The 144,179-nt window shown below is 36.8% G+C and overlaps 3 protein-coding genes and 1 long non-coding RNA gene across 4 annotated transcripts; all 4 read left to right on the top strand.

Annotated features, from left to right (window-relative positions):
- Positions 1 to 77,374: 77,374 nt before the first annotated feature.
- LOC140136627 (uncharacterized) lies at positions 77,375 to 79,206 on the top strand. Its single transcript, XR_011856708.1, has 3 exons — positions 77,375 to 77,641; positions 78,564 to 78,722; positions 79,063 to 79,206. It is a non-coding gene; the product is annotated as an uncharacterized lncRNA (long non-coding RNA).
- Positions 79,207 to 84,091: 4,885 nt separating this feature from the next.
- LOC140136180 (dipeptidase 1-like) lies at positions 84,092 to 108,623 on the top strand. Its single transcript, XM_072157889.1, has 12 exons — positions 84,092 to 84,189; positions 86,441 to 86,550; positions 90,130 to 90,292; positions 91,475 to 91,610; positions 95,921 to 96,053; positions 96,980 to 97,130; positions 97,794 to 97,863; positions 101,199 to 101,378; positions 102,520 to 102,604; positions 104,479 to 104,554; positions 105,426 to 105,561; positions 107,704 to 108,623. The coding sequence occupies exons 2-12, from the start codon at positions 86,499 to 86,501 to the stop codon at positions 107,800 to 107,802; spliced, it is 1,281 nt and encodes a 426-aa protein (XP_072013990.1). The 5' UTR covers positions 84,092 to 84,189; positions 86,441 to 86,498; the 3' UTR covers positions 107,803 to 108,623.
- Positions 108,624 to 110,644: 2,021 nt separating this feature from the next.
- LOC140136182 (dipeptidase 1-like) lies at positions 110,645 to 128,061 on the top strand. The gene is made up of 10 exons (XM_072157891.1): positions 110,645 to 110,821; positions 118,279 to 118,414; positions 120,680 to 120,812; positions 121,454 to 121,604; positions 121,804 to 121,873; positions 122,911 to 123,090; positions 124,996 to 125,104; positions 125,824 to 125,899; positions 126,197 to 126,332; positions 127,285 to 128,061. The coding sequence occupies exons 1-10, from the start codon at positions 110,661 to 110,663 to the stop codon at positions 127,339 to 127,341; spliced, it is 1,209 nt and encodes a 402-aa protein (XP_072013992.1). The 5' UTR covers positions 110,645 to 110,660; the 3' UTR covers positions 127,342 to 128,061.
- Positions 128,062 to 132,706: 4,645 nt separating this feature from the next.
- LOC140136181 (dipeptidase 1-like) lies at positions 132,707 to 142,795 on the top strand. Its single transcript, XM_072157890.1, has 10 exons — positions 132,707 to 132,959; positions 134,498 to 134,633; positions 135,320 to 135,452; positions 137,350 to 137,500; positions 137,924 to 137,993; positions 138,288 to 138,467; positions 139,389 to 139,497; positions 140,013 to 140,088; positions 141,189 to 141,324; positions 142,177 to 142,795. Exons 1-10 carry the CDS (start codon positions 132,913 to 132,915, stop codon positions 142,273 to 142,275), a joined length of 1,137 nt encoding a protein of 378 aa, XP_072013991.1. The 5' UTR covers positions 132,707 to 132,912; the 3' UTR covers positions 142,276 to 142,795.
- Positions 142,796 to 144,179: the final 1,384 nt, after the last annotated feature.

Here is a 144,179-nt window from a genome sequence, read left to right as displayed (position 1 = left end):
CATTATCACAGTCATATCATTGAACTACAATGAAGTACTATCAGCCCAGTTATTGGTGAAGCCTGTGTGGGACGTTTCTGCCAATAACACCAGTGCATGCTTAGTGAATACCAGTGGAAATGAAACACACTTCAGAGGAAGTCTTGATCACTCATGCAGTCTTCAGGTAATGTCACCCCAAGGAATTATCATCCAACTGCAGATACATGGAACAGTGAATGACCCCCTTAATCAGTCTTTTCTGTACATTGAACGCATTGGGGAACTTGATATTTGCCCTAATAAGTATGTAGTATTTAATGAATTATATAAGTGGTGTAGTTCTATCTTAACTCAAAGAAATGTCACAATAACAGTGCAAGGTGTTGTCAATCTGTCAATCACTGACATAGTAGCAAAAGATACAGTGCATGAATGTCCAGAAAGTGATCAAGATATTACTGAAATTCAAGTAAGTCAGAATCCTATTTGTAAGAATGTACAAGGGTACTCTAGCAAGCTAAAGTGCGAGTCGTATGATGATAATGAGTGTAGAATTGAGTTTGAAACTGATTGCGACACAAAACTTGGTCCTAGAGAAGTACTTTATCAATGTAATGACCATGATATGTCCCTGAACCACAGAGTTTTGATTGTTTATCCAGCTGATGTGATCATTCTGGATTTATCCTATAATCATTTAGTCGAAATAAATGACAGAAGTTTCCAAGGTTTGAAATATATTCAGTCTCTGAATTTAGAACGCAATAATTTGATGATACTCTATGTAGACACTTTTATGGGATTATCAAACTTGACAGATTTGTACCTCAGTTTGAATCAAATAGCCCAATTGAATGTAGGGATGTTTGAACATTTGAGTAAAATGAAAGGTCTGTATCTTGATAACAATATGTTGGTAACTTTACCAGAGGGGACATTTCAGGATTTGGCCAATATGGAAGTTTTAGACCTTGAACAGAATCAAATAACCCAATTGAGTACAGGGGTGTTTCAAAGTTTGAGTAAACTAAAAGTTCTAGAACTTAGTGGTAATTTGCTAGGTACTTTACAAGAAGGATTATTTCAGGGATTGACTATTTTGGAAGAGTTGTACCTCGAAGATAATCAGATAATCCAATTGAATGCAGGGTGTTTTGAAGGTTTGAGTGAACTGAGAAGTCTGTATCTTTATGGCAATATGCTGGATACTTTACCAGAGAGGATATTTCAGGATTTGATCAATTTGGAACATTTGGACCTCAGTTGGAATCAGATAGCCCAATTGAACAAAGGGGTGTTTCAAGGTTTGAGTGAACTGAAATATCTTAATCTTTATAGCAATATGCTGGATACTTTACTAAAGGGCATATTTCAAGATTTGACCAATTTGGAATATTTGTTCCTCAAACAGAATCAAATAGACCAATTGACTGAAGGAGTGTTTCAAGGTTTGAGTGAAGTGAGACATCTTCATCTTGATGCCAATATACTGGGTTATTTACCAAAGGGCATATTGCAAGATTTTACCAATATGGAATATTTGTACCTCAAAAATAATCGAATAGCCCAATTGACTGAAGGAGTGTTTCTAGGTTTGAGTGAATTGAGACGTCTGTATCTTGATGGCAATATGCTGGGTACTTTACCAGGGGCATATTTCAAGATCTGACCAATTTGGAATATTTGGACCTCAAACAGAATCAAATAGCCCAATTGACTGAAGGAGTGTTTCAAGGTTTAAGTAAACTGAAATATCTTAATCTTTATAGCAATATGCTGGATACTTTACCAAAGGACATATTTCAAGATCTGATCAATTTGGAAAAATTGTACCTCAAACAAAATCAAATAGCTCAATTGAATGTAGGTGTGTTTCTAGGTTTGAGTGAATTGAGACATCTGTATCTTGATAACAATATGCTGAGTACTTTACCAGAGGGCATGTTTCAAGATTTGACCAATTTGGATTATTTGTACCTCAAACAGAATCAAATAGCCGAATTAAATGTAGGGGCGTTTCAAGGTTTGAGTGAACTGAGACGTCTGTATCTGGATGACAATATGCTGAGTACTTTACCAGAAGGCATATTTCAAGATTTGTCCAATTTGGAAAACTTGTACCTCAAACAAAATCAAATAGCTCAATTGAAAGTAGGGATTTTTCAAGGTTTGAGTGAACTGAGATATCTTGATCTTAATAGCAATATGTTGGGTACTTTACAAGATGATATATTTCAGAATTTGACTAATTTAGAACATTTAGACCTCAGTTACAATCAAATAGTACACTTGGATCTGATATTATTTGTAGGACTAGAGAGACTCGAAGATCTGTATTTGTTGAACACTATGCTGGAAACAATTCATATACCAGAAGGTGTGCACCAGGTCTTGGAAAATGTGAAAGAATTCTCTTTTTATTTTACTTTCTCATCTGGTGAAAATGAGTCGCTGGTTTTGAACATGTTGAACAGTTTAAACCGACTAATTGACTTTGATATTGGAACTAATAATGTCACATTGTTGCCACAAATTTTGAATAACAAGCCAGAGTTGGAACATCTTCAACTTACCCATATGAATATAGATAGGTTAGTGTCAGGAATATTTATGGATTTAAGCAATTTGAATACCCTCGATATTTCAAAGATTGGTTTGGTGGAATTGAATAAGGATGTATTCAATGGTGTAGCAAAACTAGTTAAATTAGACCTCCAAAATAATTACTTAACACAATTAGACCTGGAAATATTCAAGGATTTGGGCAGTTTAATAAATCTCAATATTTCGAACAATGGTTTGACGGAGTTAACTAATGGTGTCTTTGATGGTTTAATTAAGTTATATGTGCTAGATGCATGGCACAACCAATTGAAAAGTTTGGATAAAGGTGTGTTTCAAGATTTAGTGGAATTAATATATTTATACCTCCAAAATAATCAGTTAACACAATTAGACCTTAATGTGTTTAAGGGTACATATCAACTCACTATTGATTTGTCATATAACAGAAAAAGAAATTAATACAATTCAAGATAGAACAGTTGAATTACACCTCTTTAATAATCCTTTGGAATTGATAACTCATGATAGTTTTTCTTCCCTTGTAAAAGGCTCACGAGTATTGGTTAGCCAACATGAGGTTTGTGAGTGTTATGTTCCCAGCCATGTAACATGTTCAGCAACTGGTAAGAGATCCCCATATCTTACATGTGATCGGTTGCTTTCTGAAAAGGCACTAGTAGTTATTATGTGGCTTATTGGGTTGAATGCATTTGGAGGAAATATCTTCGTTCTAGTTTGGCGAAATAAAGGAACCACAACAAATAAAGTCAACTCACTTCTGCTGAGCAATCTTGCCGTATCTGATTTTCTGATGGGTATCTACATGTTAATTATTGCAACAGCTGATTTGTACTTTGGAGACTATTTTCCAATGATGTCTGAAAACTGGAGATCTGGAATTACTTGTAGAATTGCTGGGGCTTTGTCAATAATCTCCAGTGAAGCCTCTGTGTTCCTTGTAACACTTATCAGCATTGATAGATTTATATCCATTAGATTTCCATTTTCAAACAGAAAAATCACAAATAAGTCAGTAATAACATTGGCATTACTCACTTGGATTTTTTCCTTCATATTAGGCATTGTACCATCTGTCTTAGCCGGAAGGAATTTCAAATTTTATGATAACTCCCATGTGTGTATTGGCCTTCCACTTGCTTTAATTAAAACATATACCACTGACACGTCAAAGATTTGGATTGGTGCTAGATTGGTTGCCGGATACAGAAATGAATTTGATACTGTAATTGATGGGCTTTACTTTTCAACAGCCGTTTTCTTGGGTTTGAACTTTGTATGTTACCTTGTTATACTTGGTTGTTATATTGAGATAGTAAGGGCTGTCAGGAAGTCTTCAAAATGCGCAGGACGTTCTAGTGGTATGAAGAAACAGATTCGACTTACTGTGAAAGTTTCAGCCATAGTAGCCACAGATTTCTGTTGTTGGTTTCCAATAATTGTTCTTGGGATCTTGGTACAAACAAGAGTGATTACTCTGCCCCCTTCTGTATATGTCTGGTGTGTGTCCTTTGTGTTGCCTATTAATTCCGCTATTAACCCGTATCTATACACTATAGCTGAGGTCATATCTAAATGTAGAGAGAAACAAGCTGAGAACAATATTACTGTACAAATTTCTCCCAACCAAAATCCAGCTCCTAAAAGCACACTAAATGTTGGTCAGTCAAAAGATGCTACCAAAACTATCAGTGGTTCTGTCGCATTAGGGAACCAGGAGGTCGTTACTTCACCAGTGTGAAAAAGAAATGACAGAGAGAGAGAGATCGAGAGGGAGAGAAAGAAAGAACGGAGAGAAAAAACAACATTTTAAGAAATAAATAGGAAAATTAACCAGACATATAAGGGGCTGTGCAATAATTATGAGCCTCCCCGGGGGGTAAAATTTCCAAACGGCTTGCCCCCTCTCGGCCTGCCAAAATCACTTGCCCCCCCCTCGGCCCGCCAAAAATTCTTTGCCACCCCTTGCGCATGCCAAATTTTTGGGATCCCAATTTACAAACTTTAAATGGTCTATATACCTGTTGCGAGCGCAGCGAGCAGGAAAATTTGCATATTTAAGCGTTTCCGTACTGTTTTTCTAAGCCTTTTAGAGCGTTTTATTTAAAAGGCGCCCCATGAATGCGTGCCAAAAATCGCTTCTCGGCTTGCCAAAATTGCTTGCCCCCCTTTTGGCTCGACAAAAATTCTTCCCCCCAATTTTGCCCTCCCCAGGGCTCATAATTATTGCACAGCCCCTAAGGAAACCAAAGGGAAAATGCAACAGGAAGAATGAAATGTGAGATTGAGTCTTAATTTGTTTCTAGGCCTTTTTAAAGCAACAATGTGTGATTTGCATAAAAATAGATTCCTATTTAAATGTTAGTTTTCACTGATAGCTACTGATCGCATTACAACCTTTTAATTTCGAGCCAAACAAATGAGGTAAAACGAAGAAAATTGGTATTTCATTCCAGCGCCTACAATGCGTGTATTCAGCTCGCCGATTATAATTATCATGATTATCGGGAGCTTTACGCAGCTGATGGGATTCAAACAAGACGTATAAGACGAATAACGATATACACGCAGTTTATGCGTCAAGTCGACGTACAGAGCCTACAATGTGTGTATAATCTCGCCAATCGTATTATTTACCCGATTATTTATCATGTTTATTGGCGGAACTACACGCAGCTGATGGGATGTACAAACAAGACGTACTACGAATAGCGACATGCATACAGTTTATATGGTACATCTCTTATTCAATGATTTAATATACATACGCAGGCGACGTATTTATTCAGCACTCGATCGGTGAGCTCAGATTAAAACCGGGGATACCCGGTGTTATTATAAATGTTAAATTTTACTGTAATTAAAGCACTTCAGGCTTAGTCTTTCACACTCCATTTATGTACACCAATGACCATTACAATGGTGCAAAAAGTAGAAATTCGAAACAAATTTAGGGCTTGCTGTGGGCAAATCACACATTATGGCTTTAATTCCATTATTTTGGACAATAATTGATCTTTAACCTTTTCCAAACACTCCAATGTAATATGGAATCTACTAAAACAATGTATTGTGGCTATACCCAAAATGTATAGAATTTGTTGGTGTTATTCAATAATTGTGGGAAAAATGTAAGCACATAAAGCTAGTATAATACTGCAATGATAGTGACCTCCTTTCAAGTTGATGTAAGCATGGTATTGGTATCTGTCAAATATTAAAATATGCTGGAAAAGGTGACATGTTAGATCTCACCTGTATTATACAAACAATTGTGTGACAATATGGCATTTGTTATTAGATGGAAGGCCATAATGAAACAAAATAAGTTGTATGGCTGTTGACCCTTAGCAAATACAGCTGATGTAAACTATGTTAATGGTATCTGACAAATAATTTGTATTAAAATAATATGTTCTGTAAAAGTGAAATGCTAGGTTCTTTTGTAATCTAAGTATAAATATAATGTTAAAATATGGCATGTTTTTTATTGTACGATTTTAAGAAACAAATAGTCGACTATAAGTTGCATGAATGTTGACCGCTTTGAAAACTAGACCTGATGTAAATATGTTAATGGTGCCTCAGTGTCAAATAATATGTATTGAAATATTTTGTATAAAGGTGTAATGTAAGGTATTTTCTTCACTTGTGTGCAATTTAAGAAACAAATAAAACAGATAAAGTTGTCTGGATGTTGATCCTTCGAAAAATAGAGCCGATGTATGTCAATGATATTGTGCAATTGTATATTGTATCAAGTAATATGTATTTTAAAATATGTAGTATGTGACTAATCAATGTTATAAGAAATATACCCTAAAATCTGTTCTGGAGACAATTAAACTGTATCTGTACTAGGCGGTTGTCGGGTAACCTTGGACCGAGTTTAACACTGGTGTTGTTCTACTGAGATGCTTCTTGGTCTTGAGTCTTAGGATTCCATTTTGATATTGTTTCTAGAATGGATTTCATGGTATACTTCTACTTTGCATTGATTAGTCACATGGTAATAAAATGTGTCTCCGTCAACTAGCCTCTTGGTAACATGCATGGTCATTTATGTATATCACCAGACAAAACATCTTGCGATGGCTTAGTAATATAGAATCCATCCTTGCAAACAGATTTTAGGTACTAGCATAAGATGTTACTTAGGAAAGTTGACTCAGCTCTCAGCTACAGTTAGGTTACGAAAGTTGAATAGGTACAGCTATGTTGAGAAAGGCTATAGCTATATTAGGAAAGTAACTAGGCAAAAGCTATATAGGAAAGTTGACTACACTACAGCTATGCTAAGTAAGTTGACTAGACAAATGCTAGACTACAGCTATGTACTCTCCAAACTTTTCACGGACCTGAAAAGACAAACTAAAATGTGATCATGGTATCCATACGCGTATTTGGGGGGGCTTTGGGGGTCAAAGTATGGGCGGCCAAAACGAAGGGCCGGAGGAAGAAGAAGGGGCGGCAAAAAGAAGGGCGGCAAAAAGAAGAAGGGGCGGCAAAATGAATTAGTAAAGAAAAAAGGGCGGAAAATTGTGAAAAAGTAGAAAAATGTTAGTATACTATGCTTTTAGGGCGGTAGCGCCTAAAATCTTTTTTTTTTTTGCTCTTCACTTTTTCAAACCACCGAAAAAAATTTGGGTCAACCTTTTCGGGCTTTTGAGGAAGGGGCGCCAAAATTTAATTTTCTTGGCTGAAAGAAATGATTTAGTTTACAATGCACAACTGTTTAATTAAACAATTAGCAACACTGTGTTTTTATCTGTTATGACACAAGTGGCCTGCCATACTTTACTTTATGACGCAAATGGCCTGCCATACTTTATGTTGTTTAACACATTACGTCATTTTACATAAAGTTTTACACTTTACATTACAAAGAATACTTTTTATAGGGTTCATCAAAGCATCCTACACAATGACAAGTTACAGTACATGGTACCTATTTTTGATTCATCAAAGCACCTGACACAAGTAAATACATAAACAAAGGTCACTGCACTATTAACTTCATGCACAAACTATTTGAAATGCCAAACCTTACAACCATTAATTTTTACCTTACTCCTGAACCTTAATGTCTCTACTACAACTGTTCACTATTTCTTTCTACTGGTACCACCTGAGCACCTTTTTACCATGAACTCGCCAACTCTCCAACTATTTTAATCTCACACAATCCTGAGCAATACGCAACTCTAACATTCTACACAAATGTTAACTCGCAATTTAAGCGCCTCAAACCTTCGCGTCCCTAATCTCTCACAAAAGCTCTCTCACAACTCGCCTAATCTGCAACTCCTAAATGCATAAACCACAAAAGCACAATTGCCAACATTAATATTACATTTACAATTATTTCACCAAAATGACATTATGAATGCACACTGCAAGCATTATTTTTGAAACCATATTACGCCTACACACTTCACACATGTTTAACGTTTAACGAATGTCCTCATGGAAATCTATGTTGCGCACAACCTTCGGGAGTTGATGCTGGGAGCTACATCAACACATTCTGCACCACTGCGCAGATTTCCACTTGAAAGACAATCTTTTTATACAAAAACAAGCTTTTTATACAATGACACATTAGGGCCACCACAGACTTCAAAGTGCACGAGGAGTCTGCATGGGCCTAAATAGAAGCCAGTGAAACTTCCAGTATAGCAGTAATACGCCGTAGCCACTCGTCAGTGTCACTACTACTTCGAGTTTCTTCTGTCCTCTGCGTGTCTTTAATGAAATACAACCTGTTTACTCATCAACACACATTTTTGAGTTGGTACACGAATCCCGTGTAATTTTATCCAATACTCAACTTGACAATCTACAACACAAGTACAAGGTTTCAACAATGGCTGTGTCACTAATCACATTACAAAAGATCTATTTTTGTCACACACCAATCATCAATTTCAGTGCTAATTTTGTCAACAATGGCTTGCCATAACCAAGTTATGTTTACTAGTACACAACAGTTTCCTACATGTACAAAAGTTATTTACAAAGCATGAATACACATTTTTATCAACACATGTTTTTATAGGCCTACAAATCTTGAATCAAATGGTGCATTATATACCGTACCTCTACATAAAGCATTTAGCCTAAATCAAAATGTGATTACGCAATCAGCATGCACAAATCTTGTAAATTATGCAACTACATGTTAAAAGTCACACATTATTTTACCCTGGCCTACTTTTACGCAAAGTGCACAATATCTGAACCATGCTCACAATCACAATTATGACGCTTTTGGCGCACCATACTTTACCTATAAAATGTCAATTAACATGATAAAATAGCTTCAAATCTCTATTTACACAAAGTTCAACTTTCTGTACACGAAATGTCATGACAATTTGCAATCATCTGTGCTGCTTGTTCTGCAAAACATAATATTTTAACCCAATTTACTTTCCACAAGGTTTTGTCCCAATCCCTGCCAAACAATGACCTGAACTTGAACTCTGACCCAATTTCAGACATTTTGACTCTCAAAACAATGTCCAAAACAAATACAGCCCAAAACATTGCTCAAAACACATCACAGTTTGGCAAACATTTTGTTTCACTCATCTCCCCTCAAGAAGCACAAATTGTTTACATTTACTATTTAGATATGCATATCAAAATCATGAAATCACAAACTCACATTAAATTTATAGACACAATGTCCAATGTCGTCGCCTGTCGATGATGCTTGTCCGTCATTGTCGCGCAGTGCATTTTCGAAGTAATTAAAATCTGACATTTTGCTGGCCAGCTTTTTAATCGCGAAATGTCCATTGCAGAAATACATGCGATGGAAGAAAATGGCGTCTTCGCTAAATCACCTGAAAATATCATGTCCATTGCGTGCGTCATGAGCTGCCAAAACTCCATTGAAGATATAACTCCATTATAATTATAATATCCACTCAAATATTAAGGGAAAATGTGAATCTTTCTCCATTTCTCAGCATACTACGAAGTAAAAATGTCGTCACCATTAATTTATTAAAACTCGTCAACTTGGTAAATTTGTTTCGTCCATTCGCTGCTGTCAATTTTGCTCGGTCTTTTACACACGAAAATATTGTCACAGTAATCTCCATCTCTTCCAAACTCTCGTCTTACTCCTCCAGAAAAGCACACAAAAGTAATATACAAATACAACATGTTTTGAGGGGAAGTAGTCAAAACTACTGGTCCCGAGGTGTTGGATGATTTGACTACTTCCCGACGCGTCAGCGGAGGAAGTAGTCAAATCATCAACACCGAGGACCAGTAGTTTTGAATACTTCCCGAAATGAAACATGTTGTATTTGTTTTACTATACCTCATAAATATTTTCACTATCACGGTAAAATCGTAAACAAAAGTCAACACACACCAGTCAACGTGCCGGCCAGCATGGTAAATAAGCTTAATATTTTGCTTACCTGATTTTATTGGAGGAGTTCTGTTCAATCAATATTTACATTTTGACCTATAATTTTCTTTTTAACATTCCATAAATAGCATTTCGTTTCATAAAATGTCAAATTCGCGTGTTATTTATATCCATCGGTAATCTCGGTAAAAAACCTGTAGCAGACGCCATTTTCACAATAAACGCGTCTGCAGAATCGCCGTTGTGTAGCATAATGCTACGTCTGAATGAACGGTGACGCGCGGGGTCGAGACACCGTGTGGTAGTAGGGTGCGGAAGTTTTTACTACTTCCCCGCGTGCGCGTAATTGCACAGGCGCGGAGAAGTAGTCAAAATACCGTACTCGGACGCTGGCGTTATTAACCAATAAGATGTCTAGATTACCTAATAAATATTTATGAGGTATAGTAATATTATCTGTCCATTTGTCGAAATTGTCTTCTCTCGTCGCTTTCTACTCGCCTATCCATCATGTAACACAGTCTACACACGGTCGTCGTCAGTCTCTCGGTCTCCTGAATCAGTCTTGGTCTGACAAGTTTCTTCAATCGCCCACCTCAAAACCACGCTAAAATCTTGATCAGCTGACTTTTAACCAATCAGCGCGCTCGATTGCTAAATCCTCACAAAGGCGAAGCCGCTTCCTGATTAACGTTACCAGTATGCGCTGAATACAATGTAAAACTTACAAAAACAACTTAAGTACCGTACATGAGCAGGGGTTGTACACAACAGAAATACCTTGATGTAGCCGCAAAACACGTGATTATTTGACTTGTAAAATAGTGCAAAACACGCTATTTATAGAGGGGAAAAATCCCGTTACACAGCCCCCTCCCCAGCATTTGACGCCCCCGTCAAATACCAAGCGATAAACGAAAAAAAAACCCCAAAAAACCGGATTTCCCAATCTTAATTTACCTTAAGCATGATACACAAAAGTTATGACAACAAAGTGTTTACAGCCTGACATGGAATTAAGTACACCCATGGGACTCCTTTTGTTAAACCAATCCCACCGCTGCCACCAGTGTGAAAGGGATGGGGGCTGTGGTCGCTGGCTTACCCTTATTTTTTTGTTTTGATAGCCGAGCGGATTTGCCACAATAATTGGAGCAGCGCCACCCCTCCTTTTAAGAGAAAATAATAAAAGTAGCGAAGGCTGGTTTCTAAAAGTGCAGATTTATGCGAACAGAAATCCTGCCACCATCAGGGTAAGTTGGTGTGGCAGAACACACCGAGGTATCCGTCAAAGGAATCCCGGTCAGGCTTAAAAACACAATAAACAATGAATATTATTATTTGTTAACAAGTTTTATTAAAAGTTCTTACTCTACAAAATGCATCTTAATCTACTACATGAATAACAGTTTATGTCACAAATGGCTTACCATACCTGGCTGAAAGAAATGATTTAGTTTACAATGCACAACTGTTTAATTAAACAATTAGCAACAGTGTGTTTTTATCTGTTATGACACAAGTGGCCTGCCATACTTGATGTTGTTTAACACATTACATCATTTTACATAAAGTTTTACAATTTACATTACAAAGAATACTTTTTATAGGGTTCATCAAAGCATCCTACACAATGACAAGTTACAGTACATGGTACCCTTTTTTGATTCATCAAAGCACCTGACACAAGTAAATACATAAACAAAGGTCACTGCACTATTAACTTCATGCACAAACTTCATGCACAAACTACATGTATGAAATATATGAAATATATCTTATGTAGTATGTAGTAGACCAATCGAATTAAAAAATCACCCATCACTAATTGCAACAGAATCTATTTTGCATGCGTCCATCTCCAAAAAGGGGAATGCAAAGCGAGTACTGCTAGCTCCCCAGTATTGGATGATGTCAAGATGTTCCCAAAATTAAAAAAGCAACGTTTGCACAGTATATTTTGTGGGACATGAGAGCACATCACTGTCAGGGGTCATTTCCTGCTCGAAGTTACAGCTCGATCGGAGCAACTTTAAATTCGACCTGAACTTTGACCTTTGCGTTTTATACTCATGAAGAGTCAGGGACTGTTTTCTCTGAGTTACAGCCTGATCGGAGCAACTTTTAATTTGACCTGATCTTTGACCTTGGATGATCTTTGCATTTTCATACTTGCCAAGTGTCAGGAATCATTTCCCCTAAGATACAGCCCAATCGGATCAACTTGAAATTTGACCTGACCTTTGACTTCGGATGACCTTTGCGGTTCTATATTCTCCAAGTGTGTCAGGGATCATTTTCCCCAAGTTACAGCCCAATCGGAGCAACTTAAATTTGACCTTTGACCTTGGATGACTTCAGATTAGTGTTTCATGATCCCCACATATCAAGGGTTATTTAGCTCAATCGGACATATTTCAAAATCATTATTGCACCATCCGTAGAAGCTATATAGCATTTATCACATAGCCTTAGTATAGTATTGATTTTCATAAGGAATACATAGCACACTCATTATAAATGGAAAAATATCATCACTAAAATTTTGATAGTTTTGATATTTTTGCTACTTTGATTAAACGGTCACACACACACAATATTATAATTTCCCTAGTCTGTTCAAATGACAATTTGTGAACAAATAAAATACTTCATAACTGAAGTCTTAAAACAGTGTTTTATTTATATCATTTATTATCATTATAAATATAAGAGAAAGAGTAAGAGTATAAACATGTGCAGTGAGAAATTCAATATTTTAGACAAACTAATAACATAAAGATTTTAGACAAGTTAATAATATCTTTGGTGCATCACAGTAATAAAACATTAATGATAAAAGTATTCAATCTTAAACATATATGTGATGCGATCAAGCAAAATCAGTCGGAACTCGGAAATGTTAAATTTTCAGTTTCTTATCGGATATTAAAAAGCATTTACAAATCTGGATTTTGCTGAGAACACCATTGGAATTGAACAACCAGTTTCAAAGATATGAGCAATTTAAAGAGTTGCCAAAACAGCAGAAAACAAAAGGAAATATTTCCTTTGTTTTGCTATATCTCAAAATCAATATTTCTGAGCTCCGATTGATTTTACTTGATCGCATCATATATTATCAATCGTGTTTGATGTACAAGTGACAATAACCACAGGAATAACAGAGTATTTTATAAAGTAAATATGCAAACTACAATATTTACTCAACATTAAATAATCTTGGCGACGTAAACACCAAATTGACCCACTATGGCCGCAGCCTTCAAAACACTAGGACCACACAGGGCGAGTCAAACCTGGGAGCTGCTGGGGCCAGTGCTGGGGCCAGAGAAAATATGTGTAGTGAGGCCAGAGTGAGACCGGTCCCACCTCAGTGAGATTGAATTGTGCTTTTACACCTTACTTTGAAGCATTGACTTTCAAAACTTTAACATCACAAGAAATTACCCTGAAATCAATGCAATTATGAATGTATAATAATAATAATCATGTTGAAACTTGACTTTAGAAATTTGGACATTTTGCCCCCCCCAGCTCAGTGGCCCTGTTTCCATTCTTGAGGTAATATGTCTTGTTTCAATATAAAAGGTAAATATGTTCAAAAGTTCCAAGCAATAACGTTCTTATTTAACACTTGGTGCATATTTTACATGTGCTTTGGTTCTTAAATTCATCCGGCCCTTATATATATTTCTTTTCAGACACTTCTGTGAAAAAACTCAACCATAATATTGAATGCATTGCCTTTAAAGATAAATAAGACAAAATGCTTAACATGATTAAGTATGGCTATATAATTTCTTTCTTTATTTTTTTCCTTTTAATTCCAGGCAATCGTCAGTAAGCTAACCTTACAATATATACAGAAAATGGAATACTAACCTTTAATGTATTCAGAAATGTATTCCAAAATGCTGAACATTTCATACTTACAATATAATACAAATTTAAAACACAATTTGATCCAAAACATCGTGCATACTTAATAAATATATTTCTTCAACACAACAGCAACAATAATTTTCCCTGCATGTTTAGCACAAGTTGTTTCTTTATTTTCCTGAATAGCATGCTGTTTTACCATTATTAATGAGTATGTTTTTATACCTGTATTCATTGGATAATTTTGCATGTTTTATATATTGCAAAATAATATGCAATTTGGCCTTTGAGGCATGAGGTTATTTTTTTAATAAAATTGAATTGAATTGACGTCCCACCATGTCATAGGTCAATAGGCCAATAGTTCATCCGTTAGCCTGATGATGCGTCTTGGATGAGACGTGATACTGTAGCTATCAAAAATAGTAAGTACAGATGAATAGATTTCAAATTTCATGTTATTATGTTTATCTACCTGGATGATTGAGAATATTCACAAATATAAATGAAATGAATTGAATTGAGTAAACTAACAGAAATACAATCTCAGTGACCTCAATTGACCAAAAATTGGAACATGGCTAAATTTGAAGGAAAATGGCATCCTTTCTCATCATATGGGATGAGTTCTAATTTACCACTAACTTCTTTCAAACATTGCATCATAATGTATAATAGTACATTGCACGTATTGATGATGACACGAAGCATCTACAGGGTGTCCCAATAAAAACAGAACCCTCATTGCGCCCTCTTTTTCTCCTATTAATGATACTAGCATTAGGCTTTGGAACGCATTTACTATGAGCGGGGTTCACCACGGGGATACCAGCTAGCCCCCAACATCTTCGCAACCGTATTACTGCTGCATTCGCAAGTATACGGCGCACAAGGAAGGACGCAATGCAATTGATGCAATGAGGACCAGTGCTGAAACCTGTATTTGTCAAGGAGGCAACCAGGTAGAGGGCAAAGAAACACAGTAAACTCACTTCAGAAGAACCAAGGACATACCAAACAGTCCTTTTCAGGCTACCCTTATCCCTAAAAGAGAAAATGACATGTTGTAAATCAAAAGAAACAAGAAAGTAAAACAAGTATAGTAAGAGAAGTCCCACCCACATCCATTTTGCCGACAAATAACACAATCCATAGCCCATAGGCCAACTGGTAAAGCACATTCCCGAAATGAAGTTCGTTATTTTATTAAGTTATCATTGGTGAATGCTTGATATTCATGCATGGTACGTGTACTCCTTTTCAATCTTTGAAGTAGCCAAACCTCCTGCGTGGACAGGGTGAAAAACGGATGCATTTCTAAAGAGCATATCTTCAAAAGTTGTAGTAAGTCTATTGAATATTTCTTTCGGTTTATTAAAGCTAACGAATAAAGGTTTCTTTACATACCAAAATATACTTGATTAACTTGTCAGAAATAGGAGAAAAAGAGGCGCAATGAGGGTTCTGTTTTTTGGGACACCCTGTACGAAAAAAAAATACAAAAAACAAAAAACATGTGAAACATTACACCTTCAACAGATGGCTTCCAATAATGAAACCAGTTTCTCTTTATCCGTCCAGATTATTTTATCACCTCTTTCCTCTATTTCTTCATTTTTCTTCCTCTATTTAACTTTCTTCCATTCTTCCCTTCCATTCAAGGATTTGCTCTAAACTGCACTTACAACTTTACTTGTCTCTAATGCAACAGGATCACTGGTAGATTTGGTACAAGCTTTTGATTGACATTCGTCGCAATTTGAGGAGGAATTGGCTTTGTTTTGTTGGTTTTCAGCCTGTTTCTTTCTCCAAATTGAAATTACCTCAGCTATAGTATATAAATATGGGTTAACAGCAGAATTGATAGGTAACACAAAGGTCACACACCAGGCATACACAGAAGGGGGCAGAGTAATCACCCTTGTTTGCACCAAGATACCGAGAAGGATTATCGGTGACCAACAGCAGAAATCTGTGGCAACTATGGCTGTTATCTTCTTTGTAAGTCGAATCTGTTCGCTCATATCTCGAGAGCGCCCAACACCCTTAGCAGATTTTCCAACAGCTCTGAATATCTCAATATAACAGCCGAGTATTACAAGGTAACACACACAGTTCAAACCCAAGAAAACTGCTGTTGAAAAGTACAAACCACCAATGAGGGAATCAAATTCTGTTATTGTAATTTCTTCTAAAGAAGTGACAAATGAATCGGTCTTAAATACATGCACGTGTTTAGTGGTGTATCTTTTAGTCAATGCAAGTGGTAGGCCAATACATACATGTGAGTTATCATAAAACTTGAAATTTATTCCAGCTAAGGCAGATGGCACGATGCCTAAAGCAAATGAAACAATCCAGGTCAGAATCGCTAACATCATTACTGAGTGTTCTGTGATCTTTCTAGTTGAACACGGAAATCTGATGCATATAAACCGGTCTATGCTAATAAGTGTCACAAAGAAAACAGATGCTTCACTGGAGATTATTGACAAAGCCCCAGCAATTCTACAAATAATGCCAGATCTCCAGGTTTCAGATTGCATTGGAAAATGGTCCCCAAAGTAGATATCCGCAGATGCAATAATTAACATATAGACACCCATCATGAAGTCAGATATGGCAAGATTACTCAATAACATGGTATTTACTTTACTTGGCGTGGTCCCTTTATTCCTCCAAACCAGAACAAAAAGATTTCCACAAAGAGCATTCAAACCAATAAGCCACATGGCGACTACTAGCACCTTATCAGATAGCAACCGATCACAAGTAAGATATGGGGATCTTTTATCCCTCGCTGAACAAGTAACATTACTAGGAACATAACACACACAAACCTCCTGTTGCCTAACATACAATTTTGAATATTTTGCCAGAGAAGAAAAACTATTATGAGTTATCAATGTTAGTGGATTATTGTAAAGTTCTAAATCAAATGGATTAGTTAGAAGTTTATTACCTGATATTTCTTTTATACGATTATTAGTGAAATTAACCGAGAAAGGAGGGACAGCATATTGGAAAATGCCAGTGTCTAAATGTGTCAAATGATTATTTTGGAGGTATACCCAATATAACCACACTAAACCTTGAAATACATCCTTATCCAAGATTTCAATTTTGTTATCCGACAAATCAATTCCTAGAAGCTGGACAGAATGATGGAAAATACCAGCCTCTAAATGTGTCAACTGATTATTTTGGAGGTATACCCATTGTAACTTAACTAAACCTTGAAATACATCTGTATCCAATGTTTCCAACTGGTTATAACCTGCATCTAGCTCATTTACATTAGACAAACCATCAAACACACCATTAGTCAGTTCCCTCAAACAGTTCTTTGAAATATCGAGATCCGTCAAGTGAACAAAATCACTGAATATTCCTGAGTTTAACCTGACTAACTTATCCATATGGATAAGTGCAAGTGACCTCAGATCTTGAGTAACATGTTTCAAAATGTTTGGCAGCAAATTTACATCATCAACTCCAAACTCAAGATCTCGAAGATTGTTCAATCTTTCAAATATGTTCCAAATTATACTGCTGTTTCCACCGGGGGGCTGATTGAAATATATAGAAAACTTCTGCAAATTTTCCAAAATCTCATACGCACTTTGTGGAACATACAATTCCTTCATCATAGTATTAAACAGGTACAGAGAGTGAAGACTGGTTAAACCTACTATTATATTCAGATCCAATCGTACTATATGATTATAACCGAGGTCTAAACGTTCCACATTAGTCAAATTGAGAAATATCCCCTGTGGTAAACTTGTCAACATATTGCCACCAAGAAACAGTTCATATAGGCTACTCAAACTTTGAAACACTTCTGCACTCAATTTGGCTAACTGATTGTTATTAAGGTACAAAGTTTTCAAAGTGGTTATATCCTGAAATACAGCCTTTGGTAAAGTACTCAATGCATTGGAATCAAGGTTCAATGTGGCCAAATTTGGCAAATTCTGAAAGACCCCTTCTGGTAAAGAATCCAACATATTGCTAGAGAGGTACAGGTGTGTTAGCTTACTCAGTCCTTGAAACAATCTTCCATTCAATTTGGTTATCTGATTGTATTCAAGATATAATTTTCTCAAATTGGTCAAATCATGAAATACATCTTTGGGTAAAGTTCTTATCTGATTGGAGGCAAGCTTTAAAGAGACCAAATTGATCAAATCCTGAAATATACCATCAAGGTACAAATTTGACAAATTGGTCAAATTTTTAAATATTCCCTCCGGTAAAATATCCAACATATTGTCAGAGAGGTACAGGTATGTTAGCTCACTCAAACCTTGAAACAACCCTTTATCCAATGTAGTTATGTGATTGTAGCCAAGCCATAATTTTCTTAAATTGGTCAAATCCTGAAATACCCCATTGGGTAAAGTACTTATCTGATTGGAGTCAAGCTGTAAAGAGGTCAAGTTGGTCAAATCCTGAAATATATCCTCAGGTAAAGTAGTTAAAATATTGTTATGGAGACCAAGGTATCTTAGCCTTCCCAAACCTTGAAACAATCCTGCATTTAATTCATACATTTGATTGCGAGAAAGCCGCAAAGTGGCCAAATTGGTCAAATCCTGAAATATACTCTCAGGTAAAGTACTCAACATATTGGCAGAGAGGTCTAGGTCTGTTAGCGTACTCAACCCTTGGAACAATCCTGCATTCAATTTGGTTATCTGATTGTAACTAAGGTCTATACCATATACATTGGTCAAATCCTGAAATATTTGCACTGGTAAAGTACTCAGCATATTGTCAGAGAGGTCCAGGTGTGTAAGCTTACTTAACCCTTCAAACAATCCTGCATTCAATTTGCTAATCTGATTCAAAGCTAGATTAAGTGACTGAATACCTTGTAAATATTGAAAACATGTGTCCTTGATTTCTAGTAAATTATTCCATGATAGATCTAGGTTGATTAAATCTATTGGATATACAATTAAATCCCTTTGACTCTGAGATATGTCATGGTCATCACATCGATACATTACTTCTCTGGAACCAAGTATTGTATCACAATTAGTCTGAAACCTAATTCTACATTTACTAGCATCATATGACCCACACACTATCTTATTCTTACGTCCATCTACATTACATGAAGAACTCTTTTCTACATTAATGTCTGTGATATTTTGGTCAGTTTCTGTACATTGATGCACTGTACCTTCTGCTGGTATGTCATTGATGGACAGGCCGACAACATCTTGCACTATTATTGTGATATTTCTTTGAGTTATAATAGAATTACACCACTTATATAAATCATTGAAAACTATATACTTATTTTGGCAAATACCAAGGTCTCCAATGCGTTCAATGTACAGAAATGACTGATCAAGATAATCAACCACCCTTTCATCTATCTGCAGTTTGATGTGAGTTCCTTGAGATGCTGTCACTTGAAGACTGCATGAGTGATCAGGACTACCTCTGAAGAGTGTCACATCTTCACTGACATTGACAAAGCATGGGTTTGTCACATTAGTAGAGACTTCCCATAGGGGTTTTACCAGCAACTGAGCTGATACCATCAGCCCATTCCGTACCCAATCATTATTTATTGATATGACAGCGATGATAACAACCAACTTTGGAATCAGATGCAAAATGCTTGAAACGGCCATCTCTTTACACGATTATATTGTACTTTATTAAACCAATATACCCTGCAAAAATCAAGACTCTAGGTGCTGTAGTTTTCTCAAAATCCGAGATTTTGAATAAAACGCCGGAACCGGCGTTTTATTATCACGATGGAATTATCAGTCGAACGCATACACGATGTTCATAACACACAGTACGTACACGGCGTGCGGGACGGTGATCTACACAACAAAGGGTCGTACCATAACATGACCGAAGGAGTGGTACGTATTGGCGACATATGCGCTAGTAGTAAATTCCAATTGTCTTTGCTTTGCCGTAGTTGGTCGGCTCAAAAATAAAAGGGGATATATCTGACAGTAAAAACTAACATTTTATGACAAAGAAATGCTAATCTATTTTGTATGAAAATGTTATAACATGGCATTAATTACACTGCAATCATCACTAGTCGCCCACAGCAGAGTTGGATTTAACATTAGCCAGCAGTTAATGTTTGAATCCAGATTCCTTGTTCATAAACTAATAAGCCAATATACCCTGTCCAAGAGGATGATGAGAGGCAGAATCTATATCTATAAGTTTCAATTCACTTGATGACCTTTATGCATTGCAGTTAACACGTAATGTTGCAGTAATCCTGGTGCAAAGAATAAGCCTCCATTCCAATTTAATTAGCAAATGGTTCATCTGAATTCTACTTCCCAATTTTGTTCAAGCAATTTCAACTCAACATGCAAAATCACTCAGTAGTCATGCCATACGGATGCGACTCTTTGTGTTTTAAATGTGTTTGAAAAGAAAACAGACATCTTGGAAATTGTTGCCTATTAATCATGAACAATCGAAGTTCAGTTTGCGAAAGTGTGACTTGATAAGTAGGTGTATAAAATACCCTACTGGGTATTTTGCTTGTAACGCACGAAGGCTTTTGAATTAGCGAATTAACTCAGTTCAATAAAATAGGCACCTTCATTCACTAGGTTCAATGAAATTAGGCACTTCAGTTTATTTAATTGAAGTTTCGAAAAGCACGTGAGTAGCAACAAACTATGCACTGGCAGGCCTTGCTGTCTAGATTTTAAAGGCGAGTGGTTAATCACTCGCTAGCATTATGCTAGGCGAGTGGTCGAATTTTTATTTGAGTTTATCAATCAAGTAGAGCTACGGCCTTAAAACGGTATTTATATACTTATATTGAAATGTGCGCGAAGCGCGCTAAGATATGTGACTTTCTCCGGTTGGAGGGGCACAAAATGGATTAAATAATGAATTGGCTGATTCGATGGCTGATTTTGAGAGATTCACAGCGAGTGTTATTTAGTGTATATGGCGAGTGGAAAATCGCACACTAGATATCGAGTTTAGGCGAGCGGTGGTGAGCGAGAGCGATCGTTCGCCTCAAACGGCAAAGACTGCACTGGAGGTTTGAGTCTGTTTTATGTGCTGGTGACCATCCAAACACACCTTTGGTTACATCTGATTAGGTACCACTTTCTCAGGTAGGCATTTACGCATGACGTCCTTTACTTTTGTATGTTGTTGGTGCACCTTATCAATTTAATGGTGGAACCAAAAACACAAGGCACCACTTTATGAATAGCTCAGCAAGTCTGTTCGGCACAAAGGAGCAATGCGTCATGTAATGTACTGCCATGTAATGTACTGCCATGTAATGTACTGCCATGTAATGTACTGCCATGTAATGTACTGCCTATCAATGTTTATGAAAGATACTTGATCATGCCATTCCATACACATCCATTTTCAAAGACATTGATTTAATCACCATGGACCAGTCATGCCAGTTATAATTGATAGAAACAAACTTCCACATCTACTCCCAGTTTTGATATGGCTTGAATACTAACACAAGTATAACTCCAGAAAATTGGGAAAACAAAACCAGCTATCACAAGCACGGTTGACTCCTGTAACCACTCCTTGGTGTATTGTAGCTGTTTCATCTAATATTTCAGTACTCCTGGCATGGATTTATATATTCATTTCTGGTTTAATAATACAGTCCTAGTATTGATCATTATAATAATAATTCCTGCCTATTTTACATTTGTAGCTTGGTGATTGGCTCTATGAGAGTGTAATGTGATGGCGCAGATATGAAAATGGACACACCTTAAAATCAGTGACAGAAAGATATTTTCACAGAGATATGTGATTATTGCTACAGTTATATCCTTACTTTACATTTGTAGCTCAGTGATTTGGAAATGTAATGTGATGGCGCAGGTTATACAGGGAAAATATGCCACTTAGTGTCAGGTTGGCACTTGCCAAATGATGCCACACGGTATTTGCCAGGTTGGATATGTGCAAGGAGTCTGTCCAACCAGTCATATGCCATCAATTACAACAATGTCAGAAATATTGACATCTGCCAGTGATGCTAGGTAGGCAAGTGCCAATCTGGCAGGGGTTGGCATTGTGAATTTTTGGTGATTTACCGATTACAAAAATAAGATTTTTAGATGGTTCTCGGCGGCGGTGTTACAGTGTTTTAAGTTCCATATTGTTTTGACCATACAAGACATTAGCTGATCTTTGTTTTTATTGGATTTTGTAATTTTAAATATATAAAATCATTTTAGAGTGCGCACCACCAAATCACTCCACGATTTATGTACCAGTGAAATTCGTTTAAAATAGTCCACTGCTTATTTGAGCTTCTTGCGACTTTATCAACACGTATGGTTAAAATTTGCCCGTTTTCAGCTCATTTGCTTCCGACAAGTGTCTACATGAAGAAATATGAGAAAAATTCCCAATGTTTTATTTTAAAAGATGGCGTTTGGCGCGAATTTGAACGATGTCCGGTTTCGAAAATTGAGTGATTTTTTAGAGTTAAATTTGCACACTCTATCTTTGTAGCAAATAAAGTCGGTGGCTAGCAATATATTCCGTTGAAAGAATCATATTCTATACATGATTTGATACCAAGCTTTATACCTGAAATACAGTTTTCAATTGCCAAAACGCGGTCCAAAAGTGCATCTTTCTCTGTGTATTTCAATGGCACATTTAAGGTGGTGCGCACTCTTTAGTACAAAAATAGGCTATTTTGGATGGTTCCGTTGGTTCCCAATATTATAAGCTCCATATTGTTTTGATAGAAAATTGTTTGATCTTTGTTACATTTGTTTTTGATATTTTGCAAGATTTAAATTATTTTGTAACAAAAATGCAATTTTTGATGGTTTCCTGTGATGGTCCCCGGTGTTTTAGGTTTCATGTTATTTTGATGGTAATCATTACATTGGTTGATATGTGCTTTCATGTGTCTGTTACTTTGCAAGATTTACACTATTTTAGAACAAAAATGCATTTTGGATGATTTCCTGTGGTGATTCCCAGTGTTCTGTGCTCCGTGTTATTTTGATGGTAATTATCCATTGATTGATTTGTGCATTTTTTGTGGTTTTTTTTTACTTTGCCAGATTTAATTTATTTTGGAACAAAATTGCATGGTTTTCTGTGATGGTTCCCATTGTTATTTTAATGATTGATTTGTGCTTTTATGTGTTTTTGTTACTTTGCAAAATTTAGATTATTTTGAAATAAAAATACATTTTTGGATGGTTTCCTGTGGTGGTTCCCAGTGTTTTTGTCTCCGTGTTGTTTTGATAGTGATTATGCATTGGTTTGCAGGTGTTTTGTTATTTTCCAAGATTTGTTATTATTGTTAGATTTATTTTAGAACGAAAATGAATTTGGGCCTAATTAAGGGATCTAAAATGAGCGTTTATTGCGTTTCGACAGTATTTTTTGTGGGACATGAGAGCACCTCAGACCTATCAAATTGCATTCTGAATACGAAGCATGTCTTTCTGATATCAAATAATTTTCATTTTTGAAAATCACAATATAATACAAATTTTATGACAAATTATAAAAATTTGATATTTTTCAAATTTTTGATATATAACAGTCCTCGAAGTAAATTATATAAATCTAATGACATATTTTAAAGTGTATGTAGCAGGGAGGAAAAGCCGACGGTCAATTGAAAATTTTGACCTTTCATATTGAAGATATGGATTTTTTCCCAAAAAGACCTAATTTTTTTTTGGTGTTTTGGGGAAAAAATCCATATCTTCAATACGAAAGGTCAAAATTTTCAATTGATCGTCGGCTTTTCATCCCACCTACATACACTTTAAGTATAAATCATCAGATTTATAAAGTTTACTTCAAGTACTGTTAAATATCAAAAATATCAATTTTAATGATTTGCCATAAAATGTGTATTAAATTGCGAATTTCAAAAAATCAAAATTATTTGATATCAGAATGACATTCTTCATATTCAGAATGCAATTCGATATGTCTGATGTGCTCTAATGTCCCACAATAAATACTGTCCAAACGTTCATACCCCAGCCCTTAAGCTTGATGAATTTTTAATTCAAATGTACTTTTAGGCGGTTTACCATTTTGAAATCCATATAGTTAAACTATTATCATCATTATGACCTTGATTTAGGCGATTTACCAAATTAATCGCCAATATTAATACCTTATGAATAGAACCATATTGTCATTGTTATGACCTTGATTAAATTCAAATGCTCCAAAGTAGCTCAAATGCAGCTCACAAGTACTTTTTGTTACAGATAATTGAGTTCAACATTAATAAAAATTTTCATGTGCTTGCTGTTGCTGAGATGAGTCTCGACTTTGTCATAAAAAGAATGGCTTTTAACAATTTTAATAATGACAAAATCCATGGGAAAACTATTAGTACTTGCTCTAATATTCAAGTTATTAATAATTCAAATTGAAATTGGGCGAGCTCCAAATTGGGTTTACACGAAAGACCCGTGACTGACGAACCACATTTATCCGCTACAAGTTGGGAATTTTTATTTTTTAGCAATGTTTTTCAAAATATAGGCCAAAACAATTTACTACCACATTTTACCACACGTTTTCACTTTTTCACCTATCATCTCTATTAATGCCTTTGCAATTCAATTGAAAACCTACATTCACTCATGGCAGCTATGGGTTTCTTTCCACTTTCCAAAATTTTCCAATATAACAGAAGGTTGAAACTACTACATGTACTGGCAGATATTCCTGTGTAGGCATATATTTTACTTCTTTGAATAAGGCCTGCTTGATTTTTCCTTCGATTGGCAGGGATGGACTTCTCCAAAGGCGTTCCAGTTTCCAGAAAGCGGCCCATGCTAGTGCTTTTCTTCTTTTTAGGTCTCCAACACTAGAGCCCATCTTGGAACCCAAGTACTTGAAGTCTGTGACATGGTTGATGGTGCTACCATAGACTTCAAGTGCTGGCTGGGCGTTACAGTTTGCAGTCATATATTCTGTCTTAGGTGCGCTGATGACAAGGCCTAGATCTGTGATAATAGGACGATCTTCAACAGCTGGTGCAGGAGCTTCTGAAGCTGCTATGCTACTGTCGTTGTTAATGAGTGAGCTAAAATATTCCTTCCATTCCTCAAGCAGTTCATGGTCACTGGTTGGGGCTGATCCATCTCTCTTTTTGACTTTTACCCCTTTCCTTGAGTTCTTCCCAGAAAGCGAGTGTATGATTTTCCAGGTGGTGGTGTAATTCCCCATTTCATCGGCCAGCTTTAGGTCTTCCATCTGCTTATTGAGGGTAGCAAGCTCATCAGATTTATAGGAGTTGTTAAGGCTGGTGTTCAAGTTCCTCCACCTTTCTCTAGATTGACGAGACTTTGAAATGGAGTACCGCTTTTTGGCTCCATCCCATTCAAATTGAAGTCTGATGGTTGCATCTGATACCCAACTTGGCAGTCCGCATGGTTTTTGCTTTCCAATAACTTCCTCAGCAACTTCACGAACTGCTGTCTCAAAGGTCTCATACCTATCAGAGATGGGTGTGGCGTCATCCATGCTCAAGACCTGGTATCTGTTCGATAGCTCCAGCTGAAATTCCTCCTTTGTATCAGGATCTTGTAACTGTCCTTCTGTACGGGTGCGAGTCATGGGTAATCACCAAGGACATGGAAAACAAGATCAATGCCTTTGTAACATCTTGCTTGCTACAGAGTCATGTTAAACATCAAGCGTGTGGATCGGATTCCAAATGAAACCATCTACAATCTGACCAACACCACTCCACTGGTTGCCAGAGTCAAGATTCATCAACTCAAATTTCTCGGCCATACTGCGTCTTGAAGACGACGAGCCTGTGAAAGAATATGCCCTTTATATTCCACCACATGGGAAGAGGAAACCAGGACGGCCATACTTACAGTATGTACAGCACCTCCTGGGAGATACTGAAGGGATGCTGCAGCCAAACAAAATTATTTCGCTTGCCCAAGATCGCAATAGTTTGAGAAAGCTTGTAGTCGCCTGCTCCGCACCCGACTGATGATGACCGACCCTAAAATAAGACCGGACTTTTTTTCTTTTGGTTTTAAAAAAAAAAAAAAAATATTAAAATTTAAAATAAATATATAAATAAAAATAAACAAATTAAAAAAGAAAGAAAAAAAGTTCCAGAAAAAAAAGCCTTGGTCAAACGAAATTTACAGCTTTACAGTAAAGTAAGGAAGAAAAAAAATCCCGACCGACCTACCCATTTTTTTATGTTACGCCAATCAAACAATTTTTTAGGCCTAAGTTCATCAGGACTGATATAATTAAATCAAATATCAGATTATCTTGACGTTAGATAAAACGTCTAAAACGTGAGTAAAATTCTGTACTTGCACAGCAGAATCTGATATTTAATATATTTTACTTGTTCCAAATGACATTAGGTATTATTAATGGATGTCTATAGACGTTTTCAACTAAAATAAAATGAATGAATTCGCTTATTTCTTAGAGCGTAGCAATGGTAATAAATACTTAATTGCTAGCTGCAGTCAAGTATAGATTTTTTTAAATTGGACATTATATCTATGAAAATGGATGTCTATAGATGTTTTCAACTAAAATGAAAATCAAGTTAATGAATTTGCTTATTTCTTAGAGCGTAGCATCTATGACAATCACTAATCCCGTTATACTGGTAGTCAGACAATGTATATTTTTGCCGTATATGGTCAATTCCAGCCAAAGCGGGACAAAATTCTCTCTGGGGGCCATTTTGAAAATGTTTTCCTTTTCAATTCTAGACTTATCAAATAGACGATCATATCTAGTGAATCATCAGGTTGAAGTGCCATCGGATTGAAAAATAACTTTTCTTGCTAGACCAAATAAAGTGTTAAATGCGCATATGCATGTTACCCACGAATTTAAGCCTTTTTCACCTGTTGTACGCCATAAAATTTCACTTTCTTTAATATCTTTCAATATTTTATGTGTGACTCATATACACTAGAAATCGGTGAAGACTTTGAACGTAAAATAGAATTTTATTACATATATCTACAAAGAAATATTTTGGTTATTACAAATTTTAAGAAAGAACCAGGTGTACAGTTAAGATTGTGTCAATTCTTCGAACTCTTTCCAAAGTGGCTGTCATTTAACATTACTGTATTATTTCGAAAGATTAGAATAAATGCTTCATTTAAATATAAAGTTAGATTTTGTATCTCGTCGCAGGATGAGGATCTCGGATGGATTCGTGGGTAACAGCGTCTGGAAAATAGCAATTCCTAATAAATGTTTTTAATAAAAATAAAAAATACTTTTCCGTATGTGAATAATTCAGGCTGCAATTGCACTAAAATGAATTTTAATCAAAATACAGACTACATGGAATATTTAGAATGGATCATTATGGCATTTTGGGTATAAAAATAATAAATAATGAAGTTGCCAAATTCAAATAGACAGAGCAAACAGTTTTATATTATTATTTTAGTAAAATCATTCCATATTTTCATGCAGCAATATTCTATTAACTCGTGTTTGACAGTTCCTATGAAATAAAACACTATCAATACATTGTTAACTATAATTTAAGTAGGGATTCGTGGGTAACCAAAATATACATATTTGAAGGTATGTATTGGTAAGCGGCAAAATAGAAAATATTACAGAAGGTTGGAAACCATCATGCGATTATTCCTCCATTGTGTTTCAATGATTCACGTTTCTCTAACCAATTGCATTTACCCAAAAAATGGTAATTTAGGATAATCAATCAAAACATCATGATACAGCTTCAGTATACCTTCAAGAGGACGCTATTAAACAGGACTGTTTTGGAACCTATTTCGCATGTTTTCAAAATGTTAAGATGCATAAGAAACATATAATTTACGAGTAAATCCTTGGATTCGTGGGTAACGCCGAATTCGTGGGTAAAGCTATAAGTACTATAGTGCCGTTTGGGGTTTGCGTTTCTTAGGTGCATAAACTGTAAGTACTGTAAAAATTATAGCATACCCATGGCTTGAATATGTGCTGATTTAAACTTAAAATAAACAATCTCCTTGTTTTTCAAGGTTAGCATCTATTCGGGATTCGTGGGTAACAAAAGTTTAAACCGTCGTAGATTCTTTTTTAAAACGGTGAACGTATTTTTACGATTTACAATTTTAAGCGCTTGTCAAACTAAATTCAGTGTCCAAAGTCATTAAATGTTAATTTAAGTTATGGCAATTATATTTGCTGGACTCGTGGGTAACAGTTGATACGTGGGTAACGTCAAATTTGATTTTATGGAATTTTATGGGTAAAACGTATTTGCATAAAATAATCACTTGGACCTCAGAATTATAGAACGAAACTTCGTTTCATGATATAGTCATTTATGGCATATTTACTTAACATTTTTCAGAACGATCATTTTATTTTTGATACGCGGGTAACAAAATTATTAGCCAAATTGACTTAATGGCATCTAGAGTCCACAAACTTTGGTGGAATTCAATCGTTTTACATATGATGAGAGATCATGCAAACGTCTTTCTAACGGTAATAATTTCATTTTGATTGAAGGACATTCAATGACATATATGGTGCTTTATCTTTGAATTCGTGGGTAACGTCAATTCATTTAAGCCATCATAACTTGTCCCCTGGTATGACTTGCTAGTAAAGACCTATATACACAAAGAGAGCACATTGGACGTGACATGATATGCTCCATCAATAACGTGATTTCCTTTATTAATGACATTTTAAAATGGAAAGTTAACATAGAGAGAATTTTGTCCCGCTTTCGCTGGAATTGACCATATAGTAATTAAACATCTCAAAAAAAGTAACTGACCCCCCGTAAATAATGACCATTATTCAAAAACGGATGATTGTATTACAAATCTGTAATATGCGTTGAAAGCAGAATTTATTTCTGCACATTTTGACACCTCATTTGTAGCAATTCACTAAATATTGACGTCACAGCGTACATTTAAATCAATGTAATGGAAGGAAATCTGTGTAATGATATCTGAGTGTTTTTGTATTGTAAAATTTGTATGTAAGTGCCACTTTCAAATCTGGACCTCACTACATTAAATTGACCGGTGTTTTATTGTTTTCTGTGCTATCGTATCAAATGAGGTGTCAAAATGCGCAGAAATAAATTCTGCTTCCAACGCATTTTACAGATTTGCAATACAATAGCCCCATTGAATAATGGCCATTATTTAAGGGGTTCTTTTTTTTTAGATGTTTAGCATGGACCAAAAACATGAAAAGATCCTTCTGCGAGGGAAATAAGTTTGCCACTGGAATTTATGTGTATCGGTTTTGCAAGCAGGCATGAAAGAAATAGAAGGTGATGCAATATAAAGGGCGGATCCACGGGGGCTGCGGCTGCCGAGCCCCTGGCTCTAAAAATTAAATTTTGACGATTTTGTAGGTGATTTTGCAACTATTTGCAAAATGTTTGCACAACAATTTATAATAGCCCCCAGGATGGCCGATAGAGTATCATTGGGCGTAAAATGAGGGCAAGAAAATGATGTATACTTTCACTTTAGAGACGAATGTGTCAATGATCTAAAAAATAAGAAATATTTGAGGGGTCAATCAGTGACAATCCTACAAAAAGGGCTCATTCAGTTATCCTGATGACAACCACACCATTGAAATTACTTATGGCATCATCCTGCTAGTTTGTAAGTGTTTTCTAAATAGGATGAGAGAATTATTCTGCAGTACAAAATATGAGGGCTATTCAGTGACAGGTAAAATTGGGTCATTAGGTGAGGACAAAATTAAAAAGGGGACCATTCAATGACGTTCAAAAGTGGACTAAGACAGTGTGACCGACCATCCCTTCGTATATTTTAGGAAGTCTTCGATGATGGGTTACTTGACTGAAAAATAATGCACTGGATGCTCTGATCTTGCAAATTAGCTGCAATATAATTAATGGAGCCCCGTATGTCCACCAAGTGAGCATCACAAGCGCAATGCGATGTCCGCTTTTGATTTCATACCAAAGATAATTTGCGCCCCCGGTTTATGGAGTTCTGTATACGCCCTGAAAACTCACAATATTTCAACATAGAAAGAAGGATGATTTATTTACGCGCATTTTGATACCCCATTTGTCAAATTTCGTTCAATATTAACAACACAGCAGTGTTTTTAAAGAAAAATGCCCGAATTTAAAAGTTGCAGCTATTTGTATTGATTTCAAGTCAGCGCGAAGATAAATGGAGGGTTTTACGTGCCACCATTTACTCGGGGAGCTACGACCACTTTCTGTGCACCCCCACAGGACCAAACCAAACCAACTTTTTTAGGTTCCTGAGATGACCTCAAAACATAATCAGGATGTTCCCAAAAATATAAACTGGCCCCAAGGGGGGTAAAAGGTCATCGAACTTTGCATAGGGTCAAAATTTGTGTTAAAAACCATTCCAATGTATTCCTCTAGTCACAAGGATTCAGAAAATGTATAGTTTGACCTATCTAGGACGTATTGTTCTTGAGTTATAACCAAAAAGGTCAAAGGTCACGTTTTTGCCTCTATGGGGGTCGAAAACATCAAAGTGCTCCAATTTTGCCAAAAGAGGTGTCAAATTGTTCGTTTTGTTTAAACAAATCAAATAAGGATAGGATTGTAATATCTTGGATGCTTCGTTACCTAGGTAACACAGCAAAATAGGTCAAGTAGGCCCTGCCATTGAGGCCTATTGACCTTGACCTATTTTGCTGTGTTACCTACGTAACGAAACATCCAAGATGGTGCAATCCTATCCTTATTTGATTTGTTTCATCAAACGAACAGTTTGACACCTTTTGGCAAAATCGGAGCACTTTGATGTTTTCGACCCACATAGAGGCTAAAACGTGACCTTTGACCTTTTTGGTTATAACTCAAGAACGGTACATCCTAGATAGGTCAAACTATACATTTTCTGAATCCTTGTGATTAGGGGAATACATTGGGATGGTTTTCAACACAATTTGAATAAGTTTGAAATTTTGACCCTATGCAAAGTTCGATGACCTTTTACCCCCCTTGGGCCCAGTTTATATTTTTGGGAACATCCTGATTATGTTTTGGGGTCATCTCAGGAACCTAAAAAGTTGGTTTGGTTTGGTCCTGTGGGGGGTGCACAGAAAGTGGTCCTAGCTCCCCGAGTAATTGATCGCTGTAAACTGCCACTTTTAAATTCGGGTATTTTTCTTTAAAATCACGTAAATAAATCATCCTTTTTTCTATGTAGAAATATTGTGGAAACAATTACTTTGTCTTTTACTGCATATATTATATTGAAACTACATGTGGTGGATATATTAACATACCTTGGGATGTAAATGGTAAGTACAATTTAGATTGCCTAGTTGAAATGGATTGGACAAGAAAAGGTAAAATAGTTACCAAAATCACAAAAGTGAAGCTTACGAAAAACTACCTAATATGGTGGTATAGGTGACAAGAAATACAATTTCAACATTGCTGTAGTATGGTTGTGATAACCTGTTACCTATGGCTTAATTAAGTTTCAGTGAAATAATGTCACCAGCTAACAATACAAAATATAGCTCCCGGTCCCCGCACTCCGTGCATCCGCGGGTATGCATGCTTGTAGGTGAACTTTAAAAATACCCCCTTTTGCATCTCATTTCGCGAAGTTTTTAGGGGAAAAACACCCCTTTTTTTAGCGATTTCGCGAATTATTTGCCCTTCGACAATACCCCTATTTTTTGCTAAAACGCGAACGATATTTCTAATATACCCTTTTTTGGCAGAAACGCGTAGGCTACTCGATGAAAATACCTTTTTTTTTGTCAATTTCGCGAACACATGGTTTGAAAAACACCCCTTTTTGTGTGTTTCGCGAATCGCGTTTCTTCATCTGAAAACACCCCTTATTTCGCGAAATTTTCGACGAGCATGAATACCCGGGATATAGCTCAACATTGAAAATAGAAGCATTTAAACCAGTTCGTTTTTTGATAGGTGTGGAGCACGAAGTTCATTAAGTCATAAAAGAAATCAGGAACCATTTATTCCCATTTTACATATCAACATTATTTCTCTAATTTTTAACGAAATCCGTTGATAGTAAACTTTCCAAAATGAAGAGAAATTTGCATACCACTTTGTCCAATTTTTTTCTCATTTCTTCACAAAAAAAAAAAAAAACCGCAAAAATAATGCAATGGGTGTAGTACCCTAAAAAACTGACAAAACTAAGTTGGACCATCAGGGTTTATGGTAGGACGCCGGCAAATGGAAAGTTTCCAGACGGATATTATGCTGTCCTTAGAAGTGTGTAAGGCGAATGACCGACAAATACCAGTCAGAGGGGTAGCGGCTACATCAAATACGGTCATTTCCACAGAGAGGAGCGAAGTGTCTGTGATGGAAAAAGGAAGTAAATGTTTGAAGCTCAGTGCTCCATTTGCTTTAAACAAAACAGAGTACGGGTATCTAAACCTGAAGCCAAACGGCCACTTTTTTTTTTATCAGGCAAAGGCAAATGTTGTCGACTTGGTCCTAAAATAATCTTAGACCTCTTAAAGCAATTGAAGAATTTTTAGGCGATCTTGAGCAAATGTGTTTTACAAAAATGTTTTACTCCGTGGGGGAAAAAGGTAACCATAATGCCCCCCAGAATGGCAAATAGAGCCGCATTTACCGTAAATTTTGTCCGGAAATATGACCGGGCTCGCGGTCGTCCCCCCTTCAAAACCTCGATTGGCATTGCGTCTTGTCTAGTTTGTGGATAGCGAAGAAGAGGAGGGAAAAGGAGGTAAAGAGAAGATAAAAAGAGGAAATGGGAAATGGAAGATGTAGAAAAATAGGCCAAAAGAAAAGGTGATTTGGCGATTAGCTTTACATAATCTCTACAACCCTGTTTTGTAATTATAAGATTACGCCGATCTCAAAACTTATATGCAGCATTTTTTAAGGGGGTACTACACCCTCGATAAATTTGTGTCTATTTTGCATTTTTCTCAAAAACTAATAACACAGTGGTAACAAAAGTTATGTATATTATAGGGGCAAGGAATCCAATTACTACACTGGAATTTCAGTGACCCAAGACAAGCGGTACGTTATTTATGATAAGAAAAGAGGTACCGCTAGAATGTACCTCATTTCCTATCATATATACTAAACTGCCTGTCTTGAGTCACTGACATTTCAGTGTAGTAATTGGATTCTTGCCCCTATAATATACATAACTTTTGTTACCAGTGTGTTATTATTTTTGAGAAAATGCAAAAATAGTCACAAATCTACCACAGGGGTGTAGTACCCCCTTAAGCATTGTATACAAAGTACATGTATCCTATGCACTATTCTTTATGCTTCAGCATGGTCAAGATATATTATGGTTAAAATGCGTCAATGCTAATCGCTAAATTGAAATTTCTGTACATTATCAGTATGCATTTTGAGAGGTGATCTACTCCCCATTCCAGAAAAATACAGCACTAATTTTTTGGATAAAAAAATATTATCCTGTTTTGCCAAATGAAACATAGCTAAATCCTAATCCTTTAGTTAGTCCTAACTGGCAATAAAAGTAAAATTTTAATATTTGGCCAATTTTTGGAAATAAGGGCCAAAACGTGCGTTTTTATGGTGTTTTTCGTATGCTGTGACAATCAAGCTCAAAGACTTGTACTAAGACTGATGTCAGTTTATGTATTCTAGTTTTGGAAAAGACATGTTTAATTTTATAACCCATTATTTAATTATAGTAACACAAAAAAGTGGGAATTAGAGCGAGCAAAATTGCGGCATCTACTCAAGATTTTGAATGCTTAGACTTGTTCCAAGTCTTTGCTTTTTGTGACTTGATTGTCAGAAAACATGACAAAAATGCATGTTTTTGGCTCTTTTTTCAAGAAATTGGCCAAATACTAAAATTGTAATTTTATTGCCAGTTAGGACCAACTAAAGGATTAGGATTTAGCTATGTTTTATTTTGCAGAACGTGATCATATTTTTTTTAATCCCAAAAAAATAGTGCTGTATTTATCTGGAATGGGGAGTAGTCTCGGTACAGTATAACAGATGAATCATGAACATCATGAAATAATGTATCGTTATGACGTATGAAAATGACAACATTCGTATTGAGTTTTTGCTTCCAGTTTGTACATAATTTCAAGGTCCTTCATTTAAAGGGCATTTCGTGCTCCACAGCCTCATCCCCCCACTTTTCTCAAAACAAGTTGAAATTTTTATATCACTGGAAACCTCTGGCTACATAATGTTTATGTACAAAATATTTCTTGCAGATTAATTCGTTTTGCAAAGATATCGTGAAATTTGAATTTCGTTCTGGTATACCAGAATGAAATTACAACAGTGGCATATGGAGCAGTGTAATACACATAATCATGCATAACTCGCAAACGCAAAATCGGAATCAAATGAAATTTTGGGAATAAGCTTTTTTCGTGAATATCTACTGAAAATGTCATAAAAAGACGATGCTAGGATCACGAAATCCTACTTTAATTGAGGCCTATTTATATTGTTTTGTAGTCTTAATTAACCCTCTCTGCTGGAAGGAAGGAAGGAAGGAAGGAAGAAAGGAAGGAAGGAAGGGAGGGAGGAAGGAAGGGAGGAAGAAAGAAGATGTTTTCCCCGCCCGGGGTTTGGCCCACCGACCCTCGGGTACCAACCAACAGAACGGGTATAGCAAGCCAAGCGTGTGATCGTCGTCCGGCCAACGGTTTCGTGTCTTTGTAGTTTGACATGATTATATAATCGGATTACGTGGGATGCATGGTCTCGCAATCGTTTAGTGCTGTATGGTTTTGTGTGGTCTAGTAGCGTTAGAAGCGTCACATGAGAGTGATTTTGAATAGATGCACGGGCGTTTGAAACCTACGTTTAGAAATCGCAAGCTTTCTAATAAAATATGTGCAAAATACCAATTTTTGTCACTAATTTGCCAAACAAATCAAACCATATATAAAAGAAAAGTTTGTAAACAAAAAAATATACGACATGTATATGACATCCCAGCAAACACAAAAATGTTTTAAAAACGTTTTAAATAAGTTATATTTTGGCTTTTGGTTTAGGTAAAAACGTTTTAATAACATTAAAATGTCGGGTTATATAAAGGTCATGATAACGTTTTAAAACGTTTTGTTTGAAAACACACTACAACAATATTTTTAAATGTTTTCAAAAAATGTTATTGTAAACTATTTTTACAAACATTCTTGCCAAATATTGTGTCAATACTTAAATAACATTATGTTAAAATGTTTGAATCCAGCAAACACAGAAATGTTCTTAAAATGTTTTTTTTCTAAACCTTTTAAAAACATTTAAATGTCGGGTTATAAAAAGGTCATAAAAACGTTTTTAAAACGTTATTGAAAATATTTTGTGCAAACATTTTTCTCAAAATATTTTTTCAACCCCAAAATAACATTCTGTTTAGAATGTTTTGTATAAAGTTTTCAAGAATGTTTTTGGAATGTTATTAAAACGTTTTTATACCCTTTATATAACCCGACATTTAAACGTTTTCTGTCAAACATTTTTGTTTGCTGAGCAGTAGATTATCAAAAATGTTTTTAAGGTTATGAAAACATTTTATACTCTTAATATACCCAGGGGGGGCGGCCAAGATTGGCTCAATTTTGACGTTGTCATTGGTTTTACACGTAAACACAAAAATGTCTCAAATTATTCCAAAACTGTACGTATGTTATTAAGCACTATTTTATCAGTCTAAATCCGTTGAGGTTCGCCAGTGAACCTCATTGTAAGTACTGTTTTTTTGATTTTTTTGTATGAATAACGCACGATATGTTACGATATATACTGAAAATTTCCCCTACGTTTATCAATGAGAATACGTAGTGTAGTGGTTATGCAGCTCGCCTCCCACGCATAAGGTCCCGAGATCGATTATCCTCCCCGGCGGTGATTAAAAATTTTTCTTCTTCTTTTTTCTTTGAATTTAAAATTATTTATTTTCATGTGAAAATGTATATATTGCACTGGGAAAAATATTTTGTGCTTTTTTTTCTGTAATGGGGCCACCCGGCCAATAGAGCTAAAAACGGATCTTGGCACCGGGAAAAATAATTGCGTCCATCGTGCAGGCAGTGTTGCCGTCATATTGTCTGTTTTGTTTACGCTTTTGGCTGTTGCCACATTGAATAATGTAGTCCACCATCGTCTGAATATATCCTTTATACAACCCGACATTTAAACGTTTTCTGACAACCTTTTATAACCTTTTGCGAATGATGTCGAAAACGTTTTGTGTTTGCTGGGATGCTCTGACCGATCACATTTCTCACATTATGATAGTTTGCCTAAAAAGTTACCTTTTCAGAGTCTTGGTTAGCAGCGACGTAGCTTGCAACACCATCACGGCGTCTTCATTCAGCGTAGTGTTTACAATCCTCCGGTCACATGACCACCCGATGGGTGGTCAAGTGTCAGCAGATCATTGTAGATGCATACTGCAGTTACTGTCCGTTTTCCTATACACACTACACAGTGCTCTTTCCCATTGACGCGTGACCTTTACAAATAGCCCTACGTTAACAGTATGGGGATATGACTACTGTCTGTTCAATTAGCTTAGATTCTTGAATTTTTAAGATATTTGAAAAAATACAAAATTGCGGTCAAAGTCATCAAAGAAAAGTGTTAGCACAGCCTTAGACCTAACGTGATTTATACTTTTCAAATTCTAAAGTTCAATTTAAAACCCCATTTCTTTTCAATTTTGGTCTTTTCCCGCGATATTTTCAAAACAAGCCGTAGAACGTCGGGTACCATAAACTTTTTGAATCAATCCATTTAGAGCAATGGGGACGCCGGACGATATGTCACAATGCGCTGAGATAGTATTTATTCGACCATCCGCATCAAGAATTGTCCAGCAAAATAGCTATATTTGTCAGTAGGCCTATTTCAGATTTGTGTTGAAATCCTACTGTTGAAACATTACCTTATTATTTTTGAACTACATGTAAGTTTTCTAAAATAGACCCAGCTTATATAAATACATGCTTTGTATTTATTTATTTATTTATTTATTTATTTATTTATTTATTTATTTATTTATTTATTTATTTATTTATTTATTTATTTACTTTGCGAATTTATTTTGCGAATGGATCTGAGAAGGTGTAGGCATTTAGGCCTATTATAAAACTACACATTTATTTTCAATTAGTTATTTCGTTTTGTTTGTTGAATACAAACTATGAGAGGACAAAAGAAAATATTATTCAAAATAATCAGGTTACAGAAAGAAAATTTTTGAAAAGTCACTGTATCTGAAAATGTCAAGCGAATGCTGATATTCTTGGGAAGGAATGATGGTATTAAACAAAACTCAATTTACATTGTAAACCAGTTGAAATAAGATGGAAAAAAATGTTTAGGAAAAATAATGCTCAGAATAATGTTATGCATAAAACGTAATCGCGCCATATAATTTCGTGTGACAAAAACCGGTGGACCATCATCACCTATAGAACCTATCCAATAACCGGAACGGTATAACAATAGAGGCCCTGCATCATTTTATCGACTGGCTCCAAACAAAGGATTTGAACCGGTGTCCTTCACCGTAGTTATGGCGGAGTGCAGTTCATTCAATCAAATGTTGTCATCAACCTATTTGATCATAGTGCAGGGTTATGTGTGTGATCCGAACTGTCACGGTAGATTGCAATCATGCTTTTGTTGAATGCATTTGAGTAGTCCGCCATATTTACGGGATGATACGTCACATGCAAGGCCTCTATTGAAATGACAGGACAGATTGGTGAACAGGTTGTTTTGCTATATTGGATAGGGTCTATGCCCTAAGTTGAGAATGGACCGTCCCACTCGATTTGTAAAAGGTCGCGAACCCTTTGGGTGGACCCAAGTAACTGCCTAAAATGAGGCAAAATTGAAAAGAAATCGTGTTTTAAATTGAACTTGGGAATTTGAAAAGTATAAATCACGTTGGGTCTAAGGCTGTGCTAACACTTTTCTTTGATGACTTTGGCAGCATTTTTTTATTTTTTCAAATATCTTAAAAATTCAAGAATCTAAGCTAATTGAACAGACAGTAGTTAACGTCGCTGTGTGAAAAATAACCGGCCAATATTAAAAGTACTCTTCTAAAGTTCTAGAAAATATAGTTTTTAACATGTCCTAAATTTTTAGCTAATTTAGATGTTTGGAAATATTCGTACTTTGGTGTTTTAGTTAATGTTATAGGTAATAGTACATTGCCTAGTTAACGTCGCTGTGTGAAAAATAACCGGCCAATATTAAAAGTACTCTTCTAAAATTCTAGACAATATAGTTTTGTAACATGTCCTAAATTTTTAGCTAATTTAGGTGTTTGGAGAGGGTCGTACTTTTGTGTTTTAGGAAGGACATGTAAACGACAGATAACACCAAAAATATGAAGAAATTATTTCCAAACCGTGTTAAGTCAAAAATCATTATGTTGCTCATTTTCAAGAATGCTGGTTTACAAAAAGCACGCCATTGTCTGATTTCGTGAACAAAGCCACACATAACATTGTTTCCTTTCGTTTCCTTTATAATCGGTTACCCAACTGAAGCTATGAATGTACCAGCTTTATTGCGATATCGCACATGAAAACAGTCACTTGTGCACAACCAGAGAAGATCCGATTTAATCAGTTGAGCTGTTTCAATGAGTGTTATCTTGGTTTAATAGCTTTTAATGGGGTTAAGTCCTGCAAAGGTCGGGATGAATTCTACTGTAGACATGACTGCATCATGGGCAGGCAGGTCGTATCCGGCGTCCCTGTTGAGTGTAGGTTTTAGTGTCTTTATCTCTATGGCTTCCCTGATCTTTTTGTTCCAGAACCGATCCTCCCTGCCGATGACTTCCACGTCGTCCATGCTGATGTCGTGTTTGTGATCAGCTTTGTGGTCACCGACTGCTGTTATGATAGTTGGTGTATGTCATGTTTAGTTTTCAACAGACGCTTACTTGAAATGCAGAGGATGATTAAAAGTACTACCCACCACCCAACTGGGTTTACTGGGCAGCAGGCGAGCAGTGTGAGAAACATGACACCACTGCTTTGTTATGCTGCATAAAAGTGCATGGTTAAATTTGAATAACAGTTATAGTTACATATAAAGGTAATGAAAACATTTTAAAACGTTTTGTATAAACACACACTACAACAATATTTTTAAAATGTTTTCAAAATGTTATTGCAAACATTTTTTGCCAAATACCACTTGTCACCTACTTTACTTACTTTTTCAGCAATTATCAATCCACTGCAGGTTGAAGGCCTCAGCATGATGTGTCTCTGTTTTGCGCTTGTTGATACCAGTTCACTTCTCCCTAGTAATGTTACAGGTCGTCCCTCCATCGCTCCCGTTGGCGTCCTCTGTTTCGCTTCTTTCCATAAGGTGTCAAATGTGTGATTGTCTTGTCTTCGGCTAATATGGCCGGCCCAGGTCCATTTTCTTATTTTAATGGTTTCCAAGATGCCGTGACCTTGGGTTTGCTCCCTGATCCATTTGTTGGTTTTTCTGTCCTTGTAGGTAATGTTTAATATGCTTCTTTCTATGTTCTGTTGGGCTGCTTTCCTTTCCATTTGTGAGGTTAGTGTCCTTGATTCTGCTTCATATGAAATAGCTGGGAGGATGCATTGGTTGTAGACTTTTCTTTTAAGGCATATTGGAAGATTACCTTTCATGATGGTGCTGTATCAAAGGCTTGCCACCCGGTTTTATTTCTCATTCGAATTTCAGAGTCTTGGTTTTTGTCTGTTCGATTTCAACCCCTTTTACTTGTAGGCCTACTATCTTTGGGATTGTTTCTGTTCCTGTCATAACCTTTTCGTCATACTCATTTTGAGTCCGGTTGCCCTGCTTGCCTCGTCCAACTCTGAAGCATCGTTTCAACTTCATTGAGGTTGCTTGATATAGTAACAATGTCATCTGCAAAGCGTAGGTGACTCACGTGTTCTCCGTTTATGTTGATTATTTTTTTGGCTCCAGTCAAGTGTTTTGAAAATTCCTTCTAGGGTGACCCTAAAGAGTTTGGGTGAAATAGTGTCTCCCTGCGCACTTTCAGACCCACACAAGCGCACATTTGGGATACGTGAGAACAATGGTACCACTTTACACATGACTGCCCTTACACATGACTGTTTAGTTTAGTTTAGTTTAATATCTTTATTGCACAAAATATCAAAATACGGTGTGTGGTGCAAAAGGGCAACCCCGAACAGGCACGCAGGCCCACTGGATGGGGGCCCTTATACACACACCAAAATAAAAGAACTAAAATTACACAGTACATAATTATAAGCATATTTAAAAAACACTATAAAATACATTAAAATACAATATAACACTAAAATTGAGTTGCCAAATATAAGGTAAAGACATCGCATAATTCAATAGACATTAGTGAAATTGCACAAGGTAGGTAAACTGATAAGTTCACAATTTGCAAATGTTCCCCCGCACAAATCCAAGAACACCTCGGCACAAAGATCCCCTACACACCCCAATGACGCTCCGCACCACACCGTAGCACCATATCAAATTTACCGATCAACACTCGCACTCCTCGTCTGATTCCTGCTGGAACTTGACGTTGGTGGCGTCAATTTGAGAAAGTACCACAGTGCAGCACGAAACGCCACAGAGGCATGCCTAAGACCTCCATACCGAAGCATTTCCGGACATGTACAGAAGAAACATTTGCAAATTGTGAATTATGAACAATTCCGATGAAATTATTTATGGATACTGACAAGTGAATTTGAGATGTAGTAATTTAGGAGCTCGGATTTGAAATATTTGAAAATGTGAACGTTCCTAACGTCAGCAGGGAGGTTGTTCCAGGAGTTGTACACACGGTTAAAAAATGTCTGCTTGAAAATATTGGTATTGCACTTATTTGGGATAATTGTAGGTGAGTCAGAAGATCTTAAAGTTATGGATTCAGTGCCACGGAAATTCACTCTATCTTGCAATGAGATAAAAGACATGCCATGTAAACACATGACTGTGGTCACATATTGATACTCGCCTGTTGTGTAAAGCGTTTATTTGATGCCGGAGCAGTGACCAATTTAATGGCGGAACCCCTTCGAAACAATGGTACCACTTTTATGAATAGCCTTCCGGAAAATCTAATCGGCATCAAAAGAACAAAGCATTACGTAATCCATCTCCTCTCCTTTCTATCTCTAACCTCTTTAGTATATATAGTATACCCATGGAGTTATTAACGATGGAGAAGCAATAGATTACGTAACGCATTGTTCCTTTGTGCCGATTTGATTGTCCGAAAAGCTATTCATCAAAAGGTACCTTTTGTTCGAGACAAAAGGGTTCCGCCATTAAATCGGTAACTATCTGACAGCGTATACGCTTTGATAGGCAGGCTCTATCAACAAGTGATCAAACGAAAGTCGCGTGAAAGCGGCTACACGAGCGAAATGTACCCTTTGTTGTCATGCAACCCACGGGTGTGATTGAGTAGCCGAAAGCACAAAAGGCACACTTTAGCCGTCGATGTACAATTCGGTATCACCTACCTGACTTTAGGCGCTTCAGTTAAATAAATTGAATGCTCTTGCTGATCGATTACTCATCAGAATGTATTAAGGCTGCCAGGTACACGTGTCTAGTATTGTATAATATGTAACATGTTTAAGAAAGCTTGATTTACTTGACTTATCTGCACAGGCCGGTGTGGCCCTTTGCGTTCTGCCGAGTAAGCCTCCTCCATTCAGTTCTGTCTGTTGCTTGTGTCTTTGCTTCATGTTGGGTCATTCCCAAGTCTCTCTGAATTTGGTCCTTCCATCTGGTTGGTGGACGACCTGGTGGTCTTTTCTTGCTGAAGTCATTAATGTAGGCTAGGTAGGGAAGCCGATGTAAAGGCATCCTGAAGATATGCCCAGCCCATTTCAAACGTCTCCGGCAGATAACATCATTGATGGAGCTAGTGATGTTGAGACTCTGTCTGATGGAATTGTTGCGGATTTTGTCAAGTAGTGAAACTCCAAGCATTGCCCTAAGGCATCGCATTTCAAAAACATCTAGTCTGTGTCGATCAGATTCACCTAACGCCCAGGATTCTGACCCATAGGTGGTAATAGGGAGGATGAGCGACTGGTAGATCCTTACTTTCAGCGATCTGGTGATGTCATGGTTAGACCAGATGGTATTTTTCAATCTACCAAATGCCCAGGCTGCCAACTTTGTGCGACGTTTAATATCCTCTTCTACTGAGGGCACTCTACTACCCAGAAAGACAAAGTTCTTTACTTTGTCAATGGGCATTTGGTTCAGCATGATATCTCTTTGATCGTCAGACATGATCTTGCATTTTGTTGGGTTAATTTTCATTCCCCAGCTGCTGCATGCTTTTTCCAATTCATTAGTGGAGATTTGCAGGCTCTCAAAGTCCATATCCATGAGTGTGGTGTCATCTGCATATCGGATGTTGTTAATGCACATGTCACCCATCTGCACACCTGACCCTAGATTTTTGATGTCCTTCATGACAAACTCCAGATAGAGATTGAAAGCTATTGAAGAGGCATGGTGAGAGAAGACATCCCTGTCTAACACCAACTAGGACTTCAAACCAATCGGTGATCTTTCCATTTACCACGACTGAGCATTTGGTTTGCTCATACATTTTTGCAATGAGGCTCACCAGTTTGGCGTCTACTCTATATTGATCACAGACATTTCCAAAGGGCCTCCCTCCATATGGTGTCAAATGCTGCTTTGAAGTATACAAAGTTCCAGTGTATTGGAATGCGTCTTTCTTTAGCCTTTTCAAAGATTTGGCGTACTGTAAATACCGCATCTGAGGTGCCTCTGGAACTCCTGAACCCACACTGTTCCTCTCTCAGATGGTTATCTACAGTCTGTTGAATTCGGTTAAGAACCAAACTACAGAATACTTTTCCCGGGATTGACAGGAGGGTAATAGCTCTGTGGTTGGCTGGGTCCAGTTTGTCGCCCTTTTTGTACACAGGGGTTATTACACCTTTACTCCAGTCTTCAGGGATTTTTCCTTCAGCCCAGGCAGTGTTGATGATCTTCAACAACATTTGTTTCAACATGGGTCCTCCTGCTTTCAACACTTCTGCTGAGATCTTATCCCAACCACACGCTTTGTTGTTTTTAAGCTTCTTGATGGCCTCTTGAACGTCATCTATTGAAAAGGGCAAACTTGCTGTAGCGAGGTTGACAGGCTCCGGGATGGAGTTAAGTATATTACAGTCTCTGGGGAATTCTGTATTCAGATGTTTACTGAAGTATTCCTCCCATCACTTCATTACTTCCTCTGGGGCTGTTTTTAGTGAACCATGTTTGTCTTTGGCTGCAGTCTGAACTTTGGTTTTATCACCTGCTAGTTTTAAAAATGCATAGGCCTATATATAAATGTTTTTTTTCCACAAATTAACAGTGGCGTACCCAACAAGGGGTAGGGTGGGGTTTGGTGGGGACAGCTTCCCCTGTGAGAAATCTTGGGAATGGATGAGGGACGAAGGGAGAGGACGGGATATGGGGAATGAGAGGAGTCGAAAACGTTTTACGTTTGCTGGGTCCCTCACTGGCCAGAGGTTGTCTGACCAACAATATTTCCTCTATAGGAGTTTTAAGGTATATAAATCATGACTATAAAATCTAGGAGTATCGAACTTTCTTTATGGAGAATAGATGATAACCATTTTCTCTGTTGACATTTCAAGATCATGATTATGATCAATTTCATTTAATCATTTAATTTATTGGGTAAAGTAGTAATAGAAGTCTAATCTATTAAATTCGGCTTGTGCTTATTTAAGATATATAAATCATTTTATCTAAGAGTATTTTGGAGAATAGATGAGAACTGTCTACATTTCAAGATCATGATTATGTTCAAAGTTAATCAATCAATATATTGAGCAAAATAATTAGACTACAGGAAGTCTATTGAATTAGGCTTGTGCTTTTAGTACATGAATAGGTGAGTTTCAATTTCTCTGTTGATATTTCAAACTCATGATTATGTTCAATATCAGTCACTTACTCATTCAATATATTGAGCAAAATAATTAGAGTACAGTTAGTCTATTGAATTAGGCTTGTACTTTTAGTCCATGAATAAGTGAGTTCCAATTTCTCTGTTGACATTTCAAAATCATGATTATGTTCAATTTCATTCACTTAATCATTCAATATATTGAGCAAATAAATTAGGCTTGTACTTTAGGGTTCATGATGTTCATTCAAAATAAGATTTATTTTCGTGTAAGATAACGTTTCTCTTCCCTTTTTCTCCTTTCCAATTTCACTTCTTTGTTCATCTTGATTTTTGACCTTTTTTACCTTAAAGTTCCCAAACGTTACCAGCTATTATTCTCGCTACTTAAATACAATGGTTACATTGAGACACAGCGGGATTTCCAAGATCCAAAAATAGATGAATTGAATGTATTTTTCTGATCAAAGCAGGATTCCTCTAAAATGTCTTTATACACAATTCTTGCATGATTACTTGAAAGGGGATTCCCAGATCTTAGCTCTCTCATGAAATAGCATTAACTTGTGAACAAAGTTAAATCATCAAATTAGATTACTCAGGCCACATCGCAAGATGGAGAAGCAGAAAATCCTTTGATGTCATGACAGTATCTTCAGCTGGAGGTAGGGTTCCCGGGAACAAAGCGCTCAACCCACCGCCATCCGTCCGAAGTCGGGGGCACTTGAAGTGAACTAACAACAGGATGTAGTATAACCTGGGCTTGATAATACCAACTCCTAAGACTATGCACGTCCTTAAAAAACATGCTTTTATCTTTCCTAACATTTGCCATATTTATTTCATTGACGTTCAAATTCACTTCCGGCAGTTTTATTTCTGCACTTTTCACCATAGATTTATCCAAGACCAATTATCACTTTTATGTACTAGGGCGCATTTTGAAAATCATAGCTGCCCGTTTTGAAACTAGGACACGCAGACCCACCAAACACGATGGCGGGTGACTATGCCTTATACGATATTAGCACAAGCTTGATTGTAGCCTACTTTATTTTTTCAGCGAAAACAAAATATCCCTATTCCACACGGAACAAGAATCAATGGTCAAAAATGAAGTTCAAACCATTGGGGCTCGAACCCACGCGTCACTGATTCATTATGTGAACCATTGGAGATTGATTGTTCTACGTCCAGTGCAGCATGTCACTCTGTTAAATTGCTTAATGGAGTGGCATTTAATATATTTATACATTGTGATTGTGAATGAGGGTGTTGTGTGTGAGGTGTGAGTCGCAAACTAAATAAATGACACTTGCAGAAAGTGTAAATCGGGTAAAATGCGGATACAGTTGTCAATAATTATTACCATATTTCTAACCACAGTGGGTGAAACATTACAACAACATATCTCTTACGAACAGCAATGACCCAAAGCCAAAATCACCGTTTGCCCAAATTCACACGAATGCGCAACACTAATACACTGTTTGATTAAGTTAACAAAATCTAAGTCTCTAATTGAAAATAAAATATGATTCATGTACATGAACAATTAATGCACAAACATTATAATCACTTTTTGAACTAATCAGTACTTAACTTAGTACTTCGTGATGATTATGCTGTTCTGTTACAATATTCTGTCTGGCTAATGAATATATACTTGTTCACTGTTCAGCGAAGTCCATTGTACACATGTATTTATATAACCTTTGCGTATAAAATCCTCGTACAGAAATGGTGTTGCTTTCTCCAAATACTAAAATCTTTGACAATCTACAAAAAATTATGCTTCTTTAATCAATCACTCTCTTTCTCCAGGATACAGGCTTCTTTCTGCACTGATCCACTTTATTGACAGATGTGTTGATTTATAAACCAGACTCCATCAAGTCGACAGAAGACCTTTAATCCTTTGTGGAGGAGGCGGACCTTCATATACTCAAAATCTTCTTCGTTGCTGTATTACAATAGCACATTATTGGCTATGCAAACTGGTTCAAATGTACCTCTTTTTTAAGCACAATGACAACCAATAAATTGAGAGCTTACAAACTCTCTTCATATTCTGTAAAGAGCAATCTCAGTTACTTTCATCTTTATACTCATAAAAAACACAATCTATTAATAGACCATTCTGTCACATTACAACATTTCCTGTGGGTATTCCCCATATGATGTCATATCCACTTTATATTCTTGGGGATTTCCCAGTTAACATTAAGCAACACAGAACATTCTGGAATAATGGGGATTCCATAAGATTATTAATAACTTCTGATTGAGTTTGTTTACTACAACCAAAGGGGTTTCCCCTAAACGTCTTTGGCATGATTACTTCGAAGGGTTTTCCGCTTATCTCATATTTTTCATGGCATAGCTTTAAGTTGTAAACAGAATTAAATTACTCAGGGCACATCACATATCACTCATTCATTTTTGGATGAAAAAATTACTTTTTAAAGAGAAATAAAGAAATACTCGATTTCTGTTAGCATCACCATTATTTGCTGTTAGAAAATTACCACAATTCTTACTTTTTCAACCACTGAGCTGCTATTTTTCTGTATTTGTCGCTTATTTACTGCTATACATGAATGATCATCAATGAAATTCTCAATATTTTATGATTTAGGTTATATTAAGTCATCGCCAAACTGTAGAAACCAGCCGAAAAGTGCACAACAGCTACTTAATTATTTATAAGCCTTATTTAAATGCACGCTTTTAACAATATGGCTGGTCAGTATTGTATTGCCTGTAGGAGGCTAACATTATTACAATTATTTTGAGCAATTTCCACACAAAACCTGAAAGAATTCGAAATTAAGTCTAATTTAGCGCACATCCCATGACACAGGCAACTAAAAACCAAATATAAATTTGATTTTTGTTACACTAAATATCGTAGTTAAAGATCTTTCGTGAAAAGCAAGTACAAGAAACTGATGTTTTGCCTTATATTATCAGAAATTAAGTCCACTTCAGAGAACATCTTACGACGCAGGTAGCTGCAAAATTGAATATAACGTTAATCACTGATAAATTATAGATAAAAGCTTTTTTAGTGAAAAACGTGCTAAATATCGTAATGTCAAAATGACAATTAAACACGCATCCGTATACAATGAAGTTGTCAACTACTTGGTATATGGTAACCTAAATGGTAACCTAATAAGTTTTGCTTCATATTATCTGAAATAAGTTCAGTTCAGAGCACATTTTACGACTCATCTCATGTAGCTATAAAATTAAATATAATTTTGCCATTGTTACCCCAGCAAACACACAACGTTTTTCAGAAAACGTTTAAATGTCGCGTTACATAAAGGATATAAAAAACATTTATGAAAACTTGATGCAAAACATTAAAAAAACTATTTTGCAAATAACCATAACCCGGCATTTAAATGTTATTAAAACATTTTGAATAAACTTTTTATGAACATTTTTGCGTTTGCTGGGACCCTACATCTAAAGCTTTTTAGAACTTTGTTCCTTCTTTTAATAGTGAAAAACGTGCTAAACATTGTAATGTGAGAATTGCAATTAAACACGCTTCCGCATACAATGAAGTTTTCAACTGGTATATGGTAACCTGTTTGATGAAAAGCAAGTACAGAAACTTTTGTATTTAAAAGTGTTGCCTCATATTATCAGAAATTAAGTTTGGTTCAGGGCACATCTAATGGCTCATCTCATGTAGCTATATAATTAAATACAATTTTGCTATTGTTACCCTACAGATAAAGCTATTAAGTTTGGTTCCTTCTTCAGTGAAAAACGTGCTAAACATCGTAATGTGAGAATGATGATTAAACACGCATCCCATTACCGTCATCTAAATGGTTTTTGGTATCCTGTTTTGTAAGTGTATGCAAGAAGTCATTTCTTACAAAATGAAAATCATGTTTTTCAAGTGGGAGGTGAATTTCTTAGTATAGTGTTCTGGAAGAAACAAATTTGTGCCAGGCGCCATTGTATTGTGTTTGTCCATAATAAAAATTCGATATTCCTATCCTAGATATTATCATCATTTATAACTTAAATATGTATTTTGAAATGACTATAACCTTAATAAATGAAGAACCGTGATCAACATTGTGCATACAATTACGTGTACAAAATGGAAGCTAAAACATATGGATAGTGTTACTTCATATCACAACAAACAAAATGTTATCATATTATATTCATGAATCTTTTGGTATACATGATCTTGTTCAGCTATTTCCATCAAGCGATCAGTATTGATCCATTTTAACCATAGCATATCTTGACGCATAAAAGATTTGTGTATACTTCGTATAAAATGCTTAAAATGCTGCAGAAAATTTTTGGAGATCGGCGTTACCTACCAAAAGGTGATGTATATAGACAGCCTCATCTCATGATGGGCGAGGTTATGTGAATTTCCTCTAAGTAGATTTTTCTTCCCCCAGCTCTCTCTCCATTTTTCTTTTGGCTCTTTTTCTTCCTCTTCCATTTCTCTTATTCTCCTTTCTTTATCTTCTATTTACTCTATTTGCACTCTTCTTGTTCACTTTCCACAAACTCGAAAAGACAGGGTTACAATCAGGGGCTGATCCAGATTTTGAAACGGAAGTGGACTTGAAGGCTAATCATAAAAGCTTTTCCGGTAACTGCGACTCTATTGGTCATTCTGGGGAGAACTTAAGCGGGAAGATCACAGTGAGAAGGATCATTTCTACTGGCCACTGCTGAAGAAGTAGCTAGAAGTGAAGAGTTGGTATCCAAGGTACTTTACTAGACTCCAAGATACGGAAAAGGGATGAATGGGAGACCTGCCCTTATCTATGTTGATACCCTCCTGTAAGCTTCATAGTTCGAGGATATTACTCGTGTACGCAAGTTTCATCCAGTGTTACAAATAACTCCATGTAACCAGGCAATCGGACTGGTCAGTCTAGACCGTCATGTCCTAGACTACGGAACCCGGGTACGGAACTCAGTCCTCAATGATAGTCAGTCATTTATCTTTTGGTCGTTATATGACTATCATTTTAGGACTGAGTTCTTATGATACATCTTCCGAGGAGCAATTTCAGATAATAGCTTGGGATTAGTGGGGCAGAGGTTATCTATTGAATCCTTTCATGAACACTGAAGCATAGTCAAGTCTGCCAAGGACACTCAGCACGAATTGGAAGACCATGTCACTCTCGACAAAAGAATGCATGCATGTCACCAATTTGGTGTTTGTTATGCTCCTCGAAATATGTACCTTAAGGTCTATGTCTGGTCATATCCTACCTTCCAAACACAAAAGTTATACTGCCCGGCGCGACGGTGAGTCAAATAACTCTGTCAAACACTACCGCCATATTTTGTTCCATCACGCTCCACTCTACAGATACCGTTCCTGTTATAGTGTCATGTATCAATTCATACAAGAAACTGCGAAGTATTTTGATTCATGAATTTCTTTTTTATTCCACAGAAAGACCACTAACGGTGCATGGGATAATGAAGGTTGCGAGACGGTGAAATCCAGTAAGACACATACAACTTGTCATTGCTATCATTTGATACACTTCGTTATTTCATTTCATTCAAACACAGCACTAATGTCATCACTACTCTGTCAGGTCTTTAAGTCCATATGCAATCTTGAGAGTATGTTTCACACCGACATCGCCTGGCTAATAATTACTTGGTACACCAGAGATACTAAAATCAATACCCGGGATCGATACACGTGAATGTGCTATGCACGATTTTGATATTCACACGAAAATCTTTGCATACCGGGATTGAAAATGATGAATATCTCCCGTAAATGATTTCGTCTAAAGAAACCAGATGTGGTTCCTTGCACTTGAATATACGTGTTGAACAGATATGATAGTCGTTAGCTTGCGTCTTGAGAAAGAAGCTTGCGTCTTGAACTCAAAAACTGACAATAATTCTGATTTTATATGTGCCGAATTATATAGCGCAGTGTATAGACGAATCCAAGGAGCCAAGTCATGGTCAGGATTTGGTCGGCCATCTTTGGGTAGCCACTAGCACCAACCTTGTGTTTTGAGCGCCCCATTGTGCAAATAAAAGCCGCCTAACACCTAGAGAAGATGCAAGGACGAGGAGGGTTAATAGAATAATAATATACAATAGATATAATTCCGCAGGTAATCCCGTCGCATCTATTCATACATAGTCCTTTTGTTCGCAAGTACATCCATTTGTAGCGTTTGATACATATATGGTGTAGTTAATCCGATTATTATGTCACTTCAACAGCGAATAGACCATGTAGAAGATGTGTGTTTTGCCGAAGGGAACTATAGGGCCTATTGTGTTGTAAACTTTAAATCATTCTGTTGTCTACCTGTGTTTTCGTGGAAGGTGTAAAACGGGTGATGGAATGCAGTTTAAATTTTCCGCCAAGGCCGAATCATTTCACATTTTGGGTGCATTGTAGCCGACGGCTACCCAACTAAAGGCTGCTAGTCAGGTGTAGGAATGCGTGGATTTGGATTCGTCTATAGGCCAATCGTGGGTAGTCTAAAAGCATATGACCTATGGCGTACCATGCTCTACTCACACACACCGAGGTCAGTCACCGGGCAATTGTCAGTAGCCTTAGTCAGATGTCCTTCGGACATGAAGATATCGAGGCGATGACACTGTGTGTTTTATACTTGGAATAACTAACACCGGCAAATGACAATTTGCGGTCGCTCTATTATCACAATGGCGCTCCGTAACAGCACCTTGAATATTTAGATATTTGTGTGTTTGTACATTACTATAGGTGTTGGTTGACAAACAGTGATGGTCTTTTGTGGTCATTCGCGGGACCTTGCTCAATTACTATGTGTATAAGTAACAGCAGTATTTTTAATCAGAAAATTAAAATTTTCCATATTTCTTGATTTGACAAGTAGGGGGTGTGTGGAAAAGCAAATACTCCCATGGCACCGCCACATGTATGCATATTCTCCGATAAAGTGTTCAAAATACCAAATCTGTGTCGCCCATAGTCGAGTCTCAAGCCGTATTCTCAGACTTGTTTCGTCAGAAGTAAATGACTTTTATTAATTTAACTTATACGTAGGAGTTAGTTTCTAAAATATGTGGGGCTAGAGGTTGTAACATGCCTAGAAAGTATAAAACAATAAAACTGATTATGAATATCCATTGTTTTCCTCCATGTCGCCAGCCAAAGTGCGTTCAATATAATGTGTCCCTGCTGGTCAAACATGCGCGCATATAAAGGGTTGTAGGTACTTTTCATTAGTGGTATCATGCCATAATTATAAAGTATAAAAAATCACAACACAGGTTATTAAATGTTGCCAACAGGTCTTTGAGACTATGTCACCAATAGTTAACAGATACGTTACCATATTTCGTATGGATAACAAACTGTGAAAATAATTGGCTAGATGAATGTTCAAGATCAAGCAGACTCCAAAGTTATGTTATATATGTTGTATCAGGTATATTGATATCAAAAAGTCCTGACGTTACGTTCATGTCATCACAGATACGTTACCTAAATTCTACTCCCCTCGGAAAAAACGCTGTGATAAGTGAAGCCAATACCATACCAGACTTTAGTACATTGGGTGATGACTGATCAAGTATGGGTATTAAGTCGGTAAGTTTTTACACTTGCACGATTTAAGACAAATGTCGGGAAGGGCTTAACAGATACGTTACCACAGATACGTTACCCCCAATACGTACAAGTAATATTGTTCAAAAATGAAGTATTGTTGAAAATCACTCAGGCACTGTTTTGTGTTCGGAAACTATTAAAGTTTACGATTCTGAATGATTTTCATGAATTCTTCATGGTTGGCATTTTGTCATTCCTGAGACCAAACTTGAACATTTTATCGGATAATGTACCTTTAAGCGATAAGTGCCACGTACGAGTAGCATTATTGAAATTCATCTTTAAATGTTGCTAATTCCTGGTGCTAGCCTTCTCACACTAAACATTAAGACATTTTTCTGACTTACAACAGCCATAGGCTGGCCCTACAAGCAGTACATCATACAGCAAGCGATACACTTTATACCCAATAAAACACACATATCGTAAATCTAACCAACTACCCTAAAACTTATTGCAAAACTGACAGTGCTATCTGGCGAAAAAATGTTTGCAATACGCATCAAAATTTAGAAATCATGCAATACATTTGTCAAGAGTACCCCACTCTCGTAGTCAATTTCAAAAAGAGTACGACGTGAAATTCTTGACTGTATACCAGTCGCGTCATTAGCTATATCGAGGGCTCAGCTCAACGCTGTCACATCTCCATTTTTGACGAAAAATGAGATTTCGGTACCAAAGGTTCAGAAAATAATGGTCTTTCCAATGACAACAAAACCTTGTGCACATTTCCAACCCCTGCTATTGACCAGTGAAACATAGCCTTTTTTTACAAAGACATATGACCAAAACGGAGATGAAATAGTGTTGCACCAAGCCATCGAATTTTGAAAATTCCTAAAGCCTAATAGCGCTCAGAGGCTATATTAAATGAAAGGGATATGGGAAGAGGTCCGATTTCAGAAGCAGGAGGAAAACCGGACCACTACACTACTATAAGCAAAGACATGAAAAGCCCGAATTCCTGGAGGAACTAAACCTACTTTGACATTCAAAATTCGAATTAATAAGTAACGCCTTGTGTCTTGTTTTCTTCGTTGTAGATAAACTTAATATTAATGTCGTTCATTGTCAAAGGACTTACTGAGAAAGTTCGCCTACAGGACAAGACCACTGGATTTAGGTAATTCTGAATGTGTAAAAGAAAATTAGAAAACAAAACAATGTATTATTTTTTACTCCTAAAAACTGGAAACTACAATGTATAATGATATAAACCAACTATGAATATTTTGTAGAAAATGTTTCGGGGATAAAAAGAAAAGAAAAGGCCTCATCAAGTAAACTGTCTTTTGCTCCCCATCAGAAAACAATAATCATCAAAACTTTAAGGTTGCACAGAGGATTTGCTATTAACATGATGAGTTAAGAGATCGGTCACCCACCTTTGTACAGTATTTTTGTGGGACCAATTTGATATCAGAAGGACATTCTTCGTATTTAGAATACAAAGGAAAGTCTAATTATTAATATGGTCCTTTTTGTTTGTAACAAATCATTATAATCATGATAATAAAGCTACAGTGATGTGTTAAAAATTTCATTTATACGCGATGTTCACACGCAAGGATTGGCCATTGGAATGTGTGCGATACTTTCCGTATAAAAATGACACCGCGATTTCACATTTTGGACAACAAGGTCGTTTAAAACGCATGGGTGGCGTTGAAATATGCATATTTTTACACCATGTCGAGGTTCATGCAACGCGCATAATTGTCACTATGAAAAAGTCTCATTTTAAAAGTAAAGTCATGATATAAAATATTCTTTTATCCATAGCCTCCATCCCCGGAACCAACCTCTGACACCTCAATAGATATACCTGCATGTAAGGACAAGTTTAGAACTCATCTTACTAAGGGGTGTGGTTGTTGGATCCACATTTAGCACTATTATTGCCTGATTTGAACCATTAATTATATCAGCCTAAAGCTATTATAATGTTTCACAACGCTTTTTTGACACAGTGTATGCATAAACATTTAAACTGTATATTATTTTGGGTGTGGAAGGTGGGAAAAGTTTCCGTACGATACATCAATCTCACACTAACACTTCCGATGGCATAATGCGTTGTGACGGATTTCAAAATTTGGGCAATTCACTATTTGGGTGAGCGTAGCTTAATAAACCACAAAAACATAATGTATACATTGTGATGATTAATTACTACTTTATATTTTACAGATCTTGCATGAGAACCATTTTACCAAGTGGCTTACAATTTTGGCTCAGAAAAACAGCATCTGTTCTTTGTAAAATGATTTTGGTTGTGTGATTCATTTACATCAACATGTGACGTAACTAATGTTCTATTAACCGAGGCGAGGAAGGAATGTGTCAAACAGACTTAAGTTTAGCCGATGAAGCGAACCCCAATGAAGTTTATCACTGGAAAGCAAGCACCATAAATAACTATTAAAGTTATGAGAGAAAAATCAACCAAAGGAGAGTGTTTGAATAAACATACTGAAAACTCAAAAACAGAAGTGCATCATTATGATTAAGATTTATATTCCTACAAAGCCCTGTCATTGTGTTGAGTTATTTTTTAAATCTATTTTTTGTACAGGATTTTAAAAACGGACTACTCATAAAACTTGTTATACCTATGGGCTTGTTTTGTAATATCAAAGGAACATAATAATTGTAAGGAAATCAAATACCATCACTTTTATAGTCTCGGTTCCATTGGCACAGTTCAGTAACCCCTTTAACAATCATAGCTCAAAACTTGACCTCATTGTTTTGGAGTATTAGTTTTTGTACCTAACTCATTCAAAGGTCATTCCGTGAATGTACATCCGTATTGAGGTTAAAGAACTACGTCATGATAGATGAGCATGTTAGGGGCCTGAGCTTTCGATCCTAGCAGGATCTTTATCAAAGGCAGAGTGACAAGACAACACACAAACATACATATAACACAGATAACATTAACAAATAGACAATATACAATATGGATAAAGATCCTGCTAGGATCGAATGCTCAGGCCCCTAAAACTTTTAAATTTTACTTAGCAGGCTATTTTTGTGGATAAGCAGTTTACAACAGCTCACTTTTTAACGTTATAATATTTCTCTGTTGCAGTATCCCCTTGTGGTGATCCTCCTTATCCATATTGTATATTGTCTATTTGTTAATGTTATCTGTGTTATATGCATGTTTGTGTGTTGTCTTGTCACTCTGCCTTTGATAAAGATCCTGCTAGGATCGAAAGCTCAGGCCCCTAAAACTTTGAAATTTTACTTAACAGGCTATTTTTGTGGATAAGCAGTTTACAACAGCTCACTTTTTAAAGTTTATTATAATTATAAAACACTACCATCATAAGATTTTTTTAAATTAAATATTACCATAATTATTGATAAAATTTAACTTCTACGCTACTCAAATTTAAAAAACTCACCGACATAATAAGATGTTTTGAAAAAAAAAAAAATAGTGCTGAAAGGTATGGGCGTATGGGCGGCCATGAGGGCCAAAAGGGTCTCAAAATCACACATGGGTCTCAAAAGGTCTCAAAAACACACAAAGGTCTCAGAAATAAACACACAATAAGGTCTCAAAAGTATAATAAGGTCTCAAAAACAGAGAAAGGTCTCAGAAACAAACACACAACAAGGTCTCAATAGTACAATAAGGTCTCAAAAATAGAGAAAGGTCTCAAATACAGAGAATGGTCTCAAAAACAGAGAAAAGACATGAACGTGTTTTGACACCCTTTTTGGCACACACGGCCGCCCATAGTATTACTCGGCGTTGACCCTTTTGTATGGGCGGCCATTAGGGCCAAAAGGGTCTCAAAATCACACATGGGTCTCAAAAGTACAATAAGGTCTCAAAAACACACAAAGGTCTCAGAAATAAACACACAATAAGGTCTCAAACGTATAATAAGGTCTCAAAAACACATAAAGGTCTCAGAAATAAACACACAATAAGGTCTCAAAAGTATAATAAGGTCTCAAAAACAGAGAAAGGTCTCAGAAACAAACACACAACAAGGTCTCAATAGTACAATAAGGTCTCAAAAATAGAGAAAGGTCTCAAATACAGAGAATGGTCTCAAAAACAGAGAAAGGTCTCAAAAACAGAAAAAGGTTTCAAAAACAGAGGAAGGTCTCAAAAACAGAGAAAGGTCTCAAAAACAGAGAAAGGTCTCAAAAATAGAGAAAGGTCTCAAATACAGAGAAAGGTCTCAAAAACAGAGAAAGGTCTCAAAAACAGAAAAAGGTTTCAAAAACAGAGGAAGGTCTCAAAAACAGAGAAAGGTCTCAAAAACAGAGAAAGGTCTCAAAAACAGAGAAAGGTCTCAAATACAGAGAAAGGTCTCAAATACAGAGAAAGGTCTCAAAAACAGAGAAAGGTCTCAAAAACAGGGAAAGGTCTCAAACACAGAGAAAGGTCTCAAAAACAGAGAAAGATCTCAAAAACAGAGAAAGGTCTCAAAAACAGAGAAAGGTCTCAAATACAGGGAAAGGTCTTTGTAATACCTGATTTGAGACCTAGACGTGTTTTTGAGACATGAACGTGTTTTGACACCCTTTTTGGCACACACGGCCGCCCATAGTATTACTCGGCGTTGACCCTTTTGACCCCGGCGGCCGCGCCGTGAGTGCCAAAAGGGTCTCAAAAGTACGTCTTGGTCTCAAAAACACATCTTGGTCTCAAAAACACATCTAGGTCTCAAATCAGGTATTACAACCGACCGTATATATGCAGTACCGCATACAGTACTGCAACATCCGCTTGCAGTCCCGCATGGGAAACTGCAATATTTTTGGTGTATTTCCGTATGGGGAACTGCAATATGTTTGGTGTATTTCCGCATGGGGAAATGCAATTTTGGGTACATTTCCGAATTGGATGTATTAATCAAAAGTTTAAGTCAAATGGCTACGTGCTTTGACATGCAGTTAAAAGGGCATTTCGTGATCCACAGCCTCATCTCCCCACTTTTTCAAACAAAAGTTGAGATTTTTATACCCATTACGTTTGGGTTTTGGAAAGAACCTTCTGTTAAATCATGCATGACTCAATTACAAATCTCTACATCCCTTTCTTCTTGTCTACTGATATTTTGAATAGTGTTTATCTTTCCCTAATAGATAGCGCCCTGATCGATTCTTCCTGCATATCAATATGCTTCATTTACATTACAGTACAGAGATCGGACACTAATCTCTGCAATAACAAACCATAAACAATGATCACCTATATTACAGGTGATATAACAGGTCTATATTACAGGATTAGATTAGTAAACTATGATCTATTTGCAAGTATTATAATATATTGATTGAGCAGGAAAGATGTGGTACTATTTTTTTTGTATAGTAGGCCTAGTCTAGTTGCCGGCGTCAGGTATACATATAGAATGGTTTTTTTTATGATGATGACATGCATGATGCAAAATCATAGGTGTTGTGCGTTTGGCAATTTGGGAGGGGTGGGGGTTCAAAATGACCCCATAGGATTATAAAATCAAAATTTCAATTGCTCAAATACCTCTTTCAAATATATCAAATTATTTACATAAATAAACATAAATAAATAAATAAATAAATAAATAAATAAATAAATAAATAAATAAATAAATAAATAAACGAAAAAAATTGAACAAATTGTAGCGTAGCATTAAAATAATAAATATAACCATTGCTGGCAGGAGGACTCGAACCAACGATATTGACATTAGCAGTCTGATGCTCTACCATTGAGCTATGACAGCATGTAGTGATGAGGGTCGAGTTTTTAGCTTATACAGTGTTTGTCTGTGATAATGCCGCCTCGTGAAAGAAATAAATATAAAATCTCAATTTTTAATTTAAATTTATTTGATAATTTTCTAACCTATATTTTCTTTAGAGCAGGGACAAATATTTCCCCTTTTATCCAATTTGACCGCTAAATAAGAATCTATATACTTCTTTTATTACTAAATTAATTCCGCGATTTGTTCCATTAAGCAATATCAAAGATTAATGTCAAGCATCTCACAACAGATATTTAGTTGGCTTAGTGGTTTTGCACAGTGCTTTTTAACCGGGAGGTAACAAGATCGATTCCCACCTCTGCCTGCAATTTTTTTAAAGACTGGGAAATAATAACCTGACATTCGCCGCTGACATTCGTACTGCAGAAGCGGAGTTGTAACTTTAAAATTTGCTCCTTCCGTAAAAGGGTACATTATTTTGGCACTTTTTCTTTTTTTCCACATTGCTGGTATTAAATATCAAATGGTCATAATTGGCGGTCACTTCAAATCATCCCCAACTGAACGAGGTTCAGGAAAGTCCTCTCATTGTCAATTGTTGGTTAGCCCACCACTTGAACAGGATTTAACCAAAGCAAACAAAGACTTAAGCTTTTTACTAATGCTATACATAAGTATAAGCTTATTATCCTCTTCAACAATAGGATTAAAGATTGGTGCTTGCCTGGAATTACGTGCTAGTGTCATTGGTTATTGTTAAAAGGCAATAAGGTGTGTAATTGCAATATTTCCTCTGAATAGGAAAGACTCTCTACATCGAACCATGGATGCTGAAGGTTCGCAATACTGTTATTAGCTGTTATTTAGGGGAAGGTATCTTCCAACCCCAATTTCAAATGATTGGGAACTTTTGGCTACATAATGTTTATGTACTAAATATTTCTTGCAGATTAATTCATTTAGCAAAAATATCGTGACATGAAAAATTTGAATTTTGTTCTGGTACCGGTATACCAGATCGAAATTACAACAGTGGCCTATGAAGCAGTGTAATACACATAATCATGCATAACTCGCAAACGCAGAATCGGATTGAAATTTTGTGAATAAGCTTTTTTCGTGGATATCTACTGAAAAATGTCATAAAAAAGGATGCTAGGATCACATGCTAAATTAAGTTACTAAGCTCGTCACAATATAGGCCCTATCATACGTATTGGGTTAGATGGTTTGTTAATATCTACACCACATTTCGCCATACTGCATTTTAGAAACGCTTGCTAAATTTTAATTGTAATTATTGCACATTCTAGGGAAGCGTGGTTACCTTTTTAAAATAACCGAGTGAGAGGGTTTTCAAGAAAATATTTTTCCTGTTAAAACTGAAGCATCCTCTGTATAAAAGAAAATATGAATATTAATGGCTTAATGTACGATTTCCTTCAAATTTTATATTTGTCATTATATACTCAAAATGCTGAAATAATACTAGTAATATGATCGGGAATGGTTTCTGTCCATTTTGAGCTGAAACAACGAGGTAACGTGAAAGAAACACTGCTTGTTATTTTGGCCGTTTAACACGCAATTCTATGGGCGGACATAAAGTCATAATTTCTTGAATTATGACTTTATGTGGAACTCTGCTCTGTTTACCTACAAACACAACAAATTTGGCTGATTCCATTTAGGTGCAAGTTGTGACATGTGTAAACATTACAAAATATGCAAAAAAATCAGGTTTGAAAAAAAATAACCAAATTCATATTATAAGATCGTACATTATGACTTTAACTGCACATCATATATAACGATTCGTGATACCCAATTGTGGCACATTTGATGTCGTTTTATGAGGCAGAGAATTTTATTTCAATTTTATATACGCCAAAATATTTTTTTAATTGAGCGCGAATGGCGATAGAAAAAACGTTGAAAATTCCATGTATAAATTACATTAGACCTAACCAATGATAACTGTTTCGTTTTTATGGTAATCTAATCTTTTATTTCCTGAAATAAAATTAGGGGTCTAATGTGGATTAATTGTGTAATTGATGAAAACATCGACGTGTATAAAAGAAGCTACAAGAAAAATGGTAGGCCACGCCACATTGATAATCTATGCTTTTAGTATACGGCGAGTTCGTAGCGCACGTGTGAATCAAAATCGATTATACTATTGTGCGTGTATAGCCTCATTCCTATTTCTGTATATAAAACACGCAGTTATCAACTGTATTTGCTTGTCACGTGGTATGTTGAAGTAATGAAGTTGCGATTATATTTTTAAATTTTCATCATGACACCATCAAGCCTTGATAGCCGAGCGGTCTAAGGCGCTGGTGTCGGACTGGGGTCTACACAGAGAGCTATACAAGGTTTGAGAAGTGTTCTTAGTCAATTTTGGGGTGCTGATTCAGAATCTATGATTTTTAGGAATAAATTCAGTACAAACAGAATTATTAGCTCTAAATCGCATACAAGCAAGCTTGTTTTGCAAGACCTGTAGCTCATGATAATAATAAGCATTGAAGTTATTCCATACAGAACTACAGTAGTCAAAATGAGGGAAGACTAGAGCTTTAGCAAGGATATTTACAGTACTAGGTGAAAGATAATTCTTGACTCTACCAATTACACTGATACGTTTTGATACTTTAGATGACATATAATTAACATGTTCACTCCAAGATAAGTTGGGATGTAATACAACACTTAAATATTTATATTTATTTACAATTTCTATGCTCTCATTTCCATAGGTAAGAGATATGTCCTTAAATTTACTTAATTTCTGTCTAGAGCCAAATAGCATGATCTTATTCTTCTTAATGTTTAAGGTGAGTTTGTTAGACTTAAACCAGCAGGCTATCATATCAAGGTTACTCTTGAGATTAGTTTGCAATATTTTTGGATCTGGTGAACTAACTAATAGAGTTGTATCATCTGCATACATTACACACTTACAGGAATTATCAAAAATAATAAACAACAAAGGTCCCAATATTGATCCTTGTGGTATCCCAATATTAATTTCTTTAAAATCAGAAAGAGTAGGATTTATATTGACTGCTTGAGGTCTACCACTCAGATACGATTTGACCCAGTCCAACGACATACCAGTGATACCATATGAATACAATTTTTAATAAAACATCACGATTTACCGTATCAAAGGCTTTTTTAAGATCTAAGAAAATTTACCCAGTTATTTTACCGTCATTCATGTTATTTAGAATACGACGTATAATCGGTTACATCTAGTAGAGCAGTATTAGCACTGTGATTTCGTCTGAAACCTGACTGACATGGATTTAAAATATTGTTTAAAGTAAGGTAATTGTAAAGTTGATCATGAACGGTTCGTTCTAAAATCTTAGATAATATTGGCAGAACTGATATAGGCCTATAATTGCTGACCTCATTCTTGCCACCATCCTTGCAAATAGGTGTAACCTTTGCTTTTTTCCACATAGAAGGAAATACAGAAGTGAACATGGAAAGGTTACATAATGCAAGGGGTGACAAATGAATGAGCGTTTTGAGCGTTTTGACAGTATTTTTTGTGGGACATGAGAGCACATCAGACATATCGAATTGCATTATGAATACGAAGAATGTCTTTCTGATATCAAATAATTTTCATTTTTTGAAATTCACGATATAATACAAATTTTATGACAAATTATTAACATTTGATATTTTTCACATTTTCGATATAGAACAGTCCTCGAAGTAAATTTTATAAATCTAATGACATATTCTTAAAGTGTATGTAGCAGGGAGGAAAAGCCGACGATCAATTGAAAATGTTGACCTTTCATATTGAAGATATGGATTTTTTCCCAAAAGGCCTAATTTTTTTTTGTGTTTTGGGGAAAAAAATCCATGTCTTCAATACGAAAGGTCAAACTTTTCAATTGATCGTCGGCTTTTCATCCCACCTACACACACCTTAAGTATAAATCATCAGATTTATAAAGTTTACTTCGAGTACTGTTAAATATCAAAAATATCAATTTTTAATCATTTGCCATAAAATGTGTATTACATTGCGAATTTCAAAAATCAAAATTATTTGATATCAGAAGGACATTCTTCGTATTCAGAATGCAATTCGATATGTCTGATGTGCTCTAATGTCCCACAATAAATACTGTTCAAACGTTCATACCACACCCCTTAAGGAAAAGTTAAATTGAAATAGATGACCAGATTCAAACTAGAGAATGAGCACTTCAAATGTATATTTTATAATATATACCTCATATATAGATTCCTGTCATCTGATTGTTGAATGTGCAGTCATTGAATTAACTATGCCCTCAAAATGAACTATGGACCGGTCCAGGGAAATGAACTATGGACCGGTCACGTGCGTCCCGATCAAACTGCGCAATCGCAACATCCACGTATCCATTCGGTATATAAAACAAATATTGACTGCTGTATTTGGGACATGGTTAAGGTTATAGGCCCGCGGTGATCTCAAAACCATGCGCCTCGGGTCATAGCATGGTTTGAGATCACCTTGGGTCTATAATCTTAACCATGCCCCTCATAGCAGCCAATATTTGTATACTATGTCGTTTCCATATTTACAAGATGAAAATTAAAGAAGGGCTACCATTTCCTCTGTTCCGAAATGAAGTGAAACTGTATTTGTATTTTTGTCTATCGGAAAAATACATATTTGACCAAAAATTGGAACATGGCTAAATTTGAAGGAAAATGGCATCCTTTCTCATCATATGGGATGAATTCTAATTTACCACTTATTTCAAACATTTCATCATAATGTATAATAGTACATTGCACGTATTGATGATGATACGAAGCATCTACAGGGTGTCCCAATAAAAACAGAACCCTCATTGCGCCCTCTTTTTCTCCTATTAATGATACTAGCAGGCTTTGGAACGCATTTACTATGAGCGGGGATCACCACGGGGATACCAGCTAGCCCCCAACATCTTCGCAACCGTATTACTGTTGCATTCACAAGTATACGGCGCACAAGGAAGGACGCAATGTAATTGATGCAATGAGGACCAGGGCTGAAACCTGTATTCGTCAAGGAGGCAACCAGGTAGAGGGTAAAGCAGCACTGTAAACTCACTTCAGAAGAACCAAGGACATACCAAACAGTCCTTTTCAGGCTACCCTTATCCCAAAAAGAGAAAATGACATGTTGTAAATCAAAAGAAACAAGAAAGTGTAACAAGTATAGCAAGAGAAGTCCCACCCCACATCCATTTTGCCGACAAATAACACAATCCATAGCCCATAGGCCAACTGGTAAAGCACATTCCCTAAATGAAGTTCGTTATTTTATAAAGTTATCATTGGTGAATGCTTGATATTCATGCATGGTACGTGTACTCCTTTTCAATCTTTGAAGTAGCCAAACCTCCTGCGTGGACAGGGTGAAAAACGGATGCTTTTCTCTAAAAGAGCATATCTTCAAAAGTTGTAGTAAGTCTATTGAATATTTCTTTCGGTTTATTAAAGCTAACGAATAAAGATTTCTTTACATACCAAAATATACTTGATTAACCTGTCAGAAATAGGAGAAAAAGAGGCGCAATGCGGGTTCTTTTTTTTTGGGACACCCTGTACGAAAACACAATACAAAAAACAAACAAAAATGTGAAACATTACACATTCAACAGATGGCTTCAAATAATGAAACCAGTTTTTTTTATCGTTTCAGATTCTATTATCACCCCCTTTTCTCCAAATTCTCTCTTCTCTTATATTCATCTATTTATCTTTCTTACATTCTTTCCTTCCATTCAAGGATTTGCTCTAAACTGTACTTACAACTTTACTTGTCTCTAATGCAACATGATCACTGGTAGATTTGGTACAAGCTTTTGATTGACATTTGTTGCAATTTGATGAGGAATTGGCTTTGTTTTGTTTGTTTTCAGCCTGTTTCTTTCTCCAAATTGAAATTACCTCAGCTATAGTATATAAATATGGGTTAACAGCAGAATTGATAGGTAACACAAAGGTCACACACCAGGCATACACAGAAGGCGGCAGAGTAATCACCCTTGTTTGCACCAAGATACCGAGAAGGATTATCGGTGACCAACAGCAGAAATCTGTGGCAACTATGGCTGTTATCTTCTTTGTAAGTCGAATCTGTTCGCTCATATCTCGAGAGCGCCCAACACCCTTAGCAGATTTTCCAACAGCTCTGAATATCTCAATATAACAGCCAAGTATTACAAGGTAACATACACAGTTCAACCCTAAGAAAACTGCTGTTGAAAAGTACAACCCATTAATATAAGAATCAAATTCTGTGGTTGTAATTTCTTCTAGAAAAGTTTCGAAAGATGTATCCTTAGATACATACATGTGTTTAGTGGTGTATCTTTTAGTCAATGCAAGTGGTAGGCCAATACATACATGCGAGTTATCATAAAACTTCAAATTTCTGCCAGCTAAGGCAGATGGAACAATGCCTAAAGCAAATGAAACAATCCAGGTCAGAATCGCTAACGTCATTACTGAGTGTTCTGTGATCTTTCTAGTTGAACATGGAAATCTGATGCATATAAACCGGTCTATGCTAATAAGTGTCACAAAGAAAACAGATGCTTCACTGGAAATGATTGACAAAGCCCCAGCAATTCTGCAAATAATGCCAGATCTCCAGGTTTCAGATTGCATTGGAAAATTATCCCCAAAGTAGATATCCGCAGATGCAATAATTAACATATAGACACCCATCATAAAGTCAGATATGGCAAGATTACTCAATAACATGGTATTTACTTTACTTGGCGTGTTCCCTTTATTCCTCCAAACCAGAACAAAAAGATTTCCACAAAGAGCATTCAAACCAATAAGCCACATGGCAACTACTAGCACCTTATCAGATAGCAACCGATCACAAGTAAGATATGGAGATCTTTTATCCCTCGCTGAACAAGTAACATTACTAGGAACATAACACACACAAACCTCCTGTTGACTAACATACAATTTTGAATATCTTGCCAGAGAAGAAAAACTGTTATGAGTTATCAATGTTAATGGATTATTGTAGAGTTCTAAATCAAATATATCGGTTAGAAGTTTATTACTTGATATTTCTGTTATACGGTTATTAGTCAAATTAACTGAAAAAAGATCGACTGCATAATGGAAAATGTCAGTGTCTAACTGTGTAAAATGATTATTTTGGAGGTATACCCAATATAACCACACTGGACCTTGAAATACATCCTTATCCAAGGCTTTCATTTTGTTATCAGATAAATCAATTCCTAGAAGCCGGACGGTATGATGGAAAATACCAGCCTCTAAATATGTCAACTGATTATTTTGGAGGTATACCCATTGTAAATGAACTAAACCTTGAAATACATCCGTATCCAATGTTTTCAACTGGTTATAACCTGCATCTAGCTCATGTACAATTGACAAACCATCAAACACACCATTAGTCAGTTCCCTCAAACTGTTCTTTGAAAGATCGAGATCCTTCAAGTGAACAAAATCACGGAATATGCCTGACTTTAACCTGACTAACTTATCCATATGGGTAAGTGCAAGTGACCTCAGATCTTGAGTAACATGTTTCAAAATGTTTGGCAGCAAATTTACATCATCAATTCCAAACTCAAGATCTCTAAGATTGTTCAATCTTTCTAATATGTTCCAAATTATACTGCTGTTTCCACCAGGGAGCTGATTGAAATATATAGAAAACTTCTGCAAATTTTCCAAAGTCTCATACGCACTTTCTGGAACATACAATTCCTTCATCATAGTATTAAACAGGTACAGAGAGTGAAGTCTGGTTAAACCTACTATTACATTCAGATCCAATCGTACTATATGATTATAACCGAGGTCTAAACGTTCCACATTAGTCAAATTGAGAAATATCCCCTGTGGTAAACTTGTCAACATATTGCCACCAAGAAACAGTTCATATAGGCTACTCAAACTTTGAAACACTTCTGCACTCAATTTGGTTAACTGATTGTTACTGAGGTACAAAGTTTTCAAATTGGTTATATCCTGAAATACAGCCTTTGGTAAAGTACTCAATGCATTGGAATCAAGGTTCAATGTGATCAAATTTGGCAAATTCTGAAAGACCCCTTCTGGTAAAGAATCCAACATATTGCCAGAGAGGTACAGGTGTGTTAGCTTACTCAGTCCTTGAAACAATCTTGCATTCAATTTGGTTATCTGATTGTATGCAAGATATAATTTTCTCAAATTGGTCAAATCATGAAATACATCTTTGGGTAAAGTTCTTATCTGATTGGAGGCAAGCTTTAAAGAGACCAAATTGATCAAATCCTGAAATATACCATCAAGGTACAAATTTGACAAAGTGGTCAAATTTTTAAATATTCCCTCCGGTAAAATATCCAACATATTGTCAGAGAGGTACAGGTATGTTAGCTCACGCAAACCTTGAAACAACCCTTTATCCAATGTAGTTATGTGATTGTAGCCAAGCCATAATTTTCTTAAATTGGTCAAATCCTGAAATACCGCATTGGGTAAAGTACTTATCTGATTGGAGTCAAGCTGTAAAGAGGTCAAATTGGTCAAATCCTGAAATATATCCTCAGGTAAAGTAGTTAAAATATTGTTAAGGAGACCCAGGTATCTTAGCCTACTCAAACCTTGAAACAATCCTGCATTCAATTCATATATTTGATTGCGAGAAAGCTCCAAAGTGGCCAAATTGGTCAAATCCTGAAATATACTCTCAGGTAAAACAGTCAACATATTGGCAGAGAGGTTTAGGTCTGTTAGCGTACTCAACCCTTGGAAAAATCCTGCATTTAATTTGGTTATCTGATTGTAACTAAGGTCTATATGGTACACATTGGTCAAATCCTGAAACAATCCCACTGGTAATGTACTCAGCATATTGTCAGAGAGGTCCAGGTCTGTTAGCTTACTCAAATCTTGGAACAATCTTGCATTCAGTTTGGTGATCTGATTGTAAGCTAGATTGAGTGACTGAATACCCTGTAAATGTTGAAAACTTCTGTCCTTGATTTCTACTAAATTATTAAATGACAGATCTAGGCTGATTAAATTTATTGGATATACAATTAAATCGCTTTGCCTCTGAGATATGTCATGGTCATCACATCGATACATTACTTCTCTGGAACCAAGTATTGTATCACAATCAGTCTGAAACCTTATTATACATTTCCTTGCATCATGTAGTGCACACATTATCTTATTCTTATATCCATGTACATTACATGAATTCTTTTCTACATTGATATCTGTGATATTTTGGTCACTTTCTGTACATTGATGCACTGTACCTTCTGCTGGTCCGTCATTGATGGAAAGACTCACAACTCCTTGCACTATTATTGTGATATTTCTTTGAGTTATAATATAATTACACCACTTATATAAATCATTGAAAACTATGTATTTATTTTGGCAAATACCAAGATCTCCAATGCGTTCAATGTACAGAAATGACTGATCAAGAGAGTCATTCACCCTTTCATCTATCTGCAGTTTGATGTGAGTTACTTGAGATGCTGTCACATGAAGACTGCATGAGTGATCAGGACTACCTCTGAAGAGTGTCACATCTTCACTGACATTGACAAAGCATGGGTTTGTAACATTGGTAGAAACTTCCCACAGGGGTTTTACCAGCATCTGACCTGATACCATCAGTAGATTCCGTACCGAATCATTATTTAATGATATGACAGCGATGATGACAAGCAACTTTGGAGTCAGATGCAAAATGCTTGAAACGGCCATGTTTGAAACGTGATATTGAGATTCCTACTTTACTTTGTTACAAAATTAGTTAAAATGAGCAAATGTGTTCTTAGAAGTATTTGATCAGCATTACTACACTGCAATCATCTCTATTATATATAGATATTTTCTTGAAGTATCAAGAAAAGCAAGTCTCCCACAGCAGATTTGGACTTAACATCAGCAAACATGCAGTTTAAGTTTGAATGTAGATACTCTAATAAGCCAATATGCTTTGTCCAAGGGGGTGATGAAAGGCATCTATAAGTTTCCGTTCACTTGATGGCCTTTAAGCATTGAAGTTAACACATAAGGCTACAGTAGTACTGGTGTAAAGAATAAGCCTCCATTCAATTCAATCAGCAAATGGTGCACCTGATTTTTTATACCAATCTTGTTCAACAAATTATAACTTCATAACACACAAAATCACTCAGTAGTTATACCCTATGGATGCCACTCTTTATTGTGTTTAACAAAAGGCTGACATCTAAGAATTTGTTGCTGATCAATAGTCGTGAAGGTGAACAATCAAAGTCCAGTTTGCCAAGTTATGTGACTCGACATAAAAGTAGGTACCGGTACCCTACTGGGTGTTTTGCTTATAATGCATGAAGGCCTTTGAATTAGGAAATTCACTCAGTTCAGTGAAATTAGATGTTTTCATTACTAAGTACAATTAAATTAGGCACATTTTATTTAAACGAAATAAAAGCAGGTAGGCGGCAACTAACCGTGCATTGAAGCATCGAGTCTGCTTTATGTGCTTGTGACCTCCCGAACGCACCTTTGGTTACATCTGATTTGGTACCACTTTCTCAGGTATAGCGCATGACGTCCTTTTATACTTATTTATACTCGTGTGCAGAGTCAAACATTGTTTTTGGTGCATTGCAATTACCAAATTTAATGGCGTAACCAAAAACAAAAGGACCACTTGATGAATAGATGGTCAGCATGTCTGAATTTAATCCCCAGTTTATTCATTGAAGCAAACTTTCAACACATCTACTTGCAGTTTTGCTGTGGCATTGAGTAAACCTCCAGAAAATTAGGAAATCAGTTCCTAATCAACAAACAATACCAGCTATCACAAGCTCTTGGTGTTGATTCCTGTAATCACTATTACTCATTGGTGTGTTGTAGCTGTTGGTGTTGCATCTGATATTTCAGTGCTTCTTGGATTACTATTCTCATTTCTGTAATGATACAATCATTTAAGTAGTGATACAGTCATAGTAATAATTTCTACCTATTTTACATTTGCAGCTTGGTGATTGGCTCTAGGAGAGTGTAAGGCGAAGGCGCATATATGGAAATGGACACACCTTAAAATCAGTGAAAGATATTTTCACTGAGATTAGAAGTGATTATTGTTACATTTATATCATTACTTTACATTTGTAGCTTAGTGATTGGCTATTTAGAAATGTAATGTGATGGCGCAGGTTAGGTCGCATATGCCAAATACAAGTGACAGAAGAAATATTTCATACAGATTAGATGTGCTTATTGTTACAGTTATATCATTACTTCACATCTGGAGCTCAGTGATTGGCTAAATGAAATGTAATGTGATGGCGCAGGTTAGGTATCAACAGACACACACATAAATAAACATTTTTACAGAGATTAAAAGTGATTATTGTAACAGTAACCCATACCTATAATAGCGGTATAATATGATTGGCTAAATCAGTGGCGTAACGTCATAGGGCCACAGAACCGGTGCCCCCAAATCATGGTCGGTGCACCCCCCCCCCCAATATGATGACCCAGAAGTTATCAGCTTTTATCATCATATCACCACATGTAGCACATGCCAAAATAACTGAAAAGGAAAGAGAAGAAACAAAATTAAATAAAAACTTACTGCTAGAATGAAGCTTGACTGAAGAAACTGTGCTGTCTTTTCGTTGCGCTTGTTGGAATCTTTTCGCCTTGGATAGGCCAGTTTGTCACTTTTAAAACTGGACCTTTGTCCAATCAAATGCTAATCAAATGTAACTTTACTTCTGGAGGTCGCATTGGATTCAATGGGGTGTCATAATGTGCAGGATTAGATAGTGATATTGGATTTTTCCCCAAGTGTAAGGATACTTTCTAGGCGCAGTATAGACGAATCCAAGGAGCCAAGTCATGGTCAGGATTTGGTCGGACATCTTTGGGTAGCCGCTAGCACCAACCTGGTGTTTTGAGCGTCCAATTGTGCAAATAAAAGCCGCCTAACACCTAGAGAAGATGCAAGGACGAGGAGGGTTAATAGAATAATAGCTAATAATATATATAATGGAGATAATTCCGCAGGTAATCCCGTCACATCTATTCATACATATTCCTTTTGTTCGCAAGTATATCAATACATAGGTACCGCGTGTAGTTAATCCGATTATTATGTCACTTCAACAGCGAATAGACCATGCTGTGTGTTTTGTCGAAGGGAACTGTATTGTGTTATTCTTTTGTCTGCCTGTGTTTTCGCGGAAGGTGTGAAACGGGTGATGGAATGCAGTTTGAAATTTCCGCCAAGGCCGAATCATTTCACATTTTGAGTGCATTGTAGCTGACGGCTACCCAACTAAAGGCTGCTAGTCAGGTGTAGGAATGTGTGAATTTGGATTCCTCTATACAATACTTATACAGCTAGCCACAACCTCCCACACTTGATCACACAATCGATGGTGAACATAAATGTACACACAACCAACTGACATTCATTCCTGCGTAAAAACGGCACAATGACAATCTTTTAAGATTGCCATTGTTCCGTTTTAAAATATAATTAGATCAACACAACAAACTCCTGTGCACCACTAAATGTAAATACGTTTTTTGTGATTGTCACAACAACTTGCTTCAGGCCCACATGTTTTCTTTGCGAATTTTGTTCATAGCATAGAAACGTTAATAATGCTTACAAAATAATACGTCCCGGGTTGCTCAGACAGCCCAGTACTAAAAAATAGCTTTTATAAACGCTACTATTGTTAGGGTTATTTTGACGAACACATGATATGAGGCCCGTAACAAAACATATAAATGCATTTTAAGTTCCAATGTCTCTCCCAACCAGGCTATTCATTTTTTGGTAACATAAATATTGACAAAAAAGGAAATAAAGGAAATAAAAATAGTCCGTAGACTAGTAAATAAAGAAAGACATGGAGTATAAGTAGTTTTTCTCATCTTCTCTGGTAGTATTTACCAAAACCATGTTCATTTTACCATTATGAGCAGTGTGTACAGGGTTTCATTATTGAATGGTGAATTACAACGTTTTTCATTTAAAGCATGAATAGTTAAAAATATGCCTCTTTTATGCTGGCTCAATGGGGTACTTGACAAATTTGTGACTATTTTTGCATTTTTCTCAAAAAATTATAACACACTGGTAACAAAAGTTATTATATGGGCAAGGAATCCAATTACTTCACATTCAAGACAAGTGGTGCATTATATTATGTTGAGAAATGAGGTACATTACAGCGGTATCACTTTTCTCATCATAAATAACATACCGCTTGTCTTGAGTCACTGAAATTCCAGTGTAGTAACTGGATTCCTTGCCCCTATAATATACATATATAACTTTTGTTACCAGTGTGTTATTATATTTTGAGAAAAATGCATGAATAGTCACAAATTTATCAAGGGGTGTAGTACCACCTTAATAGGATCAACATTTTCTCCTTTTCATGATGTTTGCATTTCAGTTACCACAAATATTATTAATAACAAGATATTGGGCAGTCACAATGGTTCTGAATTAATTGATCATGAAATAGCCTGAATAATCCTGATGCAGTATTAGGCAGTCAGTGGTAGAGTAATTCACTCTAAGGATCTTTCATGTCCTTTTAGGTAGATTGATTGATTGATTGATTGATTGATTGATTCATTCATTTATTCATTCATTCATTCATTCATTCATTCATTCATTCATTCATTCATTCATTCATTCATTCAATCATGCATTCATTCATGCATTCATTCATTCATTCATTCATTCATTCATTCATTCATTCATTCATTCATTCTATTTCCATAAAAAGCAAAGACATTACATCAAAAAAATACAAACACGGCACATATGGAGGAAAAGGCTGGAAGACCAAAAAGGCCTGAAAATTGAATTTAGAGAGAAGTATTATTTTGAATTGATTGCGGAAATGTTTAACAGATTTTGAAGCTTTCAAATTTTTACCTGAAGAATTCCAAAAGATTATAGATTCGGGAATAAAAATGGTATTTTCATGATATTGGCTATACTTAGCCAATAGAATATACGCGGTCTTCTTTTCTTTCTTTCGTTCTTTCTCTTTTCCCTCTTTTTTCATTTTCGCTCAGTTTGCTCATAGACCCTGTTCTTTTTTTAGGGTCTATGGTTTGCTCGGGCCCCCTGAACCTTTGGGGCCCATGGAGTTCGTCCACCCTGTCCACCCGCTTGCGGCGCTTGCAACGCCACCGTCATGCCTGTCGCATTTCATGGAACAATTGGCCCTCATTATCAAGTGATGCTGAGACTTTTTACTGTTTGGAGTTTGTCTGTTATCTCTTTCGTCCATGATCATAACCATTTGAAAACATGGTAAAAAGGCAATGAAGCATACCTATTAAATACAACCTTAAGATCAATTACAAACTATCTGCTAGTATTATACCATCCCAACTGATATACATTTATATTGAATGAATCGCAATAATTATACTAAGTGATATAGCATCAATTTTAAAATTGTAAAGTACACTTCAGAGTCACATTTAAAAATGTGACACTCAAGTGTACTTTACAAATTATGCGATGGTATATAAAATCATAAGGATTTCTTTAAAAAATACTTACAGGGTGGAAGATGGTTGGCTAAAATGGGTTTATCAATATCATCATTATCCCGACCTTATCTTAAAATGCTGATATGTAATAAGTAAAATAGGCTCCACGGTGATTTGGTATTACTACATGTACTGAATAGGCACGTCCACACAGAAGGCTTTCTGCTTAAGCAATGCGGTTCTCGAGCAAAAACTAATATGCCATTTGAACACTCTTAAGGATTCCAATCCTCAAAGGTCATATATATTGCTCGGACAACATCATATCATTGGCAAGCTAATATTATGAAGACAATGAAAATGACTCCTTTTTTGAGAAAATAAGACGTTTAAAATTGATATTCCGCAAAAACCAACTTAAGCGGTGAGTTCCTTCGAACGAGACAGATTTGACCTAGAAAAAAGTTGACGTCATGAAATGAGATGTGCCTGCTTTGAGAGAAGGGACTGTAAACGCTCTCAATGCACAGAACGTATACTGTTGTTGTCCTCAGAAAAAAAGAGCTAAAACTTTGTGGGTGTGTGTACCTTTGGCCAAGGAAGATCAGGTTTGCGTTTGTTAGGTCATACGTGGTCAAAGGTCAGGTCAAATTTCAAATTGAGGGCAAAAGTCAGGTCAAATTGCAAAAAGCTGCAATTGAGTTCAGCTGTGAGGAAAGCGATCCCAGCCAAAGGAGATCTGCAAAAGCCAATAACCATGATAGCAGAAAACCACGAAATACGGGTAACCGCCTAGTATGGCTCAATTGCACGCAATACTAGATAGGTCACAGTAAGCTTCCGGTTGTAATTTCAAAGATGACGATATCATCAGGCATCGCACAACTCGAGGATTCCAGGCTTCAATGGACACGCGATTGACTTAGGAATTACAATACTCGAGCACGTCGATCCACGACAATTCTATGACAGTCTGAACAAGACTATATTATAATGATCAATAAGCCCAATCACCATTCTAACTTCCGGTTTTTGAGAGCAGTTTTGGGACACTTTGACCCCTGACATATCGGGAAAATTTACGTAATTATTATTAATTTTCTTATTATTGTCACAATTTTGATCATTAAAAATACCAAATAATTAATTTATAAAACACTAATATTTTTTATATTTGTTTTAAATATTGTAAAACATTTTAGATTAAATGTTGTACGTACAAAAACCCAATATTTCTGAATTTTCTGAAAGGTCAAAGGACAAAGAGTCCTAAAATTGCAAAAACTGTCCTACAATGCATTGCAAACTTCCAATGCCGATTGGGCTTATTGTGATATATAAAAAGAGACATGCAGCTGATATATGCAATTATATTGCTAACATTATGTTGATTTAAAAAAAAATTAACTCTTGAGTGTGTTTATTTATTTACATGTACTATTACATGTAGGCGCCCTTGGTATTAATTTGGATTCAGGATTAATTGTTGCAGGTTTATTAAGCTAATACGTCTGCTATTTGGAAGGTTGGAAGAGTTAAAAGCTTTGAGGGACATAAAAAAGTGCACAAGGAAGAAAAAGTGCTGAGATAATGATAGAGAAGCAGTTAGGAATATTGAGCATGGTTAGAGAAAGAGAAATTATGGATATGATGTTTAAATCCAAGCTTACCCAAGGTACGAATGGCCGTTAATTGGGAAGAAGAATAAGCTGATATATTGAAAACCAAGGTTTCTTTTAACAATATTTGGGTTTTTTCTTCAAAAAACATCAACAAGATTTACGATTAAAAAACCTACCATGGTTTTTCGAATACCATCATACTTGGGACAATAAAATAAAAGGTATTATATAATACGTGTATGCATTCTGGTTAATTTATTGGTCAACACAAATAAAAAAATGGTGCACTTGGCGGCCCCCTTTCTCCTGTGCTCCTGATCCATATGGCCTCCCTGACTTTTCTTTTGAACTGGTTTGCTTCTCTGTCAAGTATTGTAGCCCCCTCCCATTCTATAACATGGTTTTCGGCAGCGACGTGTACTAACCTCACAAACAGAAAAGTGTTATGACAAATAACGGATTCAGAAAATAAGTTACAACCAATAGGACTGATGGGTATTGACCCATTTCACTTTGTTACCTAGGTAACAAAACATCTCGGGTATTGCAACTATTCCTTTTTGAAATTGTTATAACAAGTCGAGCATTTTTCTGTTTTGACCCCAAATGTTGCCCTGCGACCTTTTTGCTCATAACTCCGGAATGATAATCCGTACTGTATATTTTCTGAATCCTTAATATGACCAGAGGAATATTTTGGAATTGGTTTTAACGCAATTTGAGCAACTTTGAGTTTTGATCCCTGTATAAACTTTTGACTTTGTAATTATGGGCTTGCACAAATGGCTTACGTTGGCTAACGTATTTTTCTTAATAAGTAACCAGACGCTTACAAGGTATAATGCCAATTATGTTGCTTGTATCCCTTTGGGCTCAATTAGTTGGCTAACTTGCAGCACTATATTTTGTGCGATGTTGCACGTAGTCCTACATCTTAAAGGGAGTATCGGCAATCACAACATTATGCCATATAATGTAAGAAAAATAATTATCAAGCACGAATCAAGTGGTCTTATTTAAAACAAACTCATAGTGACCATAATCACGAATAAAAACATCCGTTTCTCAACACGCGATATTCAAAATTCCCGGGCGCCGATATTGTGAGTGCAATGACGTCCCAGTAATACAATGAAGGCTGACGACAATTGAGCACAAACAACCATTACGTCATTGCACTTAGACAATTTCGGCGCGGGAATTTTGAATATCGCGTGTTGAGAGCCGACTGTTTTTATTCGTTTTCATGGTCAATATGAGTTTCTTTTAAATAAAACCATGTGGTTCGTGCTTGATAATTATGTTTCTAATATATAAGGCATAATGTTATGATTACCGGAGTCATCCTTTAAAACTGATTAATCAAGAATATATTCATATGGTGATTAAAAGGACAGAAAGTAAATAACAAAAAGAACGGATTAATTAATCCCCTGCTTCCGTTTTCAAATTATAACCTATATTGTATATGAAATAAAATACAAAAGAGAAGAGTATAAACCCACTTAACTTGATTTATAGTAGGACGTTTGTCAAAAACGTATTGTCCTAAAGATGATTAATTGTTATAATGCTTTATTAAATTTTAAGGCAAATGGTGAAAGAAATAGCTGCTGACGTGGGGATGAAGTTGTCCTCTTCAGCATTTTTTTATCACTATTGGAATTAACATAAATTCAGTCCCTGATATAGGGTGGTATCGATTTGATTCATCACCCATCTTGACAGCCTGACAGTGCGCTTCGACTATATTTATAAATATGTATTTATATATACGCATATGACCCATGGGCACGACATACTAAGACCAGCAAGAGTGACCAAATCGTCATGCCATTGAAAAGGGTAGGAACTCTTTAGGTAAATATCATCAAATTTAAGTGTTTATTGAATAGCAAAATTATTACATATGGGGGTGGGGTATTCCGAATTTGTAATAATTATGTACAGGAAGACAACCCACTACCTATAGTAGGTCACTTCGAGACTTACTGTCTACAAGCTGCTATGGCAGCGCGGAGGTGGTCATGTGCGTATTTATAAATACGTATTTATAAATATAGTCGAAACATACTGTTGACAGTCTGAAAGTCTTCTAGAAATGCATATCAGATTGCTTAGTGGACCATGTGTCATAATTTGGTGCTGGCAAAAGTCAAACTTGCTCCGACCCAAGCAAAATGCATGAAGATGTACAAAAAGTTCAACATGGTCATGGAAGGAGACAAAGCGAAGGTGGCGTAATCACATTTACTGCCTACATGGGACCTACATGGACAAGATATGCAAGAGACAGAAAAAAAACCAACTATCAGTCATGGACTTGGCTTCGTTCAATAATGGTCGAACACAGCATGGTGGGGTGAGGTGAGAAAGCTGATATACTAGAATTTGTTGAAACCTGGAGAAATCAACCTTCGAATACAACACTGACAACTGTTGTATATTTGATTGATTGCTATAAAATCCAATATAGGTACGTCACGTGTATTTGCTATATTTTGTGCATTGTATTAGTCCTATAATATCTGAAAAGAGATTAATCAAGAATATTTTCATATTGTGGTGATAAATTGGCGAAATTAAACAGACATAGCAAAAAAGAATGAATCCAATAATGTGGTCAGGCGTCAGGAAGTATGGTCGTATTGTTCTAGGATTGGGACTGAGTGAAATATTACGTATGGCATTGTTTTCTCCATCAATATGAAAACTGTAAGTCTGCACATGATACTATTAGATCCTGTTCCTACTGGCTTGCTATTTGGATCACGTCCCGCATCAGGTATTGACTTACGCCCAACTCGGATATTTTATGACAAGAGCTCTTTTTATCACGATGCCCAGCGCCTACATAAATTTTGTGGCTAATACAAATTCCCATCTGCCTTCAAGCGAGTCTTAAAAACCTTCCCTGTGTACGCATTTAGAGCACCCTAATCCACATAAATTCGAATCAATATAGATTAAATTCAAGCGGTGTCGTTAAACCTTGTACAATGTAGACTTATGACGTTGTTACTGTTGTATCTGGGTTGGGCTTTGAAACAGAATCATCACAATTGTTGGCATTGGGAGTGCAGTCAGGAGCATATTATTACTAGCGTCTGATAGAAATGTGGAATTCTTATCTGTTAATACCTTAAAATGGGGAACGTTATGAAAGTACTTATATTAGCCATAACAGGAGGTAAGACTGCATTCATTTCATTATGCTTTGTAGATCACTTAATGTAAAGGGGTCAGGGCCGGATTTACCTCTTTTGGGGGCACAGGGCCAGGCCAAACTTTGGAGGCCCCAAACTCATCGTGAAGAATTTTGAAGGTGAATTTTGTTATGTAAAGGGCCAGTGCGCAAAATTTTGCAATTTTAATATATTTTGATCCAAAACAGTATTTTCGGGCTAAAAAGGAACATGCGCAGGGTGATTTTGGTAGCCTTGTGGTGGCCCTGGGCCCGGGCACATCTGGCCCAATGGTAAATCCGGCCCTGAAAGGGGTGATCTGAGGGAGCATGTTACATGAAATTGTAATATCTCTATTTAAGTAGAGAAATTAGCTACTTGTATTTGAATGGGGATTCAACTTTTTCAATACTGCTGTTTTCCTCGTTTTTTTGCCAAATTTTTCATTAAAAAAAACAACCTAATGACAATTTGAATGACTTGTCGGCACATTAAGCCTTGTACACAACATTTTTATACTTTCGCTTGGATCACTGAATAGGACTCAATTGTATTTAAAAAAATACATTCATGGTGGAATTAAAGTTCGCGCTACTTACATTTTCGCAAACTTTTGCTAGTGATTCTGATAATAAATCTTGATTCTTACCACTCTTCTTAAAGCGTATGACGCTAAAGCAAACGTGTTTCAGAATTTCAGAATATATGATTATGGCTCGGAAAGTGGAAATTCTGGTTGTTGTGGTATAGTAGATAAATTTATATATTTTTCAGCTTTTTACTTCAAGTTTACAAACACACACCTGTGTGTTTTCGAGAAGAGATACGACAACATGGAAAAAAGAATACGTTGGTCGCTACCTTCTAAAGAGCGTTGTTACTGTGTGGGTGTGGTGGCACCGCGGCGACAGAGTGTGTGTACCAATGGAGGTGTATCAGAAGACCGTGAAGACCTATGGTTTATTGATGATCCCAGCTCTCTTTCTGTAAGACAAAACTGGATACCGGAGATACTCGATATACTCCTGGACAGAAAGGAGTTTTGCCGTAAGTAAATAATGCAACAACAACAAATAATAATAATAATAAATCGGTAATGTATGAAGTAATGTTTCATACTTAGGGCAGCCTTGCGTTTACCTTGCTTTCATGCCCTGCGGGGCTCTTCTATATTGGAACTGCATTAGTTGTAAGTCTTTACTATGGAAATCGGTGACCTCAGACCTGCCGTCTTTGTGGCTCTTATGTTTTTAAGTTCAATTTATTTTTTAATTCAAGAACGTTGCGTAACCCTAAATACACTGAAAAACGCTATCACTCTATCTCTGCACTCAGACTGCACTGTAATGATCCATATAATCATTTTAAGACCAGTTGTAGAACGATTCATTTTCTTATATAGTGAGGTGACTAGGTTGGTATATCAAAATGAATAATGAAATAGGCACGACGGCGTAGCCGTTGAAACATTCCAGCTTGTATTTGAGAACTTCTAAGGCTTTAGATTCCGTCAAACATGTATAACCGATCACCCTTGTTAGGATACACACGTGTGAACTAGAACAACAGTTTGGTTGTGCCTTGATGGTGGTATATGATCGAGATATATAATACTTCCTTTGTCATGAGGAAGAAGCCCAAATAAGCCCAAAATAATAAACCCAAATGAATAAGACAACCACAACATCAAAATTGGTTTTGCTCTTCTACTCCTAAAATTTTCATAAGACTTTCTCTATGCCTACTTTTTGTTTTTTGTTTTCCACAAAACTGAGCACCCCAAAAGTACATAAATTTGCCCAAATTGGGTTCTTTTAAATGGGCCCAATTCGGCGCATTGGTCTCCACTGAAAACACATCCATCGATATACCAAAATCGCTAAAAAATGTCCCCCAAAACCGCGTACACCTTCAACCAGGAAGACCCCTCCCCGTGTCTTACTCATTGCTGTATTTTTGTATTCCTTAGCTTTCTGGACAGAATGGGGCCCCTGGGGAAACTGCACCTACGTTGGCACCTGTCCGATACAAAAAGACAGGAAGCGTCAATGTCTTGATACAAAGCAGACAGGAGTTTCATGCCTCGGGAAGAGCGTAGAATTCATGGACTGCAACATCACAAATTGCCGTAAGTTAGTCGCAGAAAATAATTTTTAATTTAAAAAAAGGTGTTATAAGAGATGGGTAATTGCCTTTATACAATAATATACTTTCAATAATTGCACATTATAAGGTAGCCACACGCAATTCGTTTTTGTGAGCAATTTTACCGCAGTTCGTTTTTTTCTTTGAGAAATCCAGGGGACTCTAAACATGCTTTATTTGGGCAAATCATGTTGTTGTTGATGTTGTTACTGATATTGTTGTTGCTATGTTATTTTGTCTTTAATATTGTTGTTAGAGCAAAATGCTTCGTGAGCTCATGAAATAATCCGATTTATACTTGATTTAATACTATATATACAAAGGTTCCTGGGGTACCTGGGGTTCCTGGAGTTCCTGTAGCAGGACATGTGGCAGTGGGACAAAGTATCGATACAGGACCTGTGATGGGAGTGGTCCAATAACATGTCCCGGATCTGATAGTTCTTCACAGAGCTGTAACACTAAATCGTGCCGTAAGTATATCTATACTCATGAGTCAGACTTAGTTAGAGAATAAACGATAGGAATTTTTATTTTGCCTATCCTCTACCGTGTGATAGATGACAGGCAGGTCCAATATTTTGAGTAGTGGATGCCGGCGCAGCCGGTATCCACTACGATAAAAATATTGGACCTGCATGTCGTCTATCATAGGTAGAGGATAGGCAAAATAAAAATTCCTATCGTTTATTCTCATTCTTAGTCTGTTAAACATTGTTTTAATAATTGTAAACACATTTTTTAAGCAAAAACTAAGTTACCGTCAAAAAAACTCCCCTCATTATAAAATGAAAGAAAATTGTTTACAACTTCACGTATTCTATTGCGCGTATTGCTAGCGCGTTCGCGTATTCCGCACTAGTCTACGCATCCAGCGCGATACATACGCGCACCTCTACACGCGTGTTACGCATTATCAAGACGCATGATGACGTGGGGCCAATCAGAAATGTGTCTACGAACTAGACCACTCCCACTGACTAAGAATATGGAATATTTTTTCGCAAAGTTTCAAGACTGGTCTGGAAGGGGTCTGTGTAAGCCGCACGGGCTAAATATTAATTGGGGTGTGTCGAGAGATGGTGCAAAGTAATTGTTTGATAGAAAATGTGCTTTCCATAAGTTTACATTTAGGTTCAGTAAATATCACCTTAAAATCCAATCCAGTCTCCTTAAATCCGCCATTTTAGGCTAATTCACTACATTATGAGTTGCATACTGTAAACTAATGGAACAAGCTGTAACACTCATTCGTGCCGTAAGTTATTCAATTTCTAGCTAACATGAGTCAAGTTCATACTAAAGACGCTTTAAAAAAGACGAATCGTGTTTTTAAATACCGACTACAATATTTTACCCTCGAACTGTAAGTTTCGTATGGCTTTAAATTGCCTTATTAAACTAACAAAAATGTTAAATGTATGGGTTTCATTATTGCCAAGGCCTAATTTACCTTTATGGGGGCGCTAGGCCAGGCCAAAATTGGGAGGCCCCTAAATACATTGTGAGAAAGCCATGTGCATTCACAATTTAGAGAGTTTGTTCTGATTGTAGTATGCCATTTGCGCATTCAATTCAATTTTGAGACTTTTTAGCCAAAATGAAGGTGTTTTCATTTGCTATATAAAATTTTTACAATTTTACCGTATTTTTGACCAAAACACGGTTTTCGGGCTAAAAAGAAGTTGGACAGGGCAATTGGCCCCCAGATTTTTGGGGCCCTGGGCCTAGACTATGCCATAGTTGATTTTTGATAAATAAAAATACGTTATTAATCATGATGAACGCATTCAGTTGAACTCGAATTTATACTGATATTTATTACATCAAAATACTAGTATAAAATGGTTATGAAAAAGTTTATATAATTATATTTGTGACAGTAAAAGTAAAGTATGCGTAGGCTTATATTATTGAATGCAACATAATTATCATAATGGCATAACTATAATGGCACTTCAATGCTGAACAATTCTAATCTTAGAATCTGCCAGTTTATTACGAGTTGGGAAGCTAACATACAGAGGGAGTACGGTGACTGAAAAGATGATCAGTTGTGAAAATCTATCAATTGTGCACAAATTAATTAAATCGGAGTTTTAAGCTTCAATGCAATATCCAGAGTATGCACAATCATGACAATGGGCAAGTGGACTACGGAGTAGTCTACCCTGGGCCCGGACCCATCTGGCCAGTGGTAAATCCGGCCCTGTTTATTGCCAATCTGAGTGAGGTATTTGAATACTTGGATATGAGAGCCTTGCTTTGGTCAATATTGTTTTCAAGTTATACAAAGGACCATTTTTCTAATTTCTGATATGTTTCTTTTGTTTAAAGCGGGATGTTGCGTTCCGTTTCTTGGATGTTTGTGCTGACTTTGAACTTCTGGCGTGTATGTGTTACACATCGGAATATTGAATAGGCTTCACGGCACCATCACGTCTCCACTTTTCTTCGGAGCTTAATTTATGGACAGAGGAACACACTGTAGATAACATATTGTCAATGTGCCGAGTATGATGGCGGCAGCAGTGCAACTTTTTGATTAAATGTCAATTATGATTAAAAATAGTGGAATTTAAGATGTTTCGTAGGGGTGGTGCAATAATTATGTGTACCCCCGTGTTGGTGAATTCTCAAAATGGTCTGCCAAAAATGGCTTGCCCTCCCCCCTTTGGCCATGCCAAGAAATCTTTGCCCCCTTTCGACGTGAAAAAAACCTTTGCCACCCTTTCGATGTGCCAAAAATCTTTGCCCCCCCCCTTACACAGGCAAGATTTTTGGGAACCTGAATTTAAAACCTTAAAGTTTGTTACCATGTATCTGCATGCGCAGCGAGCAGGAAATTTTGCATATTTGAACGTGTTCCTAACGTTTTCCTACACCTTTTTAGGACGTATATAGAAACGGCACCCAAAATATCTTTGCCACGGCCCCCCTTTCGACATGCCAAAAATCGCTTGACCACCTTTCGACCTGCCAAAAATGCTTGCCCCCTTTGGCCTGCCAAAAATCTTTGCCCCCCCGCTATAATTCACCGCCCCGGGGGTACACATAATTATTTCACCACCCCTTAGTATTCCTTTAAGTACTGAGTTACGTCTTTCTGGTACTAACCGAAATCTAAAATCTTTGAATTACGACCGGCTTTCAATGTTGTCAACGGTGGATGGAATGTGTTTAATAATTTATAATCTCTTATATACACCAGAGAAGCCATTCAATTATCTGCTATAGTTCTGTATATTTCAATATCAACCAAAGTACTTTAAGATGGATTAGTGTCCAGTGTCCAGTACTTCGGTATAATTGTAGCATATGCAGGTTAAACTGTGTCAATTCTTATGCAGGCCAGAAGCCTTATCTCATCTCAGTGTTTGAACCAAATTGAGTTAGGGTCAGAAAGCCTTAATTCAGAGTTGAGGCTTTCTGCTAAACTGCATTATCAACATTCATTTGAGAAAAGTATATTAAAGAAAATATCAAAAGTCCCCAAAAGTCCAAGTAGTGGAACAGTGCCTAATTTGCATAAATCCAAAATGGCCGCTTATGCAGGGGTGAAATTTCAAAGTTGGTCAAATCTTTTTAAAAACCATATCAATGTCTTGCTCTGATCATAGGCTGCGTTCACATAGAAGTATACTATTCGGGTATACGGTGCACGTTTTGCAGGTGCACGCGTATAGCTCAAATCGAGCAAGGCAATTTCATAGTACCGGGTCACATAAGGCTACGATCGCATAGAAGTATACTATTCGGGTATACGATGCACGTTTTGCCGGTGCACGCGTATAGCTTAAATCGAGCAAGGTAATTTCATAGTACCGGGTCACATAAGAGCTATTCGAAAAGGCCGTATACCTGCGTATAGTTTAGTATAGTGGGAATCGTGCGTGTTCGATTTTAGTGCAGCGTATACCGTCCCAATTTTAAAAACCTAAACCATATGTGGGTAAATTCATTTTTTTAATAGATGCACTATCTAATTCTGCACATTATGACACCTCATTGAATGCAATGTGACCTCAAGAAGTAAAGTTACAAGCATTTGATAAGACGAAGAAAATGGGTAAACTGACATACTCGCTATCCGCTATACGAAATACGCTCATTCGATCAGGCTGAGTTCACATAGTATACTCCTATATGAACTCAGCCTAATCGAATGAGCGTATTTCGTATAGCGAATACCGTATACCGTATACTTCTATGTGAACTCAGCCTAAGGATACAGAAAAAAGTATAGTTTGGCCAGTCTCCGACATACATTTCTTGAGTTATAGGCAAAAAGGTCAAAGGTCAAATTTTGGGTCCACAGTCGTTGACAATGGAAATATAAATATGCTCCAGTTTTAATCCAACTGATCTCAAGTTGCTCCTTTGGCAAAAATAAATCAAAATGAGGAAAGTTACATCGTGTTTGATTATTCGATTTGATATTTTATGCAATGTTACCAGGGTAACAAACCATCTCAGATATGGCAAATTAAATTAAAAAACGCTTTTGTAAGCGGTACAATATGAGACCATTTTTTTTATCGAAATCGGAGAATTTTTTATTTTTGCCCCCTGTAGTGTCCAAATTTTGACATTGACCTTTCCCCCTATAAGTCAAGAAATGTACATCGGAAATAGGTCAAACTATACTTTTCCTGAATTCTTTTGACAAGAAGAATACATTGCTATGGTTTTTTAGCAAGATTTGACCAAATTTGAAATTTCACACCCTGCATAAGCGGCCATTTCGGATTTATGCAAATTAGGCCCTGTTCCACTACTTTTGGGACTTTTGATAAGTTTTTGTGTTAGCCTTTGGGAGATAGATGCATGTGAAATGGATTCTGTTGCAATTAGTGGTGGGTGAATTTTTAATTTGATTGGCCTATAGTGAAAGTTACGCCAGATCAAAAATCTGATCAATGATCACCGATTAATAATCACTGACCACTGACCACTGACAGCAGATTGTTCATGGGTGATTGCTGAACAGTAGTTGACTACCGAATGGTTAGCAGCTGATTACTGATTGTTCAGTAGCTGATTGCTGATCACCGATTAGTATACAGCCGATTGATAAGTGGTCGTTCAGTTTGCGGTAGGAAAAAGTGTTATTTTTTCATGGGATGGACCTGTCTAACATGTCTAATATCAATATTGTGACTTCATCGGTTCAAGGTAAATGCAATAGAAGTAGTAGTAGGTCTATTGTCTATTTTGGAAATGGTACAGATCACCAGTTTCACTTTGACCTTGGATCTGAACTTGAAACATACTGTTGATCTCCCGGTTGACCTACATAATAACGACAAAATCGTTTGTACTGTGTTCATGTGTGTGGTATTCATTGGAGCGGAAAATCCAATCAATGATATTTTGCTATGACATTGACAGCCATACGAGGAAAAAAGGGAACATTTAGTTGTGACAAGTGATTGTGTGTCGTAAAGCAGGTAAGATTTTCACAAATTTATCTTTGATCTCCAAAATGAGTGATATTTTAGCCATTAAACATGTATGAGGCCAATATGAATTATTGTTTAGAAACAGTGATTCATTACACTGCACCTATATACATCATGGCAGTCAGATGTATCGGTATTGGTTATTTTCTGATGTGCGAGAGACGCGATGGGCCAAAAATAGGGTTAATTCAGGTAAAAAACAGACCAATGCTAAATCGCAAATGTTTGTAAAGTTTATCTCTGTATTTGTAGACTACCCCGTAGTCCACTTGCCCATTGTGCATACTCTGGATATTGTATTTAAGCTTAAAACTCTGATTTAATTAATGTGTGCACAATTGATAGATTTTCACATCTGATCAGTCACCCTACTCCCTCTGTTTGTTAGCTTCCCAAGTGGACTACTGACAATGACATTGCCTTGCGGTTAAGATTTTTAACACGGGACTCTATGGAGAGTTAGGCCAATTTCTGGCCTAACTAAAATTGGCGATGATGTAATGCATCTTTAAATGGATCTGCCTTGTGATTGGTCGCCCATACCTCGCTATGGTTTAAATCGTCTGGGCCCGCGCCATTACCATTAACTACACCGTAAACAACTGTCTGTGGTATTTGCGGCGCTTTTGTGTTGACGCATAGTCGAAATTTCGGGGTTCGCTATCAATAAACTGGTAGATTCCAAAATCAGAATTGTTCAGTATTAAAGTGAGCCGTTATAATTATGCAAGATAATGTTGCATTCAATTACTTTTATTGTCACTAATCGTCTGATATTTTTAACTCTTTATGACCATTTTACTATTGAATACTTTAATTTTAATAAACATCAGTATAATTTTGAGTTCAACGAAATGGGTTCATCATGACTAATAATAACATATTTTTAATAAAATTCGACTATGGCATAGTCTACTGTATTTGAGGCAGGGAATCAACTTCACTCTGCCCCCAGTATGTATGCACAATCATGTCACTGGCGCTGATGAATGGTGTGGTGGGAGGGAGTGGAGGGACAGCTCACACATAATTATTGGCAATCTTGCATACTCATTTCATGCACCCATCAGTGCCATCCATAACATCCTTTGGCCCAGTATGTATCCAATTATTGGATACTATAGGTGACCGTCCACGGCGAATGAGCCGTAAATTCCTCCCCGGTCAATTTTGTTTTATTTCGTGTTTAAAAATAAACATCATAAACTTAAAATGGTATATCATTTGACTTCAAACGATATCCAGAAGCGGGGTTATGGTTTGTTAAACTTTGTTCCTTCAACAAAATTATAGCTTTTTACGTTTTTACATGTGTCTGTTTTTCCACATTGTTGGCAATAAATATCAAACAGTCATAATTGGCGGTCATTTCAAATCATCCCCAAGTCAACGAGGTTTAAGAAAGTTCTCTCATTGTTAATTGTTGGTTATGCATACCTGTACAAAATACAATGCCTGGTAACCCACCACTTGAACAGGATTTAGCAATATAAGCAAACAAAGACCAGAGCTATTAAAAGTTCTATAGCCATCTAAGGTAGAAGCTTATTATCCACTTCAACAATAGGATTATTGATTAGATTTTGACTATCGAAATGAGACGGATGTCGGGCCAGCTTAAGTTACCGATGAATATGACCTTCGTACACATTTTACACCATAACTCAGAATACAATTTAGGGAATTTACGGCTCATTTGTGCTGCCGGGTCACATAGTATACTATACTGGGCCCAAGGATGTACTCCAATAGGCCCAATTAATTTATATCAATAACTAATAGGGAACAATTGTACCGGGGCGGGGGCACTCGACACAAATGGCCATACGGGTATGTTCCCCCGGAAAGACCTCCCTTTTTGGATTTCGCAGCTCCGAAAGACCCCCTATATTTGACCAAAATAGAACTCTGAAAGACCCTTGATTTTGATAATTTCAGCTCTAAAAGACCCCAAAATTGCTCAATCCTCATATTTCTGGTGGTTTTTTTCAGGCGATTTTCAACCAGAAAGCAAAGAAAGACCCTTAATTTTGACTGTTCACAGCTCCAAAAGTCCCCCATTTCACTTGTTCGCAGCTCCAAAAGACCCCCTTTTACTGGTACAACGTCAGCTCCCAAAGACCCACCACCGCGAAATTCCGGGGGAACATACCCACCAAAAAGTTTTGATGTGCCCCCTGGGCTATTGTACAGTTAAATTTTACCCTGTCTCTCTCCCCCATTTTTGTAATTGCAATAGCCAGGCGACGTCGTAATCACTTAGTGCCGCCGAGAGCCATTACGGGCCCAGGAGTAAAATGAACGAACGGACCCCTTTGATCAGCGATGACGGTGCAAGACTTCATAAGGGTGAGTGTGTGCGTGTGGGGGAGGAGGGGAGGGGAACAGCCGTGGAATAAATTTCTTTGTGACATGGGGAGGGAGGTTGGTGTAAAATCCTTGAACACGTGTTTAGCTTCCAATGATCAAATATGAACATGGAAGGAGAAAAATGCGCGCGACGCTCGTACATGTTTACAATTCCCTACGAAGGACTGTGGGAATTAAACTGTACTAAGATGTAGTTGTTTCAAGTATAACGTAGCTAGCTTCACTAATGTTAAAAGTGACCAGTTCGGTTCCTGTAGTCAGTCAGTGGCATCATAGACCCTAGAATGGCGAAATGCGCGAAAATTTGTAGTTTTAATGCTTAAATGGGCTACAAAATGTGAATAATAGTAAGTAAGATACACATCACAAATTGGAAATTGGTCAATTTTGTGACCCGTACATCACTGCGTCAGACAGGTCACTTTTCCAAGCAGTAATATGTAGACGGGGCATACGGGTGCGACTACGGGGGTCTCCGTAGACTCCGTGTAGGGGCCTGCCGAATTTGACATAACACCTGGGTAAGGGTGAAAATGACATTAGGGGTCCGAACTCCATACCCAAACCACCAACAGCCAAAACAATAACATTTGTGGTCCATTAATACACATAGAAGGTCGAGATCAGTTCCCTAAATTTCTGCAACATCGTTTAAGCTACTTCGGGGCTTTGGGCCCTGTTCCTCTCGACCCGGTGGCCTAGTATCATATCCCGGATACTACTCTGGCCTAATCATGTAAAACATGTGACAATACTACTGTAAACACAGAAAGTCAATAGAGATAGCAGAACTATCATGAGGTGCTTGGCAAGCTGTTTCACACGATCGAACAAACCGAGTCGTGTTCAAATGTGTTCTGTTTCAGCATTGCTTCAGGAAGGTAACTATAAACGCAATCTCAACGCAACCCCAAGCTATTTTATTGTATGATGTAGACAAGTATAAAAATTAAAGCCATATAATAACATTTGCAGAGGAGAACGTCCTCAACATTTTTCAAAATTCTGCAAAAATCAGACTTGAGCTGTTGTAGTTTTGTCAAAATCCGAGATTTTGAATAAACCGTCGTTTTATTATTACCATGGAAATATAAGTCAAACGTACACGATGTGCATAACACAGTACGTACATGGTATGCGGACAGTCGTGACATAGCAAAAGAACCGACACGACACGCGTTCGAATAAGTGGCTCGCATTGGCGACATATGCGCTGTTAAATAACGATTTTCTTTGTATTGTCTCGTCTGTTTGGGCCCTGGTCTATATGGAAAGAATTAAAGAGTGAAAAAGCTTTGAAGATAAAAACTGTGGCGTAAAGTATTTCCATTTTGTTAGTAGCAACATTGTAGCATTTTTTAAAGAGATAGAAGTCAAAGTAGTTAAATCTTTCAGCCCAGAAAATAGCGTTGATTCGGATGAAATCAAACATGGTTCAGGAATTTATCTCATTGTTTTACCATAAAAGTAGATAACCCTTTAAATAATTATGTTGATATTGCATTGTGTATATTTACCGAGCAACTGATAAGGGTACTGCACTTTGTTACCCACGTGGCTGACATTGTAGCAAAAATCTGACAGTCATACCTTATATATGTTTCGTCAGCATCGCGCATGTTTATCTTTCTTTATTGGGAGTAACAACTTCAGTGACCAGCAGTGCTGTCCAAGCAAGCCCTCCGTCAATATAAAATAAAGTATTCATAGGAATTCATAAACATCTATACTTTAAGGGATCTAAAATGAGCGTTTATTGCCTTTCGACAGTATTTTTTGTGGGACATGAGAGCACCTCAGACCTATCGAATTGCATCCTGAATACGAAGCATGTCTTTCTGATATCAAATAATTTTCATTTTATGAAAATCACAATATAATACAAATTTTATGACAAATTATAAAAATTTGATATTTTTCAAATTTTGATATATAACAGTCCTCGAAGTAAATTATATAAATCTAATGATATATTCTTAAAGTGTATGTAGCAGGGAGGAAAAAAGCCGACGGTCAATTGAAAATTTTGACCTTTCATATTGAAGATATGGATTTTTCCCAAAAAGACCTAATTTTTTTTGGTGTTTTGGGGAAAAAAAATCCATATCTTCAATACGAAAGGTCAAAATTTTAAATTGATCGTCGACTTTTTATCCCACCTACATACACTTTTAAGTATAAATCATCAGATTTATAAAGTTTACTTCAAGTACTGTTAAATATCAAAAATATCAATTTTTAATGATTTGCCCTAAAATGTGTATTAAATTGCGAATTTCAAAAAATCAAAATTATTTGATATCAGAATGACATTCTTCGTATTCAGAATGCAATTCGATATGTCTGATGTGCTCTAATGTCCCAAAATAAATACTGTCCAAACGTTCATACCCCAGCCCTTAACATGACATGAAAATATTTGCTCTGAATTGTCTCAAAGACAGTTCGAATCATTGGTGATACACTGTTCCAAATATGAGCAGCTCTGACATGAAATATACGCAATCCAGAATTAGTGTTGAGTTTTGGAACAACCAGTGCATTAGAAGAATGATATCTGATTTCTTAAACATTTAGGCCTAAATATAAGAATAAGCATATAAAAAATTATGATATTTCCAACTGTCACTTAGTTCGATCCACCCAAGTGAGTTTAACATATCTATTATTGGCGTCCCAATATTAGCAGCTATTGGAAAATAATACTTATATCCAGAATTTTTGAACACGGCTAACAGCCCTAGCTGCGAATCACTTTCAGACTACTTTTTCAGATTCACTTCCAAAATATACCCTAGCATTTCCTGTGATACCCTACATGCAAATTCTGAGCCCCATTCGCCAAAATCAAGCTTTTCAAAATTATTCTGTTCTTTCCGGACGACACAGCGATTTACCGTAAAGTACAGTGGCCTAATGGTTATGGCGTTCGACTCCTGATACGTTGGCCCGAGTTCGAAATCTCAATTTTCAATGACTTATTCTCATCAATCAAGGATAACATAATTTTGATCATCCAGTGCTATTGTGATATTATGTTTTTTTCTATCAAAGCAAGATGTTTGATTCTCAGACAGGGGAATTGTATGAGGGGCCTAGTGGGTGTACAACCCCTGTGATTTTCCTATTCGGCGAGGATGACAATTTTGTCATCCTTGCCTGTTTACAAACAAAGAGGTACACAAAAGGCCTGTCAAAAATGTTCCAGTTATCATGGTTATCACAACAAAGTATCAAAAGGATGATCCACAAACTATATTTTGATTTCCTCGGCCAATTCTAGTGAAAGATATGACGGTTCAAAATGGTATCGAGACTTTTGGGACACACTATACAATTACCGCAGTATATAGGCCTATTTAGTTTATAAGTTTTTATCTTGATAAACAAAGATCTTTGAACTATCAATTTGATTATTTGACTTTACTTTATAATTACATGTACTTATATTTACACTGATATTGTTCACAAAGTCCTTATTCATATCATTTGGGATCAAGTATTCAAAGCGGCATCAACGTAGAATTGTTTAGTTTGTTTAAAAATTTGTCTCTCTAGCCATGGATATAAAAATCATCGTTATTGTGGCAGTTGTAGCAGCTACTCTGGTTATTTTAAGCATTGCTATCGCTGTTCCGATAGCTCTTAAGAATAATGAAGCTGAGTTGTCATCAATGGAGAAAGCTAGACAATGGATGAAGGAAACACCCCTCATCGATGGGTAAGTTATAGTCTAAACTACTTATCATAAAAACTACAGTTATTCTGAGAGAAGGGTTTGGTTTTTGACATGAAAATTACAAACTGAATAAAAACAGGAATCAAAATTATGATCAGTTCTTCAACAGTTTTTCCAAATTATCATGATCGTAATATTATAACCGTAAACAATATGAGGAACAAATTTAAACCACAGGATCTGGCCCAACTAACTCAAATCCCAGTACGACGACAACTTACCTCACTTCTGGTAATTATTATAATAATATGTACCGGCGTGGCCTCTGCTGTTACCTAACGAAATATGGTTTTCTTTGAAAGAAACTCAAAAATGGAATACACGAATAATTTCTTTGCTTAATTCCTATATTGAGCCCATAGATAAGATATGAAATGAAACATGAGTATAAAGCACACAATAACGTGTAAAAGTTGAATTAATTGCGGGAAAAATAATGTTCATCGTCATCGTGCACGAAGTAGCTTCAACAAGAAGAGTCCTTAAAAAGGCAAAAGTTCTGCTGATGGCCTTCTGGTATTGATAATAAATAAATGTACTCTTTCTTGACGCATGGTAGTGAATTCAAATCATTTTGTAATGTGATATGCATTACTCCAGTCCTATATCACATGCACTGTTGCTCAGTCTGTGTGTATTGATCAGATAATAATATATCTATCATATTTTCACTGATTTTCATTGATATGCAACGTATTATCACCATTAAAACGGGAAACTTGGTATTTAATCTACATACCAAATTATGTTACTTTACCAAGATTTGAATAAATTCAAAACCATGAAAAGTAACATTTGTGATGATAGTCAATATTATACCCAGTGTACTGATAAGAATCCAGGTGTTGATTTCGGGCAGGTACGTCGGTCATTCAACCAAAGTATTCTGAGCAAACACAGATAGATAGTTTATAAATTTAGCGGAATCTAAGGAAGGCAAAGTTACTAAGCTTAAATGGTAATAATGTCTGTTGTCTTTGGGTATTGAGGATTGTATTACTGTCATTATTTTTACGGAGAACTCGGCCATTGTGATGGTAAACAGCAAGACCAATGATATACCTTATTACATACTAAACAGAGTGTAGGCCTAAATGTCTCTGCTACATATCCTGGGTCTCCAAGCACTTAACATTTACTTGTCTACCAAACTTTCATCTATAGTCATAACGATTTACCATGGCAATTCAAGACAGAAGTGAACAACGAAATCTCAAAGGTCGATTTGAATGAAAAACCAACCTGGAATCCCACTCATACGGATATACCACGATTAAGAGAAGGCCTTGTGGGAGCCCAAGTGAGTATGACCACTAGAGAGCGCATGCGCTCTCCTTTCCAATGACAGTTCAATAACTATTAGATCAATAGACCTTTTCAAATAAAGATCGGAAAACTGCGGAAAACTGCAGTATTTAAATATTCAGGAAGCTAGGGGGTCAAATTGGTACACAATGAATCAAGCGGAATCACGCACCCTTTTGAGTGAAAATACAACGTATTTAGCCAAAATCATCCAACATGAGTCATCACAGAGAAATATTTTAGGTATTGAACTAACATTTCCACTTTTTGGCACTTCACAATGTGACACTAAAAGAAAGAAAAATGCAGATGTTTGTCGTCTGCGGCACATTTGATTTGGTCTTCGTATGGTCTTCGCAATATAAATATCAATCTCTTGCTCAAGCCATATCCAACCAAAGTATTCTCCAACGCTTGACCGTGTCTTTCACGCAGATTTGTGTTCAGACGTAATAGTTGCATTTGCGTTAGCGTCGATGACACGGAATTGTAAACGGGGTCATCCATAACAAACTTCGGAAAACTTCGATTTGAAAAGGTCTATTAGGTCAATAATGAGTTGCCCTGTGATGTCATATGGTTACATTCACGACGCCCTCTGTTGTTTTACACAAGGCAAAATAATACAGAGTGTAAAACTGGCAAAACCTGTGTTGTTTTGATTTTGTGATATTATGTAGCTTGTAGCACCTGTTTGCAATTTTGATATAAAATATTTGATATTAGGCCTGCGCCTATTTGCTTTGAAATCAAAGTTCATGCAAACAATCAACTTCCTCCATGTAAACTATTACTAGGGTCTTTTTGCCCTGCAGTTTAAAAAAAATCTCAGACCGACAGAGGGTGTACCAGTGTGTACTAGTGTCAAAAGGAAATCACATAATACATACGAAACATTTTCAAATTTCATAACACAATGAAGAGATTACTTTAAATCAGAAATAAATGAAGAGAATTAAAAAGGAAGGCAAGGTATATTTTTGATTTGATTTGATTTATTCGGGGTTGACAACCATGGACAACCCAAAGCAAGTCTTTTTCGATGGGGTCCATTTGAACACCGGGATGGGTTACGAACAGTCAGGGGTTAATACCTACACTTCTCAAAACTGAGCGAGAAACTGCAGCTACATGTACAGGTGTGTCTCTTCTGTACACGGGATCGACGGCTTAACGTCCCCTCCGAAGGACAAAATTCTCTCATGGTTTATATACCCAACACTCAATGCACCATGGATAGAACTTAAGCTTAATCTACCGATGTTGCCAATTAAGTTCAAACTCATAGGTCTGTCACACTACGACGGACTGGATCAACGTACATCACCGAATACAAAAATATTTTATTCGGTGGAAAAATCACCAGTCCGGCAGAAGATTCGGTGGGATTTTGGGTCCGATTCCCGTTCGTCTCTCTATGCGTTGTGGCCGCTAATAATCCTGCAGGCGTCTTATATCCGATCGTTCAACGTCCGACAAATGACCGGATTTGGGGTCCGATTCCCGTTCGTTTCTCTATGCGTTGTGGCCGCTAATAATCCTGCAGGCGTCTTATATTCGATCGTTCAACGTCCGACAAATGACCGGATTTGGGGTCAACGTCCGACAAATGTCCGGATTTGGGTCCGATTCCCGTTCGTCTCTCTATGCGTTGTGGCCGCTAATAATCCTGCAGGCGTTTTATATTCAATCGTTCAACGTCCGACAAATGACCGGCGAATCCGTGGCATGTGGCACCAACAGGGACGTGCACCATATCAGAAAAGTGGGGGAGGAGAGGGTGTTTGAGAGGGTTTTTGACCCCTTAGAGGCAGTGACGTAGCAAGCACTTTTTGAGAGGGTGAACAAATTGGGGAAAGACAACTTTTAAGGGGGAAAACTTTGACGAAAATTGTCAAATATTGGCCAATAAGTACAAAAGGGCTACAAATCTGATATATCAGGGCAACCAGCGTCCGGGGGCAATAGAGGTGAGAAACCTTTGGACAATGAAGGCCCAATTGAAGCCATTTGTCATTTTTTAGATCAATTTTAGCACTATTATTGGGTACTATTTTAGTTTGAAACAGCTGCAAATTGGTGAAACGAAAGCCTAATTGAAGCCATTGAAAAGTTTTCACCATTATTGTATAATATAAACAATTGTTTTAAAAATAACACGTGGATGTCCATAGCATAAGCAAAAAGGAAGACTTGTCCATTTTTCAAAATGAAGGTCCAATTGAAGCCATTTGCATGGGGACTGTAGGGCCTATTTACATTATTAGGCCTAGGCCTAGGCCTATTGTGTAACAATTTAGTTTTAAAAATAGAAAATTTGGAAAATTGTTTTTGGTGCATCATTTTTACACTATTATTGCCTTAAACAAAAAACAAAGAAGGCCCGAACTGAATTTGCAAAATTTAAAATGTTACACTGATCCACTGACACTTAGATATAAGACTTCAGACTCGTAATTTCAGGTAAAGCATGCATGGATTGATATGTTAAAGTCAGTAATAGACCTAAGTCCGTCGTAAATACTGACTTTGGTGAGAAAATGTCACGGGCCCTACATATCGACGGGCCGGCAGTAATTTTCACAGGCTTTTGGGCCAAGGAACCACATTTAAGCACTGCCTATAATAATCACAGGCCTATACTTTTAGGCTTACTATATACTATCCTGGGCCTACTCAATAACGTACAATTTAACCTTTTCCATGTTTTCTCTTCTTTTTTCTTTCTTGTCAATCACTAAAACTGGTAGGAATTTGATATTGCGTCCTCTACCCTTCAGAAAGTGCCCCTCCCTCAATACTACTTACATGCATAGGCCTACTAAATTACGTGCAATTTAACTTTTTCTCTTTTCTTCTCTCTTCAATTTTTTCACTTTCTTTTCTTTTTTTCTCTCCTTTCCCCCTTTTTCTACTTGTCAGTCACTAAAGTACTGGGGAAATATGATATTGCGTCACACACCCTTCAGAAAGCCCCCCATGATCGATGCACATGTTCGCCATAGGCCTACATCCGGCACAAGCGCCTGCGAAACCTTGCAAACACCTGCGCTATATAAACGAAAGAATAACGAACAAACCCAGGGTATTATACAGAACAGTACGAACACACATCGGACAACTTCCGAACATGTGTATTCGGCACACTCCGTTTCAAGTTTTGTGCATGCACAAAACTTGAAACGTACTGTCGACGGACTAAACAAACATCACCTAACACGAAACGCATTTGGCGGATAATAGCAGGACATATGAAGAACATAACACGAACATTGACGAACACTAACGGATTTGCTAAAATACCATCCGTTTCTTATACGGAAGACCGATCCGGTGTAGTGTGACACTAACACGGTCTGGGTCAACGTACATCACCGAATGCAAAAATATGCTATTCGGTGGTGAAGGCCTCACATGAACGTATTTGCAACGAACACGGGCCGAGTGCAACGAACAAAGAACGAACATGAACGAAAGGAGAGCGAACAAACTCCGGCAATATACAGCACCATACGGACACACATCGGATAAATACCGAACATATGTATTCGGTACACTCCGTTCAAGTTTTGTGCATGCACAAAACTTGCCGACGGACTTAACGAACATCACCTAACACGAAACGCATTTGGCGGATGGTAGCAGGACATAAAAAGAACATAAAACGATCATTGACGAACAACAACGGATTTACTAAAATACCATCCGTTTCTTGTACGGAAGACCTATTCGGTGTAGTGTGACAGCTCTGTCACAAGGTTAATATCCCAGTAAGATTTCCATCGTCTGCAATCGACCTCGGGACCTCATGCACCAGAAGTGAGAGTTCTAACCACTGGGTCACGCTCTCCCATATTGAATGGTCATACTTTTTAGTGCGATGCCCATTTCGCTTTCAATAGAGATTGCGGCAGACCCTAACCCTTCTGTGTACGATGGTGATGTGATGTGTTGCTGCAGGCAGATCGCCAGTCCTCTGCACAACGAGTCCGAGCCATGATACCCCCTCCACATAATCCAATGTCCAATTGTGCAACTTGGTGGAGAGGAGCAAATCAAGATTAGGTTCCTTGCTCGAGGACGCAATATACATGTCTGAGTTGGGGTTCGAACCCACGAGCGTTTGAGTTCCAGCCTAATGTGTACTGCTGAACAACACGACTGTTACGTACATATTAATATTGAAGACGATACTTGTGTGATTCCTCCTCTCTATTTCAAGAGAATAAATATGGAACAAGAATTTTGGCACGTATGATATTCATAAGCAATACGACCGTGCATGGTGAATCTTTTTTTTTTCAGTTTTGGTCGGCGTATACGTCATGTGGTTCACAATACAAAGACTCCATTCGGCACGTATTAGATCAAATTGATGTCGTAAAGCGAATGTGTGATATGTATCCAGAAACCTTTGAGTTCGTCACAAGTTCACAAGGTAGGTATCAAACATGCTCCTCTGTCAGAACAAAGCTCTTCAATCCTACGTTTATTCATTCAAGGAATGACCCTTGCATGCGTTGGAGTCTACTCCACAATTTGAGATCAGATTTTTTACGGACGATGAATGGGGTTATCGAACTAATGCTGGTTTCATACTTTCCTGCACCTTGCCGCTTTGCTGCTTTGAAGATGGTTTTAATTCACTGCGCAGTCGCACCAGAAACGCTTGCAGTGACCAGCGGCGAGCCGATATATCGATCACTCCACCGCTTTGCCGCTGCGGCACCACCGCTGGGAGTTGAATTAAAATTAATTAGGAACGGTGCCGCTCTGACGTATGAGAACAAAATACGATTTTGGAGCGGTGCTGAGCGGCAAGAATGGTGTGCCGCTCCGCTTGCAGACAAGTCCAAGCGGCATGATGAAGCGTCACGCCGCTCAGCGGTAAGCGGCAGAAAGTATGATTCCGTAGCTCACTTTACTGGGGTCGCCAAGATTTCCACAAAATGCTGGTATCCAAATCAAAGAGGAGCGTTGGATGCGAACGGCCTGACTTGAATGCGAACCCGTTTACACGGTTTAGCACCATGTATTATGATCATCACACTGACTATGTCTACTACAAGCAAAGTGCTCAGTAATTCGATTAATTTAGTTTTTCTCATATAGATTTAGCTTTACCACAGGATTTTGATCAACTTAGTTTATCAACTAAAAACTATGTTTAATATCTATGTTGAAAAAGTTAGTTTTATCGAGAAAAACTAAGCAAATATAAAAAAAATCAGTTCATCTGAGAAAAACAGAGTTACTTAACACTTGGCTTGCCATATACGTCATTCTATTATGCAACGTTTCTAGAATGTTATACAACAACTCAATAATTATGGTTATTTACATTTGTACATTTTCAATTCTCAGGTATCAGGGAGGCTTTCGAAAATGGCAAAATTGCTTCTCTTATTGGGGTTGAAGGAGGACACAATTTTCAAAGTTCGTTAGCCGGATTACGCATGCTCTATGAACTTGGAACCCGGTACATAACTGTTACTCATAGCTGTAACACACCATGGTACGTAAAAATCTTGCAAAATATGTAGGCATGTTTTAGTGTTCGAACCTACGATCTTGACATACCTCACGATTCTGGGCCAAGCATTAACACGGTGCCTATATAATTTTTATTCTTGAAGTACCTGATGTTTGTCCTCTTTCCACCATTTAACTTTATCATCATTTCCCATGTCATCATATTGCTTGGTCACCACAGTTTCGCAGCCTTGGAGCGATCGTTATTTATGGCAGGGGGGGAATGGGTAAATTTAGGGGGGAACACGAAATTTTTTTGTGGTCTTGAGGGGGGAACCTGAAATGTTTAGTTGAACCAGGAGGGGGGATTGTTAAATTTTAAATGGAGAAAATTGGGAAAACAAGGGGGAACGCGAAAGTTTTGAGCGGGCGCGAGGGGGAACACAAAATTTTTTGTCGATATATTTGCCAAAACACCCATTCCCCCCCTGCCGTAAATAACGATCGGTCCCTTATTTTCCTTTAAAATTTTTGAATGGGGGAAATGTTGTCAGTACATGTATACAGTGCGAAGTGGGCAACCCCAAAAAGCCCTAGGTATCTCTCCAATTTCGCAAGTGATGACGGTTCATATCTAAAATATTTTTTTCTATTCATCAAGTTTATGCTTTTTACCAAGATTGCCATCTTTCTCCTTTTTTTACAGGGCGACTAACTATAAAGAAGACCAAACGGAGGACCCCGCACCATTTAAAGGCCTTACACCATTTGGGGAGGTATCGTAATTAATTTTGTGTTTTCCGGACCGGGGGGGGTTCAGGAGGTTCTTGTGTGATGATGGTGGTGGGGTGTAGGAGGGTTACAATTTTCATCGTTTTCGGAAGAATGCTCTAACATAATAAACTCCAAAACAAAAGTTTGGAAAGGTTTTTCAAGTATCTATTTCTCAGATAATTTGTGACATGGTCATATCGTGTTGCATATCAATGAATAGCTACTTTATACCCCTTTACAATGATACCACATTTGAAACATTCACTTTAATCACGCATGAGTACACGTCTTGTGGTTGTAGTGCAATCCCATATCTTCATAGTCTGGGACCTAATGCAATGCTCCAAGATGACAACGTCGCCCCCACAGAGCCCAGTGTAGTCAACGACTACCTACAGAATATGGGAGTAGAAAGAATGGAATAGCCTGCCATCAGCCCAGACCTCAACCCGATTGAACACTTTTGGACCAGCTTGGTCGTGCTGTGCGTGCCAGAGTAGCCAATGCAACAACATTGAATGACCTGCGACGAATCCTGGTTGAAGAATGGAATGCCATCCCACAACAACGTGTGACCAGGCTGGTGAACAGCATGAGGTGGAGGTGCCAAGCTGCTGTGGCTGCGTATGGTTTTTCCACCCACTATTGAGGTTAGTGACTAGTGTTCTTTGAGCACAGAATAATGGTCAATTGGCACATTCTGTTTGAGACCCCACTACATTCACAAGACGTGTACTCCGCCGTGAAAAAGTGATTGTTTCAAATGTGGTGTCGTTGTAAAGGGATATGAAGTACGTCGTAGCTATTCATTGATATGCAACACGATATGAACATGGATATAGATGCTTGAAAAAAACAACACTTTTGTTTTTGAGGAGGTTAGGCAGTAGACTTCGGTTGTATATATAAATGCGCTTTTATAATGCGCACGTGACCAGATGGCCAGCGCCATATTTGCATTACATCACTGTCAATCATTGAAATGGCGACCATTGAAGGAGTGGCTACAGTTGTGACCTTGTTTCGTGGCTAGCACTGGCAAGGAACATTGGCTGGAGGTTCGATGCTATAAATTTGCAAGGATAAATCATGGATATCAAAGGATCATGATTATTGCACAGCACCCCCATGTACAAACATAACTAATGTTTATTTATTTATTTATTTATTTATTTATTTATTTATTTATTTATTTATTTATTTATTTATTTATGCGACGAAAAACGAAAACCCTGTTCTATTTTGAACAAATTGGGAAACAAATTTTTCCTGTACAAATGAATGCCGACCCCAAATTTCGGAAATTTCAGGACAATTTTTTTTTGGTATTTTCTCAAATTGAAATTTATTTACAGATTTTTGTGATTTTTGGGTTATTTAAAAAAAAATTAAAAAAACTGACCGACTGACCCTACTTGAAAGGTCCGTTCGCCCGTAGAACAGGGGTGCTCTCTTTCTCGGATTACTTATAATTTTATAAATATTATTTGTCCCCCCTTCCCCCAAAACCACCCCTCCCCCTTTTTACACTCATAAATTAATTGTTTTTTTGCTAACTTTCCCCTTCCGTGTAAAGTAAAACTTTATAAGCCGGTTGAATCAAATTGTAAAAATTTTGCCGTATACAATTACAATATACCATGACAATAATGTGTATGACGAGATCTAACTTACTAGCTGAATAAACCTCAAACCATGCATCACATACGTGATTGTACGTCATATTGTCATATAACGTATGAGCGTGATGTATAGTATACGAGTCTTCCTCAACATCTTCCAGCCGGGATGATTAGATCATGTACAATCATCTACGTGTTTATACTCTAAATTGTACGTCAAAGGGTGACAAAGGGTGTACAGATTACCGATTTAGCATGGGGGACACAAAAAGGTGCTTAAAAACACATTTTGAATTTGTTTTTTTGTCCATTTGCGAGCGAATGAGTAAATTAAAATTGAGGAGGTCGGGCGGGGACATCTAGCCTATTTAGTTTGAGAGAGTCATTATACCGAAAAGGGCTAAAGTTATAGTTTCCTCAATTTACGTTATAATTAGAGTTAAAATTAGGGTCAGAGTTATGTTCATTGGCGGCGCTACGGGGGATACTTATCTTGACTCCCAAATAAATAAATCCATGACCCCTTCCTTCCGAAGAAAATGACAGCCCCTAAGTTCCCTACGTGCAAACATTATCAAATAACATCATCGGCAGCTACCCAGTTCTGACCTTAATGCCAGTAAGAATCACATTTCGTCATCAATATGGCCAATTGCCACGCCCATTTAGCACGGAAATAATGAAATATAACTTTTTAAATCAGCTATATCTAGCTTTTCCGTCATAATTTTTTTTTTTTCCGTAATGGAAAATCAAAATAAAGAGTTTATGTTTCGGTTTAATTATTTTGCCCTTTGCAATCAATGCCACTATTTTGCAAAACCAATTTTTCTTGTAACCTGTCATTTTCGCCTATACTTTTGCGTGTGGAATTTGTGCACATCCGGGTACCTTACATCGTTGAACACGGTATAGTGACTTGTAGATGTCACGTGCGCATTTATAAATGCGCATTTATATATATACCCGAAGTCAACTGTTAGGTGTGAGTCGAGAAACGTACATGGCTATGCATGCATGCGCGTATTTTGAGGGGGACTTTGGGGGCGCGAGCCCCCCCGGGGTATAAGCAGGGGGCGGCAAAAAAGAAGGGGCGGCAGAAGAAAAAGGGGCGGTAAGAAGAATAATTCCAGAAAAACGGGCGGGACTAATGGGGCGACAAGTAGAGTTATCTAGGGAAAAGGGCGAGAAAAACTATGGAAAACTAATGACTCTATACCTTTTTGACCGTCAATAGGGCAACACCTCGAAGCGGTGTGGGTAATGAGGGGGGGGGGTGTAACACCTGTAAAATCTTAGATTTTCGAGGGACATCCTGGCTGTTGCTGCAAGGGGCGGCAAAATGTACATTTTCTTTAGCCCCCTCCCCCCCCCCCGGGGGTAGGAGCGGCCACGGTACGCCACTGGCATGTTTGGTACGTTTGGGTGGATGGATGGTGGTTGTGTGACGTAAGCATGATAAGTGACATGCTGTTTACGAAAGATGAAAGATGAGTTGATGCCAAAGGACTTCAGGGTCTTCTTAACCCTCTTTGAAAGGCCAGCAACATAGGGCATGGTAACATGCGTTGAATTTACAGATTTCAAACCAGAAGAAAAATATTGTACCATTTCATTTTAAGTTTAAGAAGTCAATAAGGTTATTCTTGGTCTGAAATAAAGCCTTACATTGTGGTATAATAATATCTAATAATAACAGTATCTACTTTTTTCAGAGAGTTATAAAAGAAATGAACCGTCTGGGTATGTTGGTTGATCTTGCTCATGTGTCAAAGGATACTATGCTGGATGTTCTTAATTTAGACGACCAACCTCCAGTTATATTCAGCCATTCATCTGCGTTTGCTGTTTGTGATAGTTATAGGAACGTACAGGACGATGTACTTCTTAAAGTGGTATGTATGCAGACATAATGATAACAGTTCGGCACCATGTTTATTCTGATCATGTAGCACTATCGGTGTCCCGAAAGGTACTGGTTGCGATAGAAAGAGCCATCGGTACCTATCGGGGCACGATAGATAGAGCCATCGGTGCCTATCGGGGCACGATAGATAGAGCCATCGGTGCCTATCGGGGCACGATAGATAGAGCCATCGGTACCTATCGGCACAAGTAGTGCAATCAAATTTCACTCAGGAATGAACCGCGTTCCATTGTTAAGAACAATATAAACCGGCTCCAACCGGACGGAACCGCCCGGAACCGGCAATCGATCACCGGTCGAGTTTTGATTTCATCCCTTAGGTACAGACGTTGTGACAAGTGACCGTTGTCTTTATCAATGCTATTCTTGATCTGTTTATCAAAAAGTTTGCCAGATGATATTCTACACCAAACATCTTAGCTATTCATGCATGAAATAAAAATACCTCGACATAATAGATGAGGTGACATGTGACGCCAATGCCTGCGCGACGTGTTTGCATTGCACAATAAATTGCTGTTTTGTGCTTTTCACATAGTGACGTATTTGCGCAACTTTTTCACATAATGACGTATTTGCACGACGTATTTTATTTAAATTGATTTTTTGCAGTGTAAGTTATGCTCTGATAGTGATAAGTGAATTACATAGAAAATATGGTATATTTGCATTACTTTTAACCAGGTTTAATCGGCAATAATGTTTTAATCGAGATTAGGGCCTATGCAGCAAACGAAAATGGCTAAATTTTCTAATTCGATTTTCTCGAAATGCGTATTTTGCAAACACGTCAGTATGTGATGCGGCCGACGATTTGTACTAATCTTAATGCATTTTTCATGCTGATTCCAAATATGGTCATGACAATTTACAATTTTTAAATATTTTAAATATTTTTTAAAGAAAATACATTACTTGTCGACTACATTCAACACCCGCGTGGAGAGTGTTAATGTATAAAATCGACCAGTCTCTAACATGTGTTTATAACATCATCTAGCCTATGCCATAAAAATGCATCCGTTTATACTAAACAATAAAAAGTTAATTGAAGCTTTGAACGGTGTCCTTGCCTTTACTTTGAATAGCATTTCTCTTATTTATTATAGAAAGAAAATGGTGGAGTGGTTATGGTTAATTTTTATCCTGGATATGTCAACTGTTCGCGCAGTGCTTCTCTGGCCCAAGTTGCTCGTGAGTAATATCAGACACATTACAAGATTACACAAGAACTTGTATACTGCCCCCAAAAGTATCCAAACATGTAACACTATAAAGTCGTACCTAAATCTAAATTTCAAAATACAGTAGTCGATAGATGGAGAGCTTTTTCTGCGTACTTTGGTACGACACGATGCACGACACGACTTTAATTCGACACGGTGCGATTTTATTCCACTAAGCTATACTCATTTGAATGATAAATGGTCGAGTTTCAAAAGTAACATATTTAGATATTTCCTCCTTCAAGGCGATTTCTGCTACCTATTGTTACGGGTTCAATAAAGCCTAACGAATGAATGCTCACTCCCACTTTGATCAATATCAGCGCGCGAAAATAAACGTTTTATGCTTATACAAGGTGTCCGAAAAGTCTCTTTACTATTTTGAACCGTCGTAATCATTTCACACGGAGAAAGGGGAAATCAAAATACATAGTTGGAAAGAATATAATTATACAAGTATTAAACGAACATGATACATTATCCTCATAAAAGACCAATACACCTCGAATGCAACATATCTGATTTTGAAACTTCACTCTCCACCTTCTTTACCAGTGAAATGTCGACGAAAAACATGATCTTATTCTTCTTGGTGTAGATTAGTCATCCAGATTATTCATCCAGTTTCGTCCGAAACGATCGAACATCATCAGGCGACTGATTCGTGTCGATTTTGTCACGTCAGAGACGGCAATCAATTCCTTTCAGTACCTAGTCCCATGGGTGCGAGAGTTGAAAGCGTAGTACTTCTGTCCTTTTCTGCATGGACTGTTTGATCCAACTCACGCGGATTATTACCTTCAAGTAGGCTCCAACCACCCCCTTATTCACACATTTAGGGATAAAAGGACTTTATAGTACGGTGCAGACACCCTCATTAGTCCAAACTAAGGAACAAAATTCATGCACAAATCGCTTAAATCTGTCATTACCCGAACTGGGCCTTCCAGAAAGCTAAGACAAAGCAAGATCAGGCCTTGGCTAAAACCGCACAAATACAAATCAAATCACCAACTCAGAGAGGGATAAGAAAAACATCTTTCAAGCCCATTAACATGATTAACGCCCTCCGCGGGATATTAGTTAAAATTAAGGTCAAAGACAAACCTCCAAACGACAAACGCAGCAACGTCGTATAATTTTCTTTGCGGATAAAGACTGTGAAGTCTCTAGGAGAAACCAAACAGTCTCACTGCAAAGATTGGCCAGCATAGCATGTCCCGGAGCATGTCTAACTCTAACCATAGATGCCGGGCATAGAAGCTCATAGATGCTCTAATGAATACCAGAACTCGGCCGTGGTCACTCACAACGAAGCCACATACCTCTAATTTTGAAGACGTCATCATTCTTGAGGAACGTTGGTTTGAAAGGTGTGTGCGAAGCCATCTGGGAGATAATCGAAAGCCCGTCGCTGAACAGGACAGGAAGACTACGCTTTCAACTCTCGCACGCGTGGGACCAGGCACTGAAAGAAATTGGTCACCTGATAATGTTGAAATAATATAATTATTATATACACCGATTGTTTGCAATCAAAATGTTCAAGTCAATAACGTATCTTGTTTAATACAACTGTTGGTAATGATATCAAAATAATTGTTTTGGTCAACATGGTCAAGTAAATTAAGATTATACATAGTTGTCTCGTGTTCGATTGGACAGTTATCAGTTGACGGGGTAAAAAACCCTTTGGGATATGTGTGGACATATTTACAAGTCATAGCCATAAAAACATTCAAACAAGAAATAATCCAAAATATCTTCATTTTTTTAAATAACGGAATTAGATGCTTTAAGCTCCATTGGAGAGTTGATATTAATTTTTCTATCGCTTTCCAGAACACATCAACTATATCAAAGATAAATGTGGTGTTGAATGCGTTGGTCTTGGCGCCGATTATGACGGTGTGCCCACGTAAGTAGAGGAAATGAAAACGTACGTTTTATTCACGCCCAATCTTAGGGGACATCGGGAAAACAATCCGGTGCCGCCACTGTGCATTCTGATTTACTATTTCATGAGAAATGGGCATGTAATAAAGTTGATTTACAGTAACAAATTCAGTCAGATATATTAATATCTTCTGAATTCCCCGATAACAATGTGATGATCATTTGCATCATCATATAATGGGAAGGTAAAAGAATGGGCTATAAATAGAATGGGGACTCTCCAGTTTGTTGTTACTATTTAACTGAAATGTAAACATGATTTCGGGGCAGATTTATGAGTGTTCCAAGCTGTTCCAGGTATGAGGTGTATAGGATTGCAACTGTTATATGCATGTGTTATCAAATGTGAGCTAAAGAGCAACTATAATTCAAGACTGAATTAAAAAAGACTTGTTTGCGTATGACTTCCTGTCAACAAGACCAAAAATGCCGAACTCCTTAGGTCAGCAACCAATCACACCACGTCTTTGCCCTGACGTCAGACGCAAACTAGTCTTTTTAATTCGGTTTTCAATTATATTCCGGCCAAAACGAAGGAGATTCGGAGTACGCCAATGGGGCACATCTTTCCCAAAAATAGTCGTCTGGAACTTTGCGTGCAACAGAACTCTATATCAAGATGAAGATTGCCGGATAAGTAAACCTTGTAAATCATTGTATTCCATTGATTGTATGCATTCATGTAATATGCAAGGACAGTGCCCAATTGTACTACACCTTTTCATTAAATTTTGTTAACTTATACAAACAGTGTGTTTTTGGTTAAGATGCGTTTTAGTTTTTTCCTTTTTAAAGGAACATTTTTTAAATTTATCCTTTTGTAATCTTTACAGAGTTCCGGAAGGGTTAGAAGATGTATCTAAATATCCAGACCTAATCGCTTATCTTATTGACGGTGGATGGGGAGAATCCGATGTTAAAGCTCTCCTTGGTAATAATCTACTCAGGGCTTTCGAAGGTGTTGAAAAGGTAATCGTATTATGTAGGGCTCCGTGCAAACTGCCTGGGTATAATGAATATTTATGAGTACAATGGTACGAATATTATCAACCAACAAGAATTTTTAAAAAACCACATGCGCACACCCATCCCTCTCACCTGGCGTCAATCAGGAAGTGTTGAAAGTATCTTCCAGATCCAGATTATCATGACGATGTTATGGACTGTTCCAAGGGTTTGCCGAGTTGAATGGAGCATTTCATATTTCATCGATTGAAAATATTTTTTCCATTGAATGAATATACAGGGTGAGTCAAAAAAACTGCAATAGAGCAAAGAATCGATATTTTTGTAAGAACCAAATCGAACTTTCCAAATATTGAAAGATTCTATAAATGCTACACTCAATGGCCACCTTCTGTTAAAATATGAAGTGAATCGCAACTACCGTTTAATTTTGATGAGTCCTTTTGTTGCGAAACCCAATTTCGTTATTTGTCCACGAGGTACCATGTATTTTGAATGAGAGCACACAGGGCGCGGTAAAGGCACCATATCTGAAACTGACTTTAACTTAAATAAGGTTGATTTTTGCGTTAATTTAATTTCTTTTTTTCTGTTCAAGTCCTTCATACCTTACTCGACTCAAACTCCAGTTTTTTAATCCCAATATGTCCAACTTACTGGATATTTTGTAATTCACTCCATTTCAATTTGCGCGCATTTCACTTTGACATTTGAAAAACCCGCCTGCAAATGTGTATGTTTTTTATAGAGAATATACATCTTTAAAGTAAAGGTAAAATGAAAATAATGTTTCTTCTCCTTAAACAAGACCAAGGGCAATATCACTTTGGATGCTCCATTTTATTTTAATGCCAATGAGGTTAAGAAAATGGCAGTTGTTCCAAATCTACATTACACAGAGTGGGCTGACATTCAAATTTTAGATGTCTCTTAGACAAACATTAAAATTGGGTAGCGCTATAAAATGTGTCATAAAAACAAACCTAAAAAGTTCAACTCGGTTCTTAAGTAAAATGGATTCTTTTCTCTATTGCACTTTTTTTGACTCACCCTGTAATATATAAATTCCTTTTAAAAATAATACTTGTTATAAATTCCTTTTCCCATAGTTTATTTTATAAATCACCAGGAAAATAAAATAATATCTAAACTATAGTTATTTTAGAAGTAGCACCCACATGTGTAATTGGCGAGTCGAAGTGGTCATCACGAACGCTATACGCTCACGTTTGTCAGCGTTGCCATGGTAGCTGCGCGTGTGTGCAATGGAAAATGGACTATTACGCTTCTATTTCGCAAGCGTGGACATGTTTGTACATTACGTGTGAAACTAGCACATTGTAAACAATAAATAATTGTAAATTAAACATTTCAAATTTAATATAAGGTGCGATCTTTGTCCCACGAACGTCTATTAACTTGGGTTTATCGCGACTACTACGCAAAGTGTGCTAAATCAGCGCATAGTTATGCTGTAACATTTCCATAAAAAGTGTTTCTTTTCCATGAAATGTTAGCTTTTACTGTCAGATATATCCCGTTTTAATTTTGAGCTAAACTACTGAGGTAAAGCAAAGAAAATTGGAATTTACTACCAGCGCCGATGTCGTCAATGTGTGTTACTCCATCGGTCGTGCTACGGCACGGTCCTTTGATGTGTGTTTGAGTGTCCTACACGACGCACTGTGTCATGAACATCGAGTACACATTCGACTAATATTTCCATCGAAATAATTAAACGACGGTTCCTGCGTTTTATTCAAAATCTCGGATTTTGATTAAACCACAGCACCTACACCCTTTGTTTTTTGCTGAGTATGTTAGCTTAATAAATATATCGCGTAAAAAACAGAATTATGAAAAATATTGAGGGCGCCCTCCTCAGCAAGTATTACAATAAGGCTTTGAATCGCTGGAACATAAATTCAGCAATGCACCGGTTTCATCCAGGGCACCTTTTCTGTACAAAGCTGTTTCAACAGCACGAGACGAGTCGGATCCTATGTAAGGTTAATTTTTTTAAACTATATTTCATACTAACTCTGACCACGGCCTTAAACATTCCAAACCCTAAGCCTACTAAGCGCGTGCAGAAAGAAGTATGATGACAGTGTTTTTTTTTCTTCTTTTTGTTTTGGGTTACAGTATTCAGCCGACCATAAAAACGTCATACCAGACGAGACTACTATATCAACAGACGATATTCCGGATATGACTTGTCGAACCACAGTTTATAACCCGTAAAACTCCAATGGAACTAAATGATGGTACAACACCTGCACCCCGCAATAAAAGATTTCAGCTGCTGTCTGGTGGTTTAATTTCACACATACAATACCATCTCTAATACCCTGTGCATTGTTTATTATCAAGTGGAAAAGAATTCTAGAAACACTCACTGAAATTTAATTTTTTTTGCGCGCGAAATAATTTGTTCACATAATTTCAAAACATCTTGTATCTCTAATACCATCAACAATAAAAAGTAATTGTCAAGATATCAAAACTTTCTCATTAATTTTTATATGTCGACTAATAAAACGCCATGAGAATACGTACAAGTATTTGATTCCTGATTCCTCAAGTCTGTATTCATGTCCACAACGCATCTGATCTCCTCTCTTCTCTGGACCAGACGCATCCCTTTTAAAGGTATTTTTTTATAAGAGCAGAGCTAGAGAGGAAAACTCGATGCAACAAATATTAAAGGCAGTCAACGCATTTGCAAAATTACAATAATTCATTGATTACACAACCATAATGTTGGAATAGGAATTTGTCGGTACATAGCCAAACAACAGCTTCAAAATAATGTCAATATTTGAAGTTGAATTTAGTTTTGTTGTTCTCACAATACTTTGGGAAAACCCTCCATTAAAAATATTTGGGAAAACATTGTTTAACTATACCACAACCCAAAACATGTAAGGAATCGTAGTTTGTATTGGTATATATATTTCCAATTTTACCATGAAGCTTTGAAAGAACCATAGATGCCGATAGAACTTAATAACTATTTAAATGCCTTTTTATAAGTGGAAAGGAAATAAGGACTCAATAATAAAGAGAGAAGATGATATGAACAAAGAAGTTGTTTATTTTTGTCGAGATTTGACCCTCGAGACAGGCCAATGCACATCACAAATTGGTCAATTTTGTCCCAGTGTTTATTTCGAGCTGGGGCCCGTACATACTGCTTTTGGTCAGACGGGTCAATTTCATGAGAGTAATTCAACCAAACATGTTACTTGCAAATAATTATATTTCTGTAAAAGAGCTTGTAGATGGTGTATACGGGTGTGCGACTACGAGAATCTCTGTAGACCCCGTGTCGTGTCCTACCGCATTACTGGTCGATCACGATAGGATTTCGGTTCTTAATACTTCGAAACTTTTCTGATGAGCGTTTTGATCTTGTTTAAGCCCTCTCTAGCTTTTGATTCATCAAGCTACTTTGTCCAACCTTCATGTAATTATTTGTGTAAGCTAATTCTAAGCCTAAAGTTTTAGTTCCCAAAAATCTTACATGTGTAAAGGGGGGGTGGCACGTTAAAAAAAGGGGGGGGGGGCAAAGATTTTTGACACGGCCAGGGGGGAAGCGATTTTTTGCAGACCATTTTGAGAATTCATCACCCCGGGGTACACATAATTATTGCACAGCCCCTAAATAATATTAGTGCCTGGTGCCATACTATTATATTCCGGGCACAAATCTGACCTATATAACATTACTACGGTTGCCAACAAACGACAAAAAATGTCAATAGAGATAGCAGAAATATCATGAAGTGTCAATTTGAAAGGTGTTTCACACATGCATCAAACCAACTGGGTCGTTTCCACAAGAATTATTTCAATTAAGAACCGGCCAAAAGTTCTCTAGAGGCTCTATGTTCTTTTGTTGTCAGCAATCACTAGGATCCATAACATGTTCATCTATCAGGGCACAGTTCTTTAACCTCAATGCATTTGTACATTCATTGAATGACCTTAGAAAATTTGGGTACAAAAACTCATACTCTGCAACTTGAGGTCAAATTTTGCACTATGACTGTTTAATTGAGGTTATTGAACTATGCCATTGGGATGAGGCCATTATGGTCCATAGTGAATTACAGGAAGGTAAATGCAATCTCAACGCAACCCATAGCTTCTATTTACGATACCATGAACTCCATATTGTATTATGTTTAATTGACAAATAATAAGAAATCAAATATATACTCAAATATTTGCTCGAAAAAAATTGCCGATAAATTCCATTGTTCAGCGTCAGATCAACTGCGCATGCCATGCATCAAGAAGTCCTATGTGTCAACTAACTTTAATAAAATCACGTAGAAGTATAATGTAATATAAATAAGCACACACCTTGTTACCCGCCATGCCAATATAACTTACATAATACATTCAAAGTATAGGCATACATAATATAAAATGAATAGGCTTACGATTATAATATATAATACATATAATTATGCACACATAATTTTAATATACTTTTGCTGCTGTGGATTGGACATATTACACTATGGACCACAACAGCCTCATCCCAATGACATAGTTCAATAACCTCAATTGAACAATCATAGTACAAAATTTGACCTCTAGTTGCAGAGTATGAGTTTTAGTACCCACATTTTCAATGAATGTACAAATGTATTGGGTTACAGAACTGTGTCCTTGATAGATGAGCATGTTGTGGATCCTAGTGTTAGCAGCAATACTACAGTATGATTGTAGCATTTTAAAGAGGTGGAAGCCAAAGTAGTTCAATATTATTTACCAGCCAAAAAACATCGTTGGCTCCGATGAAATCAAACATGATTGATGATTTTATCCCAATTGTTTTACCATAAAAGTAGATAACTCTTTAAATATATTGATACTTGCATTGCACATATTTACCTAGCAACTGTTAAGGGTACTGCACTTTGTTACCCTCGGGGCTGACAATGCAAAATAATCTGACATTCCTACAGCCCGCATTTCTACAAGTAGGCATACTTTACTTATGTTTCGTCAGCATCGCAGAGCGCATGTAAAAAGTAGTATCAACGTAGAATTGTTCAGTTTGTTTATGAAGTTGTCCATCTTTAGTCATGGATAGAAAAATCATCATTATTGTGGCAGTTGTAGCAGCTACTCTTGTTATTTTAAGCATTGCCATCGCTGTTCCAGTAGCGCTTAAGAATAATGAAGCAGAGTTGACATCAATGGAGAAAGCTAGACAGTGGATGAAGGAAACACCCCTCATCGATGGGTAAGTTATAGTCTTAGTTATTCCAAAAGTAGGGTTTGGATTTTTTGACATGTAAAAATGCAAACTGAATATCATAAAAATTACGGTGAGATTTACCAGTTTATCGTAAACATTGGGCGCAACAGTTTTAAACCAGAGAAACCGACCCAGCTCTAATCCTGGGTACAGTTGCGATACTACCATGACTACTTACCCAAGAATATTAAAGGGGTGGTGGTGTGGCCTGTCAGAGATGATCCGGTGTAGGGATGTTTGAAAAAGTAACATGTTGAAGAGGACCAAATCAATATTAAATTTTTCCCGTGCCTAAATAGTATCTTTATCTAAAAGTTAAAATGAATGGTTAATAATGTATGTTAGTTCTTAATCTTAATTATGCTTTTATGGAAGTTTTGTGTATAAACCAGTCTCATATCCCTGATAAACCGTACGTGTTGCAGGTAGGAATTCTCTGAAACTGCTGCAGGGTGATGGCGGGTCAAGTACAAGTTTCGTCTGACCCCAGCAGATTATGTTATCCGACTGATAATTTCTTTTACAAATGTCTCTGTGACCAGTATTACCGGTATAGTACGAGTGCTTTTTCCTAGCCTTGAACTAAAACAAAATCGACCTTTTTTTACAAATTAAATTAATATTAAGGGGTTAACTACTGTTGCTAAGGATTGTTAACTACTAATATCATATCTGTATGTCTGTGGGGCAACTTGTGAAAAATTAAGCGATTTTAATGAATTGCATATTTTAATAATAGATTACTGTATTATAATACTGAATGACATGCGAACGAATTGTCGAAATATCGACAAAATTGTTGAACGACGAACAAACGAACGAATGAATGAATGAAAGAACATTGCTTTGATTCGGGCAAGACTCATGCGGTTTATTTATCATATCATCAATGTGGTGGGATTTTATCATGCTAATTAATTAAAATGTGTTAAACCTCACAAGGGGACTCAAACTTAAATACCCTATATTGTTGCCATAATACCTTTAAATAAACAGCTGTATTAGTCTCACGGACTTTGAGCGAGATAAAACATATTTAAAAATATCTCAGACTTGTTGGATACATCTTCGGAAGTAAGAAGAGAGATAACAGACACGCGTATAAAGCATTGTTTTAATATTGGGAGAGGCTGCTACTATATAACTCCGGGGGGTACTCAAGTTTGGTTTTGGTAGGGACGTGCCGCTGAGAATTTGAAAGTGGACCCATAAATATACCAATTTTTCAAGAAATTTGGACCCATTGATATACCAAAAGTCAAAATTTTCGGCCGAATCTAACCCAAATTGTCTTAGTTTTTACAAATTTTCCCAAAATTTTGGGCAAATTTGGACAATTTTGACTAGATTAAGGAAAAATTGGGATATTTTCCGAAAAAATTTTGAAAATTTTGAAAAAAGGACCCATTCATATACCAAAATAGGCTTTGAAAAGGGGGTCATTGATATACCAAAAGGCTGAAAATGCTACCCATATTTGCGGCACGTCCCCGTATGGACATTTGTACTAAGTACCCCCCTGGGATATAACTGCGTTGTCATCTGCTTTCACAGTTCTAGGGTCTGTGCTCTAAACCATGGATTGCTAGCTAAGGGTGTACGATTTGATTTCCAGGGGGGCATGGGAGTTTTTCGGGTAAAAGGTCGCCCTCTAGTGAGACGAAAAAAAGAAAATATCGCCCACTGATAGTGATAAGTAAAAAAATCCCGATTTGTATTTGTTTTAGTATTGTTTTAATATTGGGAAGGGCTGCTACTAACTGCGTTGTCATCTTCGGTAGTACGAAGTTATGGAATGTCTATATAATGTATTTGAACATTTTTTAATCATGTATGCTAATATTTTCCTGAATATCTTTGCATTTTATACTCTGGTAAATGTTTTTGTATTTTATACTCTGTTAAATGTTTTGTAAATTATCATATTTTCAGTTTCATGTGTGTATAAGGGACCCCAGTTTGTGGGCACTGTGCCTGTTGGGGTTACCCTTTTGCACCACACATCATATTGTGTTGTTTTTGGTGCAATAATGGTAATGAAATAAAAAATAGCTTAACTAACGAGTAGGCCTACACCTATAAGAATTCTTATATAGCTAATTCTTATAATTATATTTGAACTTAAACAATTACACATGAGCGTGATTTGAGCTGATCACAACTCTGCTGAAAGCTAAAGGACCCACACGTGCGTAACGCATTGTTCAATTCCGCGAGGGTTTATTACGATTACGTGTTCAAGACGTGTGTGCCTGAAATGCATGTTGAAGTTGTGATGATTAAATATAAACAGTTTTATAGTTTAGTTCTAGTTCATGTTGTTAGGGACGCACCATTTGATTTGTCTTTTTTTGGGGGGGGGGTTGTAAAAATGTATATCGTTATACAAAGTTATGTTGGGTAAATTGGGTTTTTTTACTTATCAGTAAAAACTCCCATGCCACCCTGAAAATCAAATCGTGCTCCCTTAGATATCCATGGTTTAGAGCTAGACTGCTGCCCTCAGTCGTCAACCGTCTGGATTGACGACTGAGAAAACTACGTGGAAAAAAAGTGACGGATTTTGCAACAGGATTCCTGTGGCATAGAGCATGCGCAGTTGTGTCCAAATTGACCTTTTGACCGAGTTTGTTGTTTTTAGAAGTTCAGAGCGCGATCTTGTCACAGCGCCGCGGTACAGCGACGCGGTACACGGGCGCCGCTAGTCAGTCGCGCTACGGCGCACAAGCAAAGTCGCATTGAATAGTTTTCAGAAGTCCGTCATGATATTGGCTGTAAGATCATCAGTCGTCACTACGAAGCATACACAGTACATGCGAAGTGTAGACGGCTGATTGGAATTAGTCTAGGTTTAGAGCACAGACTCACACCGACATCGCCTGGTTATAACAATTACATTGTACAGCAGAGACACTTTAATACCCGGGATCGATATACGTGAATGTGCTATGCACGATTTGATATTCAGATGATAAATCTTTGGATACCGGGGTAGAAAATGATAAATATCTCTAATTGTGTTATTCTATTATTTTATGTTTATTGTGCTTCCACTTGAATATATGTGTTGAAAGGATATGATAGTCGTTAGCTTGCGTATTGAGAAAGAACCGTGCGTATTGAGCTCAAAAACTTACAAGAAATCTGATTTTATATGTGCCGAACTATAGCGCAGCTTAGGCCACTGGTGGTGCCAGTCTAAAAGCAGATGACCTCATGACGTATACCATGTTCACTGACATCTACAGAGGTCAGTCACCAGGCTATTGTCAACAGCCTTCACATATCAAATCCTTTTATTGAAAATGTCAACTTAAGTTATTTAGCAAAATGCATGTACAATGTATAGTGAAGCTCATAACCTTGAATGAACGAGAGTCCAGTGCAGGTTACATGCAAGCTCATATTACACCAATCCACTAACAGCTACTAACCTATGTCTGCAGTCATCTGTTTCTGCATACAACGCATGCGCGTTGCGAATGCATGTGTTGGAGGCTAGTAGCTGCTAGTCCATACTGCAGTTACTGTCCGTTTTCCTATACACAATACACAGTGCTCTTTCCCATTGACGCGTGACCTTTACAAATAGCCCTACGTTAACAGTATGGGGATATGACTAGTTAACGTCGCTGTGTGAAAAATAACCGGCCAATATTAAAAGTACTCTTCTAAAGTTCTAGCAAATATAGTTTTTAACATGTCCTAAATTTTTAGCTAATTTAGATGTTTGGAAATATTCGTACTTTGGTGTTTTAGTTAATGTTATAGGTAATAGTACATTGCCTAGTTAACGTCGCTGTGTGAAAAATAACCGGCCAATATTAAAAGTACTCTTCTAAAATTCTAGACAATATAGTTTTGTAACATGTCCTAAATTTTTAGCTAATTTAGGTGTTTGGAGAGGGTCGTACTTTTGTGTTTTAGGAAGGACATGTAAACGACAGATAACACCAAAAATATGAAGAAATTATTTCCAAACCGTGTTAAGTCAAAAATCATTATGTTGCTCATTTTCAAGAATGCTGGTTTACAAAAAGCACGACATTGTCTGATTTCGTGAACAAAGCCACACATAACATTGTTTCCTTTCGTTTCCTTTATAATCGGTTACCCAACTGAAGCTATGAATACCAGCTTTATTGCGATATCGCACATGAAAACAGTCACTTGTGCACAACCAGAAAAGATCCGATTTAATCAGTTGAGATGTTTCAATGAGTGTTATCTTGGTTTAATAGCTTTTAATGGGGTTAAGTCCTGCAAAGGTCGAGATGAATTCTACTGTAGACATGACTGCATCATGCACTGAAAATTCAGCGAGTAGCTAGTAGTTCCACCAAAACTTTTACTATAATTTAGATTCGCGACCCTGATATTTGACCTATCATGATGTATTTGACATTGTTAGTTCCAGAAATAGTACAAGAATACTCCTGGGACTGGTGAGTTAAAATGGATGGCGCTAGTCCACGTACGGATAGAAGAAAGAGTTAACTTTTGGTCAAAACAGTGCACTGACACAGTAAACTCACAGAAAAGAAGTAAAAAACTTGGCACTTAAAAATTTCACGCGACTTAAAGGCCCTTTCAGTGATTTCACAGGAATATTAAAAAAATGGAAATTTGTCAGAGTTGCTTAGAAATAAAGAATAAGTCTACAGAATTTCATTAAACCACTTTTCCCTGAATACATCGACAAATTAGTCAAAAACAGAAGTTTTAGAAAGGTTTTCTACTTCAACTCAGATCGACTCGAGAAAATCGAGATTTTCGTACAGTGCGCCACCAATCGACTGGAAAAACTTCCTAGTCCAGTGTTTCTAACACGGGGAAGTAGAGTCTAAATTGATTTAAAACAGAGTAACAGACGCTTAATTTTTGTAGTAGAAAACAAAATAAGCAATTAAACGTCACCGAGGCAAACTAACGGTCAATTCAAATATGAAAAACAGTTAAAATTGTGTATTTTGTTTAAAATAGTAGCTACTGATGTAATAAGTAGTAGAAACAATACGCAACGCGTGTTGGTATGGTGGAGAGTGAGCTTCTTTCGATCTCGAGTCGGACTTTTGTACTGTCAGTATCAAAAGTCCAGATTCATGTAAATGCTTTATTTTGTTTAAAATACACGGCTTTCGACCGAACCACTAGCAGGCTATGTTAGCACATCTATGCCAATTACAAAGGTACCAAAATCTGAATTTTGATGATTTTTACGATCGTCCGGATGAGCAAATCACTGAATGGGCCTTTAACAAAATAACCTGTGGACTTATAAATAGTCTAGCAGCATGGAGAATATTCTTAGCTCCATTTTGGGAGCAGGTGAGGCCTATACAATCCAAAATGTTCATGCTGTGTTGAATTAAACAAAAAATGACCCCATTTTGGCAACTTTTGTGGATGAATTGCAATGGGACATTTCGTGCTGGACAGTTCTTGTCTAAAGGTTGACAAAGGATTTGATATATTTCCCTCGGCCCATTATGCGTCTCAAAACTATTAAACGGGTCGGAACAAAATGGCCATGCGTGGCTGTGGATTCAACCTATCATGGCGATTTCTGCCATGAAGATATCGGGGCGATGACACTGTGAGACCCTAGAACTGTAAACACCACTATTTTTTCGCTGCAGTTGCTAACGCTCACTATATTGACACTAGCCGGCGATGAGCAGGGAGGACAACTCTCCGCTAATTTTTTGCCATGGAGGACGTACCTCCTACAAATCCTAATAGAAGAAAAATATTAGGAATAGAGCCTAATTGCCTTTTGCAACTAGGCTATACGCAAATTGGGGCTCAAATTGTCTGATAGTGAAAGTATTTCGTCTGTCGCAGTAAAACCGGCACAAAATATGCTCGTCTCCCCTACCAAACTTAAAGGTCCATTCAGTGATTTGCTCATCTGGACGATCGTAAAAATCATCAAAAATAAGATTATTGGTACCTTTGTCATTGTCATAGACGTGCTAATGTAGCCTGCTAGTGGTTCAGCCGAAAGCCGTGTGTTTCAGACAAAATAAGGCATTTACACGAACCTGTAATTTATGTATATAAATTAGCAACATGTATTTGAATGGGGCCTCAACATTGACAATACTGCTGTTTTCATATTTTTTGCTACGTTTTTTCATTTCAATATTTGAATGAGCACTCTTTTCCCACTACTCTAGCGCGTGTAACCAATATCGGACTTCAATGTAATCATTCATTATACAACCAGGAAATATTTTGATTCATCCATGTAAACTAAAACTTATCTTTTATCTGGGTTATCAATGACTCGTCACTCTATTATTACCGGCTGCTCCTCTTTTATCATGTTTACACATTGAATTATTATATTTGATAAGAACATAATACAAAGATAATGTGATTTCTATTACACCTTAAAATCCCTTTAAATGTATACGATGTATTGTTGGTCGAAACAGCATCTTGTGAATGGTAGTGAGCTTTAGCAACAATTGCATTGCTCAATTCATAGCGAGCGTGTAGAAGAATTCAAATATCACAGATATACTTTTGTAGGTCATGTGGTTCTTGAGTTATGTTGTAAAGAGGGCTGAAACAACAACACTTTTGTAAAACGTAACTCATTTGCATTAACAACAATAAATTAAGCAAGTTTTCAAAGTATATGATTTGTAGAATGAACTTTTGCAAAACACCAAAGTGTTATTTTTCAAAAATATATATTGATCCAGATAATGAAAATCGACCAACAATACCTCGTATACCCTTAAAGGAGCATTTCGTGATCCACACTTTTCTTAACTTAAGTTGAGATTTTTATACCACTGGAAACCTTTAGCTCCCGGCTTTAGCTTCATAATATTTAGTTCAAAGAAATTCTTGCAGAAATTTGTTTGCAAAATATCATCAAATTTGCATACGTTCTGGTTAAGGGGACGGATAGCAACAGTATTTTTGTGGGGGAATGTCCTTCTGATATCAAATATTTTGAAATCAAATTTGTACGCCTTTTGGAGGAAAATGTATATCTCCTATACGAAAGGTTAAAATTTTCAAATGATGGTCGGCTTTGCCTCCCAGCTCCCTTTGCCGTACTAACATACATTTGTGTGGATTTTATATCACTGCATGTGCTTGCTTGCTTGAGAGCCAATTTACCCCCCTGCTCAAAAGCTCGGTGGACGGTGGACCAAACATCGTTCCCGAATACATAACATTTTGTTTTTCTCCACACAGTCATAATGACTTACCAATGAAGATGAAACGTGAAGTAAACAATCTGCTACAAACTTTTGATCTTAACGAAAGACAACCATGGGACGTAACACACACTGACATTACAAGACTTAGGGAAGGTCTAGTAGGTGCACAGGTTCGTCTTAGTTTTGTTTTTAAATATTTTCTGAATATCATATGAAACAAACTTAACATTTACTTGTTTACCAAACTTTCATCTATAGTCATAACGATTTGCCATGGCAATTCAAGAACGGAGTGAACAACGAAATCTCAAAGGTCGATTTCAATGAAAAACCAAGCTGGAACCCCACTCATACGGATATACCACGTTTAAGACAAGGCCTTGTGGGAGCCCAAGTGAGTATGATCACGAGAGAGTCCACGCGGTTTCATTTCCAATGACCTGTGATGCCACGTGGATACATTCGGGACGCCCTCCGTTTTTACACGGCAAAATAATAGACAGTGTAAAACCATTGTTTGATGGGAATTCGTACTATCAAACCCATTTTTGTGGCGAAATACCTTATTACAGTTTCATGCTGCTACTCAGTTCTTCATCAGACTGGCAACCTTGCTTTTTTTCTTTACACTATAGCTTGTAACGCCGCCAACGACAGTAACTTCAGGAAAGAAGAAGAAGCAAGGTTGCCAGTCCGATGAAGTGCTGCTGCATGAAACTGTAACAATGTATGTCACCAAAATTATTTTGATAGTATGAATTTCCATCAAACAGTTTCATTTGGCAATCTAAATGAACCCAATACAACATTTGCAAAACGTTTGTTTTAATTGTGTGATATTAGTGCTTGCAGTACCTGTTTAAGTTTGATATTAAAATTTGGTATTATTTGCTGTGAAACCAAAGTTAATACGTCTCCAAGCAGACTATCAGGGTCATTTGTCCTGCAATTTTTATATCAGACCAACAGAGGGCGTACCTAATGTAATCACATGTATATTTTTATGGCACCTTTGTTCAAGGTTATATGCAAATTATCGTTTAAGAACTGTGTCTTTGGAAATGGTCATAGCGCTGCTCCGCTGGATATGCTTCTTACAGAACTCTCTCTCTGTGCTTCTCCACACATCACCACGAACTGCGTTTGCTCACCATATTAGCAAGATTAGCTTGTAGTCTGCCTTTTACATCTTATATTGCCTTTTGATGAATACTTATGACAATCTTTACCTTGAATTGCACGGCTGAATACTACACTCATGTAGTGACTATACTAGTTATTATGACGCTTAGTTAAGATACGGATGTGGATACACTTTGCGGATAATATACTAGCAATTCATCACCAGTATTCTGAGCATACTAAGATTAGTTAATTACGACAACAGCGCCCCCTTACGCATGACATCAACCACATCTATGATCCACATTCGTCTGTTAACTTTTTTCTTTCATTCTTTCACAAAGATATTTGGTAATTTTAAGGACACTTTACTCTTTGCCGTCCTTCATCCGGCTTCCCCCTGGCTACGCCCCTGTATGTACTGCCGAAAAGGTCCGAGACCGAAATCAACCAAGAAAAAAATCGGAACCCTTTTACCTTTCTCATTGTAAATGTTGCCCTCATACTTTCAAGTATTTTCCATCTTTATGTACATGTTCGTTCATGCAATTATAATACGTAACCATCTATACACTTTTTAATGCATCTATTTCATGTCAATTTTGGGTGTTAATACGCACGCTTTGAAATACAGAAAATCGGGTGGTCAGCCCGGCAGCTCTCTCATAATGATTAGTATAGAAAGCTCTTTTTTCTTTTCATGTATATGAATATAATTCTGCTGATAGATATTGATGTTTTCTTACATAACATAATGAAGATATTACTTTAAACAAGAAATAATAAAATTAAACAGTAAGGTAAGGTATAATTAGGTATAGTAGGTAGATATATTTTGATTTGATTTATTCGGATTTGACAACCCTGGATAACCCAAGCATTTGGTTCTAGATGGACCACGAGAAGAGTGGAAGTATGAATTTAATCTACAGATGTTGCCAAATTAAATACAGACTTCATTTTTCCAGGTCAATATTCAAGCAAAATTTCTATCACAGGGAATCTAACCCGGGACCTTATACTCCAGAAGTGAGAATTTCACTGCGCCACGCTCTCCCAAATTGGCCACGCTCTCCAAAATATGATGATCATACATTTCAGTGCATCCCGGAACACTCATCTCACCATGTTACCTCCTACACATACCGTAAAAACTCGATAGTTATTATTTTGTGCTTATTATCATGCACTTTTAAAACAATGAAATTGTACCATAGTCCGGTCCTTTACCAAGTTGCTCAAAACTGTTTACACTTTTGTGGACGGGGCTCTTCTTGTCTGCATGTTTTAAAACTGGAGAGGGGTAAATCAAGATTAAGTTCCTTGCTTGAGGACGCAATATACACGGCTACGTTGAGGTTCGAACCCACGAGCGTTTATGCACTAATATTGACGGTGATATTCATGTGACACCTTCTCTCTATTTTAAGGGAATAAATATGACACATGAATTTTAACAATGTAACGAAAATGTATAATATATTATTTGTAAAATATCACGACCGTGTATGACGAATTTTGAATATTCCTCTTTCAGTTTTGGGCAGCTTATACTACATGTGATTCACAGTATAAAGACTCCATTCGACACGTTTTAGATCAAATTGATGTCATAAAGCGAATGTGTGATATGTATCCAGAAACCTTTGAGTTCGTCACAAGCACACAAGGTAAGTAATAAACATGCTCATCTCTCAGGACACAGTTCTTCATTCCTACTATATACGTTTATTCTCTCTATAATTCATTGCAATGCTGCCCTCTGTCGCTCTACTTTTGAAGGATTATTCCTTTCTCGAAACATATGTCACGACTTTTATGATATTAACTCGTGGTGCTTAGTCAATGGAGTTAGACAATAACTATTTGTACTTAACAAACCTCTGTTTTGACCAGATTCCGCAGCTCATTTTGTTGGGGTCGCCAAAATCTTTACACAAATGCTTATCATTCTAGCATATGCTGTAGCCAATTCAAAGAGGAACATTGGTGGTGAAGCTCATGACTGGAGTTCGAACCATTTTATATGCTTTAGCACAAGCTATTGTCATCATCACATTGACTACGCATAATGGCAAATCAACTTAGCCACAGTAATTCGATAAACGTTTTTTTTTATCACATAAACTTAGCTTTACCACAGGATTTTTATCAACTTATTTTATCAACTAAAAAAAGTTTGTCTCAGAAAAACTAAGTTTATCGAATTTACTAGACACATGCACGCCATTACGGAACGTTTTTCAGAATGTTATGCTCTACTACTCTTAATATTTATGTTTATTTACATTTTGTATACTTTTATTCTCAGGTATCAGGGAGGCCTTCGAAAATGGCAAAATTGCTTCTCTTATTGGGGTTGAAGGTGGACACAATTTTCAAAGTTCGTTAGCAGTATTGCGCATGCTCTATGAACTTGGAACCCGGTACATAACTGTTACTCATAGTTGTAACACACCATGGTACGTAAAAATTTAATTAACACCTTTATTGGAGATTATATAGAGTACGCATATGTCATAATTTTGCTTTGTCTTTTCAGTTTCACAGCCTTATTTTCCGCATTGTTATCTTGAAAGTTTTTATTCGCAAATAATGAAATCCCGGATAAATATTTTTCTGTTTTTTAACAAGATTGCCATCGTTCGTCTTTTTTTACAGGGCAGATAATTGGCGGGAAGACGAAACGGGGGACCCGCCAGAATTTGATGGCCTTACACCATATGGGGAGGTACAGTATCGTGTCTGACACGCCTTTCTTTAACAATCAAAGGAAATGTTTACAAAATTTGAACTTGTATTCGAAGATCTACAGTTTGAAATTACTTTGGCCAAATTTCTTCAGTATAGCATCTAAATATGAATTTGATTATAAATAGTAGAGGAAATAAGATTATGTCGTGTAACTTACAGTGTCACCTTAAAATCATGACGATATTTGTGACCTGATACATGTACCACTGAAGTCGCAAGTTGATGTTCTTAGTTTGACCATAGACTGTAGAGACACCTGTACAAGCTTGTAGCATAGACTGTAGTAGTATGGCCTTCGTGAATGGCCCAGTGTGCCCCATTCACAGAAGACCACTCCTCTTTTCTCCAAACAGTAAGAGTTTCTAGAATGCTGTTAAAATAAGAAAAATTTTAATGCTAATTTATTGCACATTCTGGGGAAGCCTGTTACCTTTTTGAAATAGCCGAATGAGGAGTTTTCAAGGAAATATTTTTTTGCGTAAAAACTGAAGCATCCTATGTATAAAAGAATATATGAATATTAGCTGTACATCATATATAACGATTCGTGATACCCAAGCGTGTTACACTTTATGTTGTTTAGGAGGCAGAGAATTTTATTTTTATTTTATATACGCCAAAATATTTTTTAATTCAGTGAGAATGACGACACAAAAAACATTGAAAATTTTTGTAAAAATTACATTAGACCCCGCCAAAGATTATTGTTTCGTTTTTATGGTAATCTAATCTTTTATTTTCTTAAATAAACATTGGGGTGGGTCTAATGTGGATTTTTATATAAATGGAAAGACCCAGAACGTCTATTGACAAGAAAATGGTTGGCTCCATACTGATCGATATAGCCGCGGGCAGAAACGGCATTGTAGAAAATGAATTTACAAATTTCAAACAAACCAAAAGAGCATTTTTGTAACGTTGTATTAAAAGTCCAGAAAGTCAATTTATTCTTTGTTTGAAATATGAGCGTTTTGTGCAATAATAAATAATATTAACATTATCTCCCTTTTTCAGAGAGTTATTAAAGAAATGAACCGTCTAGGTATGTTAGTTGATCTTTCTCACGTGTCAAAGGATACTATGCTGGATATTCTTAATTTAGAAGACCAACCTCCAGTTATATTCAGTCATTCATCTGCGTTTGCTGTATGTGGTAGTTATAGGAACGTGCAAGACGATGTACTCCCTAGAGTGGTATGTATATAATCATAATGGTAACAGTTCGGCATAATGTTTACTGGTGTTATAGCGCTATCGGTGCACCGAAAGATACCGATGGTTCTGTCTGTATTATCTTAACTTATGTATTATGAAGGATAGCTCGATACAATGTATTACCGGTACATCTCCAGCAGGCGGCATAGGTCACGCGACACGTGACGTTCGAGGCTGGCGAAAATACAAGGTTGACAGCCCCATTCAAAATACACGGTTAGCATTTATAAATTGAAAAATAACATAACGTACAGTGTGGTACATTGTCGTACCCCAACGGTTTTAGAGTAAGATCATTTTGCTTTGACATCACATAACAAATTTAGAATTGTTTGTGAAGATTTCATGATTATGTGTTAATCCAATGGCGACGTCAAAAATTGCGATCTCGCTTCCACCACCGCCTGATCTCCAGGGTACGATACAAAGAGCCATCGGTAAAAATTGGAACACTGATTTCGTTATAGGATCAAACTGTACGTGATACCTTATTGCTAAAGCAGTCAAATCAAAGACATGTCAACAACTGACAGCTGTTGTTGGGTTATTGACATTATTGATTGTCTACACCATTACACCAACATGTGTTCAAACTTACTTAAGGTGTATTGCCCATCTTCTTCGTTCATTCAAACATGTCAAATGATGATACTTACATTAATTCAATTTCTATATATATTATGTGAGGTGACATGTGACGTCATGGCCATTGGTTGGCAATAGGCCCTACAATGGTAAATGTTATCTTTGTCAATCGATCAGTTATGAACATGTGTTTGTAAACAATAATAACCTCATCGACACCATAAAATACTTCCGTTGATGCTCTTATAAAATATATAGTACCAAGTTATCATCAATGACTTTCGTCCTACATGATTCGAGAAGTGCTACAAAGATTCATTTCCATTAAAGCCATATTATAACATTGGCTGAGGAAGACGCCCTCACTGAATTTTTAAAATTCATTTTTACACGATTAAATTGTACTTTATTAAACCAATATACCCTGCAAAAATCAAGACTCTAGGTGCTGTAGTTTTGTCAAAATCCGTGATTTTGAATAAAACGCCGGAATCCGCGCTTTATTATTACGATGGAATTATTAGTCGAACGCATACACGATGTTCATAACACACAGTAGGCCCTACGTACACAGCGTGCGGGACGGTGATATACACAACAAAGGGTCGTACCACAACATGACAGAAGGAGTGGTACGTATTGGCGACATGTGCGCTGGTAGTAAATTCCAATTTTCTTTGCTTTGCCGTATTTGTTCGGCTCAAAAATAAAAGGGGATATATTTGACAGTAAAAGCTAAAATTTTATGGCAAAGAAATGCTAATCTATTTTGTTTGAAAATGTTATAATATGGCTTTAAGGTGGTACTACCCCCCTTAATAAATTTGTAACTATTTTTGCGTTTTTCTCAACAAATAATAACACACTGGTAACAAAAGTTATGTATATTATAGGGGCAAGAAATCCAGTTACTACACTGAAATTTCAGTGACTCAAGACAAGCTGTACGTTATTTATGATAAGAAAAGAGGTACCGCTAGAATGTATCTCATTTCTTGATTATAATGAACCACTTGTCTTGAATCACTGAAATTTCAGTGAAGTAATTGGATTCCTTGCCCCTATAATATACATAACTTTTGTTACCAGTGCAGTGTGTGAAAAAATGCAAAATTAGTCACAAAATTTATCAGGGGGTGTAGTACCACCTAAACACCCTGGGTAATGTGTATAAATGCAATCGTGCGCATGAATAACATTATCCAGGGACCAAATGGAGATGAGTTCTTTGTTGCACTGAGCCCTCTTTGTCTTTAAACTTTTCACTAGCATTTCTCTGTCTGGTCTCATTTATTATAGAAAGAGAATGGTGGCGTAATTATGGTAAATTTTTATACTAAATATATCAACTGCCCGCCGATGAATATATCTGATGACACGTCGTATGCCACGCTGGCCCAAGTTGCACGTGAGTATAATAGCCTAATTGTTTGCTTGTTAACTAGTCGGTCAAAGCGGATTGCAAATTATTCGCGCTGACCACAGATCGTGGAAAGAAACAGGATTCGCTGACCGACTCCCGTAGGGATTCAACGGTTACAATATACGTAAATAGGCTACTACGTACTGAAGACGTATTTTAATACGTCTTAAAAGACGCAAATTAAGGTTTCTTTTGATCTGGAACAGGGCTATAGGTAGATGCAGAACGAACACTTTGGTCAATTGCCCCACTATTCGAAAGAGGGGCATGTCCTTGCGGCCCCTTCTAACTCCATACAGCGGGTCACTAATTTAATGATACATTTCATAAGGATATCAGTATTAGTAGAAATCGGATGTAATATACGGCGATGGTTTTTAATCAAAATGTTAAGGACAATGATGTATCTTATTACAAATTATGGGAACAATATCTTACATCGTTTTGGTCAAATAAACTGTAAAGATCATACAGAGCTTTTTAGGGTTGACGGCTTGACGCTAAGTCACCAATAGTCGAAAGTCGCGACTATTAGCGGTAGTCGCGATTTTAACCTATGACTTGGTGATAGCCGACTAATGTCGACTATCTATTGCATCCTAAAGATGCAAAAAATAAGACAACAATTATGATACAACAAGTTTGGCTAAATTTATACAGAATAAGATTTTCGAGTTAATAATATTTTTTCTATCACTTTCCAGAACACATTAACTATATTAAGGATAACTGTGGTATTGAATGTGTTGGTCTTGGTTCTGATTATGACGGTGTAGGCACGTAAGTAGAGAAAATGTATGATTTATTTTGTCATGAGGCTAATAATTTTGAGGGGAAAACTCCTGCTTTTAGAAACGCTTTCGGATTTCCCATGATACTTACTTTGCGCCTTCCCCGGCTCGTCCGGAAAACATTCGAGTTGTGTTATAAAAAATATGCTAATATATGTATATTTTGTGATTGGTGGTAGGGACTGATGTCACAGACTATGAAATTGTAATGTTTCACACAATTTACAGTGTAATTTTTCGTCGTTGCTTTTCCCTTATTAAATCTATCATTTTGTTCACTTTGCAGAGTTCCGGAAGGATTAGAAGATGTTTCTAAATTTCCAGATCTAATCGCTTATCTTATTGACGGTGGATGGGAAGAATCAGACATTAAAGCTCTCCTTGGTAATAATCTGCTCAGGGTTTTCGAAGCAGTTGAAAAGGTAATCGCAATATTTAGAGCCTATATATTATACAAGTACTGAATGCCTGAGCGTGCAATGGTACATCTACTTGATGTTCCCCCTGGAGGACTCCAGAAAACCAGACGGGGGATCGTTTGGTAAGTTGTCCACAGGCAGTGGCCAGCTAACTGTAGACGTCTTCTTTTGATGGTTTGTGACAGAGGAAGAATACGTATCTCTATAATATTCTTCACTGTTCCGAATGTGATCTCGCCAGACGATGTTTACTTGTTAAGCACTCTTCGCAGGAGTTGGGTGTAACAGCCATTTAGCCTATCCTCCAATTCTTGGGTTATTGGCCAAGTCTGAGCTCCTTATACATGTTATATAAATAAAATTTGAATGCATGCCGTGGAGAACTTGATTTGGGTCGTTCTATCAAGTTTAGACTTCGAGAGAGATCTTCTCTAGTTTGTTACAAGCTCTACATAATTGAGCCTTCCTGCATTTGAAGTCGTGAAATCGATTGGGTATAAAGGAACGAAGATACTTGAAAATTTGTTCTCAAATTCAGTGCCGGACATCTATAGTGGATGTCTTGGGAATATTCACGAGAGTCTTGGTTTTCCTTGCATTAAGATGGAGACTAACAGTATTGAAGGCATCTTCAATACTTCAATACTGCAGTAAGAATACTGGCGAAAGATGTTGACATCAGTACCATATCACGAAGGATAAAATTTTAACGCATAAAATAAAACATTTTCGAATTGGTTTTACCCAATTGCGAATTTTAACCCCTGTGTAAACGTTACCCTAGCTGGATATCTCGGAATGCCAAAGGCTACACAATGGGCACCTGTTATATTCTTATTCTAAACATCACAGACGTCAACATAAAAGCAAAAGATGTTAGTAAACAACTTTATAGTCATAATAAAGTTCTACCTGCTTTATAAAATATTATATTGCTTTGTTTTTGTGTTTACAGTATTCAGCCGACCACAAAAACATCTTGCCAGATGAGACTACTTTTACCAATAAATGATATTCCGGATACAACCTGTCGAACTACAGTTTATAACCCGTAAAACTTCAATGGAACTAATAATAATAATAATAATAATAAGACATTTATTAAGAGCGCACTATTGCACACCAAGCGGCCTCTAGGCGCCGAATACATAATACAGCATTTATAAAAACTACAAACTTATCAATATACAAAATATGAATTTAACTTTAAAATTAAATAGATAAAATATAAACTATGCATAAAAAGGCAGGCCAGCTGTACAGTACAAAACAATATGGGCAAAAACAGTAAAAACACAACCATCTCCATCCAAAGGATGGAGACGCCTGTGTAAGAAGCATGAGAGACCCACCGATGTAGCACAAGTGCCAATCCGGGGGCCTCACATGCCCCTCAACATAAACAATGCAATTAAATATAATTTATAATAAAAATACACGCAAAGAAAACACTATTCTCATAAATAAGTAACAACATGCCAAATAAATAAGCAAAAAAACACAACCAGAAACACTCACTAAAATATAAATTGCTTTTTGAGTTTCAGTAGACAGCATGGAAACACGAGGTGTCACCATCAAAATTTATACCTGCGCGACCATCACCGTAATGACTCAAGGCCAAAATCACATTTTCCCAGTTATCACTCGAATGCACAATAATAACACACTGTTTGATTAAGTTAGCAATATCTGAACCTTCTAGAATCAATAAAATACACGTTTAAGAACTGTTACTTATCCAGCAGCCTTCTTCCTGTTGTTGATTACAAAGTTCTGTTGCACTCAATGTTCTGACCACTGATTTATATCCTGATTCACCTGTCCTGCGAAAATCTCTGTTCAGCGAATTCCATCATTGACTTGAATTCATATATCCTTTGCGTATAAAATACTTGTACAGATAACAATTTCCAAATTGGTGCTGCTTTCACTAATCACTCACTTTCTCCCTCCCTGATCCACTTTATTGACAAATGTGTTGTTTTATAAACCAGACTCCAGCAAGTCGACAAAAGAATATTAAGCCCTTGGGGAGGAGAAGGACTTTTATGTAGCTAAATGTAGGCTTACACGCATCATTTTTCCAGGCACAATGGACATAGACTGTTTGGGTTTTAAGCATAATATTTGGCAAACTTTAAAACGCGTTTTTCTCTAAATGCCATTTTTGGACATAGGCGGATCTGGTTTTGATATACCTCTAAATTAGTATTTTGTGGAAGAAAGAAACGAAAGGCAGACACACGCCACAAAACAATTATTTGATGTTTGAGCAACTGTTACTGAACTGATACAGGCGGCTGTACAAAATGTATTATTGTAAGGCGAATCTATTCTAATGTTTTTGTGAAGGCTGTCTGCCTCTTGATCTCTTTGGTTAAACAAACCCCACTCGTTTAAATGCTTGTATATAGATGCAATTCTGCAGTATTCTACATTATGATCAGCTTGAATTTGTTCAAGTACGTTTTATCATTGAAACACGCGGCTCGAACTTGCGTTCTTCACTGTGTAAATAAATGGGGCCTTTAGTTCGTGGTGCGCTCACGTGAGTATTAGAGGTTACTCCACCTGGTCGCCATCTATGTTTACACATTGATTTGCGTGTACATGCGTTGTTATCGTGCTATGGCGCGGTGTTTTGCGTTTGTGTGAAATTTTGAATACTGCAAAGAAGGTATGTATAAAAGATGTTGGACATGTGACGTCACGTCACAGAAATAACCTCTGACGAATTCTCCACCGCTGACATACCTTTTGTATTGTGCTCTGCCTTTACATTACCCGTCATTTAAACGTATTCTGCCAACCTTAAGGGGGTACTACACCCCTTGATAAATTTGTGTCTATTTTTGCATTTTTCTCAAAAACTAATAACACAGTGGTAACAAAAGTTATGTACATTATAGGGGCAAGGAATCCAATTACTACACTGGAATTTGAGTGACCCAAGACAAGCAGTTCTTTATTTATGATAAGAAAAGAGGTACCGCTAGAATGTACCTCATTTTCTATCATATATACTGAACCACTTGTCTTGAGGCACTGAAATTTCAGTGTAGTAATTGGTTTCCTTGCCCGAATAATATACATAACTTTTGTTACCAGTGTTATTTTTTTAAATAAAATGCAAAAATAGTCACGAATTTACTACAGGAGTGTAGTACCCCCTTAACTTTTTAATGTCGAAACTGTCTTTGCTGGGTTTCTATCGCAGTCATTAAGGGTAAACGAGGTATTATTGGTCGAAGCAGCAAAAAAATCGATTCTCATCCTCTAAATCAATTATTGAAAAATAACACTTCGATGTTTTGCAAAAGTTCCTTCTACAAATCATATACTTTGAAAACTTGCTTGATTTATTGTTGTTAATGAGTTATGTACGTTTTACAAACGTGTTGTTGTTTCACCCTCTTTACAACATAACTCAAGAACCACAGGACCTACAAAAGTATATCTGTGATATTTGAATTCTTCAACATACTCGCTATGAAATGATGAATGCAATTTTTGACAAAGCTCACTACCATTCGCAAGAGGATGCTGTGAACTACCAAATCGCAACAGTTTAAAATAGTTGCTAACCTTTATAGGGTATATACTACCTCTATGTCTTTCTGTAGGCCTTTTCTAAAGCTGCATTTTGTACCTGAATCCAACATTTTCTCACGCTTTTCTCGCGATTTAGCAGTAATCAGTCCACCTTTTGAACAATCATGTTGAAGTAATTTCAGGTCAAGCTGCATCTTATTTTATAAGTCAACATTGCAAATTGTGCATTTGTAACGTTTGAACTATAGTAAGCTGGACGACTCAACTTTGGTTTCACACGTCATCCACCCCTGGATATCTGCGGGTATTATACTCCTATAATAGTTTGTGGGTCGTTAAAGCCATTTGCTGATGAGCACGCCCTCAATATTTGAAGAGCTTAGTTTCAAAACCCCTCACATCCACTTGCCCAATTTTGAGAACACATCACAAAATCATCAAAAAAGTCACTGATATATGGGGGTTTGCAACAAAAGCAGTTTTTGGCGGGATGCTTGGGTAGGATGAGCATCCCGCCAAAAACTGCTTTTGTTGAAAACCCCCTTATATCAGTGATTTTTTTGATGATTTTTTTGATGTGTTATCAAAAATGGGCAAGTGGATGTAAAGGGTTTTGAAACTAAGCTCTTCATTTGTCAAAATTTTGTTTTTTACACGATTGTTATGTACTTTAGTAAACTAACATACCCTGCAAAAATCAAGACTTTAGCTGCTGTAGTTTTGTCGAAATTCGAGATTTTGAATAAACCGCAGGAACTGTCGTTCTATTATTACGATGGAAATATTAGTCGAACGCGTACGCGATGTGCATAACATAGTACGTACATGGCGTGCGGGCAGTCGTGACATATCAAAAGAGCCGACACGACTCGCGTTCGAATGAGTGGCTCGCATTGGCGACATATGCGCTGGTATTAAATAGCGATTTTTTTTTGTATTGCCTCGTCTGTTTGGGCCCAAATTAAAAGAGGACATATCTGACAGTGAAAACTAACATTTTATACCAAAAAATAAAATTCTATTTTTTATGGAAATGTTATAATATGGCTTTAAGTCAGGCGTTGGGTCGCTTGTTAAAAAGTTTGAGAACGCTAGCTGCCCTATACACTCTTTGTATTAAAACATTGTTAATAACATTGACAGCAGAAAGGTTCAAGTTCAAGTTCAAGTACACCAACAATAAAATGCAAATCATGAGGAAGTTGTACGCGTTTAATACGGTATTTGTCATGTTGGTAATTGGGAATCTGGTGCCTTGATTCTGTTGGAGACAATTCACCATCACGACCATGGAACTCACGAAGTTGTTCATTCAATGATAACGGAATTCCTGATTGTATTAAGGGATCTAAAATGAGCGTTTATTGCGTTTCGACAGTATTTTTTGTGGGACATGAGAGCACCTCAGACCTATCGAATTGCATTCTGAATACGAAGCATGTCTTTCTGATATCAAATAATTTTCATTTTTGAAAATCACAATATAATACAAATTTTATGACAAATTATAAAAATTTGATATTTTTCAAATTTTGATATATAACAGTCCTCGAAGTAAATTATGTAAATCTAATGATATATGCTTAAAGTGTATGGAGCAGGGAGGAAAAGCCGACGGTCAATTGAAATTTTTGACCTTTCATATTGAAGATATGGATTTTTTCCCCAAAAAGACCTAATTTTTTTTGGTGTTTTGGGAAAACAAATCCATATCTTCAATACGAAAGGTCAAAATTTTCAATTGATCGTCGGCTTTTCATCCCACCTACATACACTTTAAGTATAAATCATCAGATTTATAAAGTTTACTTCAAGTACTGTTAAATATCAAAATATCAATTTTAATGATTTGCCATAAAATGTGCATTAAATTGCGAATTTCAAAAATCAAAATTATTTGATATCAGAATGACATTCTTCGTATTCAGAATGCAATTCGATATGTCTGATGTGCTCTAATGTCCCAAAATAAATACTGTCCAAACGTTCATACCCCAGCCCTTAATAATAACGGTGATCATCACGCAAATATTTTAAAGCAATCTACACATTTCAACAAGCCGAATAAAAATATTATATCAACTCTAATCCTCTGTTCCTAACTATAATTATGTTCTTGAAGAGGCCAATGTTCACTGGGTTTGCAGAATCACATGAATATAAATGTAATCTTGTCAAAACCAACAGTTATCTACTGACCTGGGGGGCAGACATCAAAGTTTTGTTCTGAATTTAGGAAAATGACACTTTCGGCCTTTGAACGAATAGTCCGTTTTGCTTCATTATTATGTTTTGATGGATCCAAGTGTGTGAAAATATTGGATCCAACACATAATAATGATAAAATTGGATGCTTTATGCCCAAATTATTTATTGTTCTCGCTATGAGTTGTAAAATATTGGACTCGACTACGTCTCGTCCAATATTTTAAAACTCATAGCTCCACCAATAAATATGGGCTCAATCGATCCAATTTTATATCAAAATTGGGCGATCAATAAATTTCAAATCACACATCAACTCTCAACAGAATTTTGCACTGAGAAAGAATATTCTATTTGTGAAAAAAAAACCAGCAATTGATTTTTTGCATTTTCGCGGAGTTTTGGCAGATTTTGTAGTCTTGATACAAGTCTTCAGTATTTTTGCAAGTCTAGGAATTTTGATATAGGCCTACATGAATTAAAATAGCCGTTGATCCGGGGGCGATAAAGTAGTCATACTTTAATATGTTTTGTCATCATCGCAGTGCGCATGTAACATATTAATGCTATTTGGTATCAACGTATATATAATTATTCTTCGTCTTCTTTGACATTACTCTGCACCGCTCCAGTTTTGGAACAACACACAGCGGAATAGGCTGTAGGCAATTGTTGATCTTCGCCAGTTTTGTTTATGAAGTTGTCCGTCTTTAGTCATGGATAAAAAATCATCATTATTGTGGCAGTTGTAGTAGCTACTCTTGTTATTTTAAGCATTGCTATCGCTGTTCCAGTAGCTCTTAAGAATAATCAGTTATCATCAATGGAGAAAGCTAGACAATGGATGCAGGAAACACCCCTCATTGATGGGTAAGTTATTGTCCAAATGTTTATGGAAATTTTAACTTGTAGTAAAAACTATTTATCTTAAACTATATAGTTAGTCTGAGAAAAAGGTTTGATTTTTTTGACATGCAAAAATACATAAAAAATATGGTCAGATTTTTAACAATTAACCCAAGAGTAAAGGTGGGCCCTGGGGCAGAATTGTGATAATTAAAGGATCGCTAACAGTCCAAGATTTGGGAAACTTCTGAACAAGTTAAGATATTTGCAGGTTAAATGAACTAGTAGTGTGAAGGTATGAAATACGTTGTAGTCAGACATCCTCCAATGCATGGATGTTGCAAAAACGTTTCAAACCCTTAAGAAGACCTAAAATACACGCGCCGTTGAAGAGACCTTTTTTAAAAGGTCTCTTCAACGGCGCATATTAAAATATGCCTATATCTTTATGTAAGAGTCAAGTTAGTTCTTAATGGTTAAATACCACTAATTATGTATTACACGGGTTTCAATGGGAAAATGGCTAATTTCGGGTGGAATTTTCTCATATTCAGAACTCTCACAGTTAAATGCCACTAATATCAGGTGAAACTATATGATTTAGATCAAAAATTCAACATAGGTTGACCTGAGACTTTTCTTGTTTTAACGCACTGAACCGTAAACACCTTAAAATGACAGTGCGCCCTCGAGGCTGAAAGTTACAATATGGTAGGGCGAATATTTACTAAAAACCGAAGCCGTGCGTATGAATTTTGGTACTATTACAACAAAAATGTCATATAATGAGAGAAAATGTACCATTTTGAAGCATCAAACCCTACAAAGTACTTTTTCAGATGCCATGAAAACAAATAGTTACTCGTCGTATTTCAATGTATCGTCCAGGCCTATTAGTGGTATTTAACCTAATCTTAATTATTGGACCGAATGTAGTGCGATGGCGCAAATATGGTAACTATTTTTCTTCTAAAATTAATTTTTGCATTTTCTCAAAATTATAGCGCATTGGTGACAAGTAAGATATGTATATTATAGGGGCAAGGACTACAACTATTGCACTGAAAATTCAGCAACTCAAGGCAAGTATTTGATTTATTGATCAAATAATGGTTTTCGCTCATTTTTGACTGTAATTCCACAACTGTTGTCTGTGCTGACATAAAATTTCCAGTGCAGTAGTTGTAGTCCTTGCCCCTATATTATACATATCTTACTTGTCACCAATGCGCTATTATTTTGAGAAAAATGCAAAAATAGGCACAAAATTGGGCAGGGGTGTAGTACCCCCTTAAGGACTGGTGAGATGTCAGTTGGTTTTTGAGCTGAGACCTGAAGGATCGAAACCTCAAACCAACTATCATTGTACAAGTTTCGTCTGACTTATAATTTCTTATGAGATACAAACTTTTGATCCTAACGAAAAAAACCCACTATGGGACGTAACACAAACGGTCTAGTAGGTGCCTAGGACATGTGGGGTCGTGTTGTTTGTTAATATTTCTAATATAATGAAACACACTTATTAAATATTTACTTGTTTACCAAACTTTTATCTGTAGTCATAATGATTTGCCATGGCAATTCAAGAAAGAAATAAACAACGAAATCTCAATGATCGATTTGAACGAAAGACCAAGCTGGGTCCCTACTCATACGGACATAACACGATTAAGAGAAGGCCTTGTGGGGGCCCAAGTGAGTATGACCACGATAGAGTACATTTCAATTGCTCTGTGCCAGAAGTGGGTAAGTGCAATTATAGCTGCCCTGTGAACGTTTGGCAATTTACACACAGTATATTGTACTCATCACTGCTACACATGGTAGCTATTGCACCTTCTTCTATCACTGAGCAGTCGATTTGGTCTCATTTCCAATGACGAATAGTTCATTATAGATGAGTTGACCTGTGATGTCACATGGTTACATTCAAGACGCCCTCTCTTGTTTTACACAAGGCTTGTTGCTAATTTAATGTTGTGGTATTATGTACCGTGTAACACATGTAAGCAAGTTATATTCCAATATCATGATTATTGGCATTATTAATTTGCTTTGAAACAAAAGGTTGTTTTTTTAATTTTTCATTTCGGTGCCCGGGAAATTTGAATATCGCGTGGTGAGAGACGGCTATTTTTATTTGTTTTTATGGTCAATATGAGTTTGTTTTAAATAAAAACACAATATCCGTGCATATAAAGCATAATGTTGTGATTGCTGGAGTGTTCCTTTAACCACACGACTGATATAGCCTACATAATACTATTGACGGTGTTGCTTGCGTGATTTCTCCTCTCAAGGGAATTAATATGACACAGGGGACAAAAATAAAACATGAACGTTCATGACGAATTACGAAGCTTTTCTTTTCTGTTTTTCAGTTTTGGGCGGCGTATACTACCTGTGATTCACAGTACAAAGACGCCATTCGACACGTTTTAGATCAAATTGATGTCATAAAGCGAATGTGTGATATGTATCCAGAAACCTTTGAGTTCGTCACAAGTTCACAAGGTAGGTATTAAACATGCTCATCTATCATGACACAGTTCTTTAACCCCATTAGAGAATGACCCTTGAATGTGTCGGGTGCAAAACATCCACATCCTGAGGTTAAATTTAGAGCCACGGTTGTTGAATGGAGATTATCGAACAAAGTCATCGAACATGAGACTTAGCGATATTTTGCGCTTAAGGTTAGTAACTATTTTCAAATGTTCGATCTGGTCATTCGCAGCATTCTGCGAATGGTAGTGAGCTTTGGCAAAAATTGCATTGATCATTTTATAGTGAGCGTGTAGAAGGAATTCAAATATTACAGATATACTTTTGTAGGTCCTGTTGTTCTTGAGTTATGTTGTAAAGAGGGCTGAAAACACATCACCTTTGTAAAACGTACATTAACAACAATAAATCAAGCAAGTTTTCAAAGTATATGATTTGTAAACTGAACTTCTGCAAAACATCAAGGTTTTATTTTTCAATAATATATTGATTTAGACAATGAAAATCGATCTTTTTGACCGCCTCGACCAACAATACTTACTCAACCTTTAAGGGGGTACTACACCCATGTGGTAAATTTGTGACTATTTTTGTATTTTTCTCAAAAATAATTACACACTGGTAAAAAAGTTATGTATATTATTGGGGCAAGGTATCCAATTACTACACTGAAATTTCAGTGACTCAAGACAAGCGGTTCAGTATATATGATAGGAAACGAGGTACATCCTAGCGGTACCTTATTTCTGATCATAAATAACAAACCGCTTATTTTGGGTCACTGAAATTCCAGTGTAGTAATTGATTCCTTGCCCCTATAATATACATAACTTTTGTTACCACTGTGTTATTAGTTTTGAGAAAAATGCAAAAATAGACATAAATTTATCGAGGGTGTAATACCCCTTAATGAAAGCAAATACGAATATATATTATATCGATTGAAAATCGTAATAACCCATTAGTTCTCTTGAATTTGAATTATCTTTAATTAGAGAATATTGGGGTCAAACGGCTTCGTTACCAATCCATGACATTTTTATGCCGCCCTCTATATCTGACTTACAATACTGAAAAAATATATCTCACCGTTAACCGTTAATTAATTGATATGCTACCCTCTGCTACTCAACTTTGGATCAACTGAAGGATCAGTCCTTATCGCGCAAGTTTTTTTGAATGTGTATATCTCATTCGTCAATGTACAGCCTGAGCCTGAATTGAGTTCGAACCCGTTTACATAGGTTACTACACGATATTATATGATCACCAGGCGGTGATGGAAGCGATATCGCCAATTTTGAGGTCGCCATTGGATTAACACATAATCATGAAATCTTCACAAACAATTCTAAATTTGTTATGTGGTGTCAAAGCAAAATTATCCTACTCTAAAACCGTCGGGGTTCGACAAAGTACCCCACTGCAAGTATGTTAATTTTCCATTTGTAATTGCTAACCGTGTATTTTGAATGGGGCTGTCATCCCTGTACCTTCGCCAGCCTCGTACGTCACGTATTGCGCTTCCTATGCCGCCTGATGATCACCACACTAACTACGACTATAGTAATTAGCCAAGTGTTCAGTAATTTGATAAAATTTATAGACCACTTGACATCATTGTTTATCAATAAACGAGGGACTGGTCTATCGATATGATTGAACGAACCGCTACACTGTTCAATGGCTTTCTTGTACTATACGAAATGTGGTGGGCGATTAAAAATGCACGTGCCCTGAGCAAACTACGATGCGTACGTACACTGCAGGGCAAAGAACAATGACGTCACATGTCAAGTGGTCTATGCATGTACCCCACCCCATTACGCACCGGTTTCCAGAATGATATACTATGGTTGTACGGCTCAACTCTCACGCTTTACATTTGTACATTTTTCATTCTCAGGTATCAGGGAGGCTTTCGAAAATGGCAAAATTGCTTCTCTTATCGGGGTTGAAGGAGGACACAACATTCAAAGTTCGTTAGCAGTATTACGCATGCTCTATGAACTTGGAACCCGTTACATGACTGTTACTCATAGCTGTAACACACCATGGTACGTAAAAGTCTTAATTTACACTTTAATTTGGAGAATATGTCGGCATGTTGGAATGTTCGAATCTACGATCTTGAAATACCTCACGATTCCAGGCCACACATTAACACTGTGCCTGTATTTATGTACTGTACTTGATGTTTTTTTCCTCATTCCCCTACTTTTTTTTCATTCCCATCTGTTTTTCCCATATCATCATTTTGCTTGGTCACTTCAGTTTTTCAGCCTTATTTTCCGCATGTTTCTTTGGAAGTTGCAATGTTTAATGGGAGAAATTACGGCATAATATAATGTGCAGTGCGCACCCATATAAAGCTCTTGAAATACCGCCGATTACCGACGGTTCACATCCCGGATAAATGTCTTACTATTCATGAAGCATATACTTTTCAACAAGATCGCCATCTTTTTCTTTATTTACAGGGCGGATAACTGGCTGGAAGACGAATCGGAGGACCCCCCAGCATTTGAAGGCATCACACCATTTGGGGAGGTATAGTATCGCATCTGATATGACTCTTTGTTTCTTGTGTTGACAAAATACTGGCAAAAATGTTTGCAAAAAATATTTTACAATAACATTTTAAAAACATTTTTAAAAACGTTTTAAAACGGTTTCATGACCTTTATATAACCCGACAATTAATGTTATTAAAACGTTTTTATCTAAACCAAAACCCAAAATAAGTACCATTTTATTTCAAGTTTAGGAAGTCCTGGTCTGAAATGTGAGCTTACAGTATTGTTTAATACCAACTAATAATAACAGTATATCTCCCCTTTTCAGAGAGTTATAAAAGAAATGAATCGTCTGGGTATGTTAGTTGATCTTGCTCATGTGTCAAAGGATACTATGCTGGACATTCTTAATCTAGACGACCAACCTCCAGTTATATTCAGTCATTCATCTGCGTTTGCTGTCTGTGGTAGTTATAGGAACGTGCAAGACGATGTACTTCTTAAAGTGGTATGTATACAATCATAATGATAACAGTTCGGCAGGTACGCTTAGTTTGGTGTTGTAGCGCTATAGGTGCACCCTATGTTCTTTATTATGCGCGAAACAATAGAATACGATAGAAAGACCCATCGGTACATATCGGTGCACCGATAGCGCTTTAGGACAAAACTGAACGTGGTACCTTATTTGTTGAAGCAGTCCAATCAAATGTCATAGTGCCGACGTTTCGACAACTGACAGTTGTCTTTATCGATGTTATTCTTGAAATGACGATCTGTGTACAGCTAGCTGTTGTTGACTTCTGCTTATCAACAAAGTTACCAATTGATTGTCCTACACAATTGTATACCAACATGTCGTTTTCGATAATGTCTTTTTTAAGTTGTATTGGCCATCTTTCCCGGTTATAGGGCCTACAAATTTTAAATGATGACGCTGATAAAAAGTCGATGCATGTGACGTCATGACCTAACAGATGGTTGGCAATGTAATGGTAGACAAAGCAAAACCACTGCGCATGCATTCATCCCACGTGATGATATGACGCAATCACACTAATCATATATGCGCACGGTTTCGTTGGCCGGAACGGGACAACGAAACACCGGTGGCTACTCTTCGGCGATGAAGTGCTGGGTATACGAGGGTTCCTGGCGTCAAAGCCCGGGGGCAACTCCAATTTCCAATATCTTTGTTCATCATCTCTCCTTTATTGTTCTTTCTTTCCTTTCAGAATGCCAAAACCACTTTAAATTAGCTTTAGTGTTAATGCAGTCGTGCGAATGAATAACATTACCATGCGAGCTGATGGAGATACGGCTTTGTTGCACTGAACCTTCGATGTATATAAAGAATTGAAGCTCTTAACGGTGTCTTTGCATTCAAACACTTAAATAGCATTTCTCCGTCTGTTCTCGTTTTTTATAGAAAGAAAACGGTGGTGTAGTAATGGTTAACTTCGCTACTAAATATATCAACTGCCCGCCGATGAATATAACCGATGACACGTCATATGCTACGCTGGCCCAAGTTGCACGTGAGTATATCAGAACGCAATCTAATTACACACAGTGACACAGAAAATAGTATTTTTTTGTTTATGATGTTTCTAAATATTTCAATAATTCAGACCGGTATTTTGTAACAGAGTATACTTCTAGGCGGATTGCAAACTCGTCGCGCTGACTCACTCCCGTAACAATTTTACGGTGACAATAATATTGCGGACGTGTTGTATAAGAGAGCAAATGGTTATGCCGCAAATTAAGTTTTTAAAGAATACAAAAAAAAAAAAAAAAAAAAAAAAAACTTTTTTTTTTTTTTTTTTTTTGGAAAGTCCATTTCAGATGTCTCGAATTTGGACTAAATGTACGATATGCCAGGTAAGATGTATTTTTCAATTTCACCGAAAAAGAGAGGGGGGGGGAAGTAGTCAGGTTTATCAAATTTTCCCGCTATTCGAAAGAGGGGAATTCACTAATTTACTGATATATTTCATAAGGAATATCAAAGTTCTTCGAGCTGATATCTTGTTTTTCTATCACTTTTCAGAACACATTAACTATATCAAGGATACCTGTGGTATTGAATGTGTTGGTCTTGGTTCTGATTATGACGGTGTAGCCACGTAAGTAGAGGAATTAAAAATGAAGATTAATTTTATCATGCCGCTAAATTACAAGTGTCTTTATAGATTTGAGGGGAAAACTCCGTCATTTTCCATGATACTTTACTTTGCCCCCGGCTCGTCCGAAAATGAAAATCAAAGTTGTGTAATGAAAAGACCTGAGTTAGTTCGGTATATATATATAATGTATTCTTAGTCAGTGGCTGTATTTTAGCTTGTAAACGCTGGATTTCACTGGTTTCTGCATGCATGCCGACTATCACACGGTAGACGGCAGCATCGCGTCGTCGCGGTAGACGCTTGTCGAAGCGCTACAATGTAGCACGTTCTAGAGCGTAATACGCGAACGAGATCGCAGTACGCACAACTTAAAAACAGTAAACAAGTTTCATTCATTTTTTGGTAAGGGGAGTTTCCATGACGTTACAATTTCAAAGTACTGGTCTGAATATTTAACTGACTAAGAATGAGAATAAACAATAGGAATTTTTGTTTTACTATCCTCTACCTATGATAGGTGACACGCAGGTCCAATATTAGACCTGCCTGTCGTCTACCACACGGTAAAGGATAGTAAAAACCCGGGTAAAAACAAAAATTCATATTGTTTATTCTCTAAATAGGGCCTACTCTACGTATTTCGTGATTAGTATTAGGGAAATATGTTAAAATGATCACTCCTTGGGGTTAAATTTTACTTAAACATTTTCTCCCCGCAGAATGGCGCAGACTATAAAATTGTAATGTTTTTCACAATTGAAGACCTGAGCGCAAGAAGACCGTAAGTCCACTTGGCCCATCAACATGTATACACTAAAGTTACATATATTTTCTTAGGGTTTTATAATGTTCAATACATGTTCCAGGGTGAAAACATCATGAAAAAAAGGTTGTGAAAGATTTGTTTTGGGCCCCTGAACATGTATAAAACATTACCAAACTATACGAAACTATACGCAACTTTAGTGTATACATGTTGAGGGGCAAAGTGGACTTACGGTCTTCTTACGCTCAGGTCTTCAATTACAGCTTAATCTTCGTCGATGCTTTTCCACTTTTAAAAGGATTTTTTTAACCTTATGCTTTTGATATCTTTACAGAGTTCCGGACGGGTTAGAAGATGTATCTAAATTTCCAGACCTAATCGCTTATCTTATTGATGATGGATGGGGTGAATCCGATATTAAAGCTCTCCTTGGTAATAATCTGCTCAGGGTTTTCGAAGCTGTTGAACAGGTACGTAATCGTAATACCTAATGTATATAATTTATGGCTCAGTGCAAAACTGCTTTATCTCCGGAGATACACCCCTGGGTATAATGTTATTCATAAGCGAGGTTGCATTTATACACAATTACGGCCCCCACGCACCCCTGACACCAGCTTGTCGTTGGAACAATTCGCTTTAAGACCCCAGGGTTTCCGCAAGGTTCAACCTTTTCCTAAGGTTCAATTTTTATTTCATTCCATTTTGCAAGCAGGGGAATGTTTCTACATGTATGTGTAAAATTGATAACTGTAAATAAAATAAATTATATTAAAGGAGCAGTCCGGCAATCACAACGTTATGCCTTATATGTTAGAAAAAATTATCAAGCACGAATCACGTGGTTTTATTTAAAACAAACTCATATTCACTTTAAAAACTAATAAAAACAACCGTCTCTCACCACGCGATATTCAAATTCCCCGGGCACCGAAATTGCCTGTGGCAATGACGGCCCAGTAACACAATGAAAGCTGACGACAATTGAGCACCAATAACGATGACGTCAATTGCCACATGTGATTTTGGCGCGGGAATTTTGAATATCGCGTGTTGAGAGCCGGCTGTTTTTATTCGTTTTTATGGTCAATATGAGTTTGTTTTAAATAAAACCCGGTGATTCGTGATTCGTGATTGATAATTGTTTTTCTAACATATAAGGCATAATGATGTGATTGCCGGACTGTTCCTCTAAACATTTCAAATTTAGTATCAAGCCCTTGATGCTGTGGGTAAAGTTCATTACTTAAATATGAGGAGGTTCTGCAGAAAGAAGTACATGTATAATGACAGTATCTTTATGTTTTTCTTTATGTTTACAGTATTCAGCCAACCACGCGAACATCTTGCCAGACGAGACTACTATATCAACAGATGAAATTCCGGATATGAGCTGTCGAACCACAGATGTTAATCCCTAAAATTGCAATAGAATTAAATCGAGGATTGACAGCCAGAAAACCTTTTAGAAATGCTATTTAAAGAAAAACAAGTTTTAGTATTTTTGCAAACTAAATCTATTTACAACTCACAATGTAAGTGTCTGATTCATGTGGTCCTGTAACCGAAAATTTTACCCTTTTCATTATAACAAATGTGATGCGATCAAGCAAAACCAGTCGGAACTCGGAGATATTAAATTTTTGCAGTTTCTTACAAGATAGTAAACAACATTTACAAAGCTGCTTTTTCTAGAAAACCCCACAACCCCATTAAAATTTAACAACCAGTTCCAAAGATATGAGCAATTAAAGAGTTTCCAAAACAGGAGGAAACAAAAGGAAATATTTTCTTTGTTTGGCTATATCTCAAAATTAATATTTCCGAGTTCCGACTGATCTTGCTTGATCGCATCACAAATGTCAATTACGATTAAGAATAGTGGAATTTTAAGGGGGTACTACACCCCTCGATAAATTTGTGTCTATTTTTTCATTTTTTTAAAAACTAATATCACAGTGTTAACAAAAGTTATGTATATTATAGGGGCAAGGAATCCACTTACTACACTAGACTTTCATTGACCCAAGACAAGCGGTTCGTTATTTATGATAAGAAATGAGGTACCGCTATGATGTACCTCATTTCCTATCATATATATACTGCACCGCTTGTCTTGAGTCACTGAAATTTCAGTGTAGTAATTGGATTCCTTGCCCCAATAATATACATAACTTTTGTTACCAGTGTGTAATTATTTTTTGAGAAAAATGCAAAAATAGTCACAAATTTACCACAGGGGTGTAGTACCCCCTTAAGTGGAATGTTTATACCATCACCGACAAGACAATTAAATTATTTAGTATAGTTCTGAATACTTCAATAACAAAAAAAAGTACTTTAAGATTTACAAGTGTCAAGTGAGTTTAGTGTTACCGTGGTCACTAAGATTATGCCACACTTTTTGCCCTTCTTGCTTTACCCAGAGACGTTTAAAAACATTGTTCTGATTATTGGCCATTAAAGTACAATAATCCGTAGCATTCTGTACCAGAATATAACTAATTATTCCCGTAAACCTTTGAGATGTATTATCGCCCACGCAGAGGTTATGAAGAGAGGTTTCTCTATCTTTAAAGTACTGTAAATCGCGACGAAAACTTGGTCCATATGCTGCGATTTTTTCCCACAATGTTTGGTTGAAATATTCATAAAGACGTACATCTGCTACATTCCATTTACGTATCCTATCTTTCAGTGGTTCTGATAGGGATTGTGAGCGAGATTCATCTGCCCTTACATTTTGTTTCAAGTATAAGATATCATCAAAACTCCAACACATAAGCTTGCGGAGTAACAGCAAAGATTCGTCGAAATATTCAGTGATAAGCATCAGATCAAATTCACGAGAAAGTTTTTTAATATGTAACGCCACTGCTGATGTGTTTCTAAAATCTCTTACTGGTAATCCCAAATCAAGCATTTGATTATTATTGAGGAATGATAAACCCGGTTTCGATCCATTAAGCCACTTGTTTATCTGCACGTCTACAGATCCATTACCTTTCTTAGCATATCCAAAAAACAAAAACGCGGATTCGAACTGTTTCACTGGCTCCCGCAACAAAGAAATATACTTTGTGTCATTTTTCATTACGTTGTTAAAAAAACTACGGTTGTACATGAAATGCACTGAGGACATGTCGAACTGCTTTACGTATTTACTATAAACACCTTTCGATATATTTAATGGAGGAAGGATTTTAGTTAAATCTACTTTTATATATCTGATGTGTCCAGTGTGTTTATCATCCGCATTGAACACAAACGAAGAATTATGGTAGTACCCGTACATTTGCATAATGAGCTGTAAGGTGGTACTCCC

This window comes from Amphiura filiformis, chromosome 16 (assembly GCF_039555335.1).
Source record: "Amphiura filiformis chromosome 16, Afil_fr2py, whole genome shotgun sequence".
In the NCBI taxonomy this organism is placed as follows: domain Eukaryota; kingdom Metazoa; phylum Echinodermata; class Ophiuroidea; order Amphilepidida; family Amphiuridae; genus Amphiura; species Amphiura filiformis.
Note: the sequence above shows the minus strand (reverse complement) of the source record. Positions and strands in the feature narration are given on the sequence as shown.

What these genes read in the sequence shown, in the direction of transcription:
- LOC140136180 (XM_072157889.1), top strand. Translation starts at nt 86,499, where the DNA reads ATGAACGAACGGACCCCTTTGATCAGCGATGACGGTGCAAGACTTCAT. An exon ending in GTTCGTCACAAGTTCACAAG is followed by an intron (nt 96,054 to 96,979) that starts GTAGGTATCAAA and finishes TTCAATTCTCAG; the next exon opens with GTATCAGGGAGGCTTTCGAA. An exon ending in CTTTCGAAGGTGTTGAAAAG is followed by an intron (nt 105,562 to 107,703) that starts GTAATCGTATTA and finishes TTTGGGTTACAG; the next exon opens with TATTCAGCCGACCATAAAAA.
- LOC140136182 (XM_072157891.1), top strand. Translation starts at nt 110,661, where the DNA reads ATGGATAGAAAAATCATCATTATTGTGGCAGTTGTAGCAGCTACTCTT. An exon ending in GAAACACCCCTCATCGATGG is followed by an intron (nt 110,822 to 118,278) that starts GTAAGTTATAGT and finishes TTTCATCTATAG; the next exon opens with TCATAACGATTTGCCATGGC. An exon ending in AAGGCCTTGTGGGAGCCCAA is followed by an intron (nt 118,415 to 120,679) that starts GTGAGTATGATC and finishes TTCCTCTTTCAG; the next exon opens with TTTTGGGCAGCTTATACTAC.
- LOC140136181 (XM_072157890.1), top strand. Translation starts at nt 132,913, where the DNA reads ATGGAGAAAGCTAGACAATGGATGCAGGAAACACCCCTCATTGATGG. An exon ending in AAGGCCTTGTGGGGGCCCAA is followed by an intron (nt 134,634 to 135,319) that starts GTGAGTATGACC and finishes TCTGTTTTTCAG; the next exon opens with TTTTGGGCGGCGTATACTAC. An exon ending in TACGCTGGCCCAAGTTGCAC is followed by an intron (nt 139,498 to 140,012) that starts GTGAGTATATCA and finishes ATCACTTTTCAG; the next exon opens with AACACATTAACTATATCAAG.